The following is a 144,179-nucleotide window of genomic DNA, read 5'->3' on the forward strand; positions in this document are numbered from 1 at the left end:
AAATCATGTTCTCCAGGATTTTCATAAATATGTTAGCTAGGAGGCCACTAATTGGTGATCCGATTGCCAGTCCTTCATGTTGAGGATAAAATTCTTTGTTGGACACAAAATAATTTTCTGATGTCATGGTCTTGAGTATGGTTGTTATTTCATTGATGTGTGTGTCTGATGTGCTTCCTTGTTGTTTTAATCTTTGTCTGATGATGCTGAATGTTTCATTTATTGGAATATAATTGTACATTGATGTGATGTCAAATGATATGAGGGTTGCTGTGTCTGGTATGTGTATGTTCTTGATTCTGTTGATTAATTCCTTTGAGTTTTCCAGGTTCCTGTTGTTATCAAAAGTGTATAACTTTTTTAGTAGTGTGTATGTCTGTAGGGCTAGGTGATAGGATGGAGCATTTTGGAAGTTAATGACAGGCCTTAATGGGATATTATCCTTGTGAACCTTGAGTAGGGAATTTAAGATTGGTGCTTTTGGATTTTTCTGTGTCATCTTCTTTACCTGGCCTTTTGACATTGTATTTTTGATGTTTTTCAGTGTCTGTTGAATGTTTTTCTGGTACCTTGCTGTTGCGTCACTGGTCAGTTTTGTGATGTTGTTGTCTTTGAGAAACTCTATGTATTCTTTTTTCATCCATAATTGCAGTAATATTCCCTTTGTGTGCTCTTGTTGCTGTGGCACTGTTCTGTTTTAATTTTTGTTTTAGTTTGTTGGCTGTGAATTGCTCTGATGTTCTATGATTAGAAATAATTGTGGATTTGTGTGTTCAGATTATCTGTGTTATTTCTGGAACTACTAACTCTCTTATCAAGTTTGCATTAAAATTTGGTGTGCTCAGTCTTTCGTGTTCCTTTATAATGTCTTCTGATTCCCTTATGAGGTTTTCTATTGTTTTGTGTGATATGTTTGTGTTTTACTCCTTTTTCTAGTACGTTCTTATCTTGTTTGATAAGATTTATGTCAGTTAGGTAAGTGGTTCTGCCATGTAATTTATATTGTTGGTTGTGATTGTTTTTAGAGGGTGTGTTTGTGCTGTTAATTATTCTTTTGGGTTTTCTATTTTGTTTCTCCTGTTTTTCTAGCATTACTTTCTGTATGAATGCTTTTTCTTTCTCTGTCATTTCCTCAAAGTGACCTGCTATTGTAAATATGTTGGCCAATTCTAAATGTCTTTGGTAAAGTTTAGTGTTGAGCGATTACTTTTTAGCATATAATTCCCTAATTTTTTGCTTTAGCCACAAAATCTCCATTTTGTTTTTCACTTTCTTTGAAACAGATGACACATTACTAACAGAGTTTTTCATATAGTCTGGAATTACATTATTAACTACGCAATTTTTAGTACATTGTATACTGAGAGTTGTCTTCTGAAGCTTCATTAAGGTGTTCCTGTATTTGTTGTAGAGCTTGCTGGGGAATGCCTGGCTGGACGACGAGATATTCATCATTTCGATTTGCAGATCCTTGTGTTTACCGTGTTTGCAGTTAAAATTGTAGGATGTGAGGTCCGCCAGTTATGCAAAATACCATTTTTCCCAAGTACCCAAACATGTTTCACCCAACACAGAACAAAAAAAATCACAAACAACGACCACACACAAGAGACAACTTGCCACAACACATAAACAAAACGAAATGGCACATACCCACCTACAATAACAAGATTGTTCACAGAATAGGCAACACATTAAAGTAACAGGGACTCCGAATAGGATACAGGACAGAGAACACAACACAGAAAAAGATCAGGACACAAGAAATACCTACAAATAAATTTAACAGATCCGGAATATATGAACTCACATGCAACACTTGCCGGTCAGTGTAAGTAGGACAAACATGCAGAAATTTCGAAACCAGATATTCAGAACATCTTAGAACTTTAAAAAGCAGTAGTTTCCATAGCACATTTGCTGACCACCTATAAGGTCGTCAGCACCCATCTACAATAGAAACAAACTTAAGAACACTAAAACCCAGCCACAGCCTATACCGCAATCTGACTATTGAGGAAAACTTCCACATACAGATGGCAATAGCAGAAGTAAAATAGGTCATAAATGAATACACCACACTCTGCAAGGGCACACTATTTAACACATTAAAGGAACTTTACAAAAAAGACAACACAAACAGATTAAGTCTACCCACACACATAGTCACACACACACACACACACACACACACACACACACACACACACACACACACACGAAAAATGGATACACTACACTCTGCAAAGACTCACCATTTACACACAGAAGCAACACCATGTAAAAAAGAACACAGACACCTAAGAAGCGTACAGAAAATACACACACACACACACACAAAGATAAAATGTAAACAGAAGTCAAATTTGGCGCTGATCTCTCTGATGAACAAATGAACACTGCCTGGACTGGGACACACAACAACCACAATTACACTGTGTTTTAGTGAAGTGCAAAGTGCTTTTACGACCTTATTTATGAAACTAAGTGTTATATTTATGTGTGCATCACGGCGCCTCAACATGACGCTGAGAATAAAAGGGCTTGCCACACAAAAACGTAAGTAAAAACGAATATAGGCGCGAGATATTGCGACAAACTAAATTACGTTTAGGTGATAGGTTAACTCACAAGAAAACCTCTCATCAACATCGTTTGGTTGCAGATGACAAGCTACCTGTAATAAATAATACACAAGTGGTCCTGAAAAATCATGTACAGCAAGTGTAAAGGTATTAACAAAAAGAAACGAACTATTGTTTGAACTAAATATCCACACAATTTTGTAATTATTTAGTAAAAATCTTCACTTTACGGATTAAATAAAACGGAAAACCATTAATGATGGCACAGTGGTACTGAAACATGTTTGGGTACTTGGAAAAAAAACGATGTTTTGCATAACTGGCGGTCCTCACATCCTGGTACATGGCTCTTACAAAAACACACACAGAAATGTTAAGACCAAATGTAAGACGCAAAATTGATAATAGATTCCTTTACGCAGGAATGCTGTATATTCCCTAGATTGTTGTGCTAACCTTATATTCCATAACCACAGGTCGCATCCATGGATGAAAAAAAACTTTTTATTCCATGCAACTTCTGGAAAAGTTCGTCTATCGATATTCGCCTGTCGGTCTCTCGTTCCACAATTTCGTTCAGTCTCCTTGTATCCAAGACAAATCGCACACTTCCATCCTTCTTGGGTACTACAAACAACGGATTGATATATGCACTACTTGCTCTTTCAATTACGCGCCATGACAACATGAGGTCTATCTCCTCTTGTACGGCTTTTCTTCGGGCAAAGGGTATTACATGAGTCATGGGAGCATAGACCTCATGTGGCTTAATAGTTAAACTGCACTCGAAATTCTGTACCTCGCCTGGTGCATCAGAAAAGGACTCCACGATTCCGTTTTAAAATTTCACTCAGTTTCCTTTTCTGTGGTTCAGACAAACCCCCCAACTCTGAAACCCCCTCTCGTATTTTCTCTTGAATCGTCTCCACCACATCTTTACCCCGACTCAAGCTATGTATCGTTACTAATTTCACCTCTGCTGTGACGCCTCCCTCTCCTTCCTACTGTGCCTCCTTAGGACTACTAAATACTTCTGTTCTCTTAACAAAGGGGACCAATAGTTTTCTACCTCTTACTTGTAATCTCAACTCACAGTTTCCAAAATTTAGTTCACCTTTGAACGCATTCAGGAAATAGACGCCCACTAATAACTCTACATTCAAACCGGGAATGAGGAGAAAGGAATTTTCTGCCATTACTCCCCCTACCTGCACAGGTATCACTACTTCCTGTCGAATAGCATTTGACAACTTTCCAGTAGCACCAAATATTTTCACTGCGGACACTGGCCACACTGCAATATCTTCTCTTTCTGGCAAACTCGCAAAATATTCTTCCGAAATTTCGGAAACTTCCGATCCGCTGTCCACTAACACATATCACTCCTCAAACCTGCACCTCGACAATAGGCTCGCTATCTGCGACCGTGGAAATGCCTTCCTCCTCTGCTAACAAATGGGCAGTAATCTCTCGTCGGTCAAATTCTGGAACAGCTGTAATATTTCCGGATTGAAATTTACCTATCTTCGAACCCGAAGAACCTACAAGCAATCTGTCGTGAAGCGACAGTTCGCACAGACGCTCAACTTCTGCCCATTCAGCGCGAGAATCGAGGAGCTCAACTTCTCCGTCGTTTAACCTTAAGGGTTGTCCATGTTGCTTATCAAACATGAACTCAAAAACAACGTCACTCTCACTCTTCACTGCTGGCACCTTCCTCTAATGGTTCCGCTATTGCAACATTAACATTCCTATCCGTACTTACAGATTCCATATTTACTCTTGCATCCCATAGTAACTAAACGAGATGTTACTATTTTTCTTGCCCTCAGGTTTGGGTGCCGTCTCTTCAAACTATCGAGCTATTCCGTAAGGTCGCCCGCTTCCTGCCTTTAACGCCGTGTTTTCATTATCTCCGGTGCGCTCATAGCGCTGCCGATTGCTTGTCAGCTCCTCGCATTCTGCCCTACGCGCGTGACCCCCTACCACCGATCTTCTCTCGCTCTCTCCTTCTATATTCGCTGCGCGTGCATCCGCTGCCACCTGTGTTCCGCCAGCACCAGCTGACTCTCTTTCCTCCAGTACATCTCTCCAAACGTCAAGGCCATCTCGTACGGCCTCCTTGCTGTTTCCTTTCACTTTCTCCCCCCGCCGGATTGGTCCTGAACGTCTGTTTCTATATGGACCCTTCGTGTAAGCTGCCTGTAGTCGGCCCATCACTGAGACACTATTTAGTTTGAACTCTCTGCTCTTTAAGGGGCTCCGGAACGCCCTATACTTGCAATGTTAAAATAACGCTTATAAATACATCTTTCCTCACAAAGTATTTGAGGTAGGAAGTTGAACTTTTTACATATTATTTATTGGAATATGGGCTACAACTTAACACAGGGATTTTACAAAATTTTAGTTCAGTTATTAAAGATGATTTTTTTTTTCAATTGTAATGAAAATTCACAACATTTTTTTGCAATTTTTTATTTATATATTCAAAAATATACAGTTTTTTGGAAAAAGGCTGTGTTAAATTATGCAGAAGGTACTGTGTAACATTTACTGAAAGTTTGAAAGAAATATGTTTGGAAGATCCTTAGAAAACACGTAATTAGTATGAGAAAATAAAAGTTTTGGGAAACGAGTGACAAAGATTGGATTAACTTTTTAGTGCATTCCAGGTCCATAGGATGGATTATCATCATCCTCTGCAAACTTCTCCTCCAGCTTCCTCTTGTTCCTCCTCCTGTTTACTCTTGCTTGTATTTCTAGACTCTTTACAGCCCTGTCTGCAGCCCGAAGGCGTTCCTTGTCTAAAGCAAGCATCGCTCGTTGTTGTGTTCGTAGATTTTGCTACCATTTTCTTCAGTTGCAGTTACTGCAACACTGTTCCAAAAGGTGGTCATGTATGAACACTTATCACATTTCAGTTGTATTTCACTAGCAAGTCCTACGGGCTTTATTATGGAGAGTTCCTGACCAACTTCACTACAATGAATACATCTTACACAGTCTGAAAAAATTCCTTTGAGAACCGACATATCAAATATTTCATTCACATCCGATTCGCCCATAAAACATTCATAGCTTTCACTCATTGAACCAAGCTTCTTCTGTGAAGTATTTTCTTTCCCACTTTGACTGCTATGGGCAGGTGTACTTGAGAGGTTAGGTTCACTCACTTGGTTATCGTCTTTATTGTTTACAGTAATAACACATACCTTTGGCTTTCCAACATTTCTCCTTTTCTTAAAAGCCTTCAGAGGATTTCTAATAACTTTACTTTTACTCATTATTATACTTCAACAAAACAGAGACTCAAGAAACAGAATTAATTACGAATATTTTCGAGATAACGACAGAGTAAATAAACATGAAACAATCGACAATCACACCAGTGATATATATTGAACCATCACAGGTTAGCCACAACACATACTTTATCTCACATCACTAAAATGTACCTGATGAACACGGACGTTAATAATAACACCATTTGACAGCAGTTTAACAGCGCCACAGTGGGTCACGCCCATGTAGAACACATTTCAAAAAAAATTTAAAAATAGTTGTAGTCTTCGGAATTGAATAAATTATATATCTATTAAAAGGTAATAGTCTGCAGATTCAGAAAACCCAAAAAAGTAAAAATTGAACTTTTCATGATTTTGAGCCTTTCCGGAGCCCCTTTAATCCCTAAGCCTGTCTCTCGCATTCTGGACACGAACGCCTCTTGGGTCAAATGGCTCTGAGCACTATGGGACTTAACATCAGAGGTTATCAGTCCCCTAGAACTTAAAACTACTTAAACCTAACTAACCTAAGGACATCACACACATCCATGCCCGAGACAGGATTCGAACCTGCGACCGTAGCAGTCGCGCGGTTCCGGACTGAAGCGCCTGGAACCGCTCGGCCACCGCGGCCGGCCGAACGCCTCTCCTTACAAATCTTACCGGCTGTACATCTTCTCGCATCAAAGGCCACTGTGACTGATTACCGTCGCGCAAATGTAACCGCTCGAGTCTGTCTAAGAAACTCACATGTTTTTCGTAGCTGTCCTGTGGTACTGCTACCAGCTCCTTCTTAACATAAAAAGGCAACATCCGCTCTATCCCAGCGGCAAACAACTCGACCGCCGTACATGCATCTACATGCTTTAAGCGGCGCCACCACCAATCACAAAACTGTTTCATATTGCCACATTTTGCTTGGTACTTCCTGCCTCCCCAAAATCCACTAACAATTGTTGCTGAATTTCTCCAGACCAATATTCTTTTAAAAACATTTTCTTAAAATCTGTGAAATCTTTGCAGTCAATAACCACCTCATTAGCCCACTGAAAGGCATCACCCTGTAAGTGCCCCACTACATATGAAATTCACTCTCATTTTGTCCAGTACTCTGGCATTACCGCATCACATTCCTTAAGGAATACTTTAGGATTTAGGGTTCCCTCTGGCTTAAAGGTATTAAACCTATGATACTGAATAAACGCTGCTTCTGGTGAATAGCTCGACGAACCCTAGCCTACCCTTGTGGCTAGTTTAGCAATTGCTTGCTCATTTTGCAATATTCTAGCTTCCATCTGCTGATTATGGGCCTCTTTATGTTTCTCAAACGAGTCACACATTGCTCGACTAGCGGCCAACGCCTGAATCGTATCCTTAACATGCAACTTAAAACGAGTATCTTGTTCAGATCTTATCTTACCACTTATATGACCTACTTCAGTATTTATTCTAGTTTCAAAATCCCTCTGTTTCACTTCCAATTCCGTTGTGAAGTTGTGATATGCAGTAGCATGCTCATCCATTACTTTAGTTACTTTATCTAACCCCCTCTTGTGCCCTTTAGCACATTCCCTCTTCACTTGGTCCAGGTCAGTACCCATTTTGTATATTACTTGTTGTAGTTTAATGTCTACTTGCTGCTCCAATAGCAACTTACACTGGGTGAACTGCTCCACGATGTCTTTCTTCACCTCCTCATACAAATTCGACACTTCCACTGCAATACTGGAGCTTACTTGTTCATTACCTTGCTTAATATCTTTACTGATTTCTTCCCGAAATTGCATCAAAGTTGCAAGAAGTGACAGCAAGAAAACAGTTTTCTCTTCGCCTGGTCTGGCAACGGCCTTGTCGCAGTGGATACACCGGTTCCCGTGAGGTCACCGAAGTTAAGCGATGTCGGGCGTGGTCGGCACTTGGATGGGTGACCATCCAGGTCGCCATGCGCTGTTGCCATTTTTCGGGGTGCACTCAGGCTCGTGATGCCAATTGAGGAGCTACTCGACCGAATAGTAGCGGCTTCGGTCAAGAATACCATCATAACGACCGGGAGAGCGGTGTGCTGACCTCACGCCCCTCCTATCTGCATCCTCATTGAGGATGACACGGCGGTCGGGCGGTCCCGTGCTTCCCCTGGTACTGCCGAAATCATTTGGTCTACTACTGATCTGGCCTGCCTTGAGTAGCCTCAACCCCTTCAGAGATTGGAGTTTAGTGGCACCTCTTTTTGTTTGTTCGGACTCTACTTTGCTGTCAACTGTCTATAAAATTCTCGTTGAATGCAGATCTGGGCTAAACACCTCTGCACTGTCTAATTCCCTTGTTATACTACCCATTTTAATAACCTCCTCAATATCACCTTTGTCTTTCCTGTTATGCTACTTTTACCCTGCTCAGCCATTCTCTTTTCTAAAGTTAAACCGCTGTTCAACAGTTGGTACAGAATTCGGTTTCTTAGTTTTCGACTACTTTCTGACGAACTGCCCCTTTGCTGCGTGCCCCACCTTGGTCTGCTAGCGCCGTCCTCTTTGTGCGAGCCTCTGCACTGGCCCCCTCCTCACGTTGTCTGCTGTCCTTTGGTGGTCTGCTACCAACCGCGCCCTAGCGCCGTTCCTTTCTGTGCGGCCTTTCGTCGCGCGCAGCAGAGCTTGCCCCACTGCGGCGCTCGCTTACGCAACGCTCTCACGATTCAAGGCTACCACGCAGCCCTTTTCGACCGGTACCGCCTCCACGTAGTAAGCACGCAAGCCAAACTACTGAGCCGCTCTGCAGCTGCAATTACTTAAGCCTAGTTTACACGACGACACTAGGTTGCAGGCAACTACACTACCGGCCACTGCCCATGCGCGCCGCGCGTTTGCGCAACTCGTTGGTGCAACTAAACACTATCGGCGTGTTTCAACTTTGACGACACTAGCTGCATGAGTTTTGAGGTTATGTGCGTTCATAGAGTGTAGACAAACTGAAATATGAAGTGGAGAACGGAGAATAATGTTCGCTTTCCGGTATCTATGCTTTGCATAGGTGTTTGTGAGATTTCAGTGAGGCTGATTACAAAAATAAGCAACATATTGCTGCCGCTGAGACCGTCATGTGCGGTCATAACATACATGGTTTGACAATATCTGAGCTGGAGGGCAAAATATATTGAGTTAGGAGCACATATACAACTGCATTAAGAAAAATACAAGCAAGTGTAATTCTAGCTGTGGCAATGCTCTCGTCTACAAGACTAAAATCCCATCGTTCGAGTTGGCCAACTCTTTGTTAAGGAATATTGTTGACGGGAGGTAAGGCTATACAAATTCAAGCAGCTGCATTCTTTATTCAATATTCATCTATTTAAAACGTCGCAGCAGTTCTCTCCATTCACTTATGTTAGAATTTTGAAACACTGCCACTGTAAAGATCTATCTTCAAGAGAGTAGCCGGCCGCGGTGGCCGAGCGCTTCTAGGCGCTCAGTCCGGAACCGTGCGACTGCTACGGTCGCAGGTTCGAATCCTGCCTCGGGCATGGATGTGTGTGATGTCCTTAGGTTAGTTAGGTTTAAGTAGTTCTAAGTTCTAGGGGACTGGTGACCATAGATGTTAAGTCCCATAGTGCTCAGAGCCATTTGAACCATCAAGAGAGTAGTTTGCGAACCATTCTCTTCTTAATGCGGCCTGCTTCGAGTAATTATTGTTGCTAATGTTAATAATTATTACTGTTAATGTTAATAATTATTGGTGTTAATGAAATAGCGCCATCCCCAACTAAAACCGCGTCTTATAGCATGCCGAGTGTTCTCGAATGTAATGCACGCAATATGATATGTAATTTCAGTTCTGGCGACAGTGCTTCACGCATTACAGTACCATTATTCCTTATCGCATAATTTACTCTATTAAGAAGAAACGTGAACACTTCTGCTGACATTCTAAGATAATTAAAAGAACTTGGATCTTCCGTTATAAATTATTTTCACCAAGGATGCTGAGCAACCGAGCTGACGTCTTTTCTTCATCCAGTCACGAATCGAAACACGTTTCTAATTTTTTTCTTATGCAGCGATTCCACGCAACAAGCTTTAACTCCATCAAAACTCGTGCGACGTGCAGCTGCCAAAACTTTCATTTGAGACACGGCTCAGGGACCCACAAAATGATGAAACTGAAGTGTATACTGGTGTCGCCGTGTCTACAGTCATATATGAAACCACTTGCGTGCAACTCATTCCACGCAACGAGTGGCGCAACCCAATGTCGTCGTGTTAACTAGGCTTTACAGTGCACTGTCCTACTATATATAACACTTATCCATTTGCATTAATCTACTGAGCGCGGTGGCACAGTGGTTAGCACACTGGATTCGCATTTGGGAGACGACAGTTCAAACCCGTCTCCGTGCATCCTGATTTAGGTTTTCCGTGATTTCCCTAACTCGCTTCTGGCAAATGCCGGGATGGTTCCTTTGAAAGGGCACGGCCGATTTCCTTCCCCATCCTTCCCTAATGCGAGCTTGCGCTCCGTCTGTAATGACCTCGTTGTCGACGGGACGTTAAACACTAATCTCCTCCTCCTTTGCATTCATTAGTTCGTACTACTCTGTGATGCATCTCTGTTTACTGGTTTCATGCGCAATTGCACTATTTTGTAATATTCCCTTGCCCGATGTACTACTTTGTAACATCCTCTCTGCGGAATGACAAACCCTAACTTGTACCATACAGGACCCTTTGGACTGTGTGGTACGGTAAGAAGCAGATTTACAGGGGTGCACGGCAGGTCCTCTTTGTGACTTACCTGCGCGCTGACAGCGCAGTCATCCTGCACATTTCCTCGGCCTGTTATCTTACCTGCCCTTACCTGCAGTTCAGCTGCTCATACGTTATTCCACACCCTGTGGATTCGGGACTTCGTAAATATGTAAAACTAAGGTTTTGGAGAGGAATTCTGGTGAAACTAAATACTGCAACGCACCTCTGACGCAAGCAATTATATCAGCTTCAAAATCCTCTGACACCATTTATTACAAGTATGTTGCAAAATCGTGGTTTGCACGCTAGAATCCAGCAAAATAGCGGTCAGGCGGATATGCCCCTCTAAGTAGGATTAAGACCACAGTCGGATACCGATTGCATTTTGTTGTCGTCTCAATCAGGCTAATCCCAATTGTGATCATATTAATATAAATCACTCAGCCTGCCATGGGGGTCTTTTAGTGCACAAGGACAGGATCTTGTATTAACGGATGGAACTCAATCTTTACTTACACTTGATACCCCACGTAAAAATATGCATGATCATAATCAACTGATCATAATTATCATTGTCAGAACATAAGAATAGAATTGCAACAGCAGGAGCGAACACAGCAGCTGACTTACCGTGTACAATAACTGTCGTGAAGTTGCCTGCACTCAGCTTTGCTCAATTAACTATTTGCGTCTGAAAATCGCCAGAAGACTATAATGTACAATACCATTCTCAAGGCGCTCTTTGTTGGTCATTACCACGCACAACAGATTTGTTTTCGAAGGGTAGCTTGTTCCCTCACAGCGCTGTTCTAAGGAAAACAGCAACATATATTTTGAGGGATGCAGCTAGCATTGGGCATGACAGACTATCAATATGTCTCAGAATGAACAAAAGGTGTTTTTCTAAAGATAACAGATGTGTACAATTTTCCATCCACTTGCTGGCAAACAAATGATGTTTTCAGAAAGGGGCCTCTACTTGCTTCACAGAATATTTTGTCTCCCACAGAAACTGCCTGCCTGAAGAAGAGAAAGAAAGCAGGTTAGTGTCCTCACCCCACAGCTATACCATGACTAACAACAACATGAATTTCGAAGGGTGCAGCTAATGTCAGAAATATCAAGCTATCTGTTTTCTTCAGAATGAACAAAGAGTGTTTTTCTAAAGCTAGCAGCTGCGTCCAATATTCCAACCACTTGCAAGCAAACAAAGGCTGTTTGTCTCAGATCTTTTTTTCCTCCCCCCACAGTTGTGATATTTTCCTCAAACAGCTGCACCAAGCCTGGCTGAAGAAAAAAGAAGGGAAGTTATAACTTGCTGGTATGGCATTCTGAGTTCCTATTGATGCTCTGCAAAATAGAGGGTGCACTCTGAAGTTATATAAGGCCCAACCGCCACCACAATCATTATGTCTTTGACAGCTCCTAGTTGTGTCAGTGTGATTCCTGCAACATGAAACGGTCAGCCAGCAGTCCTGCTAGCGGTAGCGGTGGTGGGAAATGACCAAACTTGGGTCAATTGCCATTTAAGTGTCTATAAATAAAATTATGAGTTCAATCTGCGACAGTTACAAAATTTCTTAGCAAAGTGTTCAAATTTTCCGAGATTGTGATACATTTTCGTTACAAGTGGTTATAAAAGTTCTTCTTTCTTACTATTACAGCATTCATTCCCGAAATGTTGATGGAAGTAGAACGCCAGCTGGAAGTTGAAAGTCTCCTACAAGCGGAAGACTTTGTGCTACCATCATGTAAGTACATCTCAAAATTCTGCGAGTGATAGTTTATATGTTCAGAAAGCATCTCTTAAAGTGTTCAAATAGTAGCAAGTGCTTATAAAAATTCTACTGTTGCTATAGCATTAGAGCAGCAGCAGCTGGAAACTGAAAGTCCCCATCATGTGGAAGAGCTTGTGCTACCATCATGTAAGTACATATCCAAATTCTGTGTGCTAGTTTACATGTTCTCAAAACAGTTCTTGATGTATTCAGATCGTAACAAGTGTTTATAAAACCTTTAATCCCGCTGCTGCAGCATTAGGACAGCAGCTGATGGATACTGAGCTGCTGCTGGAGTCGGAAATGCATCAAGAAAGTAAGTACAGTTGTAATATATTACTGTTAGATTTTTTCATTGCATACAGTTGTGGCAGGTATTTATTATTTATTGTTTTATATGTTGCTACAGATCAAGAGGAAAATGAGATTCTAGTAGGGGTATGCGTCGGGAATGATGATCAGGAGTCATCACTTTCATCTGCTATGATCTTTTTACTTATTTATTTAATTTTTTCGTGGTTATGTACAATCAATATATCACTATAGTCATGTTCAGTACAAATTTTTGTTGTTGTTTCTAATAGTCAATATCTTGTTGTAGACAACTTCCATGAGACGGATCGATGACTCCACAACAACAATTCCGGCGAGGGGGAGATGCTTGAGTGGGAACGTGAGATGGTGGCTGCTGAAAGGTGGTGCGATCTATCCCTCCTGAAACAGGAGATGGCGATATTTGACTGTATGGGAGAGCTATCAGAAAGATCGACTGAACTGCTGAATCCTGGGACCCAGAGTGTAAAAGGTGATCATCGTCGTTGAAGTGTATTGTTATTATTCTGGAATGCTAATGTACCGAATTATAGTTGTTTGTTTACTGCATGTATTTTTAAAAAATCGTGAGAGTTGTGCTTCATTTTTTTTCTGTTATTTATATGTTACAGAGATGACACCAACACCACCATGACAAGAACTTGCTGTAGCCCGTGCACCTAGAGAGGATGCTGCTGAGGTGAAAACTTCGCACTAAATCTGGGATGATAATGGCGTTATATCTCGAAGCACATCAATCGCCGAGTGGTTTCGTGAATCCACCTTGGTTGCTATACTGGCCCGATTTTCCGAGATGGAAGTAAGAGGGTCAGCTAAAGCACTCAGCCAAATACCACACCTCAACATCCATATTCTTCATGTCTATGATCCATGAAGTGGAGGGTGCAGTTATATCAAATTGCCTGAGGATATTAAAAACAAGTAGGCTTGCATTAACCTTTAAAATGAAAAGGATAACGCTTGTTTTGCATGGTAAATTCTGGCTTGTGAGAGAAATTGCCATTACAGATACCATCCTGAGCTCACAATAACATACAACGTACGAAAGAATAAAATCCTCGGAGGTTATAAATTTGATGGTATCGAGTTCCCTGTAAAGATTCAGAACATACCAAAATTTGAGGCACAAATCCCGGAATATCGGTTCACGTTTATGGCCTGAATAAGAAGCAGAAAAGCAAACCAGATGAGCAGGACAAGCATACTATAGTGGAACCACTCCATTTTTCGAAATATGTAGGTGTTCGTGATCTCCATGTAAGCATGCTGCTCTTCTCCGAAGGTGATAATCAGCATTATGTATGGATCAAAGATATGTCTCGCCTCCTTTGCAGCCAACTGTCGAAACATAAAAATAAGAAACACATTTGCTTCAGTTGTCTAGATAACGATTCAGAAGAAAAGTAATTAAAAAGACATCTGACGGACTGTAAGTCGAAGGAAACGGTATGTGTTGTTATGCCTACAAAAGAAAACAATTTCATGAAATTCAATGATGACCATTTGTTGTATACGCAAACTTCGAATGTCTCCTTGTCCCTATCACCTGCTGTGAAGGGAACCCCTTAGCCTCACATACCACCTTCACGCAAAATCGCGAACCGTGTGCTGTGGCATACCAACTTGCTTGTTCATATGATTCAAGTCTTAACCGCTATGTCGGGGATAATCCTGCGGTTTCGTTGCTCACTGAGCTTGACAAACTCTCGTGGGATGTTGATAGGCTTTGCAGCAGCAACATCCCCTTTGACCGAACCGGAGGAGGATAAAAAATTATACAGTGATGTGGTTAACTGTCATATTTGTGGCCTGCAGTTAGATAGAAAAGCTGAAACTACAAATAGATATCATTGTCATCTTACGGGAAGTTCTGCGGTGCAACTCTCAATGCATGCAATTTGAAGTATTAGTTACCACGATACATACCCGTTTTCTTCCATAATTTAAGTAGGTATGACGCTCACATTCTAGTTGAGCAATTGGTTGGGAGAAAAATCAGGTAAAGAAGGGTGAATTTAGCAAATTATTCCACCGTATTTGACAACTGTAATGTAACTAATGCCAGAGTCTACCTGAATTCCGAATTCTATCCGTATGACAATTTTCTGCTACAGTGGGAATGGAATGTATACAGTCTAGCATTTCTTCTTCCTATGAAGGTGTTGAAGAGGAAGGATGCCTACTCAGTACATGGAAATTCAGGGAGCTGGCATCAATCGTTGTAATAGACTGTTCAAAGCAGAGTGAGGTAATTAAATCAGGACCAATAGATGTACAAATCGGATCTTAATCCTCATCAAGTTTCTCAGAATACACTGCAGCGCATGCTCTAGTTCTAAATGACTGTGTGATTAACTATTGCCCACTTACTGGTGTTGTGCAGCGTGCTGTGAAAATGATCTAGTGCTGTGGCATGCCCAGAGCATTTTACAATGACAGCTTGCAGTGTGAACGTCGTTGCTGACATCCAAGGTTTCTACGATGATGAGTGTAGACAATTCATATTTAAAGATGTTGCACTCATAGCATACACAGAAGGTGCTGGTATAATATAGACATTTTCAGCAAGAATTGCATCACCAAAGCCTTTCAAGGATGTGAACTGGGCTGAAACATGAAGGAGTGCAAAGTGGCTAACACGTTTCTTTCATGGACTCCACTGGGAAGATCCTGATACACCTTGTAAAGAAACGATGACGTCACTTCGAATATTCGATCATCCTGAGACCATTATCTACGTCAAAGTCGAGGAGAAGATCACATGCATGTCACGAATCTTTTTGCATCTATTCAAGACCTGGAATTCCATGGGTGTCCTACTATCCATAAGTTCAAGATGAACAAGATGTGTGAAAATAGTGTTGTGTCTGCTTATGAAAATGTAAAATTACATTTGTAGTTGAATTAATGAAAACAGATGAATTTTTTACCTCACATTCTGTGTTTTTCTTTCTTTCTACCTAGCTCCTACTTAGATAGTATGTATCTTTGCCCAGATCCTATATCTGTGACTTTGTTCAGGCACAGGAGGTGTAATTTCAGGCATGTCTTTCGAAGCAGATACGATCACGTGCCACCTGTTCCCAAAAACCTATACATGCAGCACGATAGGCGAAATACCATGGATTTGTTTTCCTCCATCTTAAACGTCACCTCCCTCATGCTTTAAACTAATATCTTGTGCATCTTGCTCAGCCTTTATATACATATGTAAGGATAGGGCTTTGTGAAATAACAAGAAAGACGTATGGTAACGAATAACAGCTTTTTATTCAGACATAAATACTCACCGTAATAATACAGCTTCACATCCACAAATCTTGTTATTTTTACAATACACAGAGTAATACTGCTTTCAAATTCACTGTTCTTGTTAGTGTTTGAAATTTTTTTATTTACAGTTCTTGGTTTAAAAAAATAGTAGTACTCATTGAAAAAACTTTCTTGAACTTTGCATTGCTGTACTGTTTGCAGCTATTGCAGAGGTATAGCTTCTCTTACACTAATACTATTACTAGTGAAATTCCACCCAAACAGAAGACTTAATTTATACTTTGAACTGGGTGGCTCTAAACATTTTCCACCTCAAGCAGCTGAAAATAATACAATGAAGCGGACAGCCCTAAAATGTTCATCACAAACAGCTGCACTAAAATGAACCTGGTGGAACTCTCATTTGAAATTAATATGATTTGGATAGCTACTGGTAGGTGAAACTTCAAAATTAATCTAATTACACATGCACTCATACAATCACAAACACACATGAAGTGCAAAAGCGAAAAATACGGCAAACTATTTTTTTCCTTCATTTACAATTTTTTAACTTCTTTGGTGATTTTAGTTCAATTTTTTAATCTTTTATAAATATACAGCACATTTTTACTACTTTTTATAATTTTTCCCAGACATAATGCTTATATATTCGTGCCTAGATATTATGCTACTTGTTTAGAAAAAAAATGGAATATATTTACACACAGGCATACATACTTACTTGGACGTCCACATTCAAACGGACTCACAAGCTCACACAAAGAGACACATAAGCACTCACACATGCAGGCACACCTTACATCACACATGCAATATTTAAACTACAATAAAAGAGCCATACTGTTAGGTACAAGCTCTCACTCAGCCATTCACTCACTCACTCTCTCTCATGCACACTGTTGGAGTCTCCCACCCCCCTGGCGCTTCAAGTAAATAGTGTGAGTACGGGAGGGTTTCGATCCCGTCGTCACATATGGCTCTTTTATCGTCATGAAGTGACCATCCAACTTGAGATTGCAGCACAGTATACACCTTGTGACCTCACGATCGAATACTAGTTTCCTGTACCAAATGCGGAGGCTGTGGTGGAGCACCGCAAACGTCACCATACAGGCACTGCAAGTGATCGTCGACCGTGCGGACACGCTGCCCACCCTTACCCAGCCTGTGGGTGGCTCCATCTGTTGTACGACATGCATACATTTTGGTTCTTAGACCCAAAAACTCCAAAATCAGCAATCTAACCGCCTCATCTTTCATTAATAGAAACAATACCATAAGGATTATCGGCTTTGTATCCTGATGTGTCTAATTCGGTACCATGACACCCAATTACTTCATGTGGATTGCAGTTCTTCACCCAGTAGATGAAGCTGTCAGTATCCATATAAAGTAACTCCAGTTCTACGAAATGAGTTTTAGCAAACTCATAGTGGAAGCGGTACATGTGGAGTTTGGAGATGTCCATACCCAAATGGATTGGTTTTGTAAAATCTACTAAAACCTTCGAAAGCTCCACAGCAACAAGGTTCTCGTTGAAAATAGTGACCCACCTAAAATTTGATCTGGTGATGCAGTTTCTTATGCTCCAACGCCACCCCATTTCGTCCTACCAAAATATCGAGTTCATTTCTTACATTCTGCGTGTTTACCAAAAGTGGAATTATTCATCAATGTGTAAAAATCTTTTTCGAAATCACTAGTCATACCAGCCCTCTTTTCGGTATTTAATTAAATATCCTTCTTCAACCAGGGGAACTGATCGAAGGAGATAGCCCAGGTGATTCTACCTAGTTCCATCCTTAAGCTGAGACACTGCTGGAGATAACAATAATCTATTGCATACCGCTGCTTGTGTCCAAAAGTGGTTATCAGTTTAGGAATAGTGCTTCCTCGTGGAACTTGTTGCTCTGGACATAACGCGCAAGTCGCTTGTCATTTCATGCAAACTCCACCATATATCCTAAATCAGAATCAGCCGCTAGACCCAATATTTTTCCACCTAATCCCTCTAATTCATTTTCGGGCACCCACTGAAACCTACCAACTGGCAGAGGCTCCATTATGGCGTGCCTGTGTAAGTTATTCACACCCAAATATACAACATAACTTGAATCGAGGGATGCATTGAACACAATACTCATATGTGGATTATTTGCCTTGGCATGTCTATGGACACACTGGCAAAGAGCTCCACGGATCCCACACTCAAAGAAAAGAAGCATATCGGCATCAGTCGAAAGTTTGATGCTGTGCCTCGTTTTCTTGAGCAGTGCATCCCAGGATAACCCAGGTGCCGTGTAATAAAAGGCAGGGTCCATAGAGTATGTGGCCACGCATACACTACGGAACTTTTCAAAAAAATCCGCAAGCAAGGGCATGTCCGTGTCTTGCATATTCACATAAATCTGGAATGTTGAATTCCCGCCAGACATTCGCGGCATGCTCATGATCTGCAGTAGTTATGGCATCGCCTGTGAGAGTACCGGTAAATGCAGATATGTCAGGTAGCCTGGTTTCGTCGAGTTTCGCCTTACTATCTAGATAATCATAAGGGAAAACTCCTTTCCTAGTCACAAGCTGAAACTTTTCCTCATCGGAGATGGGATACATGGATATCCTCCCAAGGCAGAGTTTTGAGTTTCTGGAATGATGCCTGCATAAAACGTAGCTGGTCAAGGAAGGGAAGCATAATTTTTGGCGTCATCCATTTGGAGAATGAAATATACTTCTCAATACTCTCAGGAAGGACAATGACCCGATTTTTCAGGTCATTAAAGAAGTGTTCCTGGCGGATGATTAGCTCATCCTGTTCCAATGGGTGAGATATACTGAGCGACGACGTCATTGCTAGCAACTGATTTAAGAAACTCGTAGTTAGCACGTGTTATCACCTCGCGGCTCTGCTGCGAAGTGCTGTGCTGTGCGCTGTGAGCGCTGGTTTTACACATTACGCCCATCTTGCCGTAGATGTAGTCGTGCAATGATTTCCTCACCACGAAAGTCAACAAGTTGGTTATTCTGATCCACAATACGCAGCTCTAGATAGCCCAATGTCTGAACTGTCGCTGGAAGGTATACAACGTTGGTAGGAGTCTCAACAGTCTTATACCCTGTTCCAACTGATGAGAATCCGTAAACTGAATGAGCCAGTCTATCGTTGAGATATGAGTTCGTTGCAGTTTACACTCAACACGGAATATACTGTTAGGGAGAATGTACACTCCCTGATCAGCTTTGTAAAATTTATTGTGACCTGTCTTCAAAACCTGCCCCTTTGTGAAACCCAGTAATGCGCATATTGAACATTTCTGCTTAAAGTCAATCGATGCATTCACCGTCCTTATATCAGATTCGAGTGTACTGAATTTTACATCGAGCTCAATCCCTTTTCCACATTGTTTTAAAACCTCTTTTACAGTCCTCAATATATTATGCACCATATGAAACTTCCTGGCAGATTAAAACTGTGTGTCGGACCGAAAAAAATGTTCAAATGTGTGTGAAATCTTATGAGACTTAACTGCTAAGGTCGTCAGTCCTTAAACTTACACACTACTTAACCTAAACTATCCTAAGGACAAACACACATACCCATGCCCGAGGGAGGACTCGAACCTCCGCCGGGACTAGCCGCACAGTCCATGACTGCAGCGCCTAGACCGCTCGGCTAATCCAGCACGGCTGTGTCGGACCGAGACTCGAACTCGGGACCTTTGCCTTTCGCGGGCAAGTGCTCTACCAACTGAACTATCCAAGCACGACATTCCTGCCAGATGTGAACGTGCCTGTGAGGACAGGTCGCGAGTCATGTGTGGGTAGCTCAAATGGTAAAGCACTTGCCCACAGAAGGAAAAGGTCCCGAGTTCGAGTATAGGTCCGGCACACAGTTTTAATCTGTCAGGAAGTTTCATATCAACGCACACTCCGCTGCAGAGTGAAAATCTCATTCTGCTATTATGCAACTGGTTCAATTTCTACAATTTCGTTTTTACCGTTAATTTCCAGATGCAGATTATTGTTAGCCTCTGTGATATTTGGGGTGGTGTTGTATGTCTCCAGTCCAATCAGCGCGATGCTCCAATCTCCAATGGTTAAATCAATTGGTGGGAAGTAATTCGCACGTAGTACAGACGATCGTTCTTTTAATGTCAGAGTGTACGACATTGCATCTAAACATCGACTGGTGAATAGGTGCTTAATACCCGGCCTTATATATCATTCATAAACGTCAGGAGAAACATGATGCATAGATGACCAGACAGGAATGTGTTAAAGTCTTGGTAGCGTCGAAAATTGTACAAGACATGTCATCTGACTGTGAAATATCGTTGTAATTCTTCTGGGGGTTGCAGGTCACGGAATGAATCGATATAGTAGACGTTATTTGTATTTATTTTTTTAACATATGCTACCCAGTGAGTTCCAGGTCCTCCTCTACATCCAGATTCACAATTCCACATTCTTCTGATTTCCACATAGTCTTTGGTAATGCATTCCGCATAAACACACTTCGGAACCTCAGAATGTTGAAGTGCTTCGTAACAAATTTGCGTAGATCTGTATTTGTAAGCGCCCTGTCTGGTAGGACTGCTAGGGGGCTTTTTTTGTTGTTTTTTTTGTTTGTGAAGAGACCTAGTCCTTTCTTGTATGGTTTCAAGTATAGCTCTTTTCCGATGGTTGCTGCCTCCATCATGCGGTTATGTCTAACTGCCTCCTGCAGATACTCTTGAGATCTTTGTGCATTCTTGTCTGTCCTGGCAATAGCCGCAGCACCCCTAGCCAGTGAACCCACCACTGAGAGACCAGCTGCGGCAGGAATAAGAAAGGGAATAATTCTGCACTGCGTCTTGGGTATTGGTAGAACCCTGAGTGGTTTAAACGACCTTTTTTTCTCACTCCTTTCTGCTTCAGAATGCTTTTAGCTGCATACAACGCTGTCAGGATACAATTTTTCATGCTCCCTTTGGTTTTCATTTTCTTCCTTAGCGCCCTACGCGCAACGCTCATAACGTGGGTGATCTTCATACCCAAGCCCAACTTAATTTTACCACGCATAGTTTTTTCAACTGCAAATACAGAAATGCGTTGGCCTGTTCCAATATCCCTTTTCGCACGTATAGCCTTAGCTTTATCAGCTAAAATTCGATCGGCGGTATGACGATCTTTATTTGCTGCGTAAGCGATGTCGTGTTCCATACACGTTTCGTCTAGTAGATTTATCCCCTTATCGCCGCATGCCGATCGTTTTTGAAGTTTTGTTCCAGGTCCACAGTAGTTATATCCAGGAATGTGTAATTCGAGTGGTAGTTTTCCAAGAATACCGCTGCTTCCTCTAATGCGCCTCCAATCACGCATGTTATGCTACTGAGGTGCTTGTGGTCTGCGTTCCCAATTATATAACAAATCGTCAGCGTCGATCCATGTGTTTTGTGATGCGGGAAAACCAGGCCATTTAACTTACGCACTATTCCCTCGACGCCGTATGACCCTCTCTACTAGATACACATCTGGTTCCGAGCTCTTCTGTAACTATTGTATGTAAAAGTATCCTGCAATATCAGTACCACTTCTGTCCTTTAGCAGGTACTTTCTAGGATTCGTTCTTTGCCCTTTGGAAACTGTGAATATCTCGGTTGACCAGTTTGACATGTATGACTTCTGAAATGCTGTCTTGTGTTTTGAAATACGTATTAAATCACCGTCTGTGCGGATCTAACATTTTAATACGATTGTATAAGGTGTCTAAAAGTCTACTATCACAAACATTGATTTGTCTCATTTTTATTGTGCGATTTTTGGTTCGATTATACTGTGCAATTATTTGCGGAAGGATATCGTCCATTTGTGTGAGCCGCCAAGATTGAATTGTATCCACATCTGGGTCTTCACTATTCTGTTTAAAAGTTCCACGATACTCGCCTTCAGGTGGGTGAACGTCGAGTAGTGATGTATTCCATACTGCTCCATAACAGTCTTGAACTATCTATTGTAAAACTTGAAAGGGTACAGTACCGCCCGACATTGAAAATAGGTACAACATTCTTCGTTATTCTTGTCAGAACAACATATTTTTTGTAATAATAACTCAATGTGACTTAATACACCGAAGCCGGATACCAGTGCAGGAAAGAAGAACAATTTATTTATTTAATTGATCACATGTGCACTCCCACAAAATAAATCCCTACATCCAATTTGGTGAGATCTGTGAAATGAATGAATGTATGGTCGTCTGCTAACCACAGATAGTGAATTTGCAGTATATATGATCATCTTTGAGACGGTGCTTTGGTTAACTTTGGTGGAACCAAAGAGATGAAATTTACCTGAGCTGTGAGTGCCTGAAACGTGGGTGACCAATACGGTAGCATGGTGCTCCCTCACCTCGGCGGAGGTGCGAGATGACCTGAAGAACGGCCATGTTTCAATACTCTGGCACTGGATCTTGTGTTGGTAAAACCTGTCTTAGGTGTGCTCCGTAAAGACAAAAGAGTGGAGAGAGTTGTATGCATGTGTAATACTTAAGAGTAGTTTGGAATAATTATTTCTCTATTTCAGTAACTTTTGGGGGGAGAATTAAATGACAGGCAGGTAATATTAAGGGGACCGTAGTAATCTTCGGAAGTGACCAACAGTCACAATGAAACCACGTGTAGCAATAAGTTGAAATACTTCCGAGTGCTAAAGTTAAGCTGAATTACTGGCGTGTGTACCATAAGTTGGAAATATTTAAGAAATGGCGTGTGCAGGACTTGAAATTAGAGACGAGCACTTCCACATGGTGAGTACTGTGTGAGTCTCAATCTGTGTATGAGACAAAGGATAAAGAGAAGTACTCGTCCAAGGTATCAGTTGAGGACTCGCGTGTGTAACGAATATGATCTTAATATTACTTTGCGTGTTATGTTTCCGTGTGACGCTTGATTCAAACTCTGATACTCTGAGAGAGAAGCAAGGTGAGTCAGCCGTCTATCCAGCAATGCCACTTGGCTTGCATTCCACAGGAAGACGTGCATATATCCTCCAGAGTTCGTGGTAGGAAAGATGAATATGATCTTAATATTACCTTTGCGTGCTATATTTCCGTGTGACGCTAGATTCAAACTCTAATACTCTGAGAGAGAAGCAAGGTGAGTCAGCCGTCTATCCAGCAACGCCATTTGGCTTGCATTGCACAGGAAGACGTGAATATATCCTCAAGAGTTCGTAGTAGGAAAGAAAAGTTACAAAGTGGGGCAGTGTCGTGTGAAACTGGGATTAATACTAATTGAAGTGGGGAAGCTGAAAGTGAACTGATTCTAACGTTGTGACTATTCTTTGTGATTGTATACTATGTTACCAGTGTGATGTATTTCAGTTAATTTAATTATGTGTGGTTTCCATGGAAGAGTAGCAAGATAGGTTCAGAGGCAGTGGGTTATGCATGTTCCTTTTTGTACCGCTCGGTCTGGAGGAAATTTTCGTGATGATGGGTGTGAGAGTCGAAGTGTGAGATACAGCAAAAAATCCACCATCCTATCCAGAAAGTGCACTGTAGCGTTAGATAATTACGAGACCATAAGATAGAGAATCACCAATGTAAAGCCATGCCCACTGGGCGGAGTTTCTCATATGTAATTGTTGTATAAAATGTAATGGTGTGTTTAGGTTATCTTTGAATCATAATAGAATTTATCGGAATAAAAAACATAGTGAAAAGAAAAAGATTGGTAGCCTCGTTCTTCGAGTAGTGTGTAGTCATGATATCCAGAATTTATAATGTGTGCGGCATTCATATTCAGTGCGATGACCACGTGTTGATCAAAGCCGTTGGGTAAGAAAGAAAATGTGGTATTGCCAGTGCGTAGTAAACAATCACAGTTGTGTAAATTACTAATAGTCAGAAGTGCGTTACCCGTTTCCGTTGCGTAATATTCAAACAGGAAAATTATTTATAGCTTAATTGCGAGTACTAGAGCTCATAATCAGTCATTGATGTTACTCGATAAATAAGAATAAATCCACTCGCTTGGCAGACCACTCATCTTGCAGGCCTGACTGCTTGATGCCACAGTATGAGCAAGGCATGTGGGTGCCTCTCAAACTCACCGCCGTGATCTGTTTGAAGGTTGTCTGGATTTCGATTCGTCTCTGTCTGCAGCAATCCATCAAACACATGTGCGACTTTCTTCCCTGTTTTCGCTGTCACGGGTAATGCTCAGGCATATTTAGAATCAGTACGAATGGCCATTAAAATACATTTGAATCCGTTATTCACACGTGAATAATCCCTTATGTCAACAAGATCCGCCTGCCACAGATCGTCCAAAGCTTTAATCATAACATATCTTAGAGGGCATGTTTTGCGTGCTGGTTTGTGCTGTTCTCGAACTACAGTCTCCATACTTATTCGATGATGCCTCTCTTCCTAAGCACAGAAATTACTGAAACAACTTCATTCGAATGAGCCGTATGCAGCAGTCGTCGTAATATATATACTGCGGGAGTCGATTGCTCACTCTTTTACGCTGAATGTCAATACCACCACCACGGCTATTTATTTTCACCATCCAAAATAGGTCTTATGATGGATCTGTATTTCACATTGCATCGACATTTTGCGTTCTTACGCAGATCAGTTAAAAGCCATATTTCACAATACATTTACAGATATTTAGGTGAACAATTTACAGTTTTTGTGGGTCTTAGGAAAATAAGTTTCTGTAGACCGGGTGTTCTTTGAAATTGTTTATCGCTGTTCTGTATCGATTTTTCATTTAAAGCTAAAGGCTGTGTGCCGAACATGAATGGTGGTTTCTCATATCTGACACCGAATATTTTGTCTATCCTATCGTTGCTGTGACGGTCAATGAAATCGGCAATAGCGTCATCGTCGTCGTTGCGGAATTTCGCTGAGATTTCATCGAGAGATTTAGTAACTGGTTTAAAGGTTTCTCGCAGTGTCTGCTCCCGCTTCAAATGCCCTAACCTCAGCAACCGTAACTTACCGCGAGCGGCCTTCCGTGCCTCGATGACTTTATGCTAAGTCAACATTTCCGTGTTTACTAATCGGACTTCCGTGCAGCGTGACGTTTTATATATCCTCGCTTCTTCTTATTATTATGGTGCTCTCCCTTCTCGGTAACAGCTATTTCCCTTTCAGTTAATTTGCCTATTTTCTTCTCAATCGCGTTAACCCGTTCCTAGAATGTCCCGTTCACAATAACAGCCATCCGCCCTTCAGTTAAGCCGTTTACTTTCTTCTCGACTGCATTAACCCGATCATTCAGTGTACTGTTCAGTCTCAGAAGGGTCTGAAAATACGTCTCTAGTTCCTTGCGTATACAATCAACTTTATGTTCGAGAGTTTGAATCCGGCATGCATGCAAATTTATCCATGGTGATACGTATACCGATGCACTCATCTCTTTGCATGACTATACAGTGCGTTACAAAAAGGTACGGCCAAACTTTCAGGAAATATTCCTCAGACACAAAGAAAGAAAATATGTTATGTGGACATGTGTCCGGAAACGCTTACTTTCCATGTTAGAGCTCATTTTATTACTTCTCTTCAAATCACATTAATCATGGAATGGAAACACACTGCAACAGAACGGACCAGCGTGACTTCAAACACGTTGTCACAGGAAATGTTCAAAATGTCCTCCGTTAGCGAGGATACATGCACCCACCCTCCGTCGTATGGAATCCCTGATGCGCTGATGCAGCCCTGGAGAATGGCGTATTGTATCACAGCCGTCCACAATACTAGCACGAAGAGTTTCTACATTTCGTACCGGGGTTGCGTAGACAAGAGCTTTCAAATTCCCCCATAAATGAAAGTCAAGAGGGTTGAGGTCAGGAGAGCGTGGAGGCCATGGAATTGGTCCGCCTCTACCAGTCCATCGGTCACCGAATCTGTTGTTGAGAAGCGTACGAACACTTCGACTGAAATGTGCAGGAGCTCCATTGTGCATGAACCACATGTTGTGTCGTACTTGCAAAGGCACATGTTGTAGCAGCACAGGTAGAGTATCCCGTATGAAATCATGATAACGTGCTCCATTGAGTGTAGGTGGAAGAACATGGGGCCCAATCAAGACATCACCAACGATGCCTGCCCAAACGTTCACAGAAAATCTGTGTTGATGACGTGACTGCACAATTGCGTGCGGATTCTCGTCAGCCCACACATGTTGATTGTGAAAATTTACAATTTGATCACGTTTTAATGAAGCCTCATCCGTAAAGAGAACATTTGCACTGAAATGAGGATTGACACATTGTTGGATGAACCATTCGCAGAAGTGCACCCGTGGAGGTCAATCAGCTGCTGATAGTGCCTGCACACGCTGTACATGGTACGGAAACAACTGGTTCTCCCGTAGCACTCTCCTTACAGTGACGTGGTCAACGTTACCTTGTACAGCAGCAACTTCTCTGACGCTGACATTAGGGTTATCGTCAACTGCACGAAGAATTGCCTCGTCCATTGCAGGTGTCCTCGTCGTTCTAGGTCTTCCCCAGTCGCGAGTCATAGGCTGGAATGTTCCGTGCTCCCTAAGACGTCGATCAATGGCTTCGAACGTCTTCCTGTCGGGTCATCATCGTTCTGGAAATCTGTTTCGATACAAACGTACCGCGCCACGGCTATTGCCCCGTGCTAATTCATACATCAAATGGGCATCTGCCAACTCCGCATTTGTAAACATTGCACTGACTGCAAAACCACGTTCGTGATGAACACTAACCTGTTGATGCTGCGTACTGATGTGCTTGATGCTAGTACTGTAGAGCAATGATTCGCATGTCAACACAAGCACCGAAGTCAACACTACCTTCCTTCAATTGGGCCAACTGGCGATGAATCGAGAAAGTACAGTACATACTGACGAAACTAAAATGAGCTCTAACATGGAAATTAAGCGTTTCCGGACACATGTCCACATAACATCTTTTCTTTATTTGTGTGAGAGGAATGTTTCCTGATAGTTTGGCCGTACCTTTTTGTAACACTCTGTATACAGGGTGGTCCATTGATAGTGACCGGGCCGAATGTCTCACGAAACAAGCATCAAACGAAAAAACTACTAATAGCGAAATTCGTCTAGCTTGAAGGGGGAGACCAGATGGCGCTATGGTTGGCCCGCTAGATGGCGCTGCCATAGGTCAAACGGATATCAACTGCGTTTTTTAAAATAGGAATCCCCATTTTTATTACATATTCGTGTAGTACGTAAAGAAATATTAATGTTTTAGTTGGACCACTTTTTTCGCTTTGTGATAGATGGCGCTGTAATAGTCACAAGGTGGTATCACGTAACATTCCGCCAGTGCGGACGGTATTTGCTTCGTGATACATTACCCGCGTTACAATGGACCGTTTACCAACTGCGGAAAAGGTCGATATCGTGTTGATGTACGGCTATTGTGGTCAAAATGCCTAACGGGCGTGTGCTATGTATGCTGCTTGGTATCCTGGACGGCATCATCCAAGCGTCCGGACCGTTCGCCGGATAGTTACGTTATTTAAGGAAACAGGAAGTGTTAAGCCGCATGTGAAACGTCAACTACGACCTGCAACAAATGATGATGCCCAATTAGGTGTTTTAGCTGCTGTCGCGGATAATCCGCGCATCAGTAGCAGATAAATTGCGCGAGAACCGGGAATCTCAAAAACGTCGGTGTTGAGAATGCTACATCAACATCGTTTGCACCCGTACCATATTTCTATGCACCAGAAATTGCATGGCAACGACTTTGAACGTCGTGTGCAGTTCTGCCACTGGTCACAAGAGAAATTACGGGTCGATGACAGATTTTATGCACGCGTTGTATTTAGCGACGAAGCATCATGCACCAACAGCGGTATCGTAAACCGGCATCATATGTACTATTGGGCAACGGAAAATCCACGATGGCTGCGACAAGTGGAACATCAGCGACCTTGGCGGGTTAATGTACGGTGCGGCATTATTGGAGGAAGGATAATTGGCTCCCATTTTATCGATGGCAATCTAACTGGTGCAAAGTATGCCGATTTCCAACGTAATGTTCTACTGATGTTACTACAAGATGTTTCACTGCATGACAGAATGGCGATGTACTTCCAACATGATGGATGTCCGGCACATAGCTTGCGTGCGGTTCAAGCGGTATTGAATAGCATATGGCCAAGATAGACACGAAGCCCACGCCTACTACAGTAGTACATGTTTATATGCCAACTAGCTCTGCAGATAATGAAGAAATCGATGAAATGTATGATGAGATAAAAGAAATTATTCAGTTAGTGAAGGGAGATGAAAATTTAATAGTCATGGGTGACTCGAATTCGACAGTAGGAAAAGGAAGAGAAGAAAACGTAGTACGTGAATATGGATTGGGGCTAAGAAATGAAAGAGGAAGCCGCCTGGTAGAATTTTGCACAGAGTATAACTTAATCATAGATAACACTTGGTTCAAGAATCATGAAAGAAGGTTGTATACATGAAAGAACCCTGGAGATACTAAAAAGTTTCAGACAGATTATATAATGGTTAGACAGAGATTTAGGAACCAGATTATAAATTGTAAGACATTTCCAGGGGCAGATGTGGACTCTGACCACAATCTAGTGGTTATGAACTGTAGATTAAAACTGAAGAAACCGCAAAAAGGTGGGAATTTAAGGAGATGGGACCTGGATAAACTGAAAGAACCAGAGGTTGTACAGAGTTTCAGGGAGAGCATAAGAGAACAATTGACAGGAACGGGGGAAAGAAATACAGTAGAAGAAGAATGGGTAGCTTTGAGGAATGAAATAGTGAAGGCAGCAGAGGTTCAAGTAGGTAAAAAGTCGAGGGCTAGTAGAAATCCTTGGGTAACAGAAGAGATACTGAATTTAGTTGATGAAAGGAGAAAATACAAAAATGCAGCAAGTGAAGCAGGCGAAAAGGAATACAAACGTCTCAAAAATGAGATCGACAGGAAGTGCAAAATGGCTCAGCAGGGATGACTAGAGGACAAATGTAAGGATGTAGAGGCTTATCTCATGAGGGGTAAGATAGATACTGTTGTGGCGTAACAAGACAGCTACGCCACACTGAAGTAGCCGAAAGGCACGCGTAATCTCACTTAGGCTAGATAGAGGTCTGAAACAGGATACGTAATGAATGGTAGCAAGAAAAGTACGTAGCTGCTATAATACTTAACTTTTAATCCTTCATTTGAATACAGCATTCCTTGATGATACAAGTGAGACTCTATCTTAAAATGGTTAATGGCGCCTTGCTAGGTCGTAGCCATTGACTTAGCTGAAGGCTATTCTAACTGTCTCTCGGCAAATGAGAGAAAGGCTTCGTCAGTGTAGTCGCTAGCAAAGTCGTCGTACAACTGGGGCGAGTTCTCGTCCGTATCTCGAGACCTGCCTTGTGGTGGCGCTCGGTCTGCGATCACACAGTGGCGACACGTGGGTCCGACATGTACTAAGGGACCGCGGCCGATTTAAAGCTACCACCTAGCAAGTGTGATGTCTGGCGGTGACACCACAGATACTGCCTACAGGAAAATTAAAGAGACCTTTGGAGAGAAGAGAACCACTTGCATGAATATCAAGAGCTCAGATGGAAACCCAGTTCTAAGCAAAGAAGGGAAAGCAGAAAGGTGGAGGGAGTATATAGAGGGTCTATTCAGGGGCGATGTTCTTGAGGACAATATTATGGAAATTGAAGAGGAGGTAGATGAAGATGAAATGGGAGATATGATACTGCGTGAAGAGTTTGACAGAACACTGAAAGACCTAAGTCGAAAGAAGGCCCCAGGAGTAGACAACATTCCATTAGAAGTACTGACAGCCTTGGGAGAGCCAGTCCTGACAAAACTCTTCCACCTGGTGAGCAAGATGTATGAGACAGGCGAAATTCCCTCCGACTTCAAGAAGAATATCATAATTCCAATCCCAAAGAAAGCAGGTGCTGACAGATGTGAAAATTACCGAACTATCAGTTTAATAAGTCACAGCCGCAAAATACTAACGCGAATTCTTTACAGACGAATGGAAAAACTGGTAGAAGCTGACCTCGGGGAAGATCAGTTTGGATTCCGTAGAAATGTTGGAACACGTGAGGCAATACTGACCCTACGACTTATCTTAGAAGAAAGATTAAGGAAAGGCAAACCTACGTTTCTAGCATTTGTAGACTTAGAGAAAGCTTTTGACAATGTTGACTGGAATACCCTCTTTCAAATTCTGAAGGTGGCAGGGGTAAAATACAGGGAGCGAAAGGCTATTTACAATTTGTACAGAAAGCAGATGGCAGTTATAAGAGTCGAGGAACATGAAAGGGAAGCAGTAGTTGGGAAGGGAGTGAGAAAGGGTTGTAGCCTCTCCCCGATGCTATTCAATCTGTATATTGAGCAAGCAGTAAAGGAAACGAAAGAAGAGTCGGAGTAGGTATTAAAATCCATGGAGAAGAAATAAAAACTTTGAGGTTCGCCGATGACATTGTAATTCTGTTAGAGACAGCAAAAGGCTTGGAAGAGCAGTTGAATGGAATGGACAGTGTCTTGAAAGGAGGGTATAAGATGAACATCAACAAAAGCAAAACGAGGATAATGGAATGTAGTCGAATTACGTCGGGCGATGCTGAGGGAATTAGATTAGGAAATGAGACGCTTAAAGTAGCAAATGAGTTTTGCTATTTGAGGAGGAGCAGAGAGGATATAAAATGTAGACTGGCAATGGCAAGGAAAGCGTTTGTGAAGAAGAGAATTTTGTTTACATCGGGTATTGATTTAAGTGTCAGGAAGTCGTTTCTGAAGGTATTTGTATGCAGTGAGGCCATGTATGGAAGTGAAACATGGACGATAAATAGTTTAGACAAGAAGATAATAGAAGCTTTCGAAATGTGGTGCTACAGAAGAATGCTGATGATTAGATGGGTAGATCACATAACTAATGAGGAGGTATTGAATAGAATTGGGGAGAAGAGAAGTTTGTGGCACAACTTGACTAGAAGAAGCGATAGGTTGGTAGGACATGTTCTGAGGCATCAAGGGATCACCACTTTAGTACTGGAGGGCAGCATGAAGGGTAAAAATCGTAGATGGAGACCAAGAGATGAATACACTAAGCAGATTCAGAAGGATGTAGGCTGCAGTAGGTACTGGGAAATGAAGAGGTTTGCACAGGATAGAGTAGCATGGAGAGCTGCATCAAACCGGTCTCAGGACTGAAGACCTCAACAAAAACAATATTTCATGACAGGTGGATTGGTCGTCGAAGCACCATACCATGCCCCGCACGTTCACCGGATCTGACGTCCCCGGATTTCTTTCTGTGGGGAAAGTTGAAGGATATTTGCCGACCGTGGTGGCCACGCGGTTCTAGGCGCTGCAGTCCGAAACCGCGCGACTGCTACGGTCGCAGATTCGAATCCCGCCTCGGGCATGGATGTGTGTGATATCCTTAGGTTAGTTAGGTTTAAGAAGTTCTAAGTTCTACGGGACTGATGACCTCAGATGTTAAGTCCCATAGTGCTCAGAGCCATTTGAACCATTTAGAAGGATATTTGCTATCGTGATCCACCGACAACGCCTGACAACATGCGTCAGCGCATTGTCAATGCATGTGCGGATATTACGGAAGGCGAACTACTCGATGTTGAGAGGAATGTCGTTACACGTATTGCCAAATGCATTGAGGTGGACGGACGTCATTTTGAGCATTTATTGCATTAATGTGGTATTTACAGGTAATCATGCTGTAACAGCATGTGTTCTCAGAAATGATAAGTTCACAAAGGTACATGTATCACATTGGAACAACCGAGATAAAATGCTCAAACGTACCTACGTTCGGTATTTTAATTTAAAAAACCTGCCTGTTACCAACTGTTCGTCTAAAATTGTGAGCCAAATGTTTGTGACTATTACAGCACCATCTATCACAAAGCGAAATAATTGATCCAACTAAAGCATTCATATTTCTTTACGTACTGCACGAATATGTAATAAAAATGGGGGTTCCTATTTTAAAAAAAACGCAGTTGATATTCGCTTGACCTATGGCAGCGCCATCTAGCTGGCCAACCATAGAGCCATCTGGCTTCCCCTTCAAGTTAGACAAGTTTCGTTGTTTGTAGTTTTTTCGTTTGACGCTAATTTCGTGAGATATTTGTCCCTGTCACTATCAATGGACCACCCTGTATATAGGAACTCCTGGAAGTTTCGTCTATATCTGCGTTCGTTCAGTTTTCTTGTTTTATCAGTAACGATAAACCCATACTGTGATTGATTCCAGCAATCTGCCCATATCTTTACAAAATCCTTGAATGACGTGTCGGAGGTTTGTATTATCCCTCGCCAGCTGTTTTGGGATCCTGGAATATGTCAGACTCAGACAAAATACATCAACATCCATATGGCGACCGAAACAGGAATATCGCCTAATTTGATCTTGGTTTTCCACTGCAACATCGTCAAATATGAACATTGTGTTTGACTTTACTGTTTCCGGTAGAGGGATATCACAGCAGCACAGTAAATGTCCAGAGGAGGACGGCGCGGATGATTCTCGGCGGTCAACTGCTGCTTGATATACACTTTTGCACGACACAGTTCATAACATTCCACCTCCGAAAACCGCACTTCAACACTTTTAGCGGCATTCTCGATCTCTTTCACAAAACGCCACTCTCTGTCTGTGTTTGCTTCTATACCAATATGTAAACGTTTCGAAGCACTAACAGTTAAATGATACACTGAAGAGAAGAGTAATGGTAAGCAGGGCTTCTTCTCATCCACTACATACACACGTTGTCCATGCAGTGTCACTGGAATATTCTTCTATGGCGCGTATGATGGGGCCCAGTACCTACCTGCGTCATGCTGATTACGATTCCCGGTGCACTTCAGAGAGTCAGGGGCTGGCTGCGTGTCTTCAATCGACAATAACAACTGATTGTCCTGCACGATCAAGCTCTCCAGGTGCGCGACAGGATCCCAGAATGCTGCCTCTGCTGCGGGTCCCGACGGGCTGGGACATGTAGCTGCTGCAGACCCCCACAGGCTTGAGGACGTCGCGAAGAAAAACCATTACAAGCGATGACAGAAGCTCAAAGATCCTTGCACTTCAGTAAACACAGTCATTAAGCAGGGGGTACTTAATCTTCCGCGACTTCTTCCTATACTGTTGCTGCTGTGGCTGGACGGCGCTGGACGATCTCGGCTGGCGCTTCATTCTGAATGACTAACTAACTGCAACTGAGGCTGTAGAGTTGCTGGGCTCACCTTATATCCCCCTTGTGATTGGATGCTGTGTTCCTATGTCAACTGCGTCCGGTAGTATAATTGTGTTATGGGCAGTGCACTTGGGCTTTCCGTCCTGGAGGGCCAGGGTTTGAGTCGCAGAAAGGGTACTGTCAGTTTTAATTTTCCGCTAAATCCTAACGGGGGGAGGGGTGGGGGGTGGGACGGGATCTCAGCACAGCCCTGGGACAAAGAAATTCCCACCAAAACTCGAAATTCCTGCCAAAATTCGAAATTCGCGCCAATAGGGTAGGTTGGTGGAGGGGGAGGTTGGGGACGGGAAGGGGCTTGGGCCCACGTGCTTGCTGAGAAAAACGCATGACTTCATCCGGCGGTGGGGTTGGGCATGTTTGGGGTTGCGGTAGAGGATGATTAATTGATCAATTTAATTAATTTGCATATCAGTTTGCTATTAAAATTGGTGTAGTGGACCCACTGCCATACTGCTAAGGTGTTTTGTACTGCACCAAATATTTCAGTCCATGTGGAGCGAAATTCGACAGCAAATATGTCCATAATGGGCAAAAGGAGTGGCCGAACTGCTGTTGCAGTTTTGGGACGCATACCAGTAAGTGGCTGCGGTATTATGTGGTAACTGGACCGTCCGTTTTCGAGTCATTATTACTGCGAAATACTGGAGAACGTAATGATTCCTTCAGTTTGTTTGAGATTTTCGAGAGGCAGAATAATCTTCCAACCCGACCATTCACATGTCCACACAACAAACTGTGTAAAGCACTCGTTTCAAATAAACACAGACGTTGAACTGCTCGGCTGGCCTCCCAGAGGTGCTGACCATAGTCTCATAGAGCACATATGGACAGAGATGGAGAAAATTATTAGGTATAGAAGACGAGCACCGATAAATAAGCTAGCGCTGTCTGAAACAGTTCAGGACGCCTCCTTCTTATGACTAATAACTCCGATTAACCTCTACCTATATCATCCTGCCCCGTAAACTAGCATACACTATGCACAGATGTGTAACTATGAACATCTGTCCTGACATACTACCTCATGTTACACTGAAAACAAGCAATTAGTGGAGCCAGAATCTCATAACATTAGAAGGGAAACACTTTTGAATCTGCTGTATCTGATACATGTAACAGCTATATCATTAGCACCGAGGAGACACAGAGTTCATTCTTCTGATACACAAATTCCGCAGGTAATTGCTTAACAAGGAGACACAGAGTTCATTCTTCTGGAAAATACACAAATTCCGCAGGTATTTGCTTAACAAATAACCTTCTCTTGTGCAAGTGAAATCACAGCCACTGCACGGTTCAAATGGCTCTGAGCACTATGGGACTTAACATCTGAGGTCATCAGTCCCCTAGAACTTAGAACTGATCAATCGTAACTAACCTAAGGACATCACACACATCCATGCCCGAGGCAGGATTCGAACCTGCGACCGGTGCGGTCGCGCGCCTCCAGACTGAAGTGCCTAGAACCGCTCGGCCACACAGGCCGGCCCACTGCACGGGTTCTCTATGTAACAGTTAAGTAATCAGATTGTTGCGATGTTGCTTCTACAGTTCTGAAATATACTGACCATTAATTATTTGAATAAACAGGCACTATACTGTGGGTCACATGTGTCTGACATCCTTTAGCCCCCTCACAGAGCAATGACTAAGCAAAGGATGCTGTTAGAACCCCATTACATAGATAGCAAAACAAATGTTCGCAAATCACTTGTTTTTTCTCAGAAAACAGTTACTTATAAAATGCCATCTGAAAAATGTTCAGCCACTAAGTGACAGTCGACGGACTTCTAGTACTGGAACTAAATTATCCTACTCTGTTCACTGGATATTTACATGTTATTTTGTTGAAATTTTCTGAACAATTTGTGTGTAATACGCAACAATTAAATTTTAAGTTTTGGGCAGTAAGAAGGTTATTTAATGGGAAAATTACATCTCTCAGCAGTTACTGTGTTTAAACCTGCTACTTTCTTCATTAACTGTTGGTATTCTTAATAAGTATAGGAACCAGAATTCTGTGCGTATCCAAATCAGTATCAGATTAAGTGGTGGAACAGTATAATGTTAAAACACAGCAATAGAGGGGCAAAGAAGGGTCTGGGGCATGTATGACATCAAATTAGTTATATAAATTAATTAATCGATTAATTAATTACCCTCACCTCCTGATGACGTCATGGGTTTTCCCCAGATGGCCTGTGGGTCACCCCTCAGGGAGATCCAGTTCCCTCCCCTCCCATGATGTAATTCAAGATGGCGACTTGGAAAATAATGGCGGGAATTTGAAATTTTAACGAGAAACTCAAATTTATTGATGGGAATATCAAATTTTGTGTATTCACCTTGAGGTTTGGAGACCAACTGACCTAGTTCACAGCACCACCATCACCAGAGCACACTGTTGGCCACTCTCCCAATCCCTTCCTTTCCACTCACCATCCGGAAATTGGTGGGGAAAAGGACTCAGTTTGTTCTGGGCTGTTGGGTAGGATGGACATAAGTCTTTATTATTTTGTATGCACTTTGAAATATTGTTTATTTAAACGATTTGAGTTGCTATTGATCGACCACTAGACAGTAGCTCCATCCAGATTCATCTCTAACTGCTTGGTGTGGAGTGGATATTTTCGCTATTAGTCTAGCACTTGACTGTTGCTCCAGCTAGTCTAGCCAATAGTCCCACATGGGAAATAATTATAGGAAAGCAAGGTATCACTGAAGTACAGTTGAGCAGTCTTCTACTGATCTATAAGTGAATAGCTGCTGCTGGGAGGAACATAAGGATAGGTAATAACGATATTAAAACAGTGACCCACTGTCCCACTGCGCCTCTACCATCTTGCACCTATACAGGGTGTTACAAAAAGGTACGTCCAAACTTTCAGGAAGCATTCCTCACACACAAATAAAGAAAAGAAGTTATGTGGACATGTGTCCGGAAACGCTTAATTTCCATGTTAGAGGTCATTTTAGTTTCGTCAGTATGTACTGTACTTCCTCGATTAACCGCCAGTTGGCCCAATTGAAGGAAGGTAATGTTGACTTCGGTGCTTGTGTTGACACGCGACTCATTGCTCTACAGTACTAGCACCAATCACATCAGTACGTAGCATCAACAGGATAGTGTTCATCACGAACGTGGTTTTGCAGTCAGTGCAATGTTTACCAATGCGGAGTTGGCAGATGCCCATTTGATGTATGGATTAGCACGGGGCAATAGCCGTGGCGCGGTACGTTTGTATCGAGACAGATTTCCAGAACGAAGGTGACCCGACAGGAAGACATTCGAAGCAAGTGATCGGCGTCTTAGGGAGCACGGAACATTCCAGCCTATGACCCGCGACTGGAGAAGACCAAGAACGACGAGGACACCTGCAGTGGACGAGGCAATTCTTCGTGCAGTTGACGATAACCCTAATGTCAGCGTCAGAGAAGTTGCTGCTGTACAAGGTAACGTTGACCACGTCACTGTATGGAAAGTGCTACGGGAGAACCAGTTGTTTCCGTACCATGTACAGCGTGTGCAGGACTATCAGCAGCTGATTGACCTCCACGGGTGCACTTCTGCGAATGGTTCATCCAACAGTGTGTCAATCCTCATTTCAGTGCAAATGTTCTCTTTACGGTTGAGGTTTCATTCCAACTTGATCAAATTGTAAATTTTCACAATCAACATGTGTGGGCTGACGAGAATCCGCACGCAATTGTGCAATCACGTCATCAACACAGATTTTCTGTGAACGTTTGGGCAGGCATTGTTGGTGATGTCTTCATTGGGCCCCATGTTCTTCCACCTACGCTCAATGGAGCACGTTATCATGATTTCGTAGGGGATACTCTACCTGTGCTGCTAGAACATGTGCCTTTACAAATACGACACAACATGTGGTTCATGCACGATGGAGCTCCTGCACATTTCAGTCGAAGTGTTCGTACGCTTCTCAACAACAGATTCGGTGACCGATGGATTGGTAGAGGCGGACCAATTCCATGGCCTCCACGCTCTCCTGACCTCAACCCTCTTGACTTTCATTTATGGGGGCATTGGGAAGCTCTTGTCTACGCAACCCCGGTACGAAATGTAGAAACTCTTTGTGCTCGTATTGTGGACGGCTGTGATACAATACGCCATTCTCCAGGTATGCATCAGCGCATCAGGGATTCCATGCGACGGAGGGTGGATGCATGTATCCTCGCTAACGGAGGACATTTTGAACATTTCCTGTAACAAAGTGTTTGAAGTCACGCTGGTACGTTCTGTTGCAGTGTGTTTCCATTCCATGATTAATGTGATTTGAAGAGAAGTAATAAAATGAGCTCTAACATGGAAAGTAAGCGTTTCCGGACACATGTCCACATAACGTATTTTCTTTCTTTGTGTGTGAGGAATATTTCCTGAAAGTTTGGCCGTACCTTTTTGTAACACCCTGTATACACTTCTGCTGCAGCAACATACTTTGAGAATGAAACACACTTATACCTATTTACAAGTTGCAAGTCACATCCTAGTCAACAGAAATATAGGAAATAACAGAAATATGGGAAATATATTTTATGATACTTTTTACGAATATAGTGGTCACTACCTTTCCTGAACACAATGTCTCAAGACGAAAAAGAAACTGACCAGTCATCTCCAGTCTAGTCCAGCGCCTCCTACCAAATGTATTGTGTTCCTGAAGAGCCTGCCAGCTGTGTTACACTGCGGTCTGACTCAGGCTAACTGCAGCCCCATCCCTGACACAGAATCCTCAGTTTAAAAAGTCAAAAACGGGGATGTTGTTTTGTTAGTAGACCTCGAATTTCTCATATGAAATATAAAATATGGTGCAAATGGATCTGAGCACTATGGGACTCAACTGCTGAGGTCATTAGTCCCCTAGAACTTAGAACTAGTTAAACCTAACTAACCTAAGGACATCACACACGGCTACCGAGGCAGGATTCGAACCTGCGACCGTAGCGGTCTCGCGGTTCCAGACTGCAGCGCCAGAACCTCGCGGCCACTTCGGCCGGCTCACATGAAATACAAATTCCTCCAGTTTATACGAGTTATTTTCGAAGATAGAAGAAATCGGAGCGTACACACGTTTTCACGTCGCTTAAGTACCGTTACTTGTTGTGAAAATCCTGTACAACACTACGACATAGGCTATATTTCCTCTATGTATTCTCTCAACAGGTAGAAAAATATCTTTTATTATCTGTTACCTCCTGCATCACACGACTAGAATATTAAACTCATTTTGGTTCATGAAGTTGGGCTAAGAGCGTGTTCTACCTTTGTAATGGGATACCTTCTCACTTTCGAACTCTCTCTCAAAGTAACCGAATGTCTCACCACATTTGAAGTCTCTCAAGGGAATAGCACAGAGAAGTTGGAAACATCTGGTTTATACTACATGGCACTTTATAAATTCGATGATGTATGTGATGTGTATATGATGATCATGTGCCCTGTGTAGGTTCCTTTAAAACACCTCACTACAACGACAAAACGCCTGATTAACGCTCCAACTATCGAATCAAATTCATGGGACTCTCGCCCTCGCATCCATCCGTTAGGTGGAATGGCATTCATATCAACCTGTTAGGCTAATCAATTAATATGATCATGAGAGCCCCTTCGCTTGGTCAGGAGTTTTTTCATGTCTCTGGGGGCTTCCCACTGCTAGGTAAACACTTCCTCTGATACCAAAATGGGTGGTAACTGTCGCCAAATACACTGGAATACATCCAGTGTTACTTGCGTTCTGTGTCTTAGTTGTCTTGACATGCTGGTGGAAGTAAGTCACTTATAATTGTGGTATACTGCTCCCGAACTAATTCTGCTGAGAGACTTGTCGGTCTGTGGGGCAGCACGATGTTTCACTCTCTTCTCCACCCACAGCTTGCATTTCGACAGCTGTCCCTGGGATGCGAACCTCCACCCGTGCGACAGAGCTGTAACGCTCAGACTTCTAAATCTATATCTACGTGATTACTCTGCTATTCATAATAAAGTGCCTGGCACAGGGTTCAATGGACCACCTTCAAGCTGGACAAACAAGCGCTTAAATTTTTCTGAGCGAGCCCTGATTTCTCTTATTTTATCGTGATGCTCGTTTCTTCCCATGTAGGTTGGTACCAACAGAATATTTTCGCAACTGGTGATTGAAATTTCATGAGAAGATCCCGTTGCAAAGAAAAACGCCTTTGTTTTAATAATTGTCACTCCAATTCACGCATAATGCCTGTGACCACTATCTCCCTGTTTCGCGATAATACGAAACGAGCCGCCATTCTTTGTGCTTTTTCGATGTCATCTCTCAGTCCCACCTGATGCGGATCCCACGCCGCACAGCAATGCTGTATAATAGGGCGGACAAGTGTGGTGTAAGCAGTCTCTTTGGTAGACCTATTGCACTTTCTAAGTGTTCTGCCAATGAATCGCAAGTCTTTGGTTTCCTCTACCCACAACGTTATCTATGTGATCGTTCCAGTTTAGGTTTTTTGTAATTGGAATCCCTAAGTATTTAGTTGAATTTACAGCCTTAAGATTTGTGTAACTTATCGCGTAATCGAAATATAGTGGATTTCTTTCAGTACTGATGTGAATAACTTCACACTTTTCTTTATTCAGGCTCATTTGCTACTTTTCACACCATACAAATATCGTATCTAAATCATTTTACAATTCTTTTTGGTCATCTGATGACTTTACAAGACGGTAAATGACAACATCATCTGCAAACAATCTAAGACGGCTACTCAGATTCTCTCCTATGTTGTTAATATAGATCAGGAACAACAGAGGGCGAATAACACTTCCTTGAGGAACGTCGGATATTACTTCTGTTTTACTCGATGACATTCCGTCTATTACTACGAACTGTGACCTATCTGATAGGAAATTACGAATCCAGTCGCACAATTGAGGAGATATTCCATAGGCACACAGTTTGGTTAGAAGACGCTTGTGAGGAACGGTGTTTAAAGCCTTCTGGAAATCTAAAAATATGGAATCAATCTGACATCCCCTGTCGATAACACTCATTACTTCATGAGTATAAAGGGCTAGTTGTGTTTCGCAAGAACTATATTTTCTGAATCCGTGCTGACTATGTGTCAATAAATCGTTTTCTTAGAGATACTTCACAACTTTTGAATACAGTATATGTTCCAAATACCTACCGCAAATCGACGTTAGTGATATGGGCCTGTAATTCAACGGATTACTCCTACTTCGCTTTTTGGGTATTGGTGTGACTTGAGCATTTTTCTAGTCTTTAGGTACAGAACTTTCTGTGAGCGAGCGGTTGTATATAATTGCTAAATATGGATCTACTGATCAGCATACTCTGAAAGAAACCTGATTGGTATACAATCTGGACCAGAAACGTTGCCTTTATTAAGTGATTTAAGCTGCTTTGCGACACTGAGGATATCTACTTTTATGTTTCTCATCTTGGCAGTTGTTCTTTATTGGAATTCAGGAACATTTATTTCGTCTTCTTTGGTGAAGGTGTTTCGGAAAACCGTGTTTAGTAACTCTGCTCCAGTGGCACTGTCATCAGTGACTTCACCGTTGTCATCGCGCAGTGAAGGTACTGATTGCGTCTGGCCACTGCTGTGCTTTATGTATGACCAGAATCTCTTTGGGTTTTCTACCAGATTTCGAGACAGAGATTCATTATGGAAATTATTAAAAGCATCTCGTTTTGGAGTACACGCTACATTTCGAACTTCTGTAAAACTTTGCCAGTCTTGGAGATTTTGCATTGTTTTAAATTTGGCATGCTTTTTTCGATGCTTTTGCAACAGTGATCTGACCCGTTTTGTGTACCATGGGGGATCAGTACCATTACTTATTAATTTATGTGGTATATATCAATTGATGTCGATACTATCTCTTTGAAATCATTCGACAACTTTTCTACGCTTACACGATCAGATCGGAAGGAGTGAAGGCTTTCTCTTAAAACGGCGTTAAGAGCATTTTTACCAGCTTTTTTAATTAGATATACTTTGAGTTTCTTTTGGATGGTTGTAGGTGTTACGGTATTGAGCCTAGCAATAAGTACCTTGTGGTCGCTAATCTCTGTATTCGTCACGATACTCAGTATTTGCACAGGATAATTTGTTGCTAAGAGGTCAAGTATGCTTTCGTAACCATTTGCGCTTCGAGTGGGCTCATGAACTAATTGTTCAAAATAATTTTCTGAGAAAGCGTTTAGTACAGTTTCCGATGACGTTTCATGCCTGTCGCCGGCTTTAAATGTATAATATTTCCAGCATATCGAGGGTAGATTGAAGTCACCACCGACTATGTGTGAATGAGGTAGCTGTTTGAAATGAGACTCAAATTTTCTCTGAACTGTTCAGCAACTATATCCTCTGAGTCGGAAGGGTCTGTAAAACGATCCAATTCATAGTTTAGTCCGATTTTCAAGTATAACCTCTACCTGTACTGTTTCGAAGAAACTATCTACCTCAATTTCACTACAAGGTAAACTGCTTCTGACAGCAATAAATACTCCACCACCAATTATATTTGATCTATCCTTTCTGAACACTATTAGGTCGTTTAGAAAAATTCCCGCAGAACTCATTTCCGACTTTAGCCAGCTTTCTGTACATATAACTATTTGAGCTTCAGTGCTTTCTATTAGGGCTTTGAGCACCGGTTCTTTCCCAACATAGCTACGACGATTTACAACTACAATACCGATTGTTTCTACAACTAGGTTATTGTGTTTTACCTGTCTTCCTCTAGACAGACGCCCTTTCTGTGGTTCCCTGAGACCCTCTAACCTAAGAAATCGCCCAGTCCCTTCCACACGGTCCCCGCTACCCCAGTTCCTGTGTGTGGTGGACTCCTGATGTATTAAGCAGAACCCGACAACTCACCACCCGATGGCGCAAGTCGAGGAATTTGCAGCCTACACAGTCACAGAACCGCCCGAGCCTCTGATTCAGACCCTCCACTCAGCTCTGCACCAAAGTACCAAAGCCAGTTTTATCGACGATGCTGCAAATGGTGAGCTCCTCACAAGAAATACTAGCATTCTTTACTATTTCCATTAGCCACCTGAAACCAGAGATAATCTCCTCTGATCCAATGCTACATACATCATTGGTACCAACATGAGCCACCACCTGCAGCTGGCTGCACCCTGAACTCTTCATGGCATACGGAAGCACCCTTTCCAGACCCGGAATGACTCCCCGCGGTATGCAGATGGAGTGCACACTGGCTTCCTTCGCCACCTTGGCAGCCATGTTCCTAAGGGTCTCCATTATGCGTCTAACGTTAGAGCTCCCAAATTCCAGCAAACCCACCCTCTGTGAATGCCCAGACCCTGTGGGTTGGGAAGCTTCCTCCGGAAGAGGGTGGACGACTGTATCCAGCTCATAAACATCGTCAGCCACAGATAACGCCCGGAACCTGTTCGTCAAACGAACTGGGGAGGCCCTACAATCGGCCCGTCAGAAAGACAGACTTTGGAATGATCTCCCACTCGGCCACGTGTGTGGGGTCAACCCCAGTGCAGACAGTACCTGGGGCAGCGACAGCAGCAGACCAATAGGGGGACATGGACGTGCCCGACTCCCTCATATCCCCATGTCCAACCTCCCACAGAGATGCCCCTTAGCAGCAGCCACAAGCTGTGTGACGGAAGCCAATGCTGCCTGGAGCTGTGAGCGAAGGGTCGCCAACTGAACGCGCATCTGTACACAGTAATCACAGTTCCTATCTATTACTGCATTCACTCCTGTTTGAAGCTCATAAAAATATCTAACAAACGAATGGTGTACTCAGCTTATTAGCAGCAGGAATTCGAAGTGCTCTCTCACGAAAGGTCTAAACGACACTGAGCTGCACTAACCAAAACAAACAAAAACCTATACGATACGAGCATCGATAACAATGGCGGTACTGTATGCTACGCTGTTATCAAAATAAAAGCTTGTGCATAGTAAGCACTCAAACATGCAAGACATTACAAAAATAATCTAGTAACAACACAGGTATCTGTAAATAAAACGCTCCTGTTAGAAGCTCATTAATGATATACAACTAGAGAATGGATCGCTTCTTTGACCCTGTGCAAGACCGTGGAGATATTTTTAACCCTAAGAAAGTTTATTTATAATGTGCTTCTCTGTACTCTCCACCAATCACAGCCATGTGCTGTGAAGTAACGATTACCTTACAGAACAGTTGCTGTATGGTTTTCCAGCAATATTCTACTGTGGCCTATTGAGGTAGTGATACATGCAAGTTGACTGCCGTCTTTGATGCTTTCCTCTAAAAGAGTATCATCTCCCGCTAAATGGACTTGCATCTGCGTTAAAGGAATGTAGAAAGTTGATGGAGTGATCGATTGAGATGGGTTTGTAATGGGGTGTGATTTCATGTCAGTCTGATGATGCATTCTAGAGAGAGGGAGATGTTGCTGCAAGTCGTTTATAGTACATGTAACAATTTTTTTTCATTGTTGACTCAGGGTGTATCAGATGTTTGACATAGCCTGTGTTCATCTCTTATGCAGGTACATCTTCTATGTGTGACTTAGAGCAGTATCTACCTGCGATCGTAAACAGCAAACCTCTTCATACCACAGTCAGCAGAAGATTTTCATCGCATTTGTGATGAAATATGTTCATTGATGGAAAACATGTTCCGTCAATCTCCTGTAGATGACTGAAGAGTTATGTGCCGTACTCCATTCCCCTGCCGCGTCTTGGACAGAAATGGAGTCGTAAGTTTCAGAACTATGGTGATTCTAAGTTAGTGACAGGTGTTTGTGAGGTACTGCAACCCATGTGTATAGTTTGCTTGACAGATGTTGTGTGTGGAAGAGATAGTGTTCTGTTACTGGGCTTAGAGCAGCATTGTATGTAATTTCACATGTCATACACCACTGTTATGTGTTTGTCTGTTTCCTTGTAAGAGACATTCTCCATTGCTGATGATCATTTTATAGGTTGGATGTGAGCATAGTGCAGTGTCTAAACCATGATAGGATGTGAACAGTGGGCGCTATAATCCTCCGCAAAGCTATATTGTGCCTGTATCACAAAGACTTTACATTTTTCTTTGGTGTAGAAGGAAGTAGTTTTATCATCTTAAAGTTTGTCACTGTAGTGAGTGGGATACAAAACTTGCAAAGTGGATGTATGTCAGACGTTGGACATATATGCTTTAGAGTATTAAGAGCTTAGTAGTCCACCAAAGTTGCATTTTGGATACCACATGGCTCTAACATTATAGTGTGTTTAAGTGCAGAGTCGTGCAGCCTTAGGAGTGCATGTGTTTATCTTCTACAGTCATTTCTCTCTTACCAATATTTTTCTTGGTACTGACCCCAGACGATACTTTGGAACTGACAGCGCAGTTGATTTACATAAAATGCTTCAAACTCAGTCCGTCTGGAGCTCCATCGTTCATAAACCACATGTTTCTTCTTAATCACCTGTTATATCATCATAATTCTCTCATACCTGCTATGTACCGATCAAGGGTGCTAACCTCCTCGACATGCGCGCATCTGGAGAGATCTTGTACACTTGGATGGATGCCATGGGTAATATTGGTATGGAACAGTCTTCACTCAATAGCAGTTTCAGAACCGGCTTGCTCTGTTCCTTCACGAGAAGTGGAATATGACAGGTGTAGTACCCTTCTGCTTCTTGTCAGCTGGAAATTAAATTGGTGACAGTGTTATAGGGAGGGTTGGTCAGAGAGAATGCAGGGAGATCTTTCAATCTCCAGCTTCATGTAATGAATGCCAGAATACTCGGTGACGCCCATCCACACAGGAAAGATGGGCAATCATAATTGTATATACAAAATTTTAAAAACACAGCCCTCATTCGCCAACACAATTAATTTGTAACCTAGGTTTCGGTGTCACAAGGGACACCTTCTTCGGACAAAATTAAAACTAAATGTCACAGCATAACGTACCAAAAAATACGAAAGCTGCGGTCATACCTGACAGCATCTGACAGTCAGAATTAAAATAAAATGCAACAGAGGTACAAGCCACTAGTCCGCATCTCGTGGTCGTGCGGTAGCGTTCTCGCTTCCTACGCCCGGGTTCCCGGGTTCGATTCCCGGCGGGGTCAGGGATTTTCTCTGCCTCATGATGACTGGGTGTTGTGTGGCGTCCTTAGGTTAGTTAGGTTTAAGTAGTTCTAAGTTCTAGGGGACTGATGACCATAGATGTTAAGTCCCATAGTGCTCAGAGCCATTTGAACCATTTTTTACAAGCCACTAAGGGCTGCCATGTGTCCTCTGCTACAGTCAACACAAAACTGAAACATCATGTGACTTGTGCGCCGCGGCAACTTCAAGACAATACCGCCACCTAGGTGGCTAATTGATAAAACAAGCTATTTTGTAAGCATCTCTCGTAACTGCAGAGAGGGAAATAAACAAATACCTGAACGGTGTACATGAAGTGATTACGTCCGCAGTTCGTGGTCGTGCGGTAGCGTTCTCGCTTCCCGCGCCCGGGTTCCCGGGTTCGATTCCCGGCGGCGTCAGGGATTTTCCCTGCCTCGTGATGACTGGGTGTTGTGTGATGTCCTTAGGTTAGTTAGGTTTGAGTAGTTCTAAGTTCTAGGGGACTGATGACCAGAGCTGTTAAGTCCCATAGTGCTCAGAGCCATTTGAACCATTTTTGAAGTGATTACAATAGCGGGATACTGTAGATGCGTTGACGATGTACTAGTAGTCTACAAAGGTCCTCCTGATGGGATCAACCACATTTTCAATCTGTTTAATGATCTTCATGATAATATTAAGTTGACTTGTGAACTAGAAAATGAAAATCGTAAATTAATTTTCCTCGATCTTACGTTGTCATTAATTGAAAACAGAATTTCCTTCAACATTTTCCGTAAAGAGACTCAAACTGATCAAATCGTTCCAGCTCCTTCTAAGCATCCAGCCTCTCACAAAAATGCTTTCTTTTTCTCGGCTATTCACAGAGCACTTTCCATTCCTCTCTCGAAAGAAAACTTTAATAATGAGATTAATCTTATTAAAACAGTGGCAGTTAATAATGGTTACGAAGCTCGGTTGGTAGATGATATCTTCAGAAACAAGATTGGCAAGAAGGATACTATACTTGGTTCTTTCATCAGCGTCCCAGAAAAATCGGAGAAAAAATTCTTCTCAATTCCATTTTTAGATCCAGTGTCACACCAGATTCAAAGGTTGCTTCGGGTTAAATACAAATGTAATATTGCCTTTGCTACAAATAACAACTTGAGAAAAAATGTCATCCATAATTTAAAGTCAACTACAAGCCCTCTATAGAGTTCTGGTGTCTACAAGGTGACGAAACTTGACACTGGCCTATGCAAGTGACTTTGATCACTGACCAATTGCTCCAATGGAGCAATACTTGTCTGTTTAACAGGACCACGAGTTGTGTTCGATGTTACCTCCCAGATGTTTCTTTTTTTTTTTTTTTTTTGTGTATCAGAAGAGAGAGACACAGTAATATCTTATTGAGTTCTCCCCTACGCGATATTAGTGGAGTTTTTATAGTTCGTAGTTTTTGTCTGTTGGATGGAACAAAATAACGATAATAGAGACAATGTTTGGGTGACAGACATGAATTCATTCTAAAGGTTGCAAATCCCCTTTGAACTGTAGTACCTATATATAGTTTGGAGATGCAGGGCAAGGAATTAGCAAAATATTTGTCCTTCTCCAAGTTTCTGTATGGTTTCAAGTCTTCCTAATTTTTACAATAAGAAACACCACCATAACTACTCATACTGCCTGATCTACTATCTTGTGCTGCAGGCGAAAACTTTGTCCGGCGCTGGCCTTACGCATTGTATGCAGCTGGTGAAGCTATGACATGTTCTCATTTCCATCTGCAGCCGCCCTTTCCTAATCGGCCGACTAGATTACGATATATATACATGTAATGAAATCTTACAATGTGTAAAGCTATCGTTATGAAGGAAAATAACACTGGTTAGTTGGAGGGAAGTGTACAACAGTCGATTCTGAAGGAAGAATCTATTCTAAACGTAATCTAAATGCTGATGATAATTTTAAATGGATGGAATATACTGCAATGACACACAAACCACACAGGAGGGAAAAGTGTACCACGTAATATTTACTACAAAAATTATTCATAGTAGAAAGAAAACACTGATTAGCTAGAAAGGGGATAATTAAACGGTCACCAGCTGACTGGGGCAATGAATCTCTATAATCTTGATAAAGGTAATGGCAAAGAAATTTAAGCAAATAATCACTAGCATCTCAACAGAATACTGTCACACTTCTGCACAACACAGCAGTACACAAGAAAACAAATGAATCAGAAAGCGATGAGTTTGCAGTTTCTTATTGTGAAATACTAAATATTGAAAGTAAAATTAAATGGAATTACTGGTTAAATAAATGTATCTTCAACTTTGTTATGTAAAAAAATTACTTTCTGTAACCTCAGTGTAACGTAATGCAAAATTTACAAAAAAAAGCAAGCAGTTTACTTCTCATTATTGAAGGATTGAATTAAATTTACTTTAAGCTAATGAACAACGGAAGTTTTATACGATATCGGCTTCTTTAATTTCTCCAGCGGACACACTGTACTGGAGCCTGCAGCACCATTGTTGTCTTAACAGCGGCCGCCTCTTCTACACTGACCGGTAATCTGTTTTCATCGCTTTGTCGACTGCCTTTTCATCTTCAATTATTGTTACTGCAGATACATTACTCACTCTGTCTTCTTGCACATCTTTCCAACGCCGATTTATCTACCTGGATCTATCATAGGGACGTTGCCTAGGCTTTCTTCTGGGCCGCCAAGGTCTTCCCTCACCCAGTCGGTTCCAAACCTTCGCGGTCAATAGTTTCCGTGATTAAGTACAACAGGCCCGTTTATATCTGGCTGTCACAATTGCTAATTTTTTTCTTGCCTACAATCATTCTGCTGAGAAGCACATACCACATTCACATGATACTGACCTCTGTCATTCCTGCTGTTGTTGTTCCGACTATGACTGCAGTGATGTGAGTTATTATTACCATAGTGATGGTTACCATTATTGCCATGGCTTTTGTTATTATAGTTGTTGCCATTGTGATAATTGTTGCTATTACTACGACTCTTAAAAATTTTCGAGGCTATTCCGCCATCTTAGAGCTTTTCTAAGAATGCAGTAATTGTTCTGTAATTACTGTCTATGTACCTCTTGGAATCATCTGGAAGCTTCTTCTACAACTCCCAGACGATCTCCGATACAGTCCATCGATCACATAAATATTCTAATTTGAGGATCCAATTGTCAAATTCTTTCATCGAGTCGCGAGAGTTCGTGTCGCAGGGTTTTGACACTACGAAATCGCACCATTCAGTCTCCTGCTTCTGCTCTGACCAATATTCTTTCTAGAACGTATTCTTACATTCTTGAAAGCTCAAATTCACAATATCGAGATTTAGGCCCCATCCCTAAGCCCCGTCCACTGGCATTTTGATAACAGCTTTTATTTTTCTCTCGTCTGTTCATGATTTAGGCAATACCCTTTCGCAATTTTTAATGAAGTCGGTAGTGTGCAATCCACGCTGTTTCTTCAGGGTATCGAAACGCTCCTCCTTCGCTAAGATTTCAGTGTTATGTTCATGGCATGACAGATAGTGCAGCTTTTCCTTTCTACTTCGGTTACTTTCGTAACTTCTTGGCAAGTGGTCGTCGGTAACGTTTCCACATCCCCCTTTTTCTTATTACATGTAGTCACCTGTTTCTTCACTCTAGTAACTATGTCTGATACTATAGTTTGCAAATTCGTAAACTTTTCTATATAGTTCTTTCGCGCTAATGCTACGTTTTATTTTCAATAATGGGATCAACAGACTGTTCCAGTTTCTGTTCAATACTCAGTACTTCTGTCTCAGGATGACTATTTATGCTTTCTCTTTATGACTGTACCTCTGTCATGTCATGTTTGAGATTACCGATTATGGCATTCATTACAATTATTTCTTTCTTGATTTCATCTACTTTCATATTAACAACTCGAATATTATTGTTCACAAACTTGATTGCTTTCGATTGAGCATTAATTGATTTGGATTGAGCATCAATTTTATCAGTAACTGATTCGGACTGAGCCTCAATTGTACATGCTAAACAAATCGATTATATCTCCAACTATTACTAGTTTTGACTCCAACTGTGACTCTTTCTTAATAGTTTCCTCATATCCACCGTCAATGGATTAGGTTTTGACTTTTTTTCTGAATTCTTTACCATCTGCCAAAGCCAGAATTTCCATTTTCCTCTGTTCCTGTATTTCAGGGACACCAGCAGTGATGCTAGTCACTGGATCTTCAACGATGGGTTCTTTTGTCGGTGTTCCATTTGTTCTACGGATTGTTCCCCATTAAGCACAATCAAATTATCAGTTGCTTTTGTGTCCATCATGTCACCTGTCTTACTGATTAATGCAAATTTAGAAATTTTGTGGCATATTTCCACCACTGACTACTGCCATGCATGTGTAACTTTATTTGTAGTGAAAGGGTTTAATTCGCTAAGAATCTCCACAATGAAATATTGGAGCCAAGAATAATGCCAAACTGGTATTGTCCTGGCACTAGGGTCGCCACATGTAACCTTCCCCTTCCTAATCAGTCTACTGGGCTTTGATGTAACTGACCGTGATAGTAGTGGAACAAAGCCATTTGTGGCCCATTGTGATAGTGCGGGTTGCCTACATCAGGGGCAAATATGCACTTAGGGGCGAACTTATTGTTCTCCTTTGATTGACAGGTACTTAACCAATTGTTCTGCTAAAAGAACCCTTCCTTTTGATTTACAGGTACTTAACCAATGTCCTCCCCCACTCCCCTCCTCCCACAAGAAACCTCCCCCTTGCTGCTACAAGTACACTTTCAGGTCTGAGTTGTTGAAATAGCCCATATCACTCTTATCTATTTTATTGAATAATTAATTAAATTCATCAATTAATTAACCTCTCCCCTTCTGGAAAACCCCTCCACTCCCGCACTTCCTCCCGGAAATTGGCGGGAAAAAAACTCAGTTGATCGGTCATTTGGAGGGAATTCGATTGTAGTGTATGGAAAATTGTTTAAACAATCTATTCAATGTGTGTCATATTGTTTATTTAAACAATTTAGGGGGTTCAAGGAAGTGTATAGAATATATGGAAACTGGTGGAGAGGAAGGATATCACAACAGGAAATTCAAGGGTATATTGTTTATTTATAAGAAATTCAGTTTGTGGGGTTGGATTTCTCTTGCTCATCATTTTATGCTATTTGGAAACATGTAAGTCTTGTAAGATGTAATTGCATGGGACAAACATGCTGCATAACCTAATGCTCGCCACTGTTCTCTGGGTGTTTTAACCTAATGTTCGGCCCTTCGTCAGCACTTAACCTATGGTTCTGGTAAGTGGTTTTCCAAGCTACCCCCATTTCCTCAAACTATTGTACCTCCTTTGACACAAAATTAAGTAATCAGTTATGTCCTCCCACCATTTTGTGGTACACTTTTCGAATTTCACATGCTTTTGAACGCCATTTCTGGCGCTTTCTTCTTTGTCACCCACTCCCTTAAACAATTGTACTGCATTTTACATAAAAATTATGCAAATTAGCCTATTGTCCTGCACTTAATCTGCTGTTCTGCTCCATGTCACCCTCTCATGCACACCCTCCCATTAACTACTGTACCACTAACACCACATTGATATAAAAATTTATGCAAATTAATTAAACCAATATACTTCACATGTATGGGCAACTTTTTTTAATTCACAGCATTCTATTGGTCGGTGAAATCCATATAGTTTAAACAAAAGATCGCTAATAAAAAACACATCCTGCCACCTGATGCCTGACACCGATGCCACCGACTTTGCACGCACCCCCAGTAGTCGGGTGCACCAGTGGCCCTCAGTAAGTGACGACGCAACTGTCAGCTGCTGAGCCACACACAGGTGTCCGTTTGGGTCCCACAAGCATGAGGTGGGTGCAGACCTTTCATACCTGTCACCTGAGAAATTCCTGTCGAAATATGTGTTCACCAAGGCACCTTTGCTGGCACGATGACACATAGCTGTGGTGTGGGTCCAGTGCTGAGAGATGTTTGCATAGCAGCTGAAAGGTTCTCAGTGTTATACCGACGTTACATATCTCTGTAAATAACAGCCAAGTCCCCCTCTGGATGCACTATAGAAATTTGTTGCAATGCTTCCCAGAATAACACAGCCTGCATTGTTCCTAGAGATCCTAATGGGACATCCGATATGCGTCTACCGACCGTGCACGAAACCTGTGGATTGATTGATTTGATTTGATTTAACAGGGAAGCTGAAACAGCTTAGGTCTAACCCACCACTGCCTACACCGAGCCGGCTGGTGTGACCGAGCAGTTCTAGGCACTACAGTCTGGAACCGCGTGACCGCTACAGTCGCAGGTTCGAATCCTGCCTCGGGCATGGATGTGTGTGATGTCCTTAGGTTAGTTAGGTTTAAGTAGTTCTAAGTTCTAGGGGATTGATGACCTTAGAAGTTAAGTCCCATAGTGCTCAGAGCCATTTGAACCATTTGAACCCACACCGAAACTGAGTTTATTGTGCAGTATCGCTCTCTGTATATCTAGTAAAGCCACCAATGCCCTTGAATAGTGCAAGGAGTCCCTTTACCAGTTTTTTGTTAGACACAATTTCTTCAGGTCTAGTTGTCCTGAAGTTTCCGTATCTTTTGCTCTCCAATGACATGCACTCGAAGAAAAGGTGTGATGCAGTTTATTCACCCTCATCACAGATCCTACATTTAGGGTCTTCTTCCACTATACCTACTGCGTGTAGTTGTTTTTTGAAATTATCATGGCCTGTCATCAGTCCAGTCATGAGTTTGATCTCTTTCCTGTTCAATCCCAGGATTACAGAGCTTCTTTTAAAGCATGTTTTTGTTTATGGACCTTGGTCCAATATTCTATGTGCTGTTTCCTAAGCCAGTTCCGTAGTTCTAGTTTGATCATAGCCTTGGTAATTGCCAGGACAGGTTCCAGTCCAATAAATGGAGTCATTGCCCCAATCCTGGCCAATCTGTCGGCTTGTTCATTGCCACAGATCCCTGAGTGGCCAGGGACCCACATTAGGTTTGCGCTATTACTTCCCCCTAGCTCCACCAGAACCCTGTGGCATTCTGCAAAAATCTTAAACTTGTTGCAGGAGCTGCCAATGAGTTCATGGCTGCCTGGTTGTCTGAATAGATGTAGATGGTATGGTCATTGTAGCACCTGTGAATACTCTCCTCCACACATGCCCTGACTGCAATAATTTCGGCTTGGAATACAGAGGCCAGTTTTCCTAGAGAAATGATGCCCTCCAGTCTTGGCTGAACCCCATACACCCCTGCCCCAACTCTTTGGCCTTATTTCGACCCATCGGTGAACCAACAATGTCCCCTGTATGGTGTCGAACTGTTTTACCCCACTGCTCCCTGCTTCCAATTGTTCTACTGTAAGGCTTGTTGAAGCAGTTGGGAGTTATTATATAGTCGACAGTCATTTCCCCAGCCGTTCCTATATTTACCTCACTCACTATGTTAGTGTGTAATTCCGGATATCCGAATGGGACCCAGTTCTTGCCAGTTTTAAGTCTGTTTGCCCCAGCTGCCGCCTCCATCTTTACCCAAAGGTGTTGAGTAGGCATGTCCAGCATGGCTTCCATTCCAGCAGTTGGTGTACTGCTAATTCCACCTTTTAGGGCTAAGCAGGCCAGTCTCTGCACCTTAGCAAGCTCCTTAGCTGCAACCTGCTGTTCTACCTTCTTCCACCACACTACGGCCCCATAGGAAATCCTAGGTCTAACCACTGTGGTGTATATCCAGTGCAAACCACTGGGGCTTAGGCCCCAGTTTTTGCCACAAGCCCTTCTGGTACTCACTAGAGTACTCTTTGCCTTGGAGCAGATGCTCTTAATGTGAGGGGTCCATGTTAGTTCCTTATCTAAGGCTACCCCTAGATATTGCACTATCCCCTTCAAAGGTAGAATTTCACCAAAGAGCTTTCGATTCCAACTTGAGTGTTGGACATGCCTCTTCATAAATGGCACCACAACAGTCCTCTTAGGATAAACCCTCAGATCTTGTTTGATGCACCAATTTTGTACAATGTTCAATCCTCTTTGTGCCGTATTTCTATCTGTGTCAGTAAATTTACCAAGTATTACTATGAGAAGGTCATATGTGTGTCCTTGGAAGAAGCATTGTCTGAAATTTAGTTCCCCAATGAATTCATTCACCACTAGATTCCATAATAAAGGAGACAGAACTCATCCTTGTGGGCAGCCTCTAGTGGTGTTAATTACCACTTTTCATTCATCATGGTAGCCTGTACCTTCCTTCTACTAACTTCTACTACACATGGCCCTGGTCCACCTACATATAGTGGTCATGCACCTCTGCTGCCCTTACCATGGAATCGAAGGTTGTGTTACTGAAGGCCCCCTCAATATCCAGAGGGCTATTTCTTGGAAGTGAAGTGCTTTCTTCACCCTCCCAACGAGTTGGAGGAGAGCTGTCTCACATGATTTACCTGGTTGATATGCGTGTTGGTTTGAATGTAGAAGGCCCCTAATTAGCTTCCTCTCCCCAACATATACATTAACCAGTTTTTCCATCATTTTGAGAATGAAGAAGGGCAGACTGACTGGTCTCATATCCTTGGCCTTGGCTTTAGAATGAAGACAACCTTCACTGCCCTCCAAGCATTGGGAACGATTCCTGCTGTTAGGCTAACCCTGAATAACCTGCATTAAGACAAACAGAAACTAATTTCCAGCCCAGAATCAAAGGTGTTATGAAGGATTAAGAAACAGAAACACACATTTAAATACAAAAACTCGTTATATTTTACAAAGTCTATTTCAAAATACATTGAGTTGCTACGAATACCTATATCAAAATTAACTTAACGCTGTTATTAAGTTCAGTTAATCTACTTAAATGCTACTTTCCTGGCTTTGATGGTCACAAAATTATTAATTAATTCCTCTAAGTTAAGTTTTTCTACCTCTTCATGTTCAATCGATAAAATGTCTAAATTTGACAAACGTTCCTGTCCCATGGATTATCTTAAATAATTCATGATGAGCTTTATTTTACTGAAGCTTCGCTCACAAGAGGCCACCGTAACAGGAAGTGTTAAGAAAATTCTAAGAGCTATTTGGATATTCGGATATATATCTTCTAAAGAAAGCTCTTGAATCTTTTTAAGAATGTCAAGTGGTGTTGCTTTTTCAACATCGTTAATGAGTTCTTTAGCTAGTATTCGAAAAACTTCCAATTCTTGTGACAGCTCAACTACATCTACATCATGTGAATATTTAATCCCAAAATCTGCAGCATGTTTAAGAAGAACATCAGTTGGCTCTTTTTTTAGAGCTTCTCCCGTTAGAAAATTAAATTCTGAAGATATTGAAGCCATTACCTCATACCTCTTAGTGAGTTCTGTCGGGATTTGATCATAAACCAAGTTCATTTCCCTCTAAAACCCCTGTTTTGAGTCCAGATAGTCATCATGCATGCATTTTGTTTGAATCTGAAAGTCGTTGGCTTATGATCTTCCGTCGATTTTCAGCAAAATTATCATCGATACCGATTTCTTGCGCTTACTTTGTTGTATAGTCGATTGCTCGACCAATACCTTCATCTCGGATTTCCTGAATCGTATTTGACAATCCCTTTATCATTTTGCTAGCCTTGTCGACTGCAACAGTCTCTTTCTGAAGTGACTTGCTGATTTTATCATTCGAGAGTAGAATCCTTTCCCACAGATGCAAAAGACATAGGAATTTGAAGAGGATTTGCTTCGTGCGTCCTTGAGCCCTCACTGACGTTTTCAGGTTCCATTTGTCTTGGTTAATATCAGCCATTTCCTACGGACTTGCACACAGTTCGTTCAGTGTTCTTTTTAAAGCGGTGACTGCTGTTGGTTTGGTTGACCACCTAGTGTCACAATGACCCTTCAATGTAATGTTGAAATTACTTAACAGAGCTTGCCACCTTCCTCTAAGGCGACTGAAGAAAGTAAATATCTTTTGAACTGTTCCAAAAAAAAAAAAAAAAAAAAAAAAAAGTAATCATTAGAGGCGAAACAAGCGGCAGCATGCGATCCGATAAGGTTTAAACCATATGCAGCACCTGGTACAAACCGAACACTATCATTTTGATTGAGGATCTGAGCTTGCACACCGACATATTTTCCAGCCATATTGCTGCCATTATCATAACCCTGACCCCTGCAATTATCAATACTTAGCCCATCTTCTTTAAGTTTTTCAAGAATGTCCACTGAAATGTCTTCACCTGTTTTTTCATTAGTGTTGATAAAGTCAATGAAACTTTCTTTAGGGGACTTTCTTTAACTTGACACTTCCCATATGACAAGTCAACAAATCTAATAACTTGGATCATTTGTACAATGTGAGCACTTTCTGGTGTTCAGTCAAAGATGATCGAAAAGTACTTTCCATTTTTTATTTGATTCTAGATTTTCTGCATCACGTTACTTCCAATTAAATTTATGAGCTCATTTTGGATTTAGGGGAAAAGTAACTGAGTGCCATTTTATTTGATTTAACGTATGCCATATGTTCTGCTAGTTTAGGATGATAGGGACTTATTAGTTCTAACGTGCTTAAAAAAACTCCACTACGTGACTCGCCAATGATTACTTTCTTTGCTGTTCCTCGAAGTGGTAGATTATTCTTAGCACAAAATATAATTACATCTATGACTACATTCAGTATGTTCCTCCACTTCTCTACTTCCTTCTGAATACTTTCTTGAATTTCATCATCTACAGTTTTCTTTTGTTTTAGTCAGTTTTGCAAATCTTTCCACCGCATGCAACACAACCTGTGGCTGGACGAGTTTTCGTGATTGTAAATGAGAGGGTTTAGGTGTTTCCAGTCATTGAAGCCTTTATTGAAATCTTAAAATGAAGACGATTTTTCACGATGATCCTTCCCAAAGAGGAGACAGGGAAAACAAACTAGAGAATCTTCCGACTGGCTATAAAGTAACCATTGTCTTCGCACACTTTCGCCATTTACGAGCTTTTTGTAAAACCACTTGCCATCGAAACGTCTGTCTCCATCCGACACGGGAAACTTGAAGGTTGATACGTCAACTGTTTGAGGGTCACGTTCAACCAGCACAATTCGAATACTATCAGTAATCAATGGATAGTTATGCCATTTTTTTGGATAATTAAAAACTATTTCACCTATTTGTGGTGAACAGTCTTCTTCTAGTGGAGGTAAATCATGACAACCAACTGCTGATCCTTCCTCATCTAAAGAATTATATGTGGAAGATTCGTACTCTTCATAGCTGTTTTCTGAAACTGGTGGGGCTATATGGTGGGAAGTTGATGGTTGTGGTTGGTTGTCATCATTTGTTTGTGGATGTGTTTCCGTATCATCAGATTCAAAATCGGCATTACTCTCATCTTGATCTGTTGCAGTGTTACGTGTGTCCACCTCCTTGTTGGGTTTTAGCCAATTTTTCAACTCTCCTGAAAGTTAGAACTGCAATTCCTTCCTTCTCTTTTCTCAGTTTTTTAAGTGCACTTCCAGATAGTTTTTTTAGATTCCATCTCTTTGTTGTATGAAAGGAAATGTTTAACCTGGAATGAAATATAAATGAAAATAAAATGAACCTATACACATAATAATAACAATAACATATGAATAATTTATAATGGGCCACATACAAAAGAACCCTCTGGGCTCAAGTACCACCAGTTGGCTCAAGTACTCTCCCCACGTGAGGCCGAATCTAGATGAGATAATCAGACTTGTCATGTCGAAACTTGCCTTGATTTCTGCCAGTTGTAGTTGACGTCGCTTAAACTCACATGCCAAATTTCAGCTGCTGAGACACAGTGGAAGTTGCCTAAAAGAAATCACGAAAGCATTTATTTAGTGTGTTGGCGCTTACAAGGAAAGGCCGGTCCACACGTTACGATTTGTCTGCACAGATATCTGCGCAAATGTATGTGCATGCAAGAGATCGCCGCAAATCAGATATTACATTGTAGAGCGTACCGTACCCAGGAGCCGATATAGACTCAGATCACAATTTAATAATGATGAAAAGCAGGCTTAAGTTTAAGAGAACCGTCCGAAAGAACTAGTGGGGAATTAAATGGGATACCAAAGCTCCGAGGAATGATGAGACGCGTTTGAAGTTCGCGAAAGCTGTGGATACTTCGGTCGTGAATACCAGAGTAGGAAGTTCAAGTGAAGAAGAGTGGACATCTGTAAAAACAGCAGTCACAGATGTTGGGATGATAAACATAGGACCAAAGAAGGTAAATACGAAGAAGCCATGGGTAACAAAGGAAATACTTCATCTGATCGATGAAAGAAGGAAGTATAAAAATGTTTAGGGAAATTCAAGAATACAGAAATACAAGTCACTTACGAATGAAATAAATAGGAAATGCAGGGAAGCTAAGGCAAATTGGCTGCAGAAAAAATGCGAAGAAATTGAAAATGAAATGATCGTCGGTAAGAATGTTTCAGCATATAGAAAAGTGAAAACAACATTCGGGGCAATTAACCCGGCAGTAAACTCGGCTGGTCTGTCAGACCACGGAGAAATCTTCACATTAATACAATGTCTGAAAATTGGTTAAAAGAAGCCATGTTCTCGGCACATATAAAAGATAACAATAAGAGTCGTCTCATCGTAATTAAAAATCAATGTAATCTGTAAGGGTCTGAAAGAACAGCTACGTGTTTGACGTTTGTGCGTCCCGTTTCCAGGAGCGTGCACTGCCTGGTTAAAAGCAACGGTGGTAACATTAAGAGTGCAGTGGGAATTTAACTGCTGAGCGCAAAGGGGAGGGAGGATAGATGGGAAGAATACATTGAAGGACTCTATTAGGGGGAAGACGTGTCATATGGAGTGCTAGAAGAAGAGGCGAGTGTTGACATGGAAGACATGGGGGGGGGGGGGGGGGAATCCAGTATTAGAGGCAGAATTTAAGAGGGCTTTGGAGGACTTGAAATCAAATAAGGCTGAGGGGATAGGTAATATTCCATCAGAATTTCTGAAGTCATTGGGAGAAGTAGCAACCAAACGACTGTTCAACTAGGTGAGTGGAATCTATGAGACTGGCGACGTACCGTCAGACTTTCGGAAAAATATCATGCACACAATTCCGAAGATAGCAAAGGCAGATAGATGTGAGAACTACCGGACAATCAGATTAACATCTCATGCATCGAAGATACTGACGAGAATAATATATATAAGAATGGAAAAAATATTGAGAATCTGTTAGGTGACGATCAGTTTGGCCTTAAGGAAGGTAAAGGTACCAGAGAGGCAGTCACGACACTGCGACTGATAATGGATGCAAGACTGAAGAAAAATAAAGACACTTTCACAGGATTTGTCGATCTAGAAAAAGCGTTCGACAATGTAAAATGGTACAAGATGATCGAAATTCTGAAGAGAATAGGAGTAAGTTATAGAGAAAGCTTATCCACCGACTGTTTGATTTGGTCTGAATGTCAAATATCAAGGTAAAAAACCAAAGCAGCAAAACAACGTAGCAGAAATAACGGTGACAATAAATGCGTAACTTTTTAATATTTCTTTGAATTCAAACAAATTTTATTGCCAGGGAAACCACATAGCGCACACGCTGTTGCTTTAGAGTAGACAATACTAAAGATGTAAGAGCTAGAGAATTTAGAGTTAGCCTATTTGTTTCAAAAAAAATTTCCCGTAGAGAGATACAATGTGTATCGAGAAACATATCGCAACCAGATATGACTGAAACTGAAGAGCTCAGAGCTTGTTTTACGAATGCAAATTGACTAGTGCGGTATCGCCAGTTTTAGTGAACCTTGAATGCACAATGCACGTAGATTTGATATTAAAAAGGGAATGAGCGTTAGAAGGACACTTTCAATCAAAGGTGAAAAATACAAAGGAGACTTTGCAGTCAACGTCTGCTATTGACACTTTTTTACACAATAATGCCCATTATTAATCTGGATGGCTCATTGTTACCTATGTGAACGGACCAGAAACTTTGGTTCACGCCTGATAATACCAGCTTTACGTACGGAAAAAATTTTGAAGGGATCATGGATGTCTGGAGGGGAAAAAACTGTAAGAGAGAGAGAAATAAACATCTACATTTTTCAACCGTCAGGCTTTATTTTCGTTTTAAAGAATGCTTTTGTTGTCGTTCTGTGTTCTGTATTCCGTACAAACGCTTTGAGAAATGCAAGAAAATTCTGCAGGATTTCACTAACCCGGAGAGTCTCAGTGGAATGCATGGAGGGATCTTCGTGCCTCATGTGGAAAAACAGCAGATAGTAGTACAGTGGAAAAAATTCAGATACTATCAGTATCTCGCTTATACTTGGCACGTACATCAATGTTGCTTCTTTAACACTGCTTGCTTTTATCAAAAACATTCATCTGAGATTATAATGAAATTAGCGTCACTTTGATATTTATCGCATGTGATGACATTTAGGATAAAACAACTGATTTCATCTTCAATACTTTTAAATCTTATGTGTAATTCTAACTGGTACGTCTGTTATAAACAATATGGCAAACAGCCAAATCCTCTTAGATAGTATATCAAATGTTACTGAAATAAACAATAAAGGTGCTACGATTATCAAACACAAGTATGTTAATATTTATTAATTTTAGTAAATGAAATGTAGTTGTGAGAAAGAAAAATTGTATGACTGGCATTGTAGATGAATGAGTTCATATTATTTTGAATAATCAATAGTTAAACTCTCGTTTTTTGTGTACTCGTTAATTACAAGACTGATAATTTTAGTATTTTCCCTAGGGACGCTTTTGGCAACACCTATGTCGATTGAAACTTATAGTGACATACGCATGACTTTCCACAGATTTGGATATGTATATATTGTTATAATGTAGTTTCACCTACTGCCACGAATTTCAAATCAAAAAATTGACTGCGAAAAAAAAAACACAGTCCATAAATTAAGCAGGTATACGTAAGAAGCGTCAAATCACAAATAGTGCGATTCTACTACGAGAAAAACGGGGAAAATGTTTAACTGCCTGATAAAACAAAATAAGAGTTTGCTTATGAACTATGAACATGAGCACAAGGAACATATTGCTATTACAGAACACATGACTCACCTTCCTTGATGTACGACCGAGCGCTTCCTCTTGCTACACAGCCACAGATGAACTGGTAACTGTTGAGTTTTGCAGGGCCGTGTAACTGTTGAGCTTTGCAGGGCCGTGTAACTGTTGAGCTTTGCAGGGCCGTGTAACTGTGGACGCAGCTTTGGCGAGCCTTTGTGGGGAGGTAGTCAGCCTCAAGGTCGACAGGATTAGTGTCGCCACCGAGGTCCTTCTGCGAATTGGCGACAGACAACATGGGGGTGCGTGTCCCAGCTAACACAAACACCTACCACTACGAAGGTGGGTGGCACTTTTGAAACCTGATGGAAAGCCGGCCAGGATGGGGAGGTAGGCGGGTAGTCACTGCCAATGAACTTTTAAGTGCTAAACTATTTCTCAGTATGCTAACCAGGTAATGCCGAAAGTGTACTTGGTGCGTTCAGCATGACTTGTTCTACGTCGCTCTCGTAAGGCCTCGTGCTTCAAACTCCTCACCCCCAAACGTTTGGGCAAGTAGTAATTGCCCTGACCTGGCGAGAGTACAATTAAGCCAAAAGGATCTATGTTCCTTCAAAGTCTCAAATCTGCTAATAAATTGTCGATTCGGCGGAGATAAAAGAATAAGGTAAAAAGATTTGATATGGCAATTACCATACCAAAATTAATGAGACCAGTAATATTAACAACGAACCTTGTTTATAGGTGTATGTGATAATTGTTATTAAATAGGTCTAACACGACTTTCTGGGTACTTTGTTAAGGTAATATTTTGCAACTGTTGCCATAAGCTAATACAACAAGTAAATAATATTTACTTACCGTGAATATAGAGTATACGTTTACTTGCCCAATTAAACAAGAAATATGTCTACTGGATCTGACCACAATCGCACTTTATGCATTTGCAGGAAGATGAAGATGTCAAAACTTGTTTACAAGGTTATGTGGTCTCGTGCTCTGATAAAAAGTTCATGGAGTAAGGAGGTTCAACTTGGGTAATATATATTAACTGAGCACTGCCAAAAAAATCAAGAATAAATTAACCGCGGCGCACATTCTGTTTTGAGCAGACTGCACATGTACGCCATAGTCTGCGTTTCTTGGACTGGTCACTTGGAGTGACATGAGGAAAGTGCCTCCCAGTAAAGCGAAGAGGATTCTCGTCATCAGAGCGACTTCCTTTACTATTTCTTCTCCGTTCTGTAGCAAATTTTGCCACAATTTCTCGTACCAGACTGGCCGCGGCCGGCGTTATTTTTTCAGAGGGCGGCGCGGCGTTCCGTCACGTCATCATCGGCGGCCTTTGGAATTTGCGCCCCCCTTGCTCTTGCGCCCCTGGCGGGGGCCACTCCTGCCAACCCCTAGGTACACCCCTGAACGTACCTCCTGGATTGGTTGGTACTCTGGTGAGAATTCTGTGAAGTCTGGCTTGAGCAGTCGTGCTTTCCACGTCCTCATGGAATGCCTTCCAGGCCAGGGCACACTCCTATTTGTGCACTTCTTGGTGACTGTGTAGTTGTCCTGATATGAGGTCACTATGGCAGAGGTAACAGCGTCTGCTACTTCTTCAAACTCTACTGGATTCCTTATCGAGGTTTTAATTTCTGACAAGCTTAAGTCAAGGTCTCTCCTATATGTCTCCCAATCTGTTTTCCTAGGATCATGTAGGTTATGGTTTGTCTGATTCCCATTTCAAACTTGAATTTAATGTACATGTGGTCTGATAAGGATACTGTGGATACTGACGTCACAGGTCACGCTATAGAAATCTGTTCCGGAATAACATTGACTGCTTTCTCTCCCTCGCGATCCTAACGGGACATGCGAGATACGTCTAGAATGCGCGTGAGAAACCCGTGGATACTGATGTCACAGGTCGCGCTATAGAAATCTGTTCCAGCATAACATCGACTGCTTTCTCACCTTCGTGATCCTAACAGGACTTGTTCATGAAAATAGCCCAGAATAGCACCTATTACATTCTTCCTGATGGTCCTAACGAGGCACCACGTGTTACCCTTCCCGGAAATCGTAATATCCTGTTTTCAACATACGTCTCAGGAACTGTAAACTTCTGACCACTAAAAGCCCTCATCATATATGTGCACGCCTGAAAAAACACAATTAATCATAAAAGCATTATTGTTGTTTGGAAAGAGAGCACTGTCTAAGCACAGACGGGATGAAATCAGAACAATTACGCAAACAGAATTCTAAGCACTCTCTTACAGAAGAGAAAAATGTCGGGAATTTTCGGCATCCTACAGCTACTGGTCTGGAGATGTCCTAATGCCATAGTGGTGGATGAGTGATGGCATCCCCACCAGATGGATGGTCTGCTTAATTTCTCTTTGAACACTTGCTTTATCATAACCTTCCGTAGATACCTTGCATCCATCGTGTTTGATTCAGCATGTAGACGCTCCTACGACCCGACACAAAGGAAGTCTTGTGAATGAATGGAGCATTATGATTGGCTCTTATTTCTTACACTGGAATATTAACGGCGATGCGTTCCACACGACTGCTAGGTCGGAAACTCAGGCGATCTAACATTAGAGGCTCTTTTAAGTGCAAAACGTTGAAGCCTTACGGGTGCGTGTATTTATATTCTCTATTATCAACACCCTCCTGGTACTGATCCCAGACACTAGAACCGACTTTAAAATTGATAGCATAGTTCATTTACGTAAAGTGCTTCCAACTCCATCCGTCTAGAGCTCCATCATGGATAAAAATCACTAGTTTCTTATTCTTCTTAACCGTATGCTATTACGTCACAACACTTTCAAATCTGTTACTATACATCGATAAGGAGTGCTACCCTCCTTGACATGGATGCATCCAGGGGAAATCTTGTGCACTTGGATGGGCGAGGACTCGGCAAGGTCCATTGATTCAAGAGACGTGGAATGATGTAAATGCACTTTTGTAAAATTCTGGGGATTGACTTTTACACCATCGTTTGACACAGGAAACAAGCTCTCCCTCACTATCAAATGTTTTACCGCGCAGGTGGGCCTTCAGACTACCAAAGAGATAAAAATCAAACGGACCAAAGTCCGGACTGTAGGGAGGATGAGGAAAAATTTTCCAACCAATTTTCCTGATTTTCTCCGGCGTCAAAGGGCTGTATGGGGTTTGGCATTGTCATGGTGTAGTTAGATGAGCTGACCCTGAAGCTGTGGTCAGTGGGTCTTGATGGCATGTTGCAGCTTATCCAGTAACAAACAGTAACAGTCCTGGTTAATTGCGGAGCAGGTTCCAAAAAATCAATTAAAATGACACCACACTGATGTCAGAAGAAGGAGGCCGTCACCTTTCGGCCAGCTGTTAGTAAAAGTCTTGGTTTATTCTTCTGAGGGAAACCCAGATGACGCCACTCCATGGATTGGGTTTTGTTCTCAAGTTCGGACAAAAACAATCATGTTTCATCCTGGGTAATGCGGCCTTCAAAACAATGTTTCCATTCTTCAGTAAAGGTCTTCATGGAACCTCACACACATTGTGCCTCATTGTTTTCATTTCTCTTGTCAATAATCTAGGCACCCAACGTGCACAGATTTTTCTGTACCCTGATGACTTTACCAGTGATACCACACTATCCAGTGACAAACGAGTCATTTCAGCAAGCTGTCGTGTCGTCACAAATCTGTCACTTTGGATGATTTGATCAATGGTCTCCTTATTCACATCACTCACTGCCGTCGATTGTCTACCGCATCGTGGATTATCCACTAGAGAGAAATCACCTTCTTTAAACCTCTGCAACCACCGCTGGATACTGCTGCGACCCACTGTGTCCTCACCGTAAACAGGGAGCAACTTCCTATGAATCGATGTGGCAGAGTCATCACCATTCTTGAAGAGGAACTCCATCATCGACCGTTGTCGCATCCTGACATCTACTTCACGGTCCATTATGGTTCACCTGTAAATAAAAGAAAGTACTTTTATATACCAACTTATAGCTAAATGTTCCAAGTATGTCCACAAAAAATTTCATTCTCCTCCAACAAAAAATAAAAATTAGAGACAACTGTGCAAAACTCTTTGAACGCCCTTTGTAAGTACAATTAATTATATACAGTCAAAAATAAATACACTATTACATCGATTATGTACTTACTATAGTTTCTGTAATAAAGTTTACAGATTGAGAATCAGAATTACAGTACAAGTTATCAACGGATATTAAACGGAGAAAAGTTTGGATGGTGCAGAATCTATTTTATCTACAAACACAGTCCTTTCGCAATAACCGAACTCACCCTGTTTCTCCACGGGTTGCAAAAGGTGGCTGATATGGAACTCTCTGACGTCTGCTCAGTTCTGACTTAAATTAGAACTATGACACTGATAATTCTGCAGGGAGGGTGGGACAGAGACTGAGGATCAGTTGCAAGATGCAGAGAGACTGTTTAAAACCACGCCGAATTTCTTCTGTTTGCTGTCCTTCACGGGTAGGTTCGAAAGAGGGGGACACATTTCGATATACGAGAGTGCCACAAATATGATCCACCAGTGGTTGTAATGATTAAAAGACATCTCCATAGGATTCAACGCAAGGGTGCGGTTGAATGGAGAGACATGATTCCAAATTGCAGACAGCATTTCTAACAGAAAGCGTAACACCACATATCTGAAAACCAGTGTAATGGTAATATGATCTTGTACGTTAGCTAGTCGATGATGGTCTTTCTCCAGTACAAGCAACAAAACTTTACACAGGTCCTTGGAAGCGACTTCCATCACTGATCGCCGGCTCCAGTGGACCAATACATGTATATTCAATGAGATTACCAAATATGTTTGATGCCATCATGCAGACTGACATATCGGAAGAGACAGATGCATTTGAATTTTATTGAGTTCTCTAGAGACGCGGTAAAATTTTATTGAGTTCTCTACGAGGTGGCGGTAGAAAAGTTTTCATAGTTTTTAGTTTTATTCAGTTGTGTATTTACAAAAAAAAAAAAAAAAAAAACCATCAAACAAACCAGGAGAGAGACACTGTGCAGTCAGCGGCGGAGACTATACGATAAAGGATATCAGGTCATGTACTGGAGGGATATTTAAACTCAATAATCGATATCGATGAGTTGTTGGTGTTTTGCTTCTGAATTTCTTTGTGCAGTCCATGTACACTTTGCAGGGTTATAAATTTCCTCCTGAATATTAATGTTCTATTTTCCTCATTTGATCGATCTCTACCTAATAGCCTATAAACTAATGGGATTTCAAGAGAATTAGCGGAGGTCAGTAACATGGCTGGGGGGACATTTCTTACTCGTCCAAATCATATGAATTCAAATGCTATATATCGGAGACTGGATGATTCACAAGAATACGGCAGGAAAACTTCACTGTGACGACTGGGGGTGGTGAAAGGTGAGCTATAAACCGTTTCTTTTATGTATTACGGGCAATCATATTACAGCCTCTTATATATGTATCACAAAGTGACTGCAATGAGAAAACGAGGGGCTAATACGAAGGTTTTCTACAGAGAGATAATCAGCAGCAGAAGTTTTGTCTTTTGTTTTACCGATAAATAAGAGACAACGTTCTTCTATGGGTTTTGTATGCCTATAAATGGATGGACTGAAATCTTAATAGGTAGACTAAATTTACATCTATATGCGTACTTAGTAAGCCATCGCATGGTGTATGACAGAGGGTATCCTGTAGCACTACTGATCGTCTCATTTCCAATTCTACTCGCAAATACAGCGAGGGAAAAAGACTACCTATATTTATCCCTATGAGCGCTAATTTCCCGTATCTTATCTTCGTGGTCCTCGTGCAAAATGGACTTTGGCGGCAGCAGGATCCTTCTGCAGTCAGCTTCAAATGCCAGTTCTCGATAGTGTTCCTCGAAAGAACATCGTCTTCCCTACATGGATTCCTATTCGAGTTATCGAATCATCTGGCCACTAATTTGGAGAGAGACAATAGGAACGTTTCTATAGTGCTGCATTCTGAGGGAAACTTAGGTCTGCAGACGTGTACACATTTGGGATATGGTGCACTGGTATTTTATTATTGCTCATTGTATCAGCCTTTCAGGGATATTTCGAAAATACAGCTGAGAACGTTTCAGTTTGCAGGAGAGATGAGAGTAAGCATATTGTTCAACATACCGGTATTTACCCCAGCAACATATAAGCTCCCAGTCCTGGGAAAGATTGGACAACTTTTGTGAGTCTGGAATCATTAACATCTGTCTGGCATGGCGAGCGGTACAGCTCTGACTCGTGGGCAGTGGTACACGCCCTGGCGACAGCTGTTCACATGCAATCTGGATGTGGAGAAGAGAGTGAAATATCCTACTGCCGCATACACGGACAAGTGTCTCAGCAGGATTAGTTCAGGAGCAGTGTAATTGAATCCTAAGTGACTTACTTTCACCAGCATCACAAGTCAACTGAGAGACAGAACGCAAGTAGCACTGGATGTCTTCAGCTATCTGTCGATGGTCACCACCCATTTTTGTATCAGAGGAAGTGTTTACCTAGCCTGTGGGAAGAAACCTCCAGAGACGTCACAGATGCATCTGCAATTGTTACGTAGCGAGTTTAATCTGATTACGGGAAAAAATACCCACCACGCAAAGGGGCTCATGGTCAAATTAATTAATGTGCCTATCACTTTGATATCAATGACGTCCTGCCGGGCGGGTGGATGCGAGTGCTAGAGTACCACAGATATGATTCGATAGTTGGAGATTTAACATGCGTTTTTTCATTGCAGTGAGATCTGGTCGTGGAACCTACACAGGGCGAGATTATCATGGTAATAAAATCGGATATGTTATCGAATTTATAAAGCTATGTGTATTATAGTACAAACCCCATATTATAACTCTTCTGCGCTGTTACTGTGAGAGACTTTTTGACGAGATATTGGGTTACTTTAAGAGAGAGTGCGAAAGTGAGGAGGCATCTCATGACAGAGGTAGAGCATGGTTTAGCTCACCATAATGAGCCAAAATGAGTTAAGCATTCTAGTCCAGTGATGCAGGTCGTAACAGATAAGAAATGATATTTTTGTACCATATGAGATAATACTTAGAGGGAATATAGCCTATGTTGTAGCGTAGTGCAGGATTTCACAACAAGTAATGGTACTTTAGCGATGTGAAAACGAGTGTATGCTTCAATTTCTTCTATCTTTTTTTCCTTCATTACAGTTATTTCATTCCCCTGCCCCATACAGGCAGGGGAGGGCTGGCAACGGCACAGTCTGCCGCTCTTCAGGCGAGTGATACAGTTAACAAAAAGAGGAAAACGAGACATATAAAAGACAATGAAAGGGGACATGAGAACATATTAAGGGGAGACATTTGTGGTTAAAATATACAAGTACACAGAGACTGGCATGTGGGACAGTTGCAAAAGGTACACATATAGTTAAAAAACACAGTGGGCGATGTGCACAGCACATAGAAAACACTGAAGTCACACAAACAAGTTAAAAGTTGGGCACAGAATTAAAACAATGCAGAACAACGACATTTAAAAACCACTTTATGAGACAGACCACACATGATGAACAGTAAAACCTGCTTGGAGGGGCCTGCCAACGTGGGGAGGCCTGAGAGTAGAGCAAAAGAGGGGAGAGGAAGGGGCAGTGGGGGAGGGGGTCTCGAAGGGATGGGATGAAAAGAAAGAGGGGTCAGGGGCGCATAAAGGTGCAGGAGATGGGTGGGGTGGAAGATGGAGAGGGAAAGGGGTGGAAGATGGAGAGGGAAGGCAAGTCAGAAGGGAACACAAGGACACAGAAGTGGGGTGCTGGAAAGGGAGGGGATGGAGAAGGGAGGAAAAAATCACTCAGGGGAAGGGAAGAGGGGGGAGAGGCAGCCCTGAGGAGTGGGAGGGGGGAAGGTTGGGTTAGAGTTGGTAGGAGGGGTAGATATCAAGCTCATCATCCAGGAGGGGTAGGTGCTGTAAGTTGTGTTAGGAAAGGAGTTGGAGGATGTGGAGATGGAGAGAGCCAGTCCTGGCATTTTTGCTGCGAGGAAGTTTCAAATGTGTCATTGAAATTGCCAGTGGTGGAGTGTATCCAGGTCACAGGTGCAGAGGAAGGAGTGGTAGAGCCTGAGGGATTCATGGAAACGAAGGACGGCCTGTGAAGGAAGGGTAGGGCAGTGACGGTGGATAAGTTTGGTAGTGATGTGGGCCTCTACGGCATCAGCGATGGTCTTCTGGATGAAGTTGCATTTTTTCTTCTCTTTTCTATTTAAAAGCGCTGTGATTTGTGTCCCTCCATTTAATAATGGTATTTTATCCTACCTTAGCCCAAGCACGTAACTATAGTCATCACATACGTTCCCCAGGTTTTCAATTATGGAACTTTTGCATTGTAGTGTCAATAACATTTCTCCGTTTTCCACATATCTGTCCTTCCAGGGTTTGCATGCAACTTTGTCCCTGAAATCATACTTCTGTCTAAGATGTCTTTCTTTACACACATCCTAATACACAATCACTTATTATTACAAGAAATTATTTACAAATTTTATATTTCGTTTAATGTGATTTCAAATAAAAGTAAATCAACTGAGTATTGCTTTTCTTTTCTTTTTAGTTAGCAAGACTAAATGAGGTTGTTTTTTAAGTGGTTACTATTGAAAACAAAACAATTTTTTTTTTACTTTAACTCAACTGAAGAAAATTTAATTGTGAAAAACACATTTCACACAAAGCAATTATTTACAAACATTTTATAATACATAGTTACCACTTGCATGAAGTGTCTCTTTGCCTCGCTTCTTCTTCATATTTTTTGCCACTATTGAAAAGTAATCAACAATTTTTACTTACAATCTGTATATATATGTGGAGATTATATATATGTAATCTCCACATTTATTGATATTCCTTTCATAATAAATGTTCTTCAGCTTTACTCAGGTATATTTTTAATCATATTTCTTAAACTTCCATTCCCTAGGTGGCCACTGTATATCCTTTTTCATCATTACAACTCGCCTTTTCCTGTCCACCAAACTTTAGTGTTCATCATCAAAATTTCCTCTATTAACTGCCCTTGTCGCATGCGGCTACTTTCATTTCCATACATTAACATACTTACGTTGTCACTTCACTCCATTACAATTTGACCCCCATTTCTCTCACTATAAAACTTATTTCGTCATACGATACCATAACGCCCTATGAAGCTCTTAAACTCTTTACCTACACTGATAGAGAAGAAAATTAAAGATGATAGATTCAACTCAGAATGACAGAAGAGGAAGACTGACGATACGAAAAGAAAATGAAATATCATTGTCAATAAGTAGAGCGTTTGGTGTTCGTCAAACACCTAGCATTGCACAGGTAGCAACTCCCTCTGAGTCCTCCCTATTTTTTCTTGTACCATCTTCATTTCCTCGGGGTCCACCCCCACATCAACCCCATACTCATTCTAACCTTCTAAATCTCCCATCCTTCTGCAACACCTAATTGGTATTCTGACTACTTTTTCTTTGGTGAAATTATTTTTTCGAAAAACTGGTACCACCACATCTTTCCCATATATTTAAAAAATTACCACATTTTATTAAAATTTAATTTCCCTTTGTACTAATTAAAGAAATCTACACCAACTAGCATTTTATACATAGATTAGGGATTATAAGGAAGTTATGGAGTACTTGCACACCAGTTATTTTTACTGGCAACGGAACTTTGTGTTTAACAGGTTTTTTTTAACTTTTCCTGAAGCTACAATTATCTACACTGCCATTACTGGCTTTATTACAAGTTCATTTCTATTTGGCAGCGATTCTAACCAACTTTTACTCACAGCACGTAAGTCACTGCCACTATTTGCTAAACACTGTACATCTTCGTTACACATTTGCAGACCAATTACTGGCTGACTCAACACATTCCTTTCATTGCTAGTGTGAGAACCCTCCTCCAACAAATCTTTCACAAACCCCCTTCTATCGAAACTTTTCCTGTTTTCAGAAATTACACAAATTTTTTCAGAATTACCCACATCACTTTTCTCCTCCATACTAACTATTTTGCCCACTAATGACAACCCAAAATTTTTTATGGCTTTCCGCCATTCTTCCTTTCATATCTCCCTTCCTTCTTTCCACAATTAGTTGCCTGACCCCTTTTTGGTACCATTTTCCTGCCTCTCCCATATAGCCTCACAAACTCCGTCATTTATAGGTGCTGGTATTTTTTCGGTACTGACATCACTAATCTCGCGTAATTCTGCAGCTTCTGTACTACTTCCCCAGAACATGACTCGGCTTCAACTTCGTTGCTAAAGACTTTCTGGCGATCAGGTTCTGACACATTTTCCGGTAATACATCATCCATTTCGTCTGCAATACAGCGCTTATTTTGTTTATGTCTGTCCAAGAACTCCCCTAAACCTTCGTTAAATGCATAGGTTTTTATGTAGCTTATTTCGTCTGTTGTTACTGTCTTCTTTTGCTCCTCACTTATAATCCCCATTTGTTTAGTTTTGACAAGTACAAAGGGTTTTGCTAGCGGGTTCAAATTGCTACTTCCCCTTTTGTAAACGCTAGCCCTTTCATAGACGGCATTTAGTTTAATGGATTCTGGGATTCTGTACCATTTCTTACGTTTACTCCCGTTTGCTGTCGCCTAGGTGCGGCCTCATCCTCTCGCTCCAGAGAATGCGATCGATAATTGTGCACCTGCTCCCCATTATTTCGCCAATAATTTGCTGGTTCAAAATGGTCGCCGGCCGTGGTGGCCAAGCGGTTAAAGGCGCTAGAGTCTGGAACCGCGCGGTCGCTACGGTCGCAGGTTCTAATCCTGTCTCGGGCATGGATGTGTGTGATGTCCTTAGGTTAGTTAGGTTTAAGTAGTTCTAAGTTCTAGGGGACTGATGACCTTAGAAGTTAAGTCCCACAGTGCTCAGAGCCATCTGTACCCATCAAAATGGTTCAAATGGCTCTGAGTACTATGTGACTTAACATCTGAGGTCATCAGTCCCCTAGAACTTAGAACTACGTGAACCTAACTAACCTAAGGACATCACACACATCCATGCCCGAGGCAGGATTCGAACCTGCGACCGTAGCGGTCGCGCGGTACCAGATGGAAGTGCCTAGAACCGCTGTGCCACAAAGGGTCGGCTCTGATTTGCTGGATAACGCCACATCCCAGCACTCCTGCTCCTGCTATTTCCATGGTACACGCCAATTCTGTTAAAGTTCACATTCTGCTACGGTTCTGCATTATTTGGTGGTCTGACATTACGATTTGCATACTCCTTCAAATGCAACAACTTCTCAACTCTCTCCAAATAACTAATGACTTTATGAACGTCATCCCTCGGAGCTGCTGTAATTTCGTCTCGCCCGTTCATAGGCAGTTTACCTTCCAGGCACATAACAATTTGTTCTGGCTCGACTTTATTGTTTAAACATGACAAATTTGTCATCCACTTTAACACAAACTTTCTTACGCTTTCCCTTCTGGGATTAAACTACTCCCCAGCCCAGAAGCTATTTAGCAACTCTGTTTGTTTTTGCTTGCTCCAACATTCTTTAGAAAACGCTGTTTGACAATTATGTAGAGTATTGCACTATTCAGTAGCGATAATTCCCCAAATTCTAGCCTCTTCCAAGAATTTAAACGTAATAAACCCTATTTTTTTGTCTGTCTGAACACAAACTAGGTAGAACACCTTCAAAATCATTCCAAAATTTTTTTGGATGTACATTTCCTGTTGGATCAAAACGTAAAAACTGCCCGTTAGCGACATATAATATTTCAGACGATTTTGCTACAAAACTACTCCCACTGCTGTTAGTTTCATGTCTGAGGTTAGTTTCAGCTTGGCATAATCTACTGGTATGCTCATGCATCTTATTTTCAACCTCTTCCACCTGGTTAGTTAGCTGAAGAACATTTTCTTCAGACACACCCACTTGATTAGACACACTTTTTACTTCATTCATACATTGGCCATATTCAGAACTGATTTTACTGTCTAACAATTTGTCATCATTTACACATATAGACTCTACCGCCGCTATTTTGACCTCTACTTTCTGCACACTTTCTCTTATCAAATCTACCCTTTGTTTGTTTCCAATAGTAACTTTTCTCCAAGCATCTGTTAACTCAGTTTTTACAGTTTTAATGGACTATTGGCAGTTATTTTCAACTTGAGAAATTTTGCCATCCACTTTACTTTCTAACAACTTCAAATAATTTTTCTGCATTTCTTTTAAAGCCGGGGTCTGCTTCTCAAGTTTTTCAATAAAATCACTAGTTTGCTTTTCGAGTTTCTCATCAAGTTTACTGTTTTTCTGATCAATTGTTTCAGCCATATTAGCATGTTGTTTGTTTCCATCTTTTGTAGAACCCATTAATGCTGCAAACATTTTTCCTCATTCCATTGTTACTATACCAAATTTGGTATTCACATTTGACACATTTGATTCAGTAACCCTACCAACACTGTCATCACACAGTTGGTTGTTACCGATTTCATGCCTAATGTCACTTTCAGGATCTACGCTATCTCCACTAGTTACATTAATGGAAATACTTGAAGCAGGTTCTACTCCACTATCCGTAAATAACAAAGAAATATCTTCAAAAACCTCCTCTTTTACTTTAACATCTACTCCTCTTTTTTTCATTTATTGTGATTTCATTACCCTGCCCCATATAGGGCAGGGGCAGTCTGGCAGTGGCACAATCCGCCACTCTTCAGTTGAGTGACATGACAGTTAATAAATTGAGAAAATTATATATATAAAGAAGATAAAAAGGGGGACATAAAAACAGAGTAAAGGGAGACAACAGAGGGAAAATATACACTGACATGGAGACATTCATGGGGGGACAATCAAAAAAGTCTACGTAAAGTTAAAGAACACAGTTGGTGATTTGTAGAGCACAGAAGAGACACTGAAGTCGTACACACAGGTTAAAAGTTCGCCACAGGATTAAAACATTCCAGAACAAAGACACCTTAAAACAACTGTAAGAGATGAAGCACACACGACAAAGAATAAAATGTGCCAGGAGGGACCTGCTGAGGGAGAGGCCTGAGGGGATGGAGAAAGATGGGTGAGGACAGCAGGGGCGGGGATGGGATGAAAGGAATAGGGGGTCAGGAGGTGTACCAAGAGGCAGGAGACAGGTGGGGCGGAAGATGAAGAGGGGAGACAAGGTAGGAGGGATTGCAGAGACACTGAAAGGCAGCACTGGAGAGGGAGGGTGTGTAGGAGGGAGAAAGCCACTCAGGAGAATGGAGGGGGAGGAGAGGGAGCCCTGTAGAGGAGGCAGGAGGGAGGTGCGGTTAGAGTTGGTAGGATGGGTAGACGTCAGGGCGAAGTTCATCATCTGGGAGGGGTAGGTGCTGGAAGTTGTGTTGGGAAAGGACGTGGAGGGTGTGCAGATGGAGAGAGGGCGGGAAACAACAGTAAAGGCGCAGCAACGGGTAGGGGGTGGAGAGGAAGGGGGACATCTACTCCTCTCTCTGTTCAGGCGTGCTAGTTTGTGAAGCACTTACACTGAATGAGAGTCCTTCCTCTTTATTCGTATTTACAAATCTTTATCACTTTCCATGTTACTCAGTCTTTCAGCACACACAAACAGCAGATGTAATAAACTTAACTTATCTTTCGTTGAATGCTGCACCCTGGGCGTGCTGAAACTGTGATTCTGACCTCCTCCATCTGTCATACCAGTTTCAGGGTCCCCCCTCGTCGTTTTAAGTTGGCAGTGCTGCTTTGCCGTACTGCTGCTTGTTGATACCGCTATGACACTGCCTGCTGCTTCGATGCTCCCTCGTTGATATTGTCACTGTTTAACATCTCCTTCTTCCTTGTTAGCCTCTTTGGCGACTCGAAACGGGCTTCATTCAAAATTCCGCGTGTACCGATTCATTAAATTTTTCATTGTAGTCCACTATTCGGTCTTTCACAAAAAATTTCTCAACCACGTATCCAATGTACTACGGCTTTTTAACTGATTTCCCGACACAGATGTACCATGTGCGGCAGCGCTGTTTCTTTCTGGCATTAAACCAGCATCTACCTGTAAACTTGCCGGAGCAGATCTTGTCTAAGAATCAGGAAAGGGTCTTAATTTTGAATGAAACGAGGAAATACTGGCAAAACGTCAGTATATTCTGAAGTTTAGAATTACAAGTTCACTGCCAAGCCCGTGTTAATCCTAACACAGTCATGCACAAACCCTTTCATTCACGTTAGCAAGTTTATGGTAACGTATTTCCCGAAATCTGAACAGCTACTAAACACGGATTGTTCTTAAATGAAAATACTCGCCACACTGTTAAGTTTATATAAAAAAAACAACACACACTTCACTTTAAAGCACTTTTGATTTATGTAGTACAACTAAAAAACCGTCAGACCATAACTTCCTTCCGATCGTACTATTGAAAGGCTGGGCTCCGACTACTTTAGACTACTGTAAGCATTCTCTATCTCCAAGAGGAAAGACGCGCGAAGAATACTTCGTTCTGATTGATTAGTTTTCTTTAAGGCCAATAGAAAAATATTATTCTCCCGCATTAGTCCTCGCTTTTCGTGACTGACCAATTAACAAATAACACACTTTCGAATTGTACTTTTTTACAGAAATATATATTTAACAGTCTTATATTTTATTTATACTTTACATTATTAACTATATTCATTTTCACTCGAATTAGTTTTCCTGTTACCATAAACTTACTTAACATATTATGATACAAAATTCCCCGTCGTCTGCATTCACATTCACTGTCTCAGATTAGGTAAAGTGGATTTTTGAAACTGAAGGAGTCTATGTCGAGTTGGAATTTGTTAGAACTACTGTACACTTCCAAGCAAGGTACTCAAGGTACCCTCCGCCACACACCGTCAGGTGGCTTGCGGAGTATGGATGTAGATGTCTTAAAAATTTCTCACGCTAGTTCGTACAGCATTTGTCAGTATAACAGTTATCTACATATTTACTCTAGACGACGTTCAGGCATCATTCACACTACTAAAACATATACAAAACTATGCAAACATAAATAAACAAAAAAGCCTTCAGGAAATAAACAGAACAATCCACAAAAACATCCTCTTGACCTGTTTCTTGGATGTCTCTGTCCACTACTGTACTTCGGTGGATGAAAATTAGAACTACATACTCGACTGAACCCGCTTCAGATCATGTCACTGTGCACGCATCCGTCATTCTCCCGATACACAGGCTCCAGACAGGAGCGATATAAAGGCGCCATCCCTCACAGGTAACAATATTTCAGCGATGAGAAAACGCGTGTACTCGTATATCCCTGTTTCTTCTGTCTCCGAAAATAACACGTACGAAAGGCAGAACTCTACATTTTGCGTAAGAAATTCGATGTGTGTGGTCAACAACATCACTGTCTCAGATTAGGTAAAGTGGATTTTTGAAACTGAAGGAGTCTATGTCGAGTTGGAATTTGTTAGAACTACTGTACACTTCCAAGCAACTTCTGCTTGACTCACAGTGTGTCACGGCTGGCTGCAAGCGTGGTCAGGAGGTTTCGGCCACTGGAAGTCAGGGATTATCTCAGCCTGGGACGGGCGATTAGTAACAAAGAATGCACCTACTTGTCTGCTGTTGCCCGTGGCACTGGGGGCTAGCGAAGTGACAATTGTGGTGGGTGAGCTTCGATAGAAGCTGATGTGTGTGTTACGTGAGAAGATTCGTGATGATGGGTGTTTGCACTGAGCGATTAGTCCCTCCCATGTAATTTGATCGGTTGACTGCTTGGTGACAGTCTCTCCGATGTCTGAGCGTTCGGTAGGGCCAGCACGTGGATGTCAGGGGATGGGCTTGTAGCTGCTGGCATAGCCGATATGTGTGCGGGTCTCTTCTGACCGGATCCCGCAAAACGATGCGATGTCAGTGTCGGCAGTGGACGGCGAGACCGCGGCTGCCGGCAGTCGGCAGACGGCGCACTCTTCGGCATTACGAGTGTGTGTGATAGCTTTGCGGTACAGGAAGGTGCTTGGATCGTCAAGGGTCGGTACATAAAGACCTCGGATATATTTAGTGCTACGATCTATTTGTTTCGGTAATTTAGTTACTTGATCTGCATAATGTTTGCTCCTGATACTCAAAGATTGAAAATATGTTTTTATTATGAAGAAGGAACATAGTAAGGTGGATATGAGTGTTTTAAGCGATATGTTTGATTCCTGTTAATTGTTAAGCAATTACTTTGATGGCGTAGTGCAAATTGACTATTTCCCTCTATTTTTGATATCTAAAATGTGTCAGCTGTCACTGTGTCCCCAGCATTAGCCAATAGGAACACAGTATTCTGATGAGAGATGGACACCTCCGTCTGCATATTTGGAGATGTCAGTTCACACACACAAACAGGAATTAGCGTCTTGAGAGGGACAAAGGCAAGAATTCAGTTTGGAATTTCCTGATCAACGGATGCTTGTTTTGGGGTCACAAGATCAAAGGTGGCTGATATCTGGTGCACAGTCGGTGATATTTAATATCGTGATCTGTAATTGGGACACTGGTCCGTTTTTGACCTTCGTGGCAGTGTCTGGATCCCAAATGGTGGGGGGTGCAGATGTGAGCTCTACCCAAGTGGGGGAGCCTTGTCACCCACAAAATAATTAAATAAAAAAATATTTATCAATATATTATTGACACTGATTTGAATTTCGTGTTGTGAAATACTTCCTTTTCAGCACAGATTGCCTCTTTTTCCTGCCAGTTTTTTCTGGAAGGGATGGGGGAAGGAGTGAGGGGTGTGTGGTGGGACGTCCTCTGGTGGTGTCACTATACACTAGCTCCGTCGATCCCTGCATGTCAAGGTGAGCACACACCAAAAATTTTTCAGCAAGACAACACCTCCTATCTGCAGCAATGTAATTAGTAATTACTACATGTAGTTGCTGGATGTGAGCTTTTTATGCCAAATGAAGAGATCCAACCCCAGAAATTGAACTTATAAATAAACAGTGTTTCCTCTGCTATGTAATTGACATTGACTTCCATATATGAGTTCCTTCCTCTCCAACACTCGCTTAGTCCTTTTCCTGCCAATTTCCAGATGGAGGAGGGGAGTGGAGTGGGGGGTGGGAGAAGAGGTCTGGGGGATTTCCAAGAGGGGGAGGGATTAATTAATTTATCGATTTAATTAATTGGTCAGTTAATTTGATATCAAGGGTGTGCTTGTTTTGGCGAGTGGTAATGCAGAGGGGTGGGGAAGGAGGAGTGCATTTGGGAGGGGTGGCGAGTCTCAGAAGAACGTATTATCCCCAGGGGGGTATAAATAAAACTCCACGGATCATAAATCAATTAACAGAACAATTGTTTAAGGAGAGTCGTTGGGGGTCATAAATCAGTCAATTTTGCACCTGAACATATGCAACCAGCACTAACAAAATGTGCCAGAACACAGTCTGCCATCCTAGTGTTGGTCTCCCGCCGCAACTGCTTAGTGCTCAGAAAGAAATTTTCTCTGCTCTTAGACAGTAGGTCCCTGTCCTCCTGTTGTGAGGTGATTCTCTTCTTACCTGAACAAGGAGCTCTGTTGGTAGTACTTCTTTCAAGATGGTTGCTCCCCCATCTCGTTGCAGTGGTATGTGGCACACCATACCTTCTACAAGCTACTCTGATGGAACATCCGTCTTCTTCATTAACAGCGAGACGACTCTATTTTGAGCTCATCTCTCCCAGTGAGCCATTGCAACAAATGGCCTAATGCGTATTTCTACTTGCCGATATCATACTGATGCCAGTAGAGGAAGTAAACATATTTGTGTCAAAAGAAGCGGCATAGGCAGAGCGATGCGCTGCGGCCGTGCTGGCCCGTCTTGGGCGGTGGGCTGTTGGTCTGCCAGCGCCGGCTCGCTCGCTCCGGTCTCTCCTCAGCACCAGGCTGTAGCTGGCTGGCCAGCCAGTCAGCCGTCCAACCTGACTGGCCCTTAGCTCGTGAGCTGCAGCTAGTACTGGCTCAACCCGCAAAGTCACGCTCAGCCCTTGAAGAATCAAACATTTCATGTACCCTATCGAAGACTGTGGTATGATCTAAAGCAGCAAGAGCTATTTTGCTGAAACATGAGCAGGCACTTTTGACGTCTCATTCATCTACATCTACATCTTCATGGGTACTCTGCAAATCGCATTTAAGTGCCTGGCAGAGGGTTCATTGAACCACCTTCACAATTCTCTATTATTCCAATCTCGTATAGCTCGCAGAAAGAATGAACACCTAAATCTTTCCATACGAGCCCTGATTTCCCTTATTTTATCGTGGTGATCGTTCCGCCCTATGTAGGTTGGTGTCAACAAAATATTTTCGCATTCGGAGGGGGACGTTGGTGATTGGAATTTCGTGAGAAGATTCCATCGCAACGAAAAACGCCTTTGTTTCCAGCCCAAATCCTGTATCATATCTGTGACTCTCTCTCCCATGTTTCGCGATAATACAAAACGTGCTGCCCTTCTTTGAACTTTTTCGATGTACTCCGTCAGTCCTATCTGGTAAGTATCCCACACCGCGCAGTAGTATTCTAAAAGAGAACGGGCAAGCGTAGTGTAGGCAGTCTCCTTAGAGGGTCTGTTACATTTTCTAAGTGTCCTGCCATTAAAACGTAGTCTTTGGTTAGCCTTCCCCACAACATTTATATGTGTTCCTTCCAATTTAAGTTGTTCATAATTGTAATACCAAGGTATTTAGTTGAATTTACGGCTTTTAGATTAGACTGATTTATCGTGTAACTGAAGTTGAACGAGTTTCTTTTAGCTCTCATGTGGATGACCTCACCCTTTTCGTTCTTTAGGGTCAACTGCCACTTTTCGCACCATTCAGATACTTTTTCTAAATCGTTTGTTTTGATATTCTGATGATTTATTAATCGATAAACGACAGCGTCATCTCCAAACAACCTAAGACGGCTGCTCAGATTATCTCCCAAATCGTTTATATAGATAAGGAAAAGCAAAGGGCCTATAACACTACCTTGGGGAACGCCTGAAATCACTTCTGTTTTAGTCGATGACTTTCCGTCAATTACTAAGAACTGAGACCTCTCTGACAGGAAATCGCAAATCCAGTCACATAACTGAGATTATATTCCATAAGCACGCAATTTCACTACGAGCCGTTTCTGTGGTACAGTGTCAGAAGCCTTCCGGAAATCCAGGAATACGGAATCGATCGGAAATCCCTTGTCAATAGCACTCAGCACTTCATGTGAATAAAGAGCTAGTTGTGTTTCACAGGAACGATGCTTTCTAAATCCATGTTGACTGTGTGTCAATAGACCGTTTCCTTCGAGGTAATTCATAATGTTCGAACACAGTATATGTTCTAAAATCCTGCTGCTTATCGACGTTAACGTAATGGGCCTGTAATTTAGTGGATTACTCCTACTGCCTTGAATATTGGTGTGACCTGTGCTACTATCCAGTCTTTGCATACGGATCTTTCTTCGAGCGAACGGTTGTATATGATTGTTAAGTATGGAGCTACTGTATCAGCATACTTCGAAATGAACATAATTGGTATACAGTCTGGACAAGAAGACTTGCTTTTATTAACTGATTTGAGTTGTTTCACTACTCCGAGGATATTTACTTCTACGTTACACATGTTGGCAGCTGTTCTCGATTCGAATTCTGAAATATTTACTTCGTCTTCTTTTGTGAAGGCATTTCGGAAGGCTGTGTTTAGTAAATCTGCTTTGGCAGCACTGTCTTCAATAGTATCTCCATTGTTATCGTGCAGAGAAGGCATTGATCATTCAAGTATATAACGAACAATAAGTTAAAGAATACACTCATGAGAAACGTAGCTACCAAAAAATATTTTAACTGGCTAGTAATCTCAAGCTGCAGGAAGCTATTCTTTCGTATAAGCACTCTACATTAGATATCGACTTGTATTCTACCAAGATAACTAAGCAGATTGTAAAAGTAAAGAGTGTTCGTGGCGACCTTGCCAAATACTTGTGCATACATAGTATATCATTCACATTCTGAGCACTTAAAAAGAGTACTCAGTGTCTCTGAAACAATAAGTGCTGCACGATGGAAATGAAGTACTGCTGAGGCACTTCATTTACATCGCAGTGACACACAGTTACTCTATAATTCACAGTTAAGTGTTTCGTAAAGGGTTCACAGAATCACTTCGATTTATCACCAGTTCTACTCGCATATGAAGGTGGAGAAAAACGAACACCAAAATCTATATGTGGGAGTTCTAATTTCTCTTAAGTTATTACAGTTGTAATACCATCCTCTGTAGGTCGGTTACAACAAAATCTGTTTGCATTCGGAGGAGAAAGACGGTGGTTGAAGTGCCGTGGAAATAACGTGCCGCAGTAAGAAGCATTTGTTTTAATATTGCGTCCCTAACTCAGCCCCCTGTCTCCTCCTCCGTCCAACCTCAAGGAAAAAAATAACATCATCTGCGACACTCTCTCCCTTAATTCGTTATACTACAAAATCAGTTGCCTTTTTTCAGCGTTTTCGAGCTCCTCCGTCAATCCCGTCAGGTAACGATGACACAGCGCTCAGCAATATTCCAGAAAAGGTCGAACAACTATAATGCCGGCAGTTTCTTTCTTCCAAGGGCTGAGTCAATAACCCAACATTTGCTTCACCTTCGCCAAAACATGTGATATTTCCAGGTTACATTACTTACATTTGTAGCCCCTAGGGCTTTCGTTAGAGCTATAACCCGCAAATTTGTTTTAATTATCGATTTCCCGGAGCCTGATGAAACCTTCTTAGTAATCATATGGCAATCATCATACATTCTATTATTTAGGCTAAATGGTAACGTTTCTCACCGTAAGGATTTATTTTAAATGTCATTTTGAAATTGACTTTGCTCTTCTGAGGAGTTTACTAGTCGGCAGCATTACCGGCCACAAATTTAATGAAAATGTTCTGATTATCTGCTAAATAGTTTATTTATATTACAAATAGCAGAAAGTGTATATCACTTGACATCTTCAACTTTTGTAGTCCCGTCTTCCTCAGTTGCGTGTAATGTTACGATATATTGATAATTTTTACTTTCGGACCATCTAACTACAATTGAATGGAACACAATTTTCGTGCCATACGCGTTTAGTCTTTATTCTCTACAAGCCATCTTCAGTGGCCTGGAATATGTACATATTTTTATTATTTAGTTCATATTTTGAGGCAATGTACCTATAAGTTATAAACTGTTCTGGTGGTTGGTTTTTTATATGATGTAGTAATATATTAAATTTTACTTACAAGTTAAGTGGACGATTTTTGCATATTATGTTTCTGTTTCATTATTGGTGCTGTTCCTCTTCTTGTAACTACCACCTGGTGTTTTTGCTTTCCACATTTCACAGCATTAGGAACTGAACACTTGTTCTGATGCAGTGTTTTTGTTTCTGTTGCCGACTGTCGGATGTTATTGCCCAAGATCGAATGTTATTGCCAACTTTCGAGTGTAATTTTTTGTGGTATCTGTGATCTGTTTGTGTATGCATGTGTGTGTGTGTGTGTGTGTGTGTGTGTGTGTGTGTGTGTGTGTGTCTAGAAAGAAATAAAAGGCATAGTAAAACAAACACAGTAGACACACAATAAGGACAACCAAACAGCAGCAGCCACCACGAAAGCGTTAAAACAAAAGTCAATAAAGAACAACATAGTAATAGCAAGAGCAGACAAGCGAAATGTAACAGTACTTATGGACAAATAGTAATACTTCATAAACACCAAGGAAAACATAACTACCAAACCCATACAAAAACCGCAGTCAGATCGAGCTACGCGATTCCAGGAAAACCTGAAACGATCGCTGAAAAACATTGAACACACAGTCACTAAGAAACAGGAATAGTAAATAACACAGAAAAACCAACAAGCACCAACACTTCGCAGCCGACCAAAGATACATATAGATGTAATGTCAATGAGAGCAGTTATTAACTCCAGGAAAGCCTCAACTTACCACATAGCCAAACATCTCCAAACGTTAATTACAGAACACTGTAAAAGAGAACACAACAGAACAGTGATAAACCTAACCTAACGTAATAGAACACATCCAGAACATGTAGCTACCACACACAGCATCATTGATTTCATTCGACATGGAAAATATTGCACCTCTATCCCTATCAGAGAAGCAATATAAATCATAGAACAAATCTCACATCACACAGCAACCTCACCACAGACGTAATAAAAGAAATAACAAATATGCTCGGACTGACAACCGAACAAAACTACTTTCAGTTCGTGAATAAATATTACCTACAAAGTGATAGACTGCCCATGGCATCCTCAATATCAGGAATGTAAACAAAAATTTTTATAAGTATCTAGAAAATCAGGTACTTGAAAAGATAATCATTAATGAAAGTTTTAAGATCATATATTGGTACAGATATGTGGATGTCAGTATTTGTTTGGCAGATGAGCCAAGTGAAAAAATAGATGAACTCCACTCGGAAATCAATTAGGCATATAAAAACATAAAATACACACTTGAAAATCAAATAAATTTTCTTGACATAACAGTAATAAAAGAAAATGGCAAATATACATTTAACATCTTTAGAAAACCAACAGCCAAAGACACAATAATACATTCCACAACCAGAAACTTGCAGCACTAAGACATTTGTTATATAGATAAACAGGATCCCTCTCAACAAGAGAACATATGAAACAGAAATGAGTACAATGATACAAATAGCTAAGAACAATGGGTATGACACACATGTAGTACGCAGACTCAATCAAAAACTAAAAACACCAATCCAAACAAACACAACACTACCAAAATACAAGGTAAGTCACAAGTTGCAAACTCACAAACACACACAACAAACGCACACAGTGACAACATCACACAGAAAAGAAGCAGATTGTACACTATGTCTTAGACACATAAATTAACACGCAGTGAGGCAAACATACTAAAGAGACAGGTGTTCCAAATGGTACATAAGACTAGGCAAACCCTCCAATCACACCTAAGCCAACCAACTACCAAGAGGGATAAATATCAGGGAATCAGAAATATATAAACTTGAATATCAAAGTTGTGATGCAGTATACATAGGCATGACATGCAGGAATTTTAAAACATGGTACAAATAACATATTTGGTGTTGGAAGTATGGAACAAACCATTCCACATTTGTAGAACATTTAAAAAACCATAACCGCCAACCTACAAACATGGAACAATAAATGAAAATAATGCGAATAAACAACCATGCCAAAGACCTTATACAAATGCGAGAAAATATGCATATCCAGATAGCCATCGCTGAAAACAAACATGTGATAAATGAGCGTAGATACATCAGTACAGACTACTTACTACACTTAATAAAAGAAATGATAAGATAAAATATCATCCTACTCGCACATGTAGCCACAAAATATTCCTATCTCTCTCTCTCGCTCTCTCTCTCTCTCCCTCTCTCCCTCCCTCCTCCTCCCCGCTCCCCCCATTCGCCTTCAGGACACACACACGAAATGATAATAATAATAATAATAATAATAGGTTAGGTTAGCTTAATAACAAGAAAAGGAAAATGCTTACTAAAACAAGCACGGTTTCATACAAAATACACACACACACACACACACACACACACACACACACACACACACACACATTCATACACAAACAGATGATAGATATCACAAAAAATTACTCTCGAAAGTTGACAAAAACATACGATCTCTGGCAATAACATCCGACAGTCGGCAACACAAACCAAAGCACTACATCAAAACAAGTGTTCAGTTCCTAATGCTGTGAAATGTGGAAAGCAAAAACCCCAAGTGTTAATTACAAGAAGAGGAACTGCACCAAAAATGAAACAGAAACATAAGATGTAGAAAATCTCCCACAAAACCTGTAAGTAGAATTTAAAATATTACTACATCATAGAAAAAAAAACAACCAACAGAACTGTTTATAGCCTTTAGGTATGTTGTCCCAACACGTAAACTAAAGAATAAAAATACGTACCTATTCCAGGCCACTGAACATGGCTTGCAGAGAACAAAGACGAAGCGCGTATGGCACGAAAGTTGTTTCATTCAATTGTAGTTATACCGTCCAAAAGTAAAAATTATCAATATACCGTAAAAGGATATCACGTGACTTTAGGAATCACACTCGTCACTTCCATTTTACTAGGTACCGTCCCGTCAGTTACTGTGAACTGTGACCCTTCAGACGGGAAATCACGAGCCCAGTCGCACAACTGAGGCGATAGTCCACAGGAAAGCAATGTGGTTGGAAGCCGCTTGTGGGAAATGATATCAAATGCCTTTTTGTAACTCTATAAATACGAAATTAATCTGGGAGCCCCTGCATGCAGTACATCATGCGAATAAAGTGCCACCTGTGTATTACAATAGAGATGATTGCCAAATCTATGCTGGTTTGATGTCACTAGGTAATATATTCCTGGGTATTTCATAACACTGGAATAAGGTATTTGTTCACACATTCTACTACATCTCGATGTCAGTGAAATGGGTCTGTAATTCAGTAGATAACGTTTATCTTCTTTCGCATGCATTCCTGTGGTCTGTGCAACTTTCCATTTTTCTCCCTCACCATAAATACTAGAATACTCCTTATGACGTCGTATGAAAGGTAATGAAGCTGCTCCATCGTTGATGCATAAGATGCACTCCTAAATTGTTAACCCACTCAAGAAAGATATTGCCTGTAGAAACAAATCCACCTGCTGCGACTATGATAGGGTGATGGCAACATAGTGGAACATGTCTGGTGACGCTGTGACAGTTTTGTTACTTCCTGGAATGACAGTGAATTAACTTGCAAAATACACTTGATGTATTCGCGGGATACCAATCAAATATTCTGAACGAATTCCACTTTAGTGTGTCATCGATCTATCAAATATACACTCCTGGAAATGGAAAAAAGAACACATTGACACCGGTGTGTCAGACCCACCATACTTGCTCCGGACACTGCGAGAGGGCTGTACAAGCAATGATCACACGCACGGCACAGCGGACACACCAGGAACCGCGGTGTTGGCCGTCGAATGGCGCTAGCTGCGCAGCATTTGTGCACCGCCGCCGTCAGTGTCAGCCAGTTTGCCGTGGCATACGGAGCTCCATCGCAGTCTTTAACACTGGTAGCATGCCGCGACAGCGTGGACGTGAACCGTATGTGCAGTTGACGGACTTTGAGCGAGGGCGTATAGTGGGCATGCGGGAGGCCGGGTGGACGTACCGCCGAATTGCTCAACACGTGGGGCGTGAGGTCTCCACAGTACATCGATGTTGTCGCCAGTGGTCGGCGGAAGGTGCACGTGCCCGTCGACCTGGGACCGGACCGCAGCGACGCACGGATGCACGCCAAGACCGTAGGATCCTACGCAGTGCCGTAGGGGACCGCACCGCCACTTCCCAGCAAATTAGGGACACTGTTGCTCCTGGGGTATCGGCGAGGACCATTCGCAACCGTCTCCATGAAGCTGGGCTACGGTCCCGCACACCGTTAGGCCGTCTTCCGCTCACGTCCCAACATCGTGCAGCCCGCCTCCAGTGGTGTCGCGACAGGCGTGAATGGAGGGACGAATGGAGACGTGTCGTCTTCAGCGATGAGAGTCGCTTCTGCCTTGGTGCCAATGATGGTCGTATGCGTGTTTGGCGCCGTGCAGGTGAGCGCCACAATCAGGACTGCATACGACCGAGGCACACAGGGCCAACACCCGGCATCATGGTGTGGGGAGCGATCTCCTACACTGGCCGTACACCACTGGTGATCGTCGAGGGGACACTGAATAGTGCACGGTACATCCAAACCGTCATCGAACCCATCGTTCTACCATTCCTAGACCGGCAAGGGAACTTGCTGTTCCAACAGGACAATGCACGTCCGCATGTATCCCGTGCCACCCAACGTGCTCTAGAAGGTGTAAGTCAACTACCCTGGCCAGCAAGATCTCCGGATCTGTCCCCCATTGAGCATGTTTGGGACTGGATGAAGCGTCGTCTCACGCGGTCTGCACGTCCAGCACGAACGCTGGTCCAACTGAGGCGCCAGGTGGAAATGGCATGGCAAGCCGTTCCACAGGACTACATCCAGCATCTCTACGATCGTCTCCATGGGAGAATAGCAGCCTGCATTGCTGCGAAAGGTGGATATACACTGTACTAGTGCCGACATTGTGCATGCTCTGTTGCCTGTGTCTATGTGCCTGTGGTTCTGTCAGTGTGATCATGTGATGTATCTGACCCCAGGAATGTGGCAATAAAGTTTCCCCTTCCTGGGACAATGAATTCACGGTGTTCTTATTTCAATTTCCAGGAGTGTATGTTTACAGACAGGAGAAATTACTTTCAGACAGCAACTACAACTAATCTCGTCGTCTACATTGCGAATTATCTGTATCAGCCTTCACAAAGACAATGAGGAGGCGACGAACCCTGCAATTGGTCGCTAGCTCCACGAAAATGTCGACGCACTGTAAAGAGTTAGAGGCAGCAGCTCTCATTTCAAACTGGCGCGAGAGTAACATTTTATCACCTCTGTGACAGAGGTGTATCGAACTCAGAACATCTTCGGAAAAATTTATTTTATTTATTTTATTTAGCGTATGGCTCATAACATCACAGTAAAAATTACAGAAACAACACGATTAAAAAAAATCATATATGTATAAACAGAGCAATAAATAACAGTTTGTATATAAGGACACCGCCAATTGTAAATTTACACTCACAGAAGAGCAATCACAAGCAGACGTCCAGCTTAGATAATAAATAGTCGATTGCCTCTTGGGTCGCCATTAGGAAATCCTGTGGGTCACCCTCGTATGCCCTTAGTGGGCATTCCTGCACGATGTGTTTGACCGTCTGTCTCTCAGCGCCACAGTCGCAAGCGGCCGAAGGAAGTTTACCCCATCTGTGTAAGGAGTCGGCGCATCTCCCACAGTTGATTCTGATGCGATTAAGAGTTGACCAAACTTTGCGAGGGCAATCAAATCCTTTTGGTTTACTAAAGATGCATGGCATACTGTGGCAGTTTACTGCTGTTCTGCTCTCCCATTCCTCTTTCCATCGGTCATTTATTTTAAAGTTGGTTTGGTGCAGCGCCTGTGTGGTCTTTAGTGGAGGATGCCTAGACCGGAGTCGGTTTCCTTGGATGTTGTGAGTATCTTCATGGATTTGTAATTGAGGGTTGGTCATGATTTTTTGAAATTCTCTAACCAGAGCGTGTTCACGGCGCAGGTTAGGAGGGGCTATGTTACTGAGAACGGGCAGCCACACTGCAGGAGTTGGCCTGATTGTGCCTGATATAATACGCATTGTTGCATTAAGTTGGCTATCTACCATGTGTGTGTGTGTGCTGTTGAGACACACTGGGGCACAGTATTCTGCCACTGGATACACCAAGCCAAGTGCGGATGTTCTTAAGGCAGATGCTGTGGAGCCCCAAGTGGTGCCACAGAGCTTCTGCAATATGTTGTTGCGTGTTTTAAGTTTCGCTGCAGTTTTCGTCAGGTGTTCTTTGAATGTTAGTGTCCTATCTAGGGTAACCCCAAGGTACTTTGGGTGTTTGTTGTGATTTAGTAATTTCCCGTCTAGATAGACTTGTAGTTCTCTGTTGGCCAATTGTGTTGTTCAAATGGAAGGCAGATACTTCCGCCTTTGTAGCACTAGGTTGTAGCCTCCATTTTCTAAAGTACTCACTGAGAATCCCTAGGTCACTCGTAAGGATATCTTCGGCAGTTTTATTATTATAAGACGTCTCGTTACGTTCAGTAACCAGTCGATCTAGAGGTAAGAAACAAAAAAATACTGCGGAACTGCTACTGAAAATGCACAAATGTGTTAATGAAATGCTGTCACTGAATACTCTCTTAACTGTGTTCCACTCAGCAACTACTCTCACAGCCACATTGTCGTATTTGCGTTGTAGTCCGGTAAAGCTACTTGAGTCCAACAAAAGACCACATTTAGCTAAGATAGCCTTTCTCATATGGTGTTATGATGAGACACCAGTTGCGTTAATGTAGTACATATTAACAGCGTTTGCCGTTAGGTTACTGAACAAAATAGACACACATATCAGAGAAACTCAACAATACATTCCATCTCGTTATCGACAACCGTATCATGATGGACAGGTAGTCTTTTGATTCTTTTGATCGCATGCATGTAGCAACTTACTGATTATGAGTTAAGCCACGGCTAAAGCACAGTCGCAAAAAAAAAAAGACTTCTTGGTGGTTGATCGATAAGGGGCGAGAAAGGTAAACACATTAGCGTGCCACATTAGAATACGTGCGGTAGGCGTGTTTGCCAATCAAGCTCCCTGATGCTGTCTTCATGGTCACATTTCTTACTCTGCGACTGCAAGGCATCTCATTTGGGCAATGAAGTCAACTGCAAAGGCCGCATGCCTGTGAAACAGTAAGTAACAGAAAACACTTTCTTTGCGCCAATAGATGTATATCAATAAAAATATATTTTGTGGGTGTATACAGGCCATCGTTAAAGATAATATTTGTTATGGCTTATCTACTATTTCGTCCTTATAAAGTTACCATAAAACACTTTAAATCGCCATCAGGTCGCACTGATTTAGGTTTACGGTGACATCCGTAAATCTATTACGGCAAATTCCCCATAGTTCCCAGTTCGAGATTGTGCTTCGCGTCTGATCTCGTTTTCGACGAGATGTTGTACCGTAATTCTTCTCTTTTTCTTTTAACCTCAATATGACTACCGGAAGCAAGTTTCGCAAGAGGGTTAACCGCTCGCCACACTTCTCAGTTACCGGAAACACAGCCATTAACCATAGTAGCAAATCGCAGAAACGTCCTTCACCAACACCTCCTTGCCTTGTTAAGGTGTAGACAGGGCACAACAAACTTTCAGCAGAAAATTGAAAAGTAAGAATGTAGGGAAATCAGTAAAGACAAAGAAAGTGTTGTTGTTAGCTACTTCCCATTGAAGAGGTGTTGGCCAACTTTTGCAGGATGAACTAGGATCAGAATACCAGGTCACCAATTTTTTTTAGACCTAGTGCTGGTCTGGAGCAGGTGACAGAGGATTTAGGATCACTTTGCAAAGATTTCACTAAGGAAGACACCGTGGTTATAGTGGATGGGGCAGGTAACAGCATTGACAGAGATCCTGGGTACAGTATAGAGTGTGGCCTGGCGAAGATTGCATCAGCGTCGAGGGATACTAGTGTTGAGTTTGTATCTGTTCTTAGGCGCCATGACCGACCACATTTGAACTCTTCTGTCAAGAGAGTTAATTTGGAGCTGGAACGGCTGCTCATGTCAGGTGCAGCGTCACACATTGGTGTGGCTCCTGTTGATTCTCTCAGTAGGTGGGATTATACTAGGCATGGCCTTGACCTCAACAGGAAGGGGAAGGGTAAATTGGCTGGGGAAATAGCAGGTAAGTTAAAGGGGGGAGGCACTGTCATGAGTGGTAAAATACCAGTGGTTATAGGGTTCAGAAAAGACCCTTTTTTAGGGGAGGGAGGACAGAAAGAAAGCAAATTTTAAGAGAGGTTAGAACTGAGACAAACCTTCAGTTTGAGAAAGAAATCAAAAGACATATTTCCAGCTTATTACATGAGCATAAACAGCCATTGGTTAAGAATTTTCAACAGTCAGCAGATATTTTAACTCTACCCAGTTTTAACTCAGTCAATGTGAAATGTCAGCTAGCTGTCTTTATTGCATTCAAAATATTCGAGGACTGAGAAATAAAATTAATGAATTAACTATCTGCATAGATGAATTAGAGTCTTCAAACCCAGCTGACATAATCTGCCTCTCTGAACATCATGTGACCACTGGTATAGAACTTTTAAGTGTTACAGGGTTTAGGTTAGCATCTCACTTTTGTAGATCAGAAATGGAGAAAGGAGGAGTTGCCACATTCATCAGGAACTGTCATAAAATTAAGAACATAGACATTCATAAATTTTGCCTATAACAGCATATGGAAGCATGTACAACAGAATTAGAATTTCACAAAAATCCTTCATAATATTAAGTGTATATCGAGCACTTGCAGGTAACTTTAACCTGCTTGTAAACCACCTTGAAGCTGTACTGGCCCATTTAACAACCAAAAACAAAGAAATAGTGGTTGCTGGTGATTTCAATGTAGATTTCCTTAAAAACTCTCCCAATAAGAACTTATTTGAGTTACTAACACTATCATTCAACTTAATTCCCACTTTGAAGTTCCCCACTAGGATAGCCAATTGCTCACAAACAGCCATTGATAATATCTTTATAGAAAAGTCCAATGAACAAAATTACACTCCTGGAAATGGAAAAAAGAACACATTGACACCGGTGTGTCAGACCCACCATACTTGCTCCGGACACTGCGAGAGGGCTGTACAAGCAATGATCACACGCACGGCACAGCGGACACACCAGGAACCGCGGTGTTGGCCGTCGAATGGCGCTAGCTGCGCAGCATTTGTGCACCGCCGCCGTCAGTGTCAGCCAGTTTGCCGTGGCATACGGAGCTCCATCGCAGTCTTTAACACTGGTAGCATGCCGCGACAGCGTGGACGTGAAACGTATGTGCAGTTGACGGACTTTGAGCGAGGGCGTATAGTGGGCATGCGGGAGGCCGGGTGGACGTACCGCCGAATTGCTCAACACGTGGGGCGTGAGGTCTCCACAGTACATCGATGTTGTCGCCAGTGGTCGGCGGAAGGTGCACGTGCCCGTCGACCTGGGACCGGACCGCAGCGACGCATGGATGCACGCCAAGACCGTAGGATCCTACGCAGTGCCGTAGGGGACTGCACCGCCACTTCCCAGCAAATTAGGGACACTGTTGCTCCTGGGGTATCGGCGAGGACCATTCGCAACCGTCTCCATGAAGCTGGGCTACGGTCCCGCACACCGTTAGGCCGTCTTCCGCTCACGCCCCAATATCGTGCAGCCCACCTCCAGTGGTGTCGCGACAGGCGTGAATGGAGGGACGAATGGAGACGTGTCGTCTTCAGCGATGAGAGTCGCTTCTGCCATGGTGCCAATGATGGTCGTATGCGTATTTGGCGCCGTGCAGGTGAGCGCCACAATCAGGACTGCATACGACCGAGGCACACAGGGCCAACACCCGGCATCATGGTGTGGGGAGCGATCTCCTACACTGGCCGTACACCACTGGTGTTCGTCGAGGGGACACTGAATAGTGTACGGTACATCCAAACCGTCATCGAACCCATCGTTCTACCATTCCTAGACCGGCAAGGGAACTTGCTGTTCCAACAGGACAATGCACGTCCGCATGTATCCCGTGCCACCCAACGTGCTCTAGAAGGTGTAAGTCAACTACCCTGGCCAGCAAGATCTCCGGATCTGTCCCCCATTGAGCATGTTTGGGACTGGATGAAGCGTCGTCTCACGCGGTCTGCACGTCCAGCACGAACGCTGGTCCAACTGAGGCGCCAGGTGGAAATGGCATGGCAAGCCGTTCCACAGGACTACATCCAGCATCTCTACGATCGTCTCCATGGGAGAATAGCAGCGTGCATTGGTGCGAAAGGTGGATATACACTGTACTTGTGCCGACATTGTGCATGCTCTGTTGCCTGTGTCTATGTGCCTGTGGTTCTGTCAGTGTGATCATGTGATGTATCTGACCCCAGGAATGTGTCAATAAAGTTTCCCCTTCCTGGGACAATGAATTCACGGTGTTCTTATTTCAATTTCCAGGAGTGTATATTACAAAACCAATAGTCAATGGCCTCTCAGACCATGACATGCAGTTCCTTCTGTTAAATGTTAATACTGAACACGATATAAAATCTGTTAAATCTGAGCTCAAGAGGGTAATCAGTAAGCCAAAAATTGATTATTTTAGGACACTCCTCAGAGACATTCACTGGAATTATGTTTACAGTGCTCATGGCATGAATGAAAAATATAACACTTTTGCTAATAAAGTGCTTACCTTATTCGAACACTGCTTTCCTGCAAAACTTACCAAAGTTAGAACAAAGTCTACAAAGAAGCCATGGATTACTCAAGGAATAGAGATATCTTGTAAAACAAAAAGAATACTGCATCTGTCAATCCGAAACAGTTCTGATGTTGATGCTATAGCACATTACAAGAAATACTGCAAAATGTTAGAGACTGTAATACGAATGTCAAAGCACAGATATTACAAGGAAAAGATAGTCATATCAGATAACAAAATAAAGACAATATGGGATATAGTGAAGGAGGAGACCGGTAGAACCAGACATGAAGAGGAACAAATAGCATTAAGAGTAAATGATACATTGGTGATAGATGTGTATAGTGTTGCAGAACTTTTTAACAAACATTTTATAACTGTTACTGAAAAGATGGGGTTGTCAGGTTCGGTAGATGCTGCTATGGGATACCTCAGACCAGACATTTCAAGTAACTTTCATAATATGAATTTGACCCTCACTACCCCTACAGAAATAATGTCCATCATAAAATCTTTAAAATTAAAAACATCTAGTGGGTATGATGACATATCAACAAAGTTAATTAAAGAATGTGATTCTGAGCTAAGTAACATATTAGGCTATCTGTGTAACCAGTCGTTTATCAGTGGAATATTTCCTGAATGGCTGAAATATGCTGAAGTTAAGCCACTGTTTAAGAAGGGAGATAAAGAAATAGCATCACATTTCCGTCCAATTTCACTGTTGCCAGCATTCTCAAAGATTTTCGTAAAAGTAATGTACAGTCGGCTTTATAACCATCTTCTCTCAAATGACATACTGTCAATGTCACAGTTTGGATTTCTAAAAGGTTCTGATATTGAGAAGGCTATCTACACTTACAGTGAAAATGCGCTTAATTCATTAGCCAAAAAATTGCAGGCAACTGGTATATTTTGTGATCTGTCAAAGGCATTTGACTGTGTAAATCACAATATCCTTTTAAGTAAATTAGAATATTATAGTGTAACAGGAAATGCTGCAAAATGGTTCAAATCTTATATCTCTGGCAGGAAACAAATGTAATGTATTGCGAATACCTAGAAAGAAGGATCCTTTATTGTATAATTATATGATAGCGGAACAAACACTGGTAGCAGTTACTTCTGTAAAATATCTGGGAGTATGCGTGCGGAACGATTTGAAGTGGAATGATCATATAAAATTAATTGTTGGTAAGGCGGGTACCAGGTTGAGATTCATTGGGAGAGTGCTTAGAAAATGTAGTCCATCAACAAAGGAGGTGGCTTACAAAACACTCGTTCGACCTATACTTGAGTATTGCTCATCAGTGTGGGATCCGTACCAGATCGGTTTGATGGAGGAGATAGAGAAGATCCAAAGAAGAGCGGCGCATTTCGTCACAGGGTTATTTGGTAACCGTGATAGCGTTACGGAGATGTTTAATAAACTCAAGTGGCAGACTCTGCAAGAGAGGCCCTCTGCATCGCGGTGTAGCTTGCTCGCCAGGTTTCGAGAGGGTGCGTTTCTGGATGAGGTATCGAATATATTGCTTCCCCCTACTTATACCTCCCGAGGAGATCACGAATGTAAAATTAGAGAGATTCGAGCGCGCATGGAGGCTTCCCGGGAGTCGTTCTTCCCGCGAACCATACGCGAGTGGAACAGGAAAGGGAGGTAATGACAGTGGCACGTAAAGTGCCCTCCGCCACACACTGTTGGGTGGCTTGCGGAGTATAAATGTAGATGCAGATGTAGATGTTATTAGGAAAGAGACATGTATCAAGCTATCAGGCATCATCCAACTGGGAACTAATTACATGTGGGGTCCCACAGGGCTCCATTTTGGGGCCCTTACTTTTTCTTGTGTATATCAATGACCTTTCATCAGTAAAATTACCAGATGCCAAGTTCGTTTTGTTTGCCGACGATACAGACATTGCAATAAATAGCAAATCAGGTGTAGTCTTAGAAAGATCAGCCAATAAAATATTTGTGGACATTGATCACTGGTTCCTAGCCAATTGTTTGTCACCAAACTTTGAAAAAACACACTATATGCAGTTCAGAACTTGTAAGGGGTGTCCCATGAGTATATGTCTAACATACGATGACAAGAAGATAGAAGAAGTGGACAGTGTTAAATTCTTGGGATTACAACTTGATAATAAATTCAACTGGGAGGAGCACACCACAGAACTGCTGAAGCGTCTTAACAAATCTCTGTTTGCAATGCGAATTTTGTCAGACATAGGGGATATAAAAATGAAAAAGCTGGCGTACTATGCTTACTTTCATTCCATAATGTCATATGGGATTATTTTTTGGGGTAATTCATCAAGCCAAGCTAAAGTTTTCCGGGCACAAAAACGTGCAGTAAGAGTTATATGTGGTGTGAACTCAAGAACATCCTGCAGAAGCCTGTTTAGGGAACTAGGGATACTAACTACTGCTTCCCAATATATTTATTCCTTAATGAAATTTGTCATTAAAAATATATCACTTTTTCAAACCAACAGCTCAATTCATGGAATCAATACCAGAAATAAGAATAATCTTCACAAGGATTTAAAGTCACTTAGTCTTGTACAAAAAGGTGTGCATTATTTAGGAACACACATTTTCAATAACTTGCCAGCAGCCATAAAAAGCTTAACAACCAATGAAATTCAGTTTAAGAGAAGCCTAAAGGATTTATTGGTGGGCAACTCCTTCTACTCCATTGATGAATTCCTCAGTAAAACCAACTAATTTGTATATAAGTACAATATAACTCCTGCACAATTTCAGTGCAGTAATGTGTTCATTGAAAATTTGTGTGTGTGTATGTGTGTGTGTGTGTGTGTGTGTGTGTGTGTGTGTGTGTGTGTGTGTGTGTGTAAGTACAATCTAACTTCTGCACCATTTCAGTGCAGTAATGTGCTCATTGTAAATAAGTATTACAGTAGTTGTGTTACATGTTTGTTATCTTATAAATAAATAAAAAACTTTTTTATTTTAAATTCAGTGCATTAGTATTTGTAAAATGATTCTTTCATGTAGTGTTCATTAAAAAATGACGGTCATTCCACTTGGGATCTGTGGAATGGTACATTAGATTATTTGTGTTAGTTGTAAATATTTGTCATGTATTATTGTTTTTCTGACATGTTCCACATCCTGGAGGACCTCCTTACTACGGATCAATTGGAATGAAAGTAAATCTAATCTAATCTAATCTTAAATGCGGTGATTAATTTGTCTAAAAACTATCGTACTTGAAACGATACAACTTTACTTCCTTAATAGCAATTACTCCACAAAGGCCACTGGTGTTTTGAATTGCCTCCACCGCTTTCATCCTTTTATTGGACAGAAACAGTACACAATACCACAAATGTTACACTTTACCCAGTCTTAGACTCAGTTTTCGAATGCATAAGCGACGCACCCCATAACGTCATATACAAGAAATATTCAAGTTGTCATGGCACGAGCTATGCTACAAACTTATACAAAATAAGACCATAGTCAAATACACTTACAGCAACATGTCATACAAAGTCGTCAGGGAGCATACTTAAACATGGTATTATATCATGCGCAACATTGCATAATGTTATACTTGCTAATTCGAGAGCAGAAAAGTCACTGGAGAGCATAGGCTCTATGCCCGATGCGTCGCTACCACTTGACCGGACGCCAGTCTGTGTCAAGCCGCCGCTGGCTGTTATGCCGAAACTGGTCTTACCACGACAGACACCCGCGAGCCCTTTCACAAACATGTTTCCGCAAGATTTTTCTATTAACGAAAAATATAAGGTCATCCACAAAGTGCTAAAAAGAACTCGTTAAACTTCTGCTACACGATAAATCAGTCTAATCTAAAAGCCGTAAATTCAACCAAATACATAGGTATTACAATTACGAACACCTTAAATTGGAAGGAACACAAGGAAAATGTTGTGGAGAAGGCTAACCAAAGGCTGCGTCTTATTGGCAGGACATTTAGAAAATGTAACAGACCTACTAAGTAGACTGCCTACACTACACTTGTCCGTCGTCTTTTAGAATACTCCTGCGCGTTGTGGGATCCTTACCAGATAGGACTGACGGAGTACATCGAAAACGTTCAAAGGAAGGCAGCACGTTTTGTATTATTGCGAAATATGGGAGAGAGTGTCACAGAAATGATACAGGATTTGGGATGGACATCATTAAAAGAAAGACGTTTTTCGTTGCGACGGAATCTTCTCACAAAATTCCAGTCACCAACTTTCTCCTCCGAATGTGAAAATATTTTGTTGACACCGACCTACATAGGAAGGAACAATCACCACGATAAAATAAGGGAAATCAGAGCTCGTACGGAAAGATATAGGTGTTTGTTCTTTCCGCGCGCTATGCGAGTTTGGAATAATAGAGAATTGTGAAGGTGGTTCGGTGAACCCTCTGCCAGGCACTTACAAGTGATTTGTAGAGTATCCATGTAGATGTGGATGTGGATGGCTGGTTAAAAAATGAAGGAAACTGTCTCTGACCTTCTGTCAGATTGATGCTCTTAGCATATGGACGGAATATCTCCCCCACCCCCCACCCAAAACAAAGGCAAAAGATGGGTCTGATATCACTGCTTTACTTTCACACTGCATAACGGTGACTGTTAGACCATGAGTAGGTCATTCACAACAACAGCTCAGGTGGAAGTCAACACTTCTCTATCGTGCGCTGCGTAACCCCATTATGAAAAAAGCATGATGGTAACACATGTCAAATTTGGTGCTTGGTTGGACTGCGATTAGCTTGTAAGGGTTGAGGTCTGGATTTGATTCCCGTTGGGGGTAACAGTTTTTCACAGCCACAAATATATCCTCTTCACGTCCAGTAACACCAAGCAATGAACTCGGGACTGTGTCGTGGTTCCAAATCAACATTAAACACGTCCAATCGCTACTCACTGGAACAGAGCAGGATTAGTTTTGGCTGTCAGAGGCGGCAGCCACTGCTTGCAGACACTCTGTCTCTAGTTAGCTTTCTTACAGTAGTAATGTTATTTTAGTACACGAAATAATAGCCATGTAAGGTCGTAGGGCCTTAATTTGCTGTTTTAAGTAACCTTGAGATTTTGAAAGTGTTGGCACTGGACTGGGATTCAAATTTAGATTCCAATTTTTCTCTGGATTTAAGCCTTCCGAGACGATACTGTTCCATCATTTCGTTGGTTCCTCTCGATGCCAAATTCCTCCAAACGGCGCGATCCTAACTGCTAATGAAAGAGGTTTTGACAGTCGACATTGTTCGTGTGATGTGAACAACGACGATAAGCGTAGTTGGAGTCCCAGGCAGCACAGAGCTAATCGTTGCGTTACCTCTAGCCGAACATTTGCACTTCTCGCTACTGGTGAAGAAACAATATACTAGATTTGATTTCCATTGGTAGCTATACGGCTGTAGCGAAATGGGCCGAGTTCGAATCCCTGACAGGCAAAAATCGTTTGTATTGTCGTTCAGGTTCCAATATCACGCTACTGGAGAACATAGTTAATACCTTACATCTCATTATGCTAAGTTAACAATTCATATACGGTAGGTACTGGGTTCTGCCCCCCATCCAGCACCACAGTTTATTTCAAGACGTTTCATACTTGTGCGTTGCACTTTGTTATATACCTTTATTATGTACCATTACTTCTCATGGGCAATATAAGCTTCATGGTATTCCCTGTACAATGCTAAACGCATCGTCATTTATTTCCAGGTTCGGACATTCGGCTTTGTTAACTGGTTCTGGTTTAAGTGTCGATATTTTATATCTCTTTATGCTTAGTCAAGTCCCGATAAGACACATAAGCTTTGCCTGATTAACAGTGGGTTCAAATTCAGATCACGAACAACAACTCGTCATGTCATTTAATGAGTGCGACAAGTCTTCTGTTGTGTCACTTGTTGTAATGAAGTTTAATTCACAATCGTTAAGAACTGCCTCATCTATAATAACGTGATTTCTAATATTTCTTGTATGACGGTATTGGTTTACATCTGGAATGATCGCCATAAATAGCAGTGACCTCTAAGATTCTCTTATGGCACCCATTGTATTTAGCCAAACGACTATACTGCGGGGGGGGCTTAGAGGACCTGCGACACAGCTATGCTATGTTGGTTGCATAAAGTCAGGTGCGGCCTACACATTGGAATTCAGGGATGGGCTGATTTTTTTGTTGTCGAGAGTACACACCTGCATTAATGTGGAATACCTATATTTTCGATCTGAGCCCAAAAACTCCACAACCCACGAACCATTCGCCTTGTATTTCATTAGGCAGAATATCTTTTTGTTTTAAAGTGTCGTTGTATAAGGATTATCAGCCGTATAAACGGACGAGTCGGATTCTTCGGGATTGTACCCATTTACTTCATACGGATCTCATCCTTTCACCCGGTAGATGACACTGACTCTATCCACGTAAAGTAATTTGGGCTCAGAGAAATTTAGCTTCGAAAACTGAAAATGGTATAGGTGCATGTGGAGTTTGGAGAGCTCCGGAACACACATATAGACATAAACAGGCTTTTTGAACTAAGCCCTAACCTTAGCCACCTCCATCGCAACTTGTCCATGACTGCAGATGCTGCCCAGGTTAAAATATGGCGTGGCGATATAACCTCTTGCACCATAAAGCCTATCCCGACGGTAAACTACAAGAGCTGGGAGGACTTGAATTCAGTGTTTACGATACAGGGACATCTCTCCTGGTGGTTACCGTTCTTTACCTTTAGGGACATATTATCAAAGATAGATATTTCAACACGTAGTAGTTGTTGGCTTGAGCTGCCTGGCACCGCAATTGCTCTGTCATCCTCAGATTTATGTGAAATGATGAGACCAGCTCGTTTGCCATTACAGGCACGTTCTCCCCACCCTGGGGCATTTCTCAGTCATCTTCGACATTCGTGGGATCTGGCATTGCCCCAATATCACTCTGGATCTAACCGTAGCAGCTCCCCTTGCCAATCTGTTACACTCTATCAGCAGCTAATTCACTCTCTTTTCCGCCGCATTACTGTCTTCTGCAGGTGTACGCGAGTTCACAATGTAGAAATGCCTTGTTCTTAACGACGGAATACCATGGGCCGTTGTCGACTCTGGCGGCCTCCCATTCTAAAATGGCTTTACTAGCATTGAAGAAGTAGATCACAATACCCACATTTGTGTTTTCAAAGTGAGCTTATGAGATCCTCTTCCGAAAAGCGCCAGCAACCACAGAGTAGTCCAATGTGGGTGCAGAACTTATTTGGTGATTCGTAACAGATTACTTGGTGATCTATAACAGACCAGACAGGGATACTGCTGCTGCTAGTCCCAGAGTAATGTCGAAGCGATGTCTGATGGCGTGAATGACATCGTCACCGAATCGCAGTATTACGCCATTAAGCGCAGGGCAGTTCTGTATCGTAAACTCTTGCATAACTAAGAAACGAGATAGTGATACAGAGGAAGAGAACATCGACTAGATTGTGGCGCTAATGGTGTGATACCACGAGGAAAGTCAATAGCAGTGTAGTTTGGATCATTCATCAAGAGTGGCACATTGCGCAATTTTTCAGAAATGCAGGAAAGAGGATCTTGTAAGGTGGTCGGCAGTCTTCTCTACTTCAATGTATACCCTCACGTTGCTGTGGGCAGTTTTATCCCTCTTCCGAAAGATATTGCCACTAAACAAGCATACACTAATTTTTAGAATAGTGCTGACGGGGTGAATTTTGTTTTGCATCGTCGTTTCTGGCTTGTGATAGAAAACATAATGTTCATCCTGAGTGTACGACCATATACCAAAAGTCAAATATCTGTGCACATTATAACTTCAAAGGCGTCTCATTGCCCCTAAATCTACAAGACTTAACGAAATTCGAGAGGCAGAGCCCAGCTTAGTCAATTCACATTTACAGCCTGGCTGTAAATAAACACGAGGCACAATATCACGAGTGGAAGCACAATGTGCAGAAGGAAGTAAAATATGAAGTAGTTGGATCCGTCTAATTTTCAAAACTACCTGGTCAGTGCCCCAAACACATAGATACGTTGCTATTTACTGAGGGCGAGAAGCTACTCTGTGTGTCAAATGGCTCTGAGCATTATGGGACTTAACTTCTGAGGTCATCAGTCCCCTAGAACTTAGAACTACTTAAACCTAACTAACCTAAGGACATCACACACATCCATGCCCGAGGCAGGATTCGAACCTGCGACCGAAGCGGTCGCGCGGTTCCAGACTGTGGCGCCTAGAACCGCTCGGCCACTTCGTCCGGCAACCTGTGTGTCAAAGAAAAGCAGTTTCCGCCTACTTCCTAAGCAGAAAAAGATTTGCACTAATTTTTTCTGTAGATGCCTAAACTGTTTTACCAATGGTAAGTATTTATGAAGACATTCCAGTGACTGTTCTAACCAAGAAGTTTTACATGTGGAAACGCCTACCAAGAACAAAAAGTTGTTAAAGTTTAAAAACACTTACCACCTGGCGCGATGTTCTTTCGTCGTAAACACGTACTTCGAATGCCTTCTAGCTCCTCTAGAACGTTGTGAACATGATCCCGATGTCTCTCATACTACCTTCACAGGACAACATATAGCGAATGTGGTAGTGCATCGACTTATACACTCTATGACTCCACTCCCACCAAATTCTAATCACATGTCAGAGATAATCCGCGTAGAAGGCTGCTCTGTGAGGTCCAAAAAATTGTGCGAGATGTTGATCTCATTTATTGTGACTACATACCAGCGACCGACTCGTAGCGGAATGATGCCATACCGAAGCAGGCAATTAACTGTCTTATTTGTGGGCTGCCATTGGACAGTGAATGGGAAACTCCACCTACATATCGCTGTCATCGAACGATGAGGTTCTGGAGCACAGCCCACTACGCTCAGAACTTGAAGCACCAATTGTTACAACATATACCCGTCTTTTTTCATAATTTGTGGCTTTTTACTTACTCACAAAATGTTTGAAGTGTGATTCAGTCCTCGAGCCTCTCATTGATTCACAATTTCGACAATATTTTGTAATATTTTGTCCAATATTGCCTGTGGCTCAACATTCATCTGACTCACCGCAATACAGTCATCGAGTGTACCTAGGAAGAAAGAAACGAGAACGTGACTATTAATGCTTTCAGGAATGTACGAGTATAACAGAGATATTACTGTAGAATAGGAAGAAAACGAACTAAAAATACTTACGTATTTATCCCTTGCTGACTGGTGTCGTTCCCAAAAGCTAACGCTTTAGAAAGGTGTTGGTTCAATGACTTCATATAGCACAGAAGGGCCAACTAAAGCTATCTTAGGAAGGTCCTGAGATCCTACTCAAAGCAAATGTATCCTGATCGCATATCTTAAGCAGCAAAAAACTTACAGTTCCCCAATCTGTCTAGTATTTCGTCGATTCCTAGGAAAGGATACGTGTCACTGCTAGGGACGTTTTTACTGCTCTCTTGTCTACATATAGGTGATAGGCCTTCTCACTATTCATGGATTTCTTACGCACAACAATGACTGGAGATGAACAGAGACTGGGAGTTGCTTGAATAATTCCTTTATCAAGTTTCTTCCACAACAGACTATAATTACTGACATGTAATTCTTAGTGGTTCCCTGGATATTGGCCTTACATTTCCAGTAGTTGTCTCATGTTGTATGAGGTCAGTAGCGGGCAAGTATTGCCTCTCCTCAAGTAAACATGACTGCTCCTCCAAAACTGGATAAAACAGACTCTGCTTGGCGTCAGTTAAATGTGGCGGCTTACTTCGCAAGTTCTGCTTAAGGAGTGGTATCATTGTGTACACTTCCCAAGAAGGCAATAACTTCTATCTACTTTTCCTCTTAACTCTCTTCTGGAGATGGTTCCTAAACCTCAGTCATTTTCTGCAAACTGGCCAGTATAGTTCCTCACGATATTACAATGTTTTGCATACAAAAATTACCTAACAGCACTGGGACACACACTTTTGTTCCTATAGTTTCGGCATTACACAATCCTGTCTTCACATGCACTTGAATTCTATCAAGCATGTCATTATGCATGATCAGATCAGTCAAATGATGGTTCCTTTGGGCTCTTCATTTATGACAGTTAACCAGAGAACCTATCCAGCGCCATCACTTATGGTTACAAGGGTGCTTGCCTTTAACACCAAGATACATTGTGAACCACTGTTTTGGGAACTTGTGCTCTTTCCTGGATTTCCTTTAGCTGTCACCACCAGATGGGTGGATCGTTCCACTGAATGTGACAGTAAGCGACTTTTAATCAGTAGCACATGGAATTTGGCATAGGAAACTATTTTTTTGTTGTCATCAAAATCAAACGTCTCTTTCCTTATGTTCTCCACCTCGAAATCGTGGGACATGTCATCGATCTTCAACAGTACCACAAATGCTCCTGTGGGTTTTATTATTTTGGCACCCAAGTCATTCATACAATAATGGGGCGGTATCGACAGCCTCTTGTCGCCTCACAAAAGTAAAAGTAAACAAATCTCTGTGTCCGCATCCATTGAAATCCAAGATGGTTTACTTTGCATCCCTTCCTTCACAATCATGGTTGCAACCTAATTCAAACTTTAGTAATTTACAGGTTTTACTGCTCTTACAGGCGACGAGAGTTGGTTTACTATGTATACCGACCTACCATTACCCTGACTGAAACATCCAGTCCTTATAACGTAGGGAGGAGCTTTTTAGCCATCATCGGCCTTTTTATAGGACGGCAGGCAATGCATCCCCAAGAGCCTGAACTCCCAACAATTGAGACAGGACCCAAACAGTTGTTCTGTATGGCCATCTCGCCTAAATCGTACACAAACCGAATCGCTGGCGAACATGTGGCATGGCTCATTGTTCTGAATAGGAGCTGTAAAAATTGCCCTGTCTCTTCATGCAAAAACGCCAAAGGGTCTGCCTCACGTAGTGCGATAGGAGAAGATACTTTGACCTCTCCTCCAATTTGCAGGTTGATACCAAAACATCAACTGTGCATGCTTCTGCTTCTTCTAGAAGTAGGTCTTATAGCTTGTATACTGGCCAAGGGTATAGGTTTTGCATGAGGCACTCTTCATTTGCTCAGTGGCGATACAGCTGTGCTAGAAACAACTCTTCTAGAGTCATCGACAATTGTCTGAATAGTACATTCTGCTGTCAGTGTTGCCGCTTGCCTGTACAGTCAATTATTCTGGACCTACAACTCCAGATTTTTAGCGATACGTTTGAGCAGTTGCTCCGACTGAGTCAAAATAAAATATTCTCCATCGATCTCAGGGACGTTCTCTGCCAGGAAACGCACGTTATGAGACATAGTTACTGATGAAAGTCACCTATAAATAATCAGTTAGATCAAAACAAGACGGAAAGACAACCGTAAAATAAAAAATCCATACTTCTAGCTGCTACACAAGTGTCTACAGTAGTAATATAGTAGGGCAGGTTCTGGGACGGGTAAATATTGGGTGAGGTGTCACTTCTTGTGATAAGATAAAATTGTAACTTATGTAGGGAAAGTTCTGGCCATGACAACGATCTTGCCTCAAGGTCATGATAAAACTTCGCATGTATCATGTTGGATCTGAGGCAACTGGGCAAGGCAATCCCACTCCTGACCTCTATGAGGAACCACCATCCAACTCACGCACTTGAGGTAACTGCACACGGTGCAGTGAAGGGCACACCAGAGAACCACCATCCAGCCCACACATGTGAGGCAGTTGTATGCGTTACAGGATGAAACCTGGTACCAGTCATGAGGTCATCACGCACTTGTGCAACTAAGAATTGGTGGGAAACCTCTCTCAACCCCCTATGTCTTTCTCGCCAGTGCGAACACTTTAAATATCAGGAAACCCATCCTCTCTCCCTTTCTCTCTTGCCCAATGGGAGCACATTCAAACTGAAGGAAAACCATTTCCTCGTTGTTTATAATTAGAACATTTGTGGAGACCTCTTCATTTGAGGCCTGTAAGCGCTAGTGAATGTTAACCAAACTTTTCCCTATGTTTAAATGGTAAAGAATTAGGAAAAATAACAATCATGTAGCTAATTAACATAAATGTAGATTATTAAAAATAATTTTTATAGTACCTTTTTTATTGTCTATTAAATTTTTTCTTTCGTTGTTTAATTTACGTCGTTTTTTTTACAAGAAATAGTATTTTGTGATGGCCTATCCATTACAGCTATCAGGTAGATTTATACACTAAAACTAATAGCAAGAAATGAAATAATATGTTTTCGGTGGAATTAGTACTTTCTATTTGTTTTTTCAATTTTGTACAAAATATTAACATTTGTTAATCATATCTATCTGATCATTTCTAAATATCGTATATGGGAAGTGGGGAGTAGCAGTAGCAGGTAAAGAAAAGCATTACCACATACACATAGTAACATCTACAATATTTACACACACGCACACGTAGTTTGCAGTTGTGCGCATAATTTGCAAGCACATAAGGTGTGCAGTCATTCACGGATACACATACGCACTACTATGGCTAGTGATTCATCAAACTACTCTGTAGACACAACTACTATTTACAAATAAAAAACCATCCACACACTCAAGTGAATTGTGTGGTTATGGGACGGCCCAGTCCCATCCCCACTGATGAACTGTTTGCCGTCATGACTGACAGCGTAACTTTCAGCTGCAGAACAGCATCTACCTCATGGCCTCACAGTAGTAAGTCAACATAAGCAGAGCTGCGTCATCGACCTTGAGCAGGCTCTTCTTATAATCCTGTATCGTGAGAGCCTTTAAGGTCACATGATGTACGCTCTTAGCCTGTCTGTGGGTGGTACCTGCATCAGCGTAAACATTCTCCTCTTACTCCATCAGGCTGAATATCTTCTTATTTCCAACTGTTATTCCATAAGGATTATCCTCCGCATGAAACCGAATGCTTCGGGTTTGTACGCGTTTACTTCATATGGACGGTAGTCTTTCACCCAGTAGACGAAAGTGTCTCTATCCACGTGAAGTAATTTGAGATCAGAAAAGCTTATCTTCGAAAACAGAAAGTGGTATCGTGCATGCGGAGTTTGGAGAGCTCCAGAAAACACATACTGACTTAGACATGCTTTTTGAAAAAAAACCGAAGCCTTAGCCATCTACGCTGCGACTTGTCCTTGCTTGAAGATGCTGGCCAGTTTAAAATATGGCCTGTCAATATAATCTCTTGCGCCATAACGCCTATCCCAACAGTAAAGTAAGTGAATTTCGCAGGATTCTCTGAAATTTTGCATGGTTTTACAGAAAGCTGAGTTATTCATTAACTTACAAAAACCTAAAAACTCTCTGTTCAGTGTTTAAATGAACTCCTCCAGTAAGGGTCGCTGCTTGATGGAGATTGTATGGGTGGCTCTAACAATTTCCATCCTCAAACAGAGACTTTGCTGTAAGTTACTACAATGCAGAATATGTCTACACCTAACCTCAACATTCTTATCAACTTGGGGATGGAAACATTTCGCGGGACTAGGTGCTACGGCCAAAGTGGCAAATAACTGTATGCACAATGCAAATGGGTGAGTGGTAGGCAGTTCTGCCTCGAAGACAAATGTTTCACAAGAAAAAACAACCACATCATGGATTTATCATGAGATCTAGCAATTCCTTTTTGGAAATCCACAGGCACCCTATAAAAGCCAGAGATTTTTCCATGGTGTGTCCGTAATGGTTGTTTATATCCTAGTAAATTAAGTAACATAAATCATCAGATAGTGTGTACTCCTCCTCACTCATTCACGTGTTATTAGTTTGGTGCGCCTATGCATGCACTGGCAACAAAGACAAACTCTCCCCCCTCCCTACCGACTTCCGAATTTGAAGAAAAGCAACGTGTTAACATCATTCAGCTATTTGAGGTGCCACGCATTATTGTTAACGTTGCATTCGACGGAAGTTCAGGTATGGTGAAATAGAAACCAGGAAGCAGAGACAGAGTGCCCAGGCATACACTATGGAATTTCTCAAAAATGTTTACATCGGTGTTCATGTAGAATCTAACGTATTCCCTTAAATTAGATATGCTAAAGTCTTTTCAGACTTTCAACATGTTCTCATACTCTGCATCCATTATGGACTACCTGTGAATTTACAGCTATGTTGGGCACCGTTGTTCTGTGGAGTCTCTCCATAGAATATAGGTATTCGTAGGAAAAGACCCCCTTCTTCATCACAAGGTGAAGCTTTACATCATCGGGATACGGAGCTCTGGTGAAATAAATTTCTCCTGACACATTGTCTCAACAAGTTTCTGAATAGATGAATGCATGAAATTCAGCCAATCCAATAAGTGGATGATTATTTCCGGCGTGATACGCTTGAAAAATGAAATGTAATTTTCAACGCTGTCGAATATTACACTGACCTTGTTACTTTTCAAGCCAAAATCACACAAATGGTCAACAAGAAAACAAGCATCGCATCTGTCCATACTATGGAGGAAAACGGGTATCTGTTGTAGCAGCTAGAACTTCAGGTTGCGTACTTTGCAGGCTGTGCTGCGGAACTTACCCATTAGATGATAGTGATCTTATGTGGAGTTTCCGCTTCGCTGTCTAACGGCAGGCCACAAATATAAGTCAGCTGCATGCTGCATGCTGCAAGCCGTTCATTGGACTATAGCTGAGAGAGTAGACATCTTGCAGGGTTATCCTTGACATACACTCCAGGAAAGAAAAAAAAATGGTCCGACACACCACGACGGAAATATCCGAATGGGACGAAAATCAGTAGATGTGATCTACATGTACAGGAAAATAAGTAACTGCAATTTCAGAAAGCCAAGCAGCTGTTCCGTTTGACATTGATTGACAGAGTTGTTGGATGTCTTCCTGAGGGATATCGTGCCAGATTAAGTCCGCTTGTCTCGTTATATCATTAAAAATTGGAAATGGCTGGAGGGCTCTGCTCATAATGTTCCAAACTCTCTCAGTTGGGGAGAGATCTGGCGACACTACTGGTCATGGTAGGGTTTGGAAAGCACGAAGGCGAGCAGTAGAAACTCTTGCACATGCAGGCAGGCATTATTTTGCTGAAATGTAAACCCTGGATGGCTTGCCATGAACGACAGCAAAACGGGGCATAGAACGTCGTCAACGTACCACTGTGCTGTAAGGATGCTGAGGATGACAACCAAACTATGAAAAGACACGGCAATCGCTACTGATTTTCAGGCTGTATGATGGGTGAAATTCGGGTTGGTATCCCAATACTGTCCATGGCGTCTCCTGTCACGTCTTCGGTCTTGAATGTCATTGACTGGCGTGGAGTTGCCTTCAGTAATGAGTCTTGCTTCGAATTATTCTGGGGCTCTAACTTAAGGTCCCTAGGGGTCTAGTTTTGGAGAGTCTCACGAAGTTTAAGAAGCTGTGTATTCTCAACATGGGCAATCCTACCGATTTCTTGGTTGTTACTGCGTTGTCCTCCGTTATTGACTTCACCTCCTACTCTCCAACACTCGCAGACTCTACTCAGTGGAAAGCAACTAATGACCTTCATTCCAGCTACCACTTCCCACTGTGGGGCCACCCACTGGATGGAACACTACTGAAAAAGAAGCACATGTATAGTCATCGGAGTTAACTCGATGCTGTTCAGACATCTGGCTATACTTCAACACTGAGGCAGTGTCCAGGACCCACCATTCCGCTGACTTATCCATCCTAACGTCCTCATGTCATCTTATGAGGCAACTTGTGCCTTGGTGGACCGATGAGTGCCACCTAGCAATACGATTCAGACATGCAGCTCTATGACGGTTTAAATGGGGCCAAACAGTAGACAACCTCACAGACTTTCAAATCACAGGGGTCAAGGATCGACGAGTGGTTAAGGAAAGCACGAAAAGGTCATGGCGAGCGTTCCTGGACCCTGTTAGCCATTCAGATTGTTCTACAAAAGTATGGGACGCCATTAGTGGGATTTCCGGTAAACACAGACGTTTATCATGGCAGCAGTGCTGAAAAAAAGGGTGTCTCCAAACAACGCCCGGGGCATCGCACAGCTGATGGCAGAGCACTTTGCAACGTCTACTGCCACTGACAGCCAGCAGCCAGCATTACGCCGTTACCGTGCTATCATAGAGAAGGGCCGGTTGGACTTCAGCTCCTACAATTCAGAGACTTACAACTGCCCTTCATCCCTGTAGGAGCTGAATTCGGCAATGACTCAGGCATGTGATACTGTACCTGATAATTACCAAATCCGGTACAGAATGCTTTCACATTTGGCAGCATCATGAAAGGAAATCCTCCTCGAAGCTTTAATGTCATATGGTAGACAACCCACTTGTCCAACTTTTGCAGAGAGGCTGTCTGGATACTCCTCCTCAAACAAGATAAGGATCGAACGTGTCCCAGTAGTTACTGGAGCATCACTTTAACGAACTGCGTGTGAAAGGCATGGAATGAACGGTTAAAAGTCCTCTGTTCTGGATGTTACAGACCTGGCAACTCGTTAGTTCCTTTAACGGTTGAGTCATGAGATTTTGATCTACTGTCGACAACATGATCGTGCTAGAGGTAGCTATTTAGCAGGCTTTTCTACATAAATGTCACTGTCTCGTTATATACTTTGATATTAGTAAGGCATATGACACTACTTTGGAACACAGTATTCTAGGATAGCTCTACCAATGGGGCTACTTTCGTATGGTGCGTCTTATCTAAGCACTGTTTTCACTCCCGAGTTGGTGATATGCAGCTAGATCGTTCTGAGCAGGAGAACGGTGTCCTGCAGAGCAAGTATTTAAATGTTACCCTCTTTTCCATAGCCATAAACAGTATCACGTCTACAGTAAGAAGTTTTCTACAATGCTCCTATTTTGTGGACGACTTTTCATATTTCTGGCCTTTCTTTAATGTTGCAACAGAACTCTTCAGTTGCAACTTAAGATGCAGGGGTTAGAGGAGCAGGCTGCAAAGATGGGTTTTCATTTTTCTGCAGATAAGTGTGTTCATTTAATCGCTCTCATCGTCTTTTCAGTTTGCATGATTCGCATATAAGGGACTTCTACATCTACATCTACACAGATACTCCGCAAGCTAGCGTACGGTGCGTGGTTTGGGGTATCCAGTACCAGTACTTGACATTTCCCTCCTGCTCCACTCTGAAACAGAGCGAGGGAAAAACGACTATCTGTACGCCTCTGTATGAGCCCTAGTTTTTCTTATCTTATCTTCGTGGTCCTCAACAGCGATGTATGTTGGCGGCAGTAGAATCGTTACGCAGTCAGCTTCAGATGACGGTTCTCTAAATTTTGTCAATAGTGTTTCTCGAAAAGAACTTCACATTCCCTCCAGGGATTCCCATCTGAGTTCCCGAAGCATCTAGATGACGCTTACATGTTGTTCGAACCTTCCGGTAACAAATCTGGCAGCCTGCCTCTCAATTGCTTCGAAGACTTCCTTCAATCCGACTTGCTACGGATCCAAACACTCCACCAGTACTCAAGAATAGGTCGCACCAGCTTCGTATATACCGTCTCCTTTGCAGGTGAACCACTCTTTCCTAAAATTCTCCCAATAAACGGAAAACGACTTCTTCTCTACCACAGTTCTCACATGATCGTTTCACCTCACATCGCTTTGCAACGTTACGCCCAGATATTTAAACGACTTGACTCTCTCAAGCAGGTCGCTAGTAATAGTGTATCCGATCATTACAGGTTTGTTCTTTCTACTCATCAACAATAACTTACATTTTTCCACATTTAAGGCTAACTGTCATTCATCGCACTAACTGGAAATTTTGTGTAAATCGTCTTGTATCTTCCTACAATCGCTCAACTTCGACAGCTTACCGTACACCACGGCATCATGAGCAAACAACTGCAGATTGCTGCCCACCCTGTCTGCCAAATAATTTATGTACACAGAGCACAACAGCAGTTCTACCACACTTCCCTGGGGCACTCCTGACAACAACTTTCTCTCTGATGAACACTCGGCGTCGAGGACAACATACTGGGTTCTGTTATTTAAGAAGTCTTCGAGTCACTCACATATCTGTGAACTTATTCCATATGCCCCATTCCTACATTTTAAAGACTCGGTGAGGTTTCTGGGACTTAATTTTTACTCCAAACTGTGGTGGTTACCACACCTGAGAGACCTGAATGTCAAGACACGGAATGGGGGAGCGGATAGAACGCTTCTGCTTCAGTTTTATCGGGATGTCGCGCAACTGTGGCCAGACTACGAAGTGCTCAGTGTATGGATCAGCGACGCCTTCGTATCTGAAGATTATTGACGCTCTGCACCATGAGTGGATCAGTCTGGTCACAGGCCCTTACAGGACCAACCCTATAACCAGTCTCTGTGCTTAGGCTCTGAACCACCACTCACTATACGGCGCAGCACCTCATGGTGCGTCAGGCATGTGAGTTCCTCGCTGCTCCGAATTAACGTACATATCGTACTGCTGCTTGTCCATATCTGGAACGTCTTTTCTACAATAGTCTGCGACTAACAATTCCGTTTTTGATGAACGTGCAGTGTGTGCTGGAGTCACTTGATATAGAGCAAGTACAACCCAAAGTCCACTCTGCTTGCTCTAGACGCCCAGACTAATTTTAGGTTTAGTGCAGTATAGGAGAGGTTGCGCACCAGCGTATGTTTTTAATACATTTTCATATAACGTCTTAGATGAGCACCGCATCTCTGTAGCTATGTTTATGGATGGGTCTAAACAGAAGGACTCCGTTGGTGGCTTTGTTGTTTTCCCTGATCATGTCCTCCGACTGACTCTAGGGTTTATTGTCTTCGATGTGGAAATATACACGAGCTTGCTGACGCTGGAGCAGATGAGATGTGTTTAGAGTGCTACCTACCTTGTCTTTTCAGATCCCTTTAGTCCCCTTTACTCTCTGAATCGCTTGTGCCCAGCTGATAAAGTAATCTAGAATATCCAGGACGTCCTCCCCAAACTTCAAAGGCCGAGTGCGGAAGTATCTTTCCGTTGGGTGCCAGGGCACATCGGTATTGCAGGGAATGAAAGGTTGGATGTAGGAGCCGAGAAAGAGTATTGCGATCCTCATTTCAATGTGCCATACCCAGGCAAGCTATGACCTCACTTTTGTGATACAGATTCATATGTTATTGGGAAGAAGAGTAGCTGGAAGTGACAGACAATAAGTTGCATCTTGTGAAGTCCACAAGACGAGCCGTGGGGTGCCTCCATCCTGCCACGCAAGTGGGATGAAATCCTGCTTACCTGTCTCCACATAGGCCACAGTACTAAGATGCGTGACTTCAGGACCCTAAAATGTGTGGTGCCTGTGGCTTACAGGTCACAGTACTCCACATTTGACTAGACTGTGTTTTATTTGCGGACGCAAAGGGCGGCAGCTCATTTACCATCCGATTTGCCCTCTACCTTAGCTAACAAAGAAATGAATGTCATAAAAGTTTTACAATTTTATGATTTCCCAACTTGCTCCGTAAAATTATAGGGTGACGTTTATAATGTGGTATTTGGTGTGGCTGGTTCATCCACGTTTTTAGTAACTGATCAGCCACTAACATATTCCTGTGAATTGCTTTAGTTTCCTTGTTGTCTTACTTAGTTTTACTTAACAGTTGCCGCGCTGGATTAGCCGAGCAGTCTCAGGCGCTGCAGTCATGGACTGTGCGGCTGGTCCCGGCGGAGATTCGAGTCCTCTCTCGGGTATGGGTGTGTGTGTTTGTCCTTAGGATAATTTAGGTTAAGTAGTGTGTAAGCTTAGGGACTGATGACCTTAGCAGTTAAGTCCCATAAGATTTCACACACATTTGGACATTTTTTAACTTAACAGTTTTAGAACATGTCAACGTTTTTAACGCTATCTTCCACTGTGTGAGCTAATGTGATAGTAAAGGTGATCGTGGGTGAAACTGGGTGAGAGAGAGTGTAATTCTATCTCAGATTTATTTTTATCTCTGTTCTCGCATTTCCTCCGTTTTAACCACATCCGTTTCTACTAATTTTGTAAGGGCGCTGATATCCTCGTCGTTCAGCACCCCTAACGCACAAAAACACACACACAACGAACACACACCTATGCAGACACATGAAAGTCGACTGATTGCTTGTATCGGGCATCATTCTGCTTCGAGTTTGTAATGTAGTCACGATAAATGTGATCAAAATCCTACACAATTTTTTTCTAGCTTTGAGAGCATCCTTCACCTTGGGTTATCTCTCATATGTGATTCGAATTTGTTGAGAATGGAGTCATTTGAGGATACAACTTGATGCAATGCCGCATTTGGTTTGCGTCGTTCTGTGAAAGGAGAATGAGATTCATTGAGATCACCATCACAGTGCACCAAGCTAGGAGGCACTTGATGTGAGCGTTTAAGACGAAGGGTCATCACTCTTGGTGGTGGGCATAATTGAACTTTCAGATCTTCTTATCCTCGGTACGCTTTTCCACATGCACCTGTTGATGGTTAGAGCTGGTCGGCATGACAGCCTGTTCCTTCATCCTCAACATGATGCAAGCTAATGGCACCAACTCGTTTGCCTCTGCAGCCACGCTCTCCGCACGCTGGAGCATCTTGTAGTCAATTTAAACATTCATGAGATCGGACACCGCCTTCACATCGCCCTGGGCCTAGGTATGGTAGCTCCCCTGTCCACTCTGCTACAGATCATGAACGGCTAAGTCACAGTCCTTTCCTCAGAATGACTACCTTCTTCCATGGCTACATGAGTTCGCAATATAGAACTGCCTTGCATTCCGTGGTTGGATACTGTGGGTAAAGCAACGATTATTTGGTTCCAGTTACTTTTCAAAATTAGCTGGTTACCACCCCAAACACATAGATTTATTGCTATTCTCTAAGGTAAAGATGCTACATCATGTGTGGATCAAAAGCATGACCCATCTACTTTCTTCCCAAATGAGCACAAAAAGAAGAAAAAAGATGGAAGGAATTTTTGGCATAGATGCCCCAACTGTTTTAGTAGGTGTAAGTACCTACAAAGGCATCTCACTGACTGCTCTACCCAAGAAGTAGTATACGAGGAAAACTCCGCTAAGCATAACAATTTCTTGAAGTTTAAGAATGCCTACAACCAGAAGCGATGTCTCTTCATCATAAATACTTACTTCGAGAGCTTCCTAGCTCCTGTGGCACATTGTGAAGGTGATCCCAACGTCTACCATACTCCAATACCTTCAGACAATGACACATATGGAATGTGGCAGTGCATCAAGCTGTATGCTTGTATGAGTCTAGTCTCAACAAATTTAAATATGTCAGGAACAGTCTTGTAAGGAAGCTACTCCCTGAGCTCTGAGCTGGAAAAAATTGTATGGCATGTTGATCACATTTATCGCGACTACATGCCGATGACCGTCATATAGCAGAATGATGTCTTATACAAGCAGACAGTTGACTGTAATACTTGAGTGCTGCCATTGGATGACAAAGAGGAAACTTTACGTAGAGGTCACTATTATCTAAGGGGATGATCTGCAGCACAGCCCACAATGCACACAGCTAGAAGTAGCAACTGCTACAACATATACCCGACACCTTCCACAATTTGAGCACAAATGATATTCATTTCCTTGTTGAGCACTTGGGTGATTTCGAATTGAAAGGTGAAAAGGTCGGTGCCATATTGGCACTGTTGAAAGTTACATGTAAATTTTCGAAGCGTTCGATGCCAAAATTAACGCCCCTCTTGAATTCATTTCAAGCACATCTCTCTTCAGAAACTTGCTGAGACCACGCACCTTGATTATATGCATATCACCAGAGCTGCATATCCCGATGATGCAAAGTTTTAGCTTGTGACGACGAGGTGAGGATTCCACATAAATATCTGGATTCAGTACATATACTCCACGGACCCACACTGCCCAATGTGACCGCATTCTCCAGAAAACTCGTAGGCACTGCCATAATGGATGCAGTGTGTGAGCATGCAGTTAAAATTTGACAGGGGTTCAACACCTCTGATTTAGAGGAATATGCTAGAATCCACACGAACACCAATGTCATTTTGTTCAAAGACATTTTTGAGAAATTCCTGAGTGTATGCCTGACAACATACTTTGTGGATTCACTCTTCTACTTCACTGTACCAGGGCTTTCGTGGGACACAAAGTTATGAAGCACTCGTGTTAAAACCGAAGTGATGATCAGTGATGACATGTTGCCTAACTTTGAATGTGGGGATCGTGTGGAACTTTTCCAATGTGAGCACAGGCGGGAAAATAATGTGCATTTGAGTAAGACATCGTCTGACATCGTTCACTTTGATGTAAACAACTTCTACAGCTACGCTGTGCAATAATGTATGCCGTTTCGAGGATTCCAAAGGATGTTCAAATAGGAATCATCAGATCAAAGGAAAATATACATGATGTCGCTGATGAGTCTTTTGAGTAACATATCTAGAAGGCAGAAATGGCATATCGCATAGTGTGTATATCGACTTGCTTCTGTGTCCATAGCGCCTAGTGCCGTGAAATGGTTCCGTCCCAAAACTGATGACAGTGTTAGGGAATAAGCAGAGATATGAAACTTCCTGGCAGATTAAAACTGTGTCCTGAATTCGAGTCTCGGTCCGGCACACAGTTTTAATCCACCAGGAAGTTTCATCTCAGCGCACACTCCCCTGCAGGGTGAAAATCTCATTCTGGAAACATCCCCCAGGCTGTGTCTAAGCCATGTCTCCGCAATATTCTTTCTTCCAGGAGTGCTAGTTCTGCAAGGTTCGCAGGAGAGCTTCTGTGAAGTTTGGAATGTAGGAGACGAGGTACCGGCGGAATTAAAGCCTTAAGGACGGGTGCTGAGCAGTGCTTGGGTAGCTCAGTCGGTAGAGCACTTGTCCGCGAAAGGCAAAGGTCCCGAGTTCGAGCCTCGGTTAGGCACATAGTATTAATCTGCCAGGAAGTTGCATATCAGCGCACACTCCCCAGCAGAGTGAAAATCTCAGCAATGCCCCAGTCAGCCGATGTAATTCTTTAGAATCACTTGCGGAATCTCCTTCACACGGTATCACTAGTTGAAGGAGGACATTGATGTAAACACCGAGCAGAGGACTCTTGTGATGCCTGGCTTTGAAAAATAGTTTTATAAATTCGTGAATAATCGTGCATGACGTTATAGAGTCCCACGAAACTAACGTACTTTTCCGTCGGGATGGGCGTCGTTATGCAAGAGATAACATCGCCATACAAAATTTTAAATGGGCCACCATGGAGATGGCCAAGGCTTCAGTTCAGTTCACAAAGTCTGTCTACGTGGGCATGTGTGTTTTGGCGCCCTCAAAAATTACATGCATCGATACCACTTTGACTTTCCGAAGTTAAACTTGTCTGATACCAAATTACGTTATACGGATACAGACAGTTTCATCTAGTGAGTGAAAGGCTGCAATTCATACAAAATAATGAGGTGTAATCCAAAATCATCCGACATGTGTGGACAAGCAGCTGAGAATCCTTATGAAATAACACCACAAAAGAAGAAGGTTATTGTCCTTATGCAAGACAAAGGAAATGGTTTCAAGATCGTGGAGTTTGTGGGCGTCAGATCTAAAGCTGTGCAAGCAGAGCGCAAGCTACGGGTGTACATTTGTGGCATGAAAGGCAATCACGAATGAGGATTACAAGAGATGACGGTTCGAGGGTGTTGGCAATGTCCCACATATGATGCACGAAGTAATCTTTATATTGCGAGGCTGAGGCCATAAGGTACAAACTGTACTGCAGTTCAAAAGTTGGACTGTCACGTCATAACGACAAACAGTTCATCTCTAGGGATAGGCTCGGGACCGTCTCATTCACTATTCACTTAAAAGTGATTGAGTGTACAGATGGCTACTTATTTGTGAATAACTTGACGAATTGCTTGTCAGAGTTGGTGTATGTTACTATGTGAAAGATTTCAGGCTATGTATGCATATAAATTATGTACACAGCTACAGGGTATGTGTGCATGTAAATATTGCATATACACTACTGGCCATTAAAATTGCTACACCAAGAAGAAATGCAGATGATAAACGGGTATTCATTGGACAAATATATTATACTAGAACTGACATGTGATTATATTTTCAAGCAGTTTGGATGCATAGATCCTGAGAAATCAGTACCCAGAACAACCACCTCTGGCCGTAATAACGGCCTTGATACGCCTGGGCATTGAGTCAAACAGAGCTTGGATGGCGTGTACAGGTACAGCTGCCCATGCAGCTTCAATACGATACCACAATTCATCAAGAGTAGTGACTGGCGTATTGTGACGAGCCGGTTGCTCGGCCACCATTGACCAGACGTTTTCAGTTGGTGAGAGATGTGGAGAATGTGCTGGTCGGGGCAGCAGTCGAGTATTTTCTGTATCGTGCATTATCCTGTTGAACTGTAGGGTTTCGCAGGGATCGAATGAAGGGTAGAGCCTCGGGTCGTAACACATGTGAGATGCAACGTCCACTGTTCAAAGTGCCGTCAATGCGAACAAGAGATGACCGAGACGTGTAACCAATGGCACCCAATACCATCACGCCGGGTGATACGCCAGTATGGCGATGACGAATACACGCTTCCAATGTGCGTTCACCGCGATGTCGCCAAACACGGATGCGACCATCACGATGCTGTAAACAGAACCTGGATTCATCCAAAAAAATGACGTTTGGACATTCGTGCACCCAGGTTCGTCGTTGAGTACACGATCGCAGGCAATCCTGTCTGTGATGCACCGTCAAGGGTAACCGCAGCCATGGTCTCCGAGCTGATAGTCCATGCTGCTGCGAACGTCGTTGAACTGTTCGTGCGGATGGTTGTTGTCTTGCAAATGTCCCCATCTGTTGGATCAGGGATCGAGACGCGGCTGCACGATCCGTTACAACCATTCGGATAAGATGTCTGTCATCTCGACTGCTAGTTGTACGAGGCCACTGGGATCCAGCACGGCGTTCCGTATTACCCTCCTGAACCCACCGATTCCATATTTTGCTAACAGTCATTGGATCTCGACCAACGCGAGCAGCAATGTCGCGATGCGATAAACCGCAATCGCGATAGGCTACAACCCGACCTTCATCAAAGTCGGAAATATATATATATATATATATATATATATATATATATATATATATATATATATATATATATATATGGTGCTACAAAAAGGTACGGCCAAACTTTCAGGAAACATTCCTCACACACAAATAAAGAAAAGATGTTATGTGGACATGTGTCCGTAAACGCTTAATTTCCATGTTAGAGCTCATTTAATTTCGTCAGTATGTACTGTACTTCCTCGATTAACCGCCAGTTGGCCCAATTAAAGGAAGGTAATGTTGACTTCGGTGCTTGAGTTGACATGCGACTCATTGCTCTACAGTACTAGCACCAAGCACATCAGTACGTAGCATCAACAGGTTAGTGTTCCTCACGAACGTGGTTTTGCAGTCAGTGCAAATGCGGAGTTGACAGATGCCCATTTGATGTATGGATTAGCAAGGGGGAATAGCCGTGGCGCGGTACGTTTGTATCGAGACAGATTTCCAGAACGAAGGTGTTCCGACAGGAAGACGTTGGAAGCAATTGATCGGCGTCTTAGGGAGCACGGAACATTCCAGCCTATGAGTCGCGACTGGGGAAGACCTAGAACGACGAGGACACCTGCAAAGGACGAGGCAATTCTTCGTGCAGTTGACGATAACCCTAATGTCAGCGTCAGAGAAGTTGCTGCTGTACAAGGTAACGTTGATCACGTCACTGTATGGAGAGTGCTACGGGAGAACCAGTTGTTTCCGTACCATGTACAGCGTGTGCAGGCACTATCAGCAGCTGATTGGCCCCCACGGGTACACTTTTGCGAATGGTTCATCCAACAATGTGTCAATCCTCATTTCAGTGCAAATGTTGTCTTTACGGATGAGGCTTCATTCCAACGTGATCAAATTGTAAATTTTCACAATCAACATGTGTGGGCTGACGAGAATCCTCCGCAATTGTGCAATTACGTCATCAACACAGATTTTATGTGAACGTTTGGGCAGGCATTGTTGGTGATGTCTTGATTGGACCCCATGTTCTTCCACCTACACTCAGTGGAGCACGTTATCGTGATTTCATAAGGGATACTCTACCTGTTCTGCTGTGCCTTTACAAGTACGACACAACATGTGGTTCGTGCACGATGGAGCTCCTGCACATTTCAGTCGAAGTGTTCGTACGCTTCTCAACAACAGATTAGGTGACCGATGGATTGGTAGAGGCGGACCAATTCCATGGCCTCCACGCTCTCCTGACCTCAACCCTCTTGACTTTCATTTATGGTGGCATTTGAAATCTCTTGTCTACGAAACTCCTGTACGAAATGTGGAGACTCTTCGTGCTCGTATTGTGGACGGCTGTGATACAATACGCCATTTTCCAGGGCTGCATCAGCGCATTAGGGATTCCATGCGACGGAGGGTGGATGCATGTATCCTCGCTAATGGAGGACATTTTGAACAATTCCTGCAACAAAGCGTTTGAAGTCAAGCTGGTACGTTCTGCTGCTGTGTGTTTCCATTCCATGGTCAATGTGATTTGAAGAGAAGTAATAAAATGAGCTCTAACATGGAAAGTAAGCGTTTCCGGACACATGTCCACATAACATATTTTCTTTCTTCGTGTGTGAGGAATATTTCCTGAAAGTTTGGCCGTACCTTTTTGTAACACACACACACACACACACACACACACACACACACACACACACACATATATATATATATATATATATATATATATATATATATATATATATGTGTGTGTGTGTGTGTGTGTGTGTGTGTGTGTGTGTGTTTTATAGTTTTCCTTCACCTGCTACTTCCAGCCACCATTTCCTATACAGGGTGGTCCATTGATAGTAACCGGGCCAAATATCTCACGAAATAAGCATCAAACGAAAAAACTACAAAGAACGAAACTCGTCTAGCTTGAAGGGGGAAACCAGAGGGCGCTATTGTTGGCCCGCGGTCAAACCGATATTAACTGCGTTTTTTTTAAATAGGACCCCCCCCCCCCCCACCCCTTGTTTTTACATATTCGTGTAGTACGTAAAGAAATATGAATGTTTTAGTTGGACCACTTTTTTCGCTTTGTGATAGATGGCGCTGTACAATCGTATAAGTACGTGGTATCACGTAACATTCCGCCAGTGCGGATTGTGTTTTCTTCGTGATACATTACCCGTGTTAAAATGGACCGTTTACCAACTGTGGAAAAGGTCGGTATCGTGTTGATGTATGGCTATTGTGATCAAAATGCCCAACGGGCGTGTGCTATGTATGCTGCTCGGTGTCCTGGACGACATCATCCAAGTGTCCGGACCGTTCGCCGGATAGTTACGTTATTTAAGGAAACAGGAAGCGTTCAGCCACATGTGAAGCGTCAAACACGACCTGCAACAAATGATGATGCCCAAGTAGGTGTTTTAGCTGATGTCGCAGCTAATCCACACATCAGTAGCAGACAAATCGCGGGAGAATCGGGAATCTCAAAAACGTCGGTGTGGAGAATGCTACATCATCATCGATTGCACCAGTACCATATTTCTATGCACCAGGAATTGCATGGCGACGACTTTGAACGTCGTGTACAGTTCTGCCACTGGGCACAAGAGAAATTACAGGACGATGACAGATTTTTTGCGCGCGTTCTATTTAGCGACGAAGCGTCATTCACCAACAGCGGTAATGTAAACCGGCATAACATGCACTTTTGGGCAACGGAAAATCCACGATGGCTGCGACAAGTGGAACATCAGCGACCTTAGCGGGTTAATGTGTGGCTCGGCATTATGGGAGGAAGAATAATTGACCCCCATTTTATCGATGCCAATCTAAATGGTGCAATGTATGCTTATTTCCTACGTAATGTACTACCTATGTTACTACAAGATGTTTCACTGCATGACAGAATGGCCATGTACTTCCAACATGATGGATTTCCGGCACATAGCTCACGTGTAGGTGAAGCAGTATTGAATAGCATAGTTCATGACAGGTGGATTGGTCGTCGCCGGCCGGAGTGACCGTGCGGTTCTGGGCGCTGCAGTCTGGAGCCGAGCGACCGCTACGGTCGCAGGTTCGAATCCTGCCTCGGGCATGGATGTGTGTGATGTCCTTAGGTTAGTTAGGTTTAATTAGTTCTAAGTTCTAGGCGATTGATGACCTCAGAAGTTAAGTCGCATAGTGCTCAGAACCATTTGAACAATTTTTTATTGGTCGTCGAAGCACCATACCATGGCCCGCACGTTCACCGGATCTGACTTCCTCGGATTTTTTTCTGTGGGGAAAGTTGAACGATATTTGCTATCGTGATCCACCGACAACGCCTGACAACATGCGTCAGCGCATTGTCAATGCGTGTCCGAACACTACGGAAGGCGAACTACTCGCTGTTGAGAGGAATGTATTTACACGTATTGCCAAATGCATTGAGGTTGACGGACATAATATTGAGCATTTATTTAATTAATGTGGTATTTATAGGTAATAACGCTGTAACAGCATGCGGTCTCAGAAATGATAAGTTCACAAAGGTACACGTATCACATTGGAACAACCAAAATAAAATGTTCAAACGTACCTACGTTCTGTATTGTAATTTAAAAAACCTACCTGTTACCAAATGTTCGTCTAAAATTGTGAGCCATATGTTTATGACTGTAACAGCGCCATCTATCGCAAAGCGAAAAATGTGGTTCAACTAAAACATTCATATTTTAATACGTACTACACGAATATGTAATAAAAATGGGGGTTCCTACTTAAAAAAACGCAGTTGATATCCGTTTGACCTATGGCAGCGCCATGTAGCGGGCCAACCATAGCGCCATCTGGTTTCCCCCTTCAAGCTAGACAAGTTTCTTTCTTTGAAGTTTTTTCGTTTGACGCTTATTTCGTGAGATATTTGGCCAGGTCACGATCAATGGACCACCCTCTATACTACATTAATGCAAAAAAATCGGTCTACATAATAAAAATGTGCCAGATATGTCATTCATCAGAGTAACATCAAAATACACACATTAAAAAAAGTTTTGCATCACCCTGATTCCCAGAACTCCCGAAGATTAACGTTGACTGTGGATATTGTATCACAGACACAGTCCCGTTGACTGTTCAGAGATGTCACTAAGCCCGCCCAAAGAAGCCGGCCGGAGTGGCAGAGCGGTTCTAGGCGCTACAGTCTGGAACCCCCCGACCGCTACGGTCGCACGTTCGAATCCTGCCTCGGATATGGATGTGTGTGATGTCCTTAGGTTAGTTAGGTTTAAGTAATTCTAAGTTCTAGGGGGCTGATGACCTCTTAAGTCCCATAGTGCTCAGAGCAATCTGAACCGCCCAAAGATGTAAACAACCATTCATGAACGCCGCCTATTAGACGGAGGGGGTCCGACTGCTGATCAGTTCCAGTCATTCCACCAGGAAGGAGGCACGCTGCTCATGTTGTCTGTAGTTCAGCCATGCCTAGACAGTCAATACCGCGGTTCGATCACGTCTGCATTGTTAATTTGTGCCAGGAAGGGCTCTCAAGAAGGGAAGTTCAAATGGTTCAAATGGCTCTGAGCACTATGGGACTTAACTTCTAAGGTCATCAGTCCCCTAGAACTTAGAACTACTTAAACCTAACTAACCTAAGGACATCACACACATCCATGCCCGAGGCAGGATTCGAACCTGCGACCGTAGCGGTCGCGCGGTTCCAGACTGTAGCGCCTAGAACCGCTCGGCCACCCAGGCCGGCAAGAAGGGAAGTGTCAAAACGTCTCGGAGTGAACAAAACGATGTTGTTCGGACATGGAGGAGATTCAAAGAGACAGGAACTGTCGATGACATGCCTCGCTCAGGCCGCCTAAGGGCTACTACTGCAGTGGATGACCGCTACCTATGGATTATGGCTCGGAGGAACCCTGACAGCAACGCCATCATGTTGAATAATGCTTTTCGTGCAGCCACAAGACGTTGTGTTACAACTGAAACTGTGCGCAGTAGGCTGCATGATGCGCAACTTCACTCCCGACGTCCATGGCGTGGTCCAACTTTGCATCCACGACACCATGCAGCGCAGCACAGATGAGCCCAACAGCATGCCGAATGGACCGCTCAGGATTGGCATCACGTTCTCCTCGCCGATAGGTGTCGCATATGCCTTCAACCAGACAATCTTCTGAGACGTGTTTGGAGGCAACCCGGTCAGGCTGAACGCCTTAGACACACTGTCCAGCGAATGCAGCAAGGTGGAGGTTCCCCGCTGTTTTGGGGTGACATTATGTGGGGCCGACGTACGTCGCTGGTGGTGATGGACGGCGCCGTAACGGCTGTACGATACGTGAATGCCATTTTCCGACCGATAGTGGAACCATATCAGCAGCATATTGGCGAGGCACTCGTCTTCATGGACGACAATTCCCATCGTGCACATCTTGTGAATGACTGCCTTCAGGGTAACGACATCGCTCGACTAGAGTGGCCAGCATGTTCTCCAGACATGAATCCTATCGAACATGCCTGTGATAGATTGAAATGGGCTGTTTATGGACGACGTGAACCTCCAACCACTCTGAGGAATCTACGCCGAACCGCCGTTGAAGAGTGGGACAATCTGGACAACAGTGCCTTGATGAACTTGTGGATAGTATGCCACGACTAACACAGGCATGCATCAAGGCAAGAGGACGTGCTACTGGGTATTATAGGTACCGATGTGTACAGCAATCTGCACCACCACCTCTGAAGGTCTCGCTGTATGGTGGTACAAACTGCAATGTGTAGTTTTCATGAGCAATAAAAAGGGCGGAAATGATGTTTATGTTAATCTCTATTCCAATTTTCTGTTCAGCTTCCGGAACTCGGGACCGATGTGATGCAAAACTTTTTTTGATGTGTGTAATATCGTTTTTCTGTTTAGGATTTAGTGACTTTGTTTTAAAATTAAAACCGCTGTTTTCTCAAAACGTTGTTATTGGACCCCCATCCATTTCTCCCTGGACTCTTCAGTTATAAATTGCCGGTTTTGGTTGTGATACATGCCTCAGAATTGCTCTAAAGTGAAGGCGGACATTCTGGTGTGTTTTTCTAGAAAGTATGGATTTTTAAGTAATTTTGTGTATGAGAAAAGACAGTAACACCGCGTGACGTATCGATCAGATCGGTTACTAAAAGATTGAGTGCATTAGACACCGATAAACTTAATAGTATGGCGAGCATTTTCATTTAAGAACAATCCGTGTTAGTAGCTATTCAGATTTCGTGAAATACGTTACCATAAACATGCTAATGTGAATGAAAGGGATTGTGCATGACTGTGTTAGGATCAGCACGGGCTTAGCAGTGAAGTTGTAATTCTAAACTTCAGAATATACCGACGTTTTACCAGTATTTCCACCTTTCACTCAAAATTAGGACCTTAACCCGATTTTCCAATTGTTTCGTTGTATGCAGGCTGGTGTGAGTTGCAGTACGCTGAGTTTCTGCTCGGCTTTCCTAGCAGCGATCTGCTGCAACGAGTTCACAGGTAGGCAGGTGCTGGTAAAAGGACGAAAGCAACCACACCGCCGCACATAGTGCATCGGTTTCGGGAAAACAGTTAAAAAGCCGTACGCAGTACATTGAATCCGTGGTACAGAGAAATTTTGTGAAAGGCCTTATAGTGAACGCTAATGAAAAATTTAGTAAATCGATACACGCGGAGCCCGCATCTCGTGGTCGTGCGGTAGCGTTCTCGCTTCCCACGCCAGGGTTCCCGGGTTCGATTCCCGGCGGGGTCAGGGATTTTCTCTGCCTCGTGATGGCTGGGTGTTGTGTGCTGTCCTTAGGTTAGTTAGGTTTAAGTAGTTCTAAGTTCTAGGGGACTGATGACCATAGATGTTATGTCCCATAGTGCTCAGAGCCATTTGAACCATTTTTTTTGATACACGCGGAATTTTGGACGGAACACGTTTCGAGTCGCCGGAGAGACCTACAAGAAAGAAGAAGATGTTAAACAGTCACAATAACAACGAGGGCGTATCGACCCTGCATATGGCGTCATAGCGGTATCAACGAGCAGCAGTGCAGTGCAGCGTTGCCAACTTACACGACGAGCGGGGACCCTGAAACTGGTACGGCAGAAGAAGGAGATCGGACTAGTTGAAAGACTGAGTAACAAGGAAAGTGATAAAGATTGTGTAAATACGATAAAAGGGGAAGGACTATCATTCAGTGTAAGTGCTTCACGAACTAGCACGCCTGAACAGAGCGAATTAGTAGATGTTAAAGTAAAATAGGAGGTTTTGACGATATTTCTTTGTTATTTATCGACAATGGAGTAGAATCTACTTAAAGTATGTCAGTTAATGTAAGTAGTGGGGTTATTGTAAATCCTGAAAGTGAAATTAAGCATGAAATCGGTAACAACCAACTACGTGATGACAGTGTTGGTAGTGTTACTGAAACAAATGTGTCAAATATGGAAACCAAATTTTGTATAGTACCGGCGTAACATGTTAAACAGGAAACAGTAACGCAGAAAATAGAACCTGGAAGTATGCAAGAAATGTTTGCAGCATTAATGGGTTATATAAAAGATGTACATACTAATTTAGCTGAAACAATTGGTCAGAAAATTGGGAACCTTGATCCAAAACTCGAAAAGCAAACTAGTGATGTTAAAGAAAAACTTGAAAAGCAAACTGCGGTTTTAAAAGAAATGTGAAAAAATGTTTTGAAGTTGTTAGAATGTAAAGCGGATGGCAAAATTTCTCAAGTTGTCAATAAATGCCAACAATCCATTAAATCTGTGAAAAGTTAATTAAAAGATACCTTGAGAAAAGTTGCTATTGGAAACAAACGAAAGGTAGACTTAATAAAAGAAAGTGTTCAGAAACTAGAGGTGAAAATAGCAGCAGTAGAGTTTATACGTGTAAATGATCACAAATTGTTAGACAGTAAAATCAGTTCTAAATATGCCAAATGTATGAATGAAGTAAAAAGTGTGTCTGACCGAGTGAGTGTGACTGAAGAAAATGTTCTTCAGCTAACTAACCAGGTGGAAGAAGTTGACGATAAGTTGCACGAGCATACCGGTAGGTTATACCAAGTTGAAACTAACCTCAGATATGGCACAAACGGTAGAGAGTGTAGTTTTGTAGTAGAACTGTCTGAAATATCATATCTCGCTAACCGGCAGTTTCTACGTTTTCATTCAACAGGAAATGTACATCCAACAGAATTCGGAATGACTTTGAAGGTGTTTTACCTAGTTTGTGGTCAGACAGACAAAAAAGTAGGGTTTATTACTTGTAAATTCTTGAGAGAGGCTAGAATTAGGGATTATCTATACTGAACAGTACAGTACTCTAGATAAATTTAAAAATGCTTCTTTTAAAGAATACTGGGCAAGCAAAAACAAATGGAGTTGTTAAATAGCTTCTGGGCTGGGGAAAAGTTTAATCCCAGAAAGGAAAGCGTAAGAAAGTGTGCGATAATGTGGATGACAAGTTTGTCATATTTAAACAATAAAGTCGAGCCATAACAAATTGTTATGGCCCTGGAAGGTAAACTGCCCATGAACTAGGGAAACAAAATTATTGAAGCTCCGAGAGATGGCGTTCATAAATTCATTAGTTATTTGGAGAGAGTTGAGAAGTTGTTGCATGAGGAGGGACATTTCAATCGTAATGTCAGACCACCCAATAATGCAGAACTGCTGCAGAATGTAAACGTTAACAGAATTGGCGTGTACTGTGGAAACAGCAGGAGCAGAGGTGAAGGGAGGTGACGCTATCCAACGAATGATAGGCGAAATAATGGGGAGCAGGTGCCCAATTATCGATCGTATTCTCATGCGCGAGAGAATGATGTTACGCGAAGGCGATGGCAAATGGGGGTAAACGTAAGAAATTGTACAGAATCCCAGAATCCGTTGAACTAAATGCCGTCTGTGAAAGGGTTAGCGTTTAGAAGACGAGAAGTAGTATTTTGAACCCGCTAGCAAAACGCTTTGTACGTGTAAGAATTAAACAGACAGGGATTACAAATGAGGAGCAGAAGAAGGTAGTAACAACAGACAAAGCGGGCTACATAAAAATCTGTACCAATAACGGAGGTTTAGGGGAGTTTCTGGACAGACATAAACAAAATAAGCACTGTATTGCGGACGAAATGGGTGATGTATTGAAAGGGTCCTATAATCCCCTTTCATTATCATTTTATTTGCTTTCCAGTGCACTTTGCATCCTACAGAACATTTCTGGTGTTTTCGTTGCTAAACTTTGTACCAGAAAAGACTGAGCTATGATTCAATCTAGCCGTAGCCTATTTCTTTCTACGATTTGCAGTCATCATATGGTTGTTATGTGGGTTCTTTTCAGACTTGCAAATGCGTCTATGACGCTATTATAAGTCTTCCATGTTTTTATATGTAACCCAACTGACGACTATGATTCCATAATATGTTTATCCCTTGTTCTCCTATTCAAAAACTCCATGGCATGCGTGAGTGAATGAATGTGGGTGTGTTTCATTTTGCTGTACGATGGTGGAGTCTGCTTCCAGCTCTCAGAGGGTCTGCAGCCGAGGTCTCTTCGAAGAAGGGTGAGTCGATTTAAACGCGTGGCGCGTTGTCTCATAGCAAGAGGGGAGCTTTTAGTTTTTGGCCCCGCGTTTTGTTTTAAAGATGGTTTTCCTAGGTCGCAGCAAGGAATGTAAGGCTTTTGCAGACTTTCAGTTTGATTTTTAATGCAGACTTTGGTCCATGAGAAGAAAGTAGCACAAAGATGTTGCATATGTTGAAGCGATCTCACATAGGAAGTTCGCCCTCGGTTCAGTGTGAATGTGTGCCTGCGACTGTGTGTGTTGAGAGGCACCCACATGCCTTGCTCATACTGTGGCATCAAGCAGTCAGGCCTGCAAGATGAGTGGTCTGCCAAGTGAGTGGATTCATTCTTACTTATCGAGTAACATGAACTCTAGTACTCACACTTAAGTTACAAGTTATCCTCCTATATGATTAATACGCAACGGAAACACGCATCTGACTATCAGTAATGTACAGAACTCTGACTGTACACTACGCACTGGCAATACCACATTTTCTTTTTGTCTTTTATTTAACGGCTTTTGTCAACACGTGGCCACCGCACTGAATATGAATGGCGCACACATTGTAAATTCGGGACATTATGACAACATACAATTCGAAGGAAAAGTCCACCAATCTTTTTCTTTTCACTATCTTATTTATTCCGATAAATTCTCTAACCTAAACACACAAATTCTACAACCTACAACAATAACACATGAGAAATTCCGCCCAGTGGGCACAGCTTTACATTGGTGAATCTCTATATTATGGTCTCGTAATTATTTAACGGTACAGTGCACTTTCTGGATAGGATGGTGGATCTTTTATTATATCTCACACTTCGACTCTCACAATCATCATCACGAAACTTTCCTCCAGATCAGCGATACAGAAGGAACAAGCATAACCCACTAATCTTTTGAAACTACCTTGCTACTCTCCCATGCAAACCACACATACCCAAATTACATGACATACATCACACTGCAATAAGAAATATAAAACACTAAATAGTCACAACACTATCACTTTCAGCTTTCCCACTTCAATTAATATTTATCCCAGTTTCACACGACACTGCCCCACTTCGTAATTCTACTTTCCTACTACGAACTCTGGAGATATATGCACGTCTTCCTGTGCAATGCAAGCCAAGTGGCGTTGCTGGATAGACGGCCGACTCACCTTGCTTCTCTCTCAGAGTTTGAATCTAGCGTCACACGGAATTATATCACGCAAAGTAATATTAAGAACGTATTCATCACACACGCGAGTCCTCAACTGATACCATGGACGAGTACTTCTCTTTATCTTTTGTCTCATACACAGTTTGAGACTCACACAGTACTCACCACGTGGAAGTACTCGTCTCTAATTTCAAGTCCTGCACACGCCATTTCTTAAATATTTCAACTTATGGTACACACGTTATTTCTTAAATATTTCAACTTATTGTACACACGCTAGTAATTCAGCTTAACTTAAGCACACGGAAGTATTTCAACTTATTGTTACATGTGGTTTCATTGTGACCGTTGGTCACTTCCGAAGATTCCTACAATCCCATTAATATTACCTGCCTGACATTTAATTCTCCCCACAAAAGTTCCTGAAATAGAGAAATTATTATTTCAAACTACTCTTAAATATTCCACATGCATACCATGTCTCCACTCTTTCGTCATTACGGAGCACAACTAAAACAGGTCTTAACAGCACAAGATCCAGCAGCAGAGTGCTGAAACATGGTCGTTCTTGAGGTTCTCTCCCACCTCTGTCGAAGTGGGGGAGCACCTTTCTACTGCATTGGTCAGCCACATTTCAGGTGCTCAAAGCTCAGGCAAATTTCATCTCTTTGGTCCCACCAAAGGTGGCCAAAGGATCGACTCAAAGATGATCATATATTCACATTCACTATCTGCGGTTAGCAGACGACCATACATTCATTCATTTCACAGATCTCACCAAACTGGATGCAGGGATTTACTTTGTGGGAGTGCACATGTGATCAATTAAATAAATAAATTGTCATTCTTCCCCACACTGGTATCCGGCTTCGCTGTATTAATTGAAATTGAGTTATTTTACAAAAAAAAGGTGTTCTTCTGACAAAAATAATGAAGTATGTTGTACCTATTTTCAATGTCGGGCGGTACTGTACCCTTTCACCACCGGCTACCCATGCAGAAAAAAATGGCACGGTACTATCCTTGCAATGCGAGGGTAGTTCCGAACATTTTTTTTAAGAAAACTATATTCGAACAAACGTAGCAAGTCATCAAAATAACCAGGAGGACACCTTAGCCCCTGGTGACCTCAAACAGACGACCAAATGCTGTTACTTTACCAAAGTATTGACACAGTTGTTCCATTATTGTACTCTCCACAATCCGGAGTAACATACACATACAAGTTTGCAACAATCCACATGACAAATAGAACATTACATCACACAAATAAAAAATAATGTTGAGATAAAAATTTGCTTAGTTACTGGGATCTTCGTTATTTTTATGAGTAATCCAAACTTCACTAATTCTATGACAAATAAAAAAAATACTAATTGTACTCATGAAATTTTAAGTAGCTCACCGTCCAAACACAGAACAAGTAATCTGACATTCATAAATTGCGTTGTAATAATCTTTACACGGCAATGTCTAAATACAAAACAAAATCAACAAAAGAAAAAATTTCGTACACTAGTTACACGTAGAATGTCAGGGTCCATACCATTACTCTAAAATATACATCAAACCTACAGAGAAATAAAACTGAGAAGAAAAACAATGAAATATACCACAAGTTACATACTGGTTATGTAATATATTTCGTCTAAGACATCATGTCATACCTCATTAACTATCATCACCTAAGCAATTGTCACAACTACTCGACAGTGAGTTTAACCTTATCCTTATCCACCAGTACAAATACCTGCTGCTGAGCCAGTCAGTCCATCAACTTTGATCAATACACGCAGTAAATAGTTTAGCAATAAGTGCTTGAATCCACCAGTAGCTCTCGTATCTTACTCTACTGCTCATTTTTCTGTTGTCACACATTTAGACGACAAGAACTTGCATTTCGACTAGCCTTCGTTACACTTTAATGTGGAATATCACCACTGTGATAATGAAAATAAGTGGCTTCAGTCAACTCACCAACAAGATCATTACTGTCCACGACATCAAAATGCATCAATTAATTCCGATATTTGTTGTGCAATGCAAACTCTTGTCCCCTGTGACAACCTTACTGACCAATGCAACAAGAGCCGCTACATTAGTATTACGCTACCGGCTAATAATTAAAGCATCATTGTACCAAATATTCTAATAAACATGCTACGTGAACTTGACAACTCAGAACAAACAAAAACAAACACTAACTATTCTAAACACAAATGTTAATGAAATACAATTACACTTGCTGTCCCTTCAGGAATGAAACATATAAAAAAAACATTTACACAATTACAAATACATTATTCCCTCTCTTGTGAGTCACACGGAAACATTTCATTCAGTGATTTTCTTGGGGTCAAAAAGTTGCTGATAGTTTTCCTAGAAACACTGTCTCAATGTCAAAGCTCTCCCATGGTTTCCCGGACGAAAGTCTTTAAGTCATTCAAATCAGCATTTTGAACACGCACTGAACAGTAAACCGTATCTCACATTAAACCCGAATGCCATAGTCACTCTCAGCATACCATCCACACGAATCTGGTCGTCCAGAAATGGCCCTACAACTACTGTTACCCACGGTTCTGTCCTTTCAGTTCATGGTGTAATTAAAAGTCGTAAGTTCCAACAAACAGCACTTATTCCCGCACCAATTAAAGAAATGTCTCCTACTACAGACGCAAATGTCAATGTCCCACTCTAGTTTCTTGCGTTCATACAATAATTAGTCACCAAACGACAACTGTCCTCTTCAAGAATACCAAGCGTCCCACATGCAATTCACAAAGCACACTTAACAAGTCACTGCCAAAAGTTTATGGATCCCACCGTCCAGTGGTCAAGACAAAACAAAACAATCGTCCTGTCTGCTAAAGACAAAAACTTTTCCACCACTCACAACGTGGAAACACCAGTCCTTCACTTTCCACCTTATGGAAAGTCGCAGTCATCTTGTTCCACAGCTCCACAGTCCAGTACTAGTTAATAGCTGCTGGTAAAAAATGCCCGCCGGACTCTGCGCCGCGTCGTTCATTCTGCCGTGGCGCCGCCGTTGAGCAGAAGAAACCACCCGCTGTTGCCTCCGCGGGATACTTTCCCCAGTCGTAAGGGTGGCAGAACTTATGAATGGCCAGTGGTACATGCGTGTCACCCCAGGCCGTTGACCTGCTGTAGCGGGCGCGTGGAGTGTACCCCGTCCGGCAGTGGAGTGGGGAGTGCCGCGGCTCTGTCACCCGTCGCCTTGGCGACATCAGCTCGGCCCCGCTAGCGGTATGGGCGCGTTCTGCGTAGCATCTCAGTGCTACGACACCCAATCAGTCAGACCCTTCCGTGCATCTGGCAACATTACAGACAAAAGGATATTCCTACAGTATTTAAATACTCATTGATTACATGTATGATCTATTAGATACATTGGAAATAAAAGAATCTTTGTTCTAAAAAACGTAAAATTATACACCCTAGTTTTCTACACATACAACATCAACATTCATCTCTTTTCTATATACGGCCCACACTTGTGCTATTGATTGTACCTGTCGTCCCTCATACAAAACATGATAGTGTAAAAAAAAAAAAAGAAATAATAAACAATCTATACAGCTCCTAATTACAATATCAAATAGTAGACTACTCTAACATCCTATCACAGTGAAAACATTAGAAACTGTTTATTCTAAAACTACAATATACAGTGAACCTTTGTGCTTGTGACAGACTGAAATTAATATATCTTTATATATTTTACCTTTTTATTATATATAACAACATTTCTAGGACATGTATGAACCATCCATGTGATGTCAGATCCTGACCTGCCCTCGAGGTTCATCCAAATCAAACAACAAGGCACAACAATGTTTTAGTTATGGATCGGTAGCATCCCCTTTACAGGAGTCTGCGCATTGATCACACTACTCTACGACTCTCACTCACCAGACATCACAGTTTCCTTCTCATTCAATCCATTAATACACTAGCAGAATAGGTCTAGAAGTCAGCTAACCTTAACACCACCACACTCACGACAACATACCATACCTTTGCTCCCTTATACTCATAACACCACCACACTCACGACAACATACCATACCTTTGCTCCCTTATACTCAACCACATAACACATGAAGCTGTTTCAGAGATAGCATTCCAGTCTCCGAATTCGTCCTTTCACTCTGGCACCTCTCTCCATCGGCTTACCTCTGCATTCACTTTACCGATTATTCATCCCGCTAAATATCAACTTAGAATTGCGACATTTCATCTAAGAACAAAAAATACACAAATTATTCATCCTGCAAAATAACTGTACACATTCTTGGTACTGTTTTGAATAGTTATACTGGCACCAGGCTTCAACAACAACAACAAAAATATTATTTTTGCAATATTGCAAATGTTATGGTAAGAATTAGATTTACACTCATATTACATCTTACGTCAGTATTCCACAACGTTCACCATCTGCCTCTCATACTCCCTTTATGTTCTTTCACGTTGTGCAGTTGTCCTCATCTCTTCATTCGTATTTCGGCTCTCCGTCCGTCCATTACTCCGTCATTTCCTGGTCTTCCTTCGCCATTGGCATCAATCTCGATTGCAGTATACACAGGCCTTCTGTAACATACATCTAAGACATCTCCACATTATTAATTCTACTCACCTTTATTTACCACTGTTTCATCACGTCGAATCTCTCTTTATTAATCACACTGCTTCATGTCGCTTCTCTCCTTAAATATCACCTTTATCCACTACTATTTATCACGTCGCTTCTCTCTCTATCTACCATCTTTATCCACTCATTAATCATCACGTCGTTTCTGCTTGATCCTTATTCATATGACAAAAAATACGTACATACACCACTCTGTCGACTCCTGTTCATGACTCATTCGACCAGTCTATTCCGTCATACTTCCTGACATTCCGCCTGAAAATTCTTATGTTCTATTTGACCCTGCACAACGTTACACACCACAAATAAATACACTGACTATCTACCATAAATTGCCCACTTTCGATCTATCCTTAACTTTTCCATAATTTGATGTTAGAAATGTGATGAGCCCCACGAGATTTTTTTCCCTTGATCGTCTCAATCAGTACAGCATTTTCCTGGACAATCCACCTCACTCTGAATGGTCCACTATACACAGTAAAGAATTTGCTAGTTAGGAATCTAAGCTTACATGAAAATTAAATGTGTGCAGAGAATATACAAGCTGGGAGAAATGGGATAGCCCAAGTGCTACAAACTTTGGTGCTAGTGGCCTCTTTCCCTAACACTAGATTCCGAACAACCATACGCAGCACCTCATAACTGTCACTATGACAATGACATACTACCGATCAAATGGCATCTAATTTAAAAACTTCGACCACAATGTTGACTTTTTACATTACGCGTTAAGTACCTGCAATAGTCTAATCGCACTAATTAAACTGGACTCATTGGCACTATTACATAACATTTTTTTAGCAACTGGTTTGTTTTGAGGAAACAGTCTTTTTACTTTAGTGTTCGAAATAAAAATTTGCAAATTTTGCTTTGAGAGACCAGCCTAACAGATGCCATTACTGGTGTTTTATTCTCTGATCAGAAGTATGGTATTTGCATTCCTGCATATCTGTAGAGTATGTCTGCTACATAGACAATTTTCAGTGCCAGCGGCATGTGTTTTAAGGCAAGATGCTAAGGGCTGATATGTTGGATTCGTTTCTCCTACCCTTCAATCCATTTTGACAAGAATGAAATGCCAGGATTCCATGCTCTCCTGTCATTCTGATAGTTTCTGCCGTTCCTATCCTCGACTCTGTCTGACCTATGAGTCGCATCTCCGTTCACAATGTTGCTCTCATTACCCAGTTCTTGTAGTAAGTGCTGAAATGATGCAGAATCGTCTAAGCCTCTGCCTGCTATCACTATATCTCTGCGCAATCTCACTGGCAACTTTGTTATACAGATTCTAATGAGCTCCCCAGTTTCGTATGGCACTTCCAAACACCTATTTCGTCTCAGCATTTCCTGATAGCACGACACTGGATCTCTTATACCACCTTCGTTACAATTTGGCATCATCAATATGCTTTGCTTAACCTGGTCCTGCTTACTTTTCGACCAGAATTCATTTAAAAACTTGTCACAAAATATCTTGTAGCTACTACAGTCTTTAATAACCTCCTGCATTTTCGCTCTAGCCTCATCCCTCAAATGGTTACACACAAACTTCATTTTGAGGAGCGGTCCCCACGATGCAGGTAATGAATCTTGAAATTGAGACAGCCACAGGCATGGATGTTGGTAATTATCAGGATCCGGAAAACAAGGGTACGTTTGTACCGACATGAAGTGCCTCCTACATTCTTCTTCCGCTTTTATGTTTTCCGACCTTGGACTATACCCAGTTGGGTTTGCCACCTGTTTTATCCGACACAACCGTTCTTCTAAGTCTCTGAGTTCGTCTTCCTCTTTCTGCCTATTTTCGTTTTTTGAATTTATCTCACTCTCCCTCTGCACTCTACCTGGTGGTGTTTCACCTTCGCTTCTGCACGCTAATTGCAACTGTGCTAGTTCTTCCCTATGTTTCCTATTTGTTTCTAATTGTGCCTCTTTAAACTGTAATAGTGATTGTATCTCCTCCTGGTCGGCATAAACATCTCGCTGCGTACTGTCAGAGCCTGTTTCGCCTCTTATACTGATCTTTTCTACATCTGCGCTAATCGTATTCATTCTGACCACTACCTCCGCAACTTCATCCCTGTGTTTATTTAGCGCCATTTCCTGCCGTGTGACTTGAGCTTCCACGCTGTCTAATGCCCCTTGTTTATCTGCAAGCAAGTCCTCCACTATCTCTTTGATTCGCTCATCCGGCCACACGCCCCTATGTTCTGTAATATCGCTCTCTATTGCACTTATTCGCACCTCCAAATTATTGGCTTTTTCTTTCACGACATCACATACTTTGTGACTTCTGAAATTTTCCCGGCGTATTTCTTCTTCTAATAATTTTATCCCCGGTTTCCGGTTTTTGGGATTCCGTAATCAAGGAATCAGTGGAAATACGTCTTGCCAATAATCTTATAAATCGAGACAACGGCTTTCAGCTGGATAAAAATTGGAATCCTGTTATTAAAATTATACAATCACAGCGGAATCGACAGTGTCATTCGATACTCAATGACTAGATGAACCTTTATTTCCACCACCGAGGCAGCACGTACACTCGGCTATGCTGCGCATGTCAACACCTGACGCATGCGCTGTAGGATGCCAGTACATTTCACATGCGCGAGATTCGGCATAAATACCGCGACTGCACCTGGGCTCTTCAGTAGTTGTGTACTCACCTGATGATGGCCAGACGTCTCTGGGCCGAAATATCGTGGCAGAATGTCGACGGGATCCGGCTGCATACCCGGAAATTATTAGAAGATCACATACTTTCTTCAACACACCCAGATTCTTCTCCCCCTCATCTAACCGATTATTAACAGCGGACAGACGCTCATCGATAACTGTGTGTAGCTTCCTCATTGCCTCTATATTTCCCTTATCCATTGCCTCCAATCTTTCCTTATTTGCTTCCAATCTCTCCTTAGTCTCCCTATCTCTCTCCTTATTATCTCTATCCATCGCTTCCAATCTTTCCTTATTTGCTTCCAATCTTTCCTTAGTCTCCCTATCCATTGCTTCCAATCTTTCCTTATTCTCCCTATCTCTCTCCTTAGTCTCCCTATCTCTCTCCTTAGTCTCCCTATCTCTCTCCTTATTATCTCTATTCATCGCTTCTAATCTTTCCTTATTATCTCTATCCATCCTCTGTAAAAACTGCAGTAGCACACTGTCATTTGCTACTTTCGGTGCGCTCACCTCGTTCGCCTGAGAAACCGTAGCTTCACTAAGGGTAGCTGCACTTTCACTGCATACCTGACCTAGTCCCGGCTCGCCCGCGTCGTCGGGAAAAGCCCCCGTTTGTGGACAAAGCCCGCCGCATAAAGGATCACCTAGCTGCGGTCTACTGAACAATTCAGCCCCTTCCGAGTGTTTGTCGTCCCCGCTCATTAACCCATGGTCAACAGCTACTTCCTGCTGCACTGCTACGTTCACCCCAGAATCGCTATTCTCCATGGTGACTACACTTTTCGACTGCGACCTAGTTACTATGGACATTACGCAAAAAAAATTATACAACGATCTTCCAGCCTTGGGCGATATAGCAATAAATTACATAAAAAAAATAAAAGATCCTCACCAATCCAGAAAGAAATTGCAAACATAAAAAATTTTACTTCTTAGCGCTATCACAATACATTCCATAAAAAAATCTTAACAGCAAACCCTAACAGCAAAAAAATCCTGGCAAAAAAAATCCTGGCAGGGTCGAAATTATGAGAGGCACCCACATGCCTTGCTCATACTGTGGCATCAAGCAGTCAGGCCTGCAAGATGAGTGGTCTGCCAAGCGAGTGGATTCATTCTTACTTATCGAGTAACATGAACTCTAGTACTCACACTTAAGTTACAAGTTATCCTCCTATATGATTAATATGCAACGGAAACACGCTTCTGACTATCAGTAATTTACAGAACTCTGACTGTACACTACGCACTGGCAATACCTCATTTTCTTTTTGTCTTTTATTTAACGGCTTTTGTCAACACGTGGCCACCGCACTGAATATGAATGGTGCACACATTATAAATTCGGGACATTATGACAACATACAATTCGAAGGAAAAGTCCACCAATCTTTTTCTTTTCACTATCTTATTTATTCCGATAAATTCTCTAACCTAAACACACAAATTCTACAACCTACAACAATAACACATGAGAAATTCCGCCCAGTGGGCACAGCTTTACATTGGTGAATCTCTATATTATGGTCTCGTAATTATTTAACGGTACAGTGCACTTTCTGGATAGGATGGTGGATCTTTTATTATATCTCACACTTCGACTCTCACAATCATCATCACGAAACTTTCCTCCAGATCAGCGATACAGAAGGAACAAGCATAACCCACTAATCTTTTGAAACTACCTTGCTACTCTCCCATGCAAACCACACATACCCAAATTACATGACATACATCACACTGCAATAAGAAATATAAAACACTAAATAGTCACAACACTATCACTTTCAGCTTTCCCACTTCAATTAATATTTATCCCAGTTCCACACGACACTGCCCCACTTCGTAATTCTACTTTCCTACTACGAACTCTGGAGATATATGCACGTCTTCCTGTGCAATGCAAGACAAGTGGCGTTGCTGGATAGACGGCCGACTCACCTTGCTTCTCTCTCAGAGTTTGAATCTAGCGTCACACGGAATTATATCACGCAAAGTAATATTAAGAACGTATTCATCACACACGCGAGTCCTCAACTGATACCATGGACGAGTACTTCTCTTTATCTTTTGTCTCATACACAGTTTGAGACTCACACAGTACTCACCACATGGAAGTACTCGTCTCTAATTTCAAGTCCTGCACACGCCATTTCTTAAATATTTCAACTTATGGTACATACGCTATTTCTTAAATATTTCAACTTATTGTACACACGCTAGTAATTCAGCTTAACTTAAGCACACGGAAGTATTTCAACTTATTGTTACACGTGGTTTCATTGTGACCGTTGGTCACTTCCGAAGATTCCTACAATCCCATTAATATTACCTGCCTGACATTTAATTCTCCCCACAAAAGTTCCTGAAATAGAGAAATTATTATTTCAAACTACTCTTAAATATTCCACAAGCATACCATGTCTCCACTCTTTCGTCATTACGTAGCACAACTAAAACAGGTCTTAACAGCACAAGATCCAGCAGCAGAGTGCTGAAACATGGTCGTTCTTGAGGTTCTCTCCCACCTCTGTCGAAGTGGGGGAGCACCTTTCTACCGCATTGGTCAGCCACATTTCAGGTGCTCAAAGCTCAGGCAAATTTCATCTCTTTGGTCCCACCAAAGGTGGCCAAAGGATCGACTCAAAGATGATCATATATTCACATTCACTATCTGCGGTTAGCAGACGACCATACATTCATTCATTTCACAGATCTCACCAAACTGGATGTAGGGATTTACTTTGTGGGAGTGCACATGTGATCAATTAAATAAATAAATTGTCATTCTTCCCCACACTGGTATCCGGCTTCGCTGTATTAATTGAAATTGAGTTATTTTACAAAAAAAAGGTGTTCTTCTGACAAAAATAATGAAGTATGTTGTACCTATTTTCAATGTCGGGCGGTACTGTACCCTTTCAGTGTATACATTCTAATCTTTTCCGAATCTTGATAATGGTTGCCTCTTTGTGAATTTTCTTTGTTTCATTATTATATGTCAGTTGGAAACCATCCACATGGGTTAATATTAGGGTTTGTTGGCTCTCTGCCATTACCCTTTGTCTATTCAAATGTGTCCTCTGTAAAATGTCAACTGTTCGCGGCTGCATGGTATAATGTTGCTAAAATTTTTCCACGGTAGGTAGAAATTGTGTCTCCGCGAACCACGTGACCACATGAGTTAACTGTGAGACTAACTTTCCTGTGGCCCTCAGCCTCTGTCCTATAGTTTACTTATTGCTCTGATTTTGGAATATTAAATATAGCCTGTCTGAATTATTCAATTGTATTTGTGGTTTGTGATTGTGGTGTCATCGCCAGACACCACACTTGCTAGGTGGTAGCCTTTAAATCGGCCGCGGTCCGTTAGTATACGTCGGACCCGCGTGTCGCCACTGTCAGTGATAGCAGACCGAGCGCCTCCACACGGCAGGTCTAGAGAGACGTACTGGCACTCGCCCCAGTTGTACAGCCGACGTTGCTAGGAAAGGTTCACTGACAAATACGCTCTCATTTGCCGAGACGATAGTTAGCATAGCCTTCAGCTACGTCATTTGCTACGACCTAGCAAGGCGCCATTACCAGTTATATTGAGCTTATTATACTTTTGTATCATCAAGAGCGATGTACTCCAATTATGGATTAAAGTTAAGTATTATATCAACTACGTACTTTATTTGCTACTATTAATTCCCTTAACTGTTCCAGACCTCACTCCAGTCAGCGTGTAATTAAACGCGTGCATTTCGGCCTCCTCTAGCAACACAGTGTTGGCTCTTCTGCCAACACCACAGTGATATCTTGTTAAGCGCGTTTGCGTCTATGTGTGGCCCTCGTTGAGGTGGTTTCTCCAAACTGAGGTTCAACTTTAAATGCATCCGTGATATTCAGATCACTCTTTTATTTAATCATTTCTCAACACAGCTGAACAAACTCCTTGCATCGTTGCATGTTGGTGTTGGGGCCGTCCTTCCTGTTCTTTGAGTGAATGTGGGTCTGAATGCGAGTATTGAACCTTTCCTGCCACACTCTAATTACGACCGCGATTCTAAACTAAGAGATTCTGTTGCGAATCGTGTAGCGTTTCACAAGCATTTGTACTTAGTTACCAGGCAACAGCAATTATACAGATGTCTTATATCAATGTCTTAAGAAATAAATAATTTTGATTCAAGTCTTATCTACTGTACCGATGTTACGTCTCCTTTACATACGCCATTCACCTTGCAGTTTCCTTTTTAACCCATTCATAGCGTTTCCATGTGCACAGGTCCAACAATTAGTGTTCCCTTTTTATTTAAAACAAATTGTTTAGAGTAGATCTTGTTTTCAGGAATGTTGATGCAAGCTGCTCTTATACACAGTGATCATACACTTTTGCTTTATTTTAGTATTTAATTCGTATGAACAATTTCTGGATCATATTAATAACTGCATCTCATTTTTTATGACTGACATTACAATGAATGTTCTTTTAGAAGTTTTTTAATGACTAAACATTATTTTTCATACTCAGTAGAACCTCTTGTTTGTCGTGTGGCTAGAGTTGGTGGCAACCCTATCTTTTACTTTGATTGTAATGTCACATGGCATTTCCATTTACATCTGGCTCATTTAGCCTTAAGATTGTAGCTCAGGGCTCCACTCATTTCATGAACACCTCTTAAGTGCACATCGCTTACAGTGTTAGTGGAAAATGTGACAGAACCGGATCGCCAGAAAGTGTTTATCGACCAATTTGAAGTTGGGTCATGTTCTGGGGAAGCAGAAAGTACAGAAGCTGCAGACTTACGGGACATTAGTGATGTCAGTTTAGAAGAAATACTAGCGTCTATAAATGACGCCATTTGTGAGGCTATAAGGGAGAGGCAGGGAAACGGTGACCAAAATGGGGTCAGCCAACTAATCGTGGAAAAAAGGAAGAGAGACAGAGAAAAGGGAGATTGGTGAAATGCCGGAAACAAATTTTGAGCTGTCATTAGTGGACAGAATAGTTAGTTTGGGAAAGAAAAAAATGGTTCTAATGGCTCTATGGCACTATGGGACTTAACATCTGAGGTCATCAGTCCCCTAGAACTTAGAACTACTTAAACGTAACAAACCTAAGAACATCACACACATCCATGCCCGAGGCAGGAGTCGAACCTGCGACCATAGCGGTCGCGCGGTTCCAGAGTACAGCGCCTAGAACCGCTCGGCCACTCCGGCCGGCGGAAAAGAAAAGTGACGCGAGTAATTCTGCAGAAACCTGTGTAATTTCTGGAAACAGGGAAGGTTTCGATAGAAAGGAGGTTGTGAACAATTTGTTGGAGGAGGATTCTGACACTAGCAATGAAAGGAAGATGTTGAATCAGCCAGTAATTAGCAAACTATTCAATGCTAGGTGTTTGATGAACACCAGGTGTTAGAGTTACTGACAATGCTAATTAGGTTTCTTTACGTATTGTCAGTCTCCCTCTTCTGTCATTCTGAGCTGAATCTATCATCTTTAATTCTCTTATGTCCTCCCCAGGTAGCTGAGTGGTCAGTGCCACGGAATATCATACCTAACGGCCCAGGTTCGATTCCCGGCTGGATCGGAGATTTTCTCCGCTCATGGACTGAGTGTTGTGTTGTCCTTATCATCATCATTTCATCCCCACTGACACGCAAGAGGCTGAAGTGGCGTAAACTCGAAAGACTTACACCAGGCGAACGGTCTGCCAGACGGGAGGCCCTAGCCACACAGCATTTCCAATATGCTGATACTTAGGTTGGTAGTAGTTAGGGAATATGGTGAAGCAAGTTTCGGCTCTGGACGCTAGTCCGCAGTTAATAAATAATTAGCTCCTTACAGGCAGTTTTAGATCAACTAAAGAAGAAAAGGAGGGAATGGACCCTTCCTCTTACACCTATCCTGGATACCAAGAACTGTATTGTCTACAACATTTTCAGGTAAATCAGGGGAGGTTATCTTGCTATTTTTCGATTATTTGCATATTGCCGTTGGTTGGAAAATTGGAGTAAAGAGCAACTGTTAAGTGTAGCCAAGCTAAATTTAGCAGGAACGATGGCATTTATGTGAAGTGCTGCGAAAAGTTAAGGCAAACACAGCCTTCCTATGTCTTCAGGGAAGAGCCGGTAGATAGACACAGAAGTAAGAATACATAGAGATAAAAGCGTTACCAACTGAATAACATGTTTCAAGAGCATGGGGAATCAGTAGAGAGTTTTGTATACCGCATTTGCAAAATTAATTTCAATACATATGAACTCATGGAAGATGATAATGCCAACAAAGGGATTTTCATGGGGCTGAGCATAAACATTGAACGTGTTTTCATAGGATTCACAGCCAGAGTTGTCTCTACGAGTTCAGATGGATTTTCTAGAGACTTTAAATGAAGCAGTAGCAGCAGAACTGGTGCTACCTGAAAGTGATGTGGTCACCAAGCTTTAGGAAAGAAGGTTGTATGTAATACAGATGTTAAATGTTTCAGATGTGGTCGTAGGGGTCATATGAGGCGTGACTGTAGAGATTAGCTGTGCCAGATGTGTGAACGTATTGAACATTCTGAACAGACTTCATCGGACAGGAATTCGCAGGGGTGTGGAAGACAGTCACAGGGTAGACATTCACCTCACTATTGAGTGGGGTAGGGGCGGTGTGTCCACTGTACAGCGCTCCCAGGAAGAGTTACAAGTGAGAAATCAGTGGCAGACTTTTTTCCGACTGGTTACGTGAAAGGAATGTTACATAAATATGTATTAGATAACGGATAGCAAGTGTTTGTGGAAAGTAACTCTATACTTTATAAAGTGAAAGTAAATGTGCCACTCTGGGCGTTAAGTGTGCTAGGTGGGGGTCTCGTAGATCCAGTCGGTTCAATGGTAATAGGTATCTTAGTGGGGGAAGGAAACTTTCGAGTTGATGTAGACGTTCTTCCTGTGGTCGGCAGTGCCTACGAAGTCATTCTCTCTTTCGATTTCCTTGTTGCATATCATGCCAAAGTTGACTTAAAACTATATATTGTAAAACCGGATGGAGCATTATTTCATCTTAGCTCTACAGTTTGAGTTCCACTACTGTTGCCAGGTTCGCCTCTACGTCAGGGGCGACCACCTAAACTGTGTATAATGTCCTTGAAGTCAACTAGCGGGATATCATACCAAAGGTACTGGAACGGTAATTTGGGTTGCTGTAGGAGCTGATCTGCTAGTGAACTTTCTGTGCATTGCTGAACCTTTTTTTGAAATGAGAAATTGCAAAAAGTAAAGTGTTTTGAATTGTGTGGCTTATCCACTATATAAGAAACTGAAGCAAGCAGGGTAGTGTCCATCAGTATTGACTACTTGAGGAGGTATAACTATCATATGGTACCCTGACAGCTCATTTAGAAGTTATGGATGAAGACGAGTTGGACAGGGATTTCCTGTTTGACTGCACAGGTCAGTCTGTCAGCTTGATCACACTGAAGAAAAAAGTAGCACGTTGGAGGGACAGAAGAAGGAGGACATGGAAAGGCTTTTGGGAAGATAAATTTGACTTTTTGATTCTCCTGGCCCATTACCTGCCGCATCACTAGCTCAACATCATTTACTCCATGGAAATGAAGTGTCTGATTATAATAAACCATTTCGTATTATTCAAACCTTACAGTCTGTCATGGAAGACTTTATACGTGAAGAGCTTCAAGATGGGATCATAGAAAAAACTAATAGCCAATTTTCAGTATCAGTCGTCATGATACAGACAAACTCGCCACGTGGTAGCAAAGCATATTAGCTCTGTTGCTACTACCGCTACTTAAATAAAGAAAACAGTGTCAGGTGCCTACGCAATAACGTATGTAACTGAAGCATTACACAAACTGAGCCAGTGTAGATATTTTACACCTATGGACATACGAAGTGGATATCATGAATTAGAGATAGCGCCTGAAGACGGCATTCTTAAATCCTTCTGGTCATTATCAATATTGTCACACGTGACTTTGGCTGAGAAACGCATCAGATACTTTCTAGTGGCTATCAGATACTGTATTCCGAGGATTAAAACCAAAGCAGTGCATGTTGTATTTACATGCTAAAATCGTATTTCCAAAGATATCCAGGAACATATAGTGGATTTATACGAACTTTTCCATCGTCTACGTGTAGTGCAGTTGCCCCTTATGAGAAGTGTCATTTCGTTTTACTAGAAGTGTGTTACTTGTGCCATATTATTGGCAGAAACAGGATTCGAAGCGATCCACAACTTAGTGATGGCATAAAATTTTTTTCAACATGCACTTAAATTAAGAAATTGCAGTAAACTTTAGGCTTTGACAATTTTTATTGCAAATATGTCCCAAAATTCGCTGAAATTCCAAGACCCCTCACACAGTGGTTAAGGAAAGGGATAAAGTGTCGTTGATCACCTCGTTGTGAGGCAGCATTTTTAAAACTGAGAAATTTGTTAACTTCTAGTCCAGTTCTTCCCTTTCCAGATTTTTAGAAACAGCTCATACTGTCCTGTGTCTCCAGCAGTTTTGTCTTACGTTGTGTCCTAAGTCAGTAAATAGATGAAAAAGAACACC

Source organism: Schistocerca serialis, chromosome 3 (genome assembly GCF_023864345.2).
Source record: "Schistocerca serialis cubense isolate TAMUIC-IGC-003099 chromosome 3, iqSchSeri2.2, whole genome shotgun sequence".
NCBI classification, from domain to species: Eukaryota; Metazoa; Arthropoda; class Insecta; order Orthoptera; family Acrididae; genus Schistocerca; species Schistocerca serialis.